This window comes from Sphaerodactylus townsendi, linkage group LG02, assembly GCF_021028975.2.
Source record: "Sphaerodactylus townsendi isolate TG3544 linkage group LG02, MPM_Stown_v2.3, whole genome shotgun sequence".
Taxonomy (NCBI): domain Eukaryota; kingdom Metazoa; phylum Chordata; class Lepidosauria; order Squamata; family Sphaerodactylidae; genus Sphaerodactylus; species Sphaerodactylus townsendi.
This window is the reverse complement of record NC_059426.1, coordinates 153,779,764-153,903,220: the sequence shown is the minus strand read 5'-3', so window position 1 is coordinate 153,903,220 and position 123,457 is coordinate 153,779,764. Positions and strand designations below refer to the sequence as shown.

Sequence of the window (123,457 nt, the reverse complement as noted above, 5' to 3'; positions counted from 1 at the left end):
TGGGTGGCACAATGGACCATGAACCTTTTGCCTAAAAGTTGAGAATCTTTTTGGAAATACTTTGAAGTCTATGGAATTATGGTGTAGTAGTTGCAGCCTCATTCAAAGGGGGGGGGCACAAAGGCTTGAGGGAAGGGTGTGGGGAGATACAGCCATCCAGTTCAAGACTGTTATTAACCATGTTGTTGGATGTGCTCAGCCTGGACATAGAGCCGATTAATACCTTACATAAAGTACAATAATAAGTACAATAATAATTTTCTGTCTCATTTGTTAATGGCATGGGACACAAAACAACCGAGAACATGGGAGAGCAGCGTTCATAAAATGCTTCACTGAAACAGATTATGTTCCGGGCAGCTGCAAGGGAAGATTGATTTGCACACTTCCCCAGAAAAGTCATGGCCAGCTGATTCCATATATGTCTGTTGAGACTGGGGTTTGGAGCTGAGGACACAGAACAGAAGCCCTCAAACTACTGGTGATTGGTACAGCTGTGCTCTAATGTCCAAGCCATTAATGATTGCAGTGGAGCCTGGTAGGATGAAAGTTGCCAACTTTGTTGTCAACACCTGCTCCTGTGCATATAACCGCAACTTGGTGGGCTCAGCCAGTTTTTCAAAATATGTATAATGCTTTGTTGAAAGCTTTCACAGCCAGAATAACAGGTGTTGTGGGGTTGTATGGCCGTGTTCCGATAGTATTCTGTGGCTGGTGATAGTAAAGCAGGTGGATCTTGCCTGCATCTGTGGCTGGTGGTAGTAAAGCAAGTGGAGTTTATATACCTGTGGAATGCCCAAGGTGGGAGAAAGAAACATTTGCATTGGTTTACAAATGTAAAGGGTTTAATTAGCAAGTGTGATTTGCATGTGTTGAGTGGGATCCACCCATTTCAGCATAGGTAAATAACAGTCAGTTAGTGAGGGCATCTGCATAGTAGTTGCCTGACATTTTAATCCATTTGATTGCTTCCTGCTTGGAGACATCCTGTGATTGGGTGGTGTTCATTTGTCTTGATTCTAGTGTTTTTAAGTACTGGTAGCCAAATTTTGTTCATTTTCATGGTTTCTTCCTTTCTGTTGAAATTGGCCATGTGCTTGTGGATTTCAGTGGCTTCTCTGTGTAGTCTGATGTAGTGGTTGTCAGAGTGGTCTAGAAAGTCTGTGTTTTCAAATAATATTCTGTGGTTTAGCACGTGTTCTGCTATTGCTGATTTTTCTGGCTGAATTTTGGCTGAAAGTCTGCAATGCCTTTCATGTTCTTTGATTTGTGTCTGGGCACTGCATAGGGACTACATAGGGACTAGGGGAACTAGGGTTGCCTGAGTTGAGATTTCCTGGAGATTTGTGGGTGAAGCCTAGTGAGGGCAGGTTTTGGGAAGAGGAGGAACCTCAGCCAGGTATACTGCCATAGAATCCACCTTCCAAAGCAGCCATTTCCCCCCAGGAGAATTAATTTCTGTAGCCTGGAGATTGTGATTCCAGGGGATCTCTAGCCACCACCTGGTGGTTGGCAGCTCTATGTAATGCTCAAAAGAACCCTACTCTATCAGGAACGCCTGAGTGAACTGCCGTGGGGCCAGCTCAGGGTGAGGAAGAGAGGTCTGAGTAAGAGCAGGTCAAGATTCCTTTGTCCTCCTGGGTGCTGTGCTGCACTTGAACAGTGATTCTTGGGCGCCAGGGGAGAGTTTAATGCCTCACCGCTGCGGCTGCATTGCCATACAATATTTATTGTAAAAAAGGAAATGGGTCCTTTTAACTAAACCCTTGGCCAAATAAAAACGTGTTGCTATGCTGTTAGGCAGACTGGCTGTCCTTGGGAGAGCAGGCTGCCATGAACTATGTAAAGTGAATCGATATTAGTAATAAAAGACAGCGATGCAAATGGAAAATGACAAGCCTTCCACTGTGAAAAACACACAGCTGCTTTTAAAAGCCCTTTCCTAGTTACAGAGCACTGCCAATTGCAAAAAAGAATAATTTGCGAAAAGAATAATTTGGGGAAGAGAGGGTAATAGTGTACAAATTTCTTCAGCATAGGGCATCTTTCTCTCTTGGAATGTTATTTGTATTGGAATTGTATTCAGTTTCAATTGAATGTGATATGCTTTTGCCCCGTAAATGGACTGTTGTAAACTGCCCTGAGCCTGCCTTGGTGGAGGACAGTGGTCTACACATTAAATAAACAAACAGGGAATGAAAGTTTTACATCCAACTTGACAGTTTTGCTGCAGCTGTACAGGCAGGTGGGCAGTGGTGGGATCCAAAAATTTTAGTAACAGGTTCCCATGGTGGTGGGATTCAAACTGTGGCGTAGTGCCAATGGGGCTGGGCGGGGCACGACGGGGGCGGGGCATTCCTGGGCGGGGCTGTGGCAAGGACGCAGCTGCTGCGCCAGTCCTTGGGCAGGAAACGAATGCACACAGGTGCAGGCTGCCACGCACGCCAGTGGACCTCCTGCTAGACTGCTTCAAGTTCTGCGCGCTACTGCTGAGAGGAGGGGCGTAACTAAGGCAAAAATCACGTGGCAAAATCACCAATTAGTAACCCCCTCTCGGCACACACAAATAATTAGCAACCTACTCTCAGGAACTTGTGAGAACCTGCTGGATCCCACCTCTGCAGGTGGGTCAGATGAGGCTTGAAGAGACCCAGGTTCAACTCTGGATTCTGTCATGGTAGCTTGTTGGGTGACCTGAGATCACACACACACTCCCTGACTACAGTACCTCATAGGGTTGCTGCAAGGAAAAAATGAAGGAAAGGAGAACAATGTTGTAAACTGGTTTGTAGACGAAATGGTAACACTATGTTCAGACTAGAGCACTTTAGAGTCTGTACATGGAACATCACATAGTTGAATGCACCTCTTGAAAACACCCTGCCCTTAGAAAATCAGCATATCAAGGAGAAGGTTAGGCTGAAACTTTTCTCCTTGGTATCTACTTTTCTATCAACAGGATGAGAATTTTTATTTGGAGGATGGCTAAGAATTTTTAGATGAAGGATATTTGGGAGAAACAAATCACCAGAAGTTGATGGGATTCCACGCCCCAGAAAGGAAGTTCATCAAAATCTTTTAAAAAAATTCTTATAATCTTAACTGAATTAAATATATATATATATATATGAGAAAAAAGGAAGACAAATACAAAGAAAGAAGGGGAAAAAACAAAAGAAAAAGTTTACAATTATTATAAAACAAAAACAAAATTACAATTTCTAATAGATCCCAAGGATTTTGTTTCCAATACAAGGCAAAAAAACATACAACATTTTTGACAACTTTAATAACCTCTATTCTTTTGTGTATGGCTTTTTGTTCTTAAAATCTTTCTTGTGTCTTTCTATATGTTTCTATAACTGATTATCTTATGTAAATTCTTTCAAAAAAGGGAAAAAGAGAAGTAAAAAATATATGACATCATCAGTGCATTAAGTCTGACTTCTAAAATGTTTGACTGTAGAAATTAGTAATAGCTTCTAGTCCTTTTCAGTTTTCAGAATTAATATAAGCTATTTCAATTAGCTCTCATCTATACAAATATTGTATCTAACAATTTATATAATATATGGTAAAGAAATTTTTCAGTGGTGCCCAAGCACCTTCTTTCTTCTTGTTCTTTGTTGCCTGTAAAGATACGGAGTCCATCAAAATCTTAAGAACCATGCCAACTAATATGGAAAACGAAACAATGACCCACAAACTGGAAAAGCTCAGTCTACATTTCAGTTCCAAAAAAAGAGACATCAAAGACTCCAGCAACTATCAAACCATTGCATTAGTATTTCAAACAAGTAAAGTGATGCTCAAAATCTTACAACAAAGACTGTTACTAAAGACTGTTCAAGCTAGATTCGAAAAGGAAGAGGCACTAGAAAACATAGTACAAATATATATTGGTTACTGGAGCATGCTACAGAATGTCACTGGAATGAACAATAATACCAGGAAAAGCTGAAAACAGCAGGAAAAGAGGAAGCCCAAATGTGAGATGGATTTACTCAGTCAAGGAAACCATGGTCACCAGTTTGCAAGACCTGAGCCCTGGGTTTAACTATCTGGGCAGGTGGCCCCACTTCCTCGCATGCTTCAGCTGGCTAAGGCCTGATTGGGGATTAATCCAGAGTGAGGTGCTATGTGCATTTAGGCAGTGTTTGGTTCAGTAGCTGAGTCACAGGCTGCCAGTCTGGCACTTCCTCATGCATGAATGGCTTCCTTGTGGATCTTCTGTTTCTATTGCCCGGTGTGTGTGTGTGTTTGTTTGTGTGGGTGTGTGTGTTGGCAGAAGCATTGCCTGAAGATAAGCCTATAGGGACAAGTTTTTTGAGCTGGGTCGAGCTGGGTCTGGAGAGGGGTCAATGGCGTTGTTTGTCTCCTGAACGTCTGAGGTCACCTTTTAAGTGTTGGGGGAAGGGGGGGCGGTGGCAGTAGATAGCATTTCAGGAATGACTTTGTCCTTAATTCTGTTTTAGTGTAGCCAGTTCCCTGAAGAGGGAATCTTCCCTTTCATTTCCCACTGGAGCATGAAACACAGCAGAATATTTTTGTTAAAGGCTGTTGCACCAATTCCATATCATCAGTTCTGGGGAAACACAGAAGTGAGGCCAGTCCTTTTTAGTGAGCACCACACTGCTATATCCATAATTTATTTATTTATAGCCAATCTTTCACACTGAGAGTAAAGGCAGATTGTGTGCGTGTTAAGAGCTGTCAAGTCACTTGCAACCCACAGTGACCTTATGAATAAATGTCCTCCAAAATGACCTATCATTAACAGCCTGGCGTAGATCTTGCAAACTGAGTCAATTCATCACATGTGGGGTCTGCCTCTTTTCCAGCTGCCTTCAACCTTTCCTAGCATTATTGTCTTTTCTAGTGTCTTTTCTTGTAGTCTCATAATGTAACCAAGAACGATAGCCTCAGTTTAGACATCTTAGCTTCTCAGAACAGTTCAGGCTTGATTTGATCTAGAACTCACTTACATGTCTTTTTGGTCAAGCCGGTATCCATAACACTCTCCTCCAACACCATATTTCAAAGGAAACTACGTTCTTCCTGTCAGTTTTCTTCATTGTCGAACTTTCACACCCTTACATATAATGCCAATTTCACAATGTAAATTAATACAATCCAATAGCATAAAGCATTCCATAAGCAATGCAATAGGACGAAGATTACAAAAATTAGAAATATTGCAAAAAAGTGTCAGACATGATACATCAAGCAGTGGAAAAAATAGAATTACCAATGTTCCAGTGCAGTTAGAGCAGGATAATACATACAATAAATTGATAATACATACCATAAATAGGGGCATAAACTACAATCATATTCCCCTTATTAAAGGCACCTTCCAGAACCATTCTATCACATATTTATTTATCAATTCACTTTATTTGATTGTCATTTTTACTTATACCCCTTTGTTTTTAATTGGATGTAATCAGAATTAACTGTAATGGGACTGGAGCCATGGTGTCTGTTGAGCATTGAACGTACCAAGACCCAGACCACAAAAATGGTCTGTTGTACTAATTCTGTTATTGTTTTAGGTGCCAAGAGGATTCCCAACTTCTGAACCAGCAGGACCGGCAATTGTCCCTTTAACAGTGGCATGATCTGCAAACAGGTGAGCATGTTCCTTCCCATATTGGAAAAAGCTTCACCTGCGGATCAAACTAGTGCTAAAAGCATAAAAGGCAGTCAAGTCCGTTTTTCTGATCAGTTGGCATCCCAACTCCACTTACCTTTGGTTTTTACATTTTGGATTTCCTGAAATGATGTCATTCCTTAAGTATCAGGTGGTTCTGCCATATTCTCCATCCATTACTGTACATTTGTTTTTACGGCAATTCATTTTGTCTAATCCATAGTATGTCAGTAAATGGCCAGTTCATAAATTATATCAGCTCTCTCCACTTCCTGTTAAAATTACTTTAGCAGTGAAGTAGAATTGGAACACAGCGTGAAGGTTGCGTGCCAAAACAGCCGCAAACTCAGACCTTTTGCTCCATGGGGCATGGTTGAAAGCCGTTCATTACTGTAAAGACCAGTCAGTATTTAAAACAAACAGTCCCCATTTCAGAACTTGGAAGCTTCACAAGGCATAAAATATGCCTATTATTTTTTCAGATGAGAGAGAGAGCTGGTTTGATGTAGTGGGTAGGATGTTGGACTATGATGTGGAAGTCCCAGTTTCAAATCCCTGCTCTGCCATGAAGGCTGGTTGGGTGACCTTTGGCCATTTGTACCCTATCAGTGTAACCTATCTCACACTATTGCTATTGTGTTAAAGATAAACTGGAGGATCAGAGTTGTAAATTATGTTGGATCCCCATGGGTGGGTGAAAGCAAGATCTGAAAATGTATAAATCTATCTCTTACTCAATGTAGTTTTCCAGAGGATGTAACACCACAGTTCCCATTTCAGTTCCTTATTTCTGAAAAGCTAAACAGGAGAAACCTTGGGACTCTGTGCCCTGTTTGCTGGTCTTCCAGGGCAGTTGATTGGCCAGGATGTGAAACAGGATGCTGGAAGAAGAAGAAGAAGAGTTGGATTTATATTCCCCCTTTCTTTCCTGTAAGGAGACTCAAGGGGGCTTACAAACTCCTTTCCCTTCATCCCTCTCAACAAACAGCCTGTGAAGTAGGTGGGGCTGAGAGAGCTCAGAAGAACTGTGACTAGCCCAAGGTCACCCAGCTGGCGTGTGTTGGAGAGCACAGGCTAATCTGAATTCCCCAGATCAGCCTCCACAGCTCAGGCGGCAGAGCGGGGAATCAAACCCGGTTCCTCCAGATTAGAGTACACCTGCTCTTAACCATTACACCACTGCTATTCCTAGATGCACCACTGATCCAATCCAGCAGGGGACCTCTTATGTTCAAAATACCTGGATTTCCTCCTCCCACCAGTTGGAACTGATATGAATAATTAACTCTGCAAATTTTGATGGAAAAAAATTAAATGTGACTTAAGTTTCCAAGCCTACTAGTTTCTTGCTTTTCTAGGTAGAATTAATATTCTAGTCTTTGTCATTAGTAGGATTAATCTTGTTAAGTTTGTGGGTGTTTGTACAATTCTGAGACAGGGTAGTGAGTGCCACCAGAAAAATGGTGCCCGTATGGGGTGAGGCCAAATACAAAATGTCTGTAGAACCCTCAAGATAATAGCTGTGATATGGAGAAAGGAATAGCTCTTTGTCAAAGGAGAAAACAATGTTTGTTTCAGTTTCCAAATTACAGTGAAGCCATAGGGAGAGATTATGAAGGCCAGAAACATACGAAACTCTTGGTCTATGGCCAGGCACACAGTTGTGAGACTCCTGCCCAGGATGAACTCAGCGCTATCAGTAGCTGTTAGGGAGCGATGTTGGTTTTAGGTGACTGGGGTTTAGGGCCAAACAAACACTGTGCTGCATTGCAGATTGATGATTAGAGCTACTAGAAGTGTTTTGATTGAGGCTGGGAAAGAAAGCCTGCCCCATTTTTCCTTATTGAAACAGCTGCTCCCATCAGCTGCAATGAGATCCAGTAAGGGAAGAAGACAGGAGTCTGTCTTTTTTCCCTGTGAGGTCTAATGGAAAATGAGAAGAGCAGCTACCATTATGAAAATAGTGCAGGGAGACAGAATTGAGACATCCAGCGCCATGTCTTTTATCCAACTATTCCAATTAGCGGAAGAATTTTAGGAAGCAACCCCCCCCCCCCCCAAAAAAAAACCCCAAACAAACAAACCAACTCTGAGGTACGGTTTTCAATACTGCCTCAGCAAACTCTGGATGTTTGTAGTGACAGCGCTGGGGAAAGGTAAAGTGTGGGGTGTCGATTCCCCACTCACTGTTTGATGCGGGCTACTCACGGCAAGTACCCTGGGGTCCAGCAGCACTCCCCACTACACCAGTGGCGACAACGCAGCCACCCCGATTCTGCCACTCTCCTGCCCCCTCAGCGCGCATCATTTCTGTTCCTGAATGGAAGAGCAGTGGGGAAGTTCAGGGGTGACTCCGGGTTTCAGGTTCCCGCAACTGGTAGTGATGTGGAGCCTTTTGCCCAATAAGAAAGCAGCTTTTTTCAATACCCTGGAGGCTGGGCAGAGGGGAGGGGGCGGAGAGGGGGAGGGGGCAGCAGCCGCGGCACGGGAAAGATTACAGGGGCCTCAGCTCGTTCCCGAATTCTCCCTTAAGATTGAAAAGTGGATTTGCAAACTGCCCCGTGGTTTGCAATGTCCTTTTGAGAACAGGCTGGCTTGAGGCATGGGCAGGGAAGCCTCCTCGAGCAGTCTCTGTCTCCCAGCACGGGGGATAAGCTCCCCCTCTCCCCCCAGGCCATTTCCCCACCGCCGCCACTCCCCTCCCCAGAGGTTGTGGCTACTAATAACCTATGAGCCCTTGACTGGCTTTCATGCCCCAAGTGTGAGTCTTTTCACTTGGGGGAGTTTGCAGCATGCAAGTGGCCTGGAGGGGGCCAGTACGTGCGTGCGTGTGGGGGGGGGATGGGGGATGTGGGTGATGTAGGTTGTCCCTCTTGGAGGAGCCCAGCCAGGAGCATCCCCAGCACCGGAGAGCCAAGGCGCACTTCGCAACCAGCCTGCCGGAGTCCTGGTGCGGCATTCTTGCAGCAGGTTGGCAGCCTCGTCGGTGACATTTTTTGGCACCACCAAATGCAACCTAGGAGATGAGATTTCCTGGTTGCCTCAGAGGAAGGAGAACAAGGAGCGGTGTCAGTGTTGCAATGGAAGAGGCTCGCCTAAGAAGTCAAAAGCGGGGGTGGGGAGTGGAGGGAAGCACCGTGAAGGTCTCGGTGCCTCCTTCGTCCCCTGTTTCTGATATTAATAAAATTGCCTCGGTTTTTCTCTTACTGCTGCTGGGCAGGTTTTCTTTTACTGGAGCTAAGATCGATGTCTATTTGTGGCTACGTTCTATGTCGGTCTGTGCATGCTCGCATAGACGTGGATACGATGGGGGAAAAGTAAAAAAAATCCTGCCCAGCAGCAGCAGCAGCAGCAGCCAATCAGGATGGCCCCTGAGCTGAACGCACGTTCGACAGCTTCAGAGTGGGGAATCCTGGTGGCTTCTGCCTGATGATAGTTTGTGGGGCAGAAGCTGTGGTGGGCACGGTGAAACCGGGCTCAAAAGGTCCCGGTTCTTCCCAAAACGGTTTGACTCTACTTATATATTTGAAGTGGGGAATCGACCTGTGATGTTAGGCTGCTTCCTGTAATCCTGATAGTCTTCACCATCGCGACTAGGTGAAATTTCTACAGCTTTGCTATATGTTCCTTGGGGTGGGAAATTGGAATTAATGGCAGGTAATTTCCCACCCCAGGTGAGTAAGTGGGAGGCCTGAGGTGGCATTTGGAGATCATGGATCTCCAAAGTAATACATAGTTTGGCTCTTAAAGTACTGAGCTGTAGGGTCTTGTTTGATGGGGGTTGTCACTGTTGTGGTTATCTCATCTGATTATTTTACTGTTATAATTCTCCCAATTTTGCTGCTGTTTAAGGGAGCTATACAGCACTGATTGTTCTCTCCTAGCTTTTTTTTTGTTCCCCAGAAATATTAAGCCACATCTTCGTCAGCAACACATCTGTTTTTAATATCCTGTTGTTGCATATTACACGAGGTATGATGACTGAACCAATGGGGCCGCCTAATTAAATCTCTGGTACCCCTTGTTTTATCAGCATGAATGAAATTGGCGGTGTGTAAAGTAACATAGGGACCATGGATTTTTAATAAGCTTGCAAAGTAACCTGAGCTGTTTGAACTGGGCTTTAATCAAGAAGTGTTTACTCAACGAGCATTTTCAATGAGATAGTGATCAAATTGGTTTGACCAAACCAATATGAAATGCTTTGCTTTTATTTATGACAAAGATTGGAGGGTGGTGGTGAGGGTGGGGGGACAATTACAATCCCCAGAGCCGGTATAGCTTTAAATTCAAAATGTAATCAGATCCACATGAGTCCAATTTCATAACTGCTGTATTTTCCCCTCTAGATTAGATAATTTTTGGCTTATGATAAAGTCCTACTTCTGAACTATGAGTGGCCACACTTTGGCTCAGGAGCCACAAGCAACTCTTTGATAGGTAAAAGGGCAGCTGATGGGCCATCATACTTTGTAGTTGCCATGACGCTAGGGGCCTAACCCCCCCACCCCCAATCACTAGTCATTTTTGTCTCCTCAGGGAGCATCCATTAGCTACTGACTGTGCTTGGCTATGGAGCTTTTAAAAAATTGCAAGAATCTCTTACTATTTGGCCCCTTTGTTATTTAATGTTAATGTCGTGACTGAGGAGAAGCACAGTGAATGGAATAACCAGAGTCTCCAAGGGGATAGGCTATTTTGGATCTGCTCCTAACCAACAATGATGATCTGGTTAATGGAATGAAAGTGGCAGGATCCTTAGGCGAGAGTGCCCGTGTTCTGCTGGAGTTTGTTATACAGTGGAAAGGGGATGCCAAGTGTAGTCAGACACACTTTCTAGACCAGGGGTCTGCAATTGGCCATGCTGGCAGCGGGTGATGGGATTTGTAGTCCATGAACATCTGGAGAGCCACAAGTTGCAGACCCCTGTTCTAGACTTTAAGAAAGCTAATTTTAGTACACTTAGGAAACTACTGGATGTGATCCTGTGGTTAAGAATACTAAAAGAGAAGGGAGTGCATGATGGATGGGAGATTCTTAAAAGTGAGATCTTGAAGGCACAATTCCAAACAGTTCCAATGAGGAGGACACACAGGAGGTGTCTAAGGAAACCAGTATGGATGTCTAAAGAACTTTCAACTGAGCTAAGATTTAAAAGGGACATGTTCAAGAAATGGAAAAGGGGGGAAATCACCAAAGAGGAATTCAAACAAATAGCAAGGATGCGTGGGGAGGAAGTCAGAAAAGCTAAAGCGCAGAATGAGCCCAGGCTTGCTAGAGGTTAAAACAATTAAAAAGGCTTTTTTGGTTATGTTCACAGCAAAAAGGTAGAAAAAGGATATGGTAGGGTCACTGTGTGGAGAAAATGGCAAAATGCTTATAGGGGATGGAGAAAAGCAGAATTACTCAATCCCTTCTTTGCCTCAGTCTTCTCCCAAAAGGAAAACAGTGCTCAACCAGGGGGGAATGGAACAGAAGATGCAGTAGGAGAAATTCAGCACAGCATGAATAAAGAGGTAGTACAGGAATACCTGGTTACTTTAAATGAATTCAGATCTCCAGGGCCTGATGAACTACATCCCAGGATATTCAAAGAGCTGGCAGAAGTAACCTCAGAACCACTTGCTATAACCTTTGAGAACTCCTGAAGAACAGAAGGCCCAGCAGACTGGAGGAGGGCTAATGTAGTGCCCATCTGCAAAAAGGGGAAAAGAGGACCCAAACAATTACCACCTAGTCAGCCGGACATAGGATAATAGAATCACAGACCTGGAAGAGACCACTGCTCTGCCTTGGAGGGTGGCAGAGTCTCCTTCTTTGGAGGTTTTTAAACAGAGGCTGTCATCCTGCATGGCAGGGGGGTTGGACTCGATGGCCTTTGTGGCCTCATAGAACCATAGAGTTAAAAACCTCCGAAGAAGGAGACTCCACCACAATCCGAGGCAGTGTATTCCACTGTCAAACAGCCCTCACTGTCAGGAGGTTCTTCCTAATGCTTAGGTGGAAGCTCTTTTCTTGCAACTGGAATCCATTACTCATTGTCCAAGTCTCTGGAATAGCAGAAAACAAGCTTGCTCCATCTTCAACATGAGATCCCTTCAGATATTTAAACATGGCTATCATGTCATCGGGGAAGAGGCTTTTTTGGTTATGTTCACAGCAAAAAGGTAGAAAAAGGATATGGTAGGGTCACTGTGTGGAGAAAATGGCAAAATGCTTATAGGGGATGGAGAAAAGCAGAATTACTCAATCCCTTCTTTGCCTCAGTCTTCTCCCAAAAGGAAAACAGTGGTGCTCCAACCAGGGGGGGAATGGAACAGAAGATGCAGTAGGAGAAATTCAGCACAGCATGAATAAAGAGGTAGTACAGGAATACCTGGTTACTTTAAATGAATTCAGATCTCCAGGGCCTGATGAACTACATCCCAGGATATTCAAAGAGCTGGCAGAAGTAACCTCAAGAACCACTTTTTGCTATAACCTTTTGCGAGAACTCCTGAAGAACAGAAGGCTCCAGCAGACTGGAGGGAGGGCTAATGTAGTGCCCATCTGCAAAAGGGGAAAAGAAGGGGACCCAAACAATTTTACCCACCCTAGTCAGCCAGGACATAGGATAATAGAATCACAGAACCTGGAAGAGACTCACTGCTCTGCCTTTGGAGGGTGGCAGAGTCTCCTTCTTTGGAGGTTTTTAAACAGAGGCTGTCATCCTGCATGGCAGGGGGGTTGGACTCGATGGCCTTTGTGGCCTCATAGAACCATAGAGTTAAAAACCTCCGAAGAAGGAGACTCCACCACAATCCGAGGCAGTGTATTCCACTGTCAAACAGCCCTCACTGTCAGGAGGTTCTTCCTAATGCTTAGGTGGAAGCTCTTTTCTTGCAACTGGAATCCATTACTCATTGTCCAAGTCTCTGGAATAGCAGAAAACAAGCTTGCTCCATCTTCAACATGAGATCCCTTCAGATATTTAAACATGGCTATCATGTCATCGGGGAAGAGGGAGGGGGAACGGCGCCCAGGGCACGCATGTGCCCCGTGCCCCCTCCACGCCTCCACCACGCTCTGGAATGCCCCAGACACACCCATGCCATGTCCAAGCACCAGCACACGCCTGGGATGTCCCACCCACCCCGCCCCATTGGCACTACACCACTGCATGTCATCCCTTAACCTTCTCTTCTCCAGGTCAAACATACCCAGTCCCCTAGGGCCCCTTCCGCACACACAAAATAATGCGTTTTCAAACCTCTTTCACAACTGTTTGCAAATGGATTTTGCTATTCCGCACAGCTTCAAAGAGCACTGAAAGCAGTTTGAAAGTGCATTATTCTGCATGTGCGGAATGAGCCTAAGTCTCTCCTTGTAGGGCATGGATTCCAGACCTTTTACCATTTTGGGTGCTCTCCTCTGGACCCATTTAGTCATTTTAGTTTTTAGAGATAGTTCAGCCTTGATTTGATCTAGAACCCTCTGACTTGTCCTTTTGGTAGTCCCTCATATCCATAAAACTCTGCTCTAACACAACATTTCAAAGGAATCTATTTTCTCCACCCGATTTAAATTAAAGCACAATTGGGACAGAAGTTTCATATAGCATGAAAACGTTCTGTCCTCACAGTAGGCTCTTGTCCAAACTAGTACAGGTTGCTCATCTAAACAATCAGTTATTGTGGCACACCTATTTCTTTCCAAACCAACCATAGCTTTTCATAATCCCCATAGTCAAAAGCTTTGCTGTAATTTATGAAACACAAGCTGATTTTCTTCTGAAATTATCTCATATGTTCCAGTAACCACTGTAAATTAGCAATATGATCTCTAACGCTTCTTCCGCTTCTGAATCCAACTTGAACATCTCGCGTTTCATATTCCATATGTGATAACAGTGTTTGTTGTAAGATTTTGAGCATCACTTTGCTTGTGTGAGAAATGAATGCAGTGGTCCAATAGCTTCTACAGTCTTTGGCATCTGGTTTTTGTTTGGATTTGGAATGTATATTGAGAATTTCCAATTTGTGGACCATTGTTTTGTCCTCCCTATAATATAAGAACATAAGAACAAGCCTGCTGGATCAGAGCAGAGTCCATGTAGTCCAGCTCTCTGCTACTCACAGTGGCCCACCAGGTGCCTTTGGGAGCTCACATGCAGGATGTGAAAGCAATAGGTAGAGATGGGCAGGTGAAACGGTTTAGTGGTTAAGAATGGTGGACTCTAATCTGGTGAATCGGGTTTGATTCCTTTCTCCTCCACATGAGCAGCAGACACTAATCTGGTGAACCAGCTTTGTTTCCCCATTCCTACACATGAACCTGCTGGGTAACCTTGGGCCAGTCACAGCTCTCTCAGAACTCTCTCAGCCCCACCTATCTCACAAGGTGTCTGCTGTAGGGAGAGGAAGGGAAGAAGTTTGCAAGCTGGGGTGTTGTGTGGTTTCCGGGCTGTATGGCCGTGTTCTAGTAGCATTTTCCCCCGACGTTTCACCTGCATCTGTGGTAAGTTAAAATTTACAAGGGTTGGGTTGTATTATGATTGCCAATCACCATACATACATGATACTTATATATATTTGCTTATTTTAGGAGGGGCCTTGGAAGGCTGTACCAGGTTAACTAAAAATCCAGAAGGCTAACCAGCCCCACCTCACATTTTCATTATTTTGAATTGCTTGTAACAGAAGATGCTTTGAATTACTTACAACTGAAAATAGTTTATGTAAAATCATGCACTTATCTCTGAAATGATGTAATATTGGATGATGAAATGTACATATGAAGTATATGAAAACACATGATTTATTGTAAATTTCCACTTATAAACTGGCTCATTAGTTAAAATATACCATGAGGTTGTGGTGATGGCCTTGTGGATACTTATTGCATTTTTGCATTGTCTATATAGTACTTGAGTATCCATTTCTCTTTACATTGCATGATGACTGCATCTGTGGCTGGCATCTTCAGAGGATCTGATGGTAGTAAAGCAAGTGGATTATATATATACCTATGGAATGTCCAGGGTGGGAGAAAGAACCATTTGCCTGTTAACAAGTGTAAAGGGTGCAGTTAGCAAGCTTGATTTGCATGTGTTGGGTGAGGTCCACCCATTTAGCACGTGAGTAACCATGAAGATAGCATAATCAATTAGTGAGGGCATCTGCTTTGTAGCAGCCTGGCCTTTTGATCCATTTGATTGTTTACTTCCTAGAGTGGTGGGTGGTGTTCTGGGTGGTGTTCACTAGCCTTTTGACTGCTTACTGCCTGGAGACATCCTGTGACTGGGTGGTGTTCATTTGTCTTGATTCTAGTGTTTTTAAGTACTGGTAGCCAAATTTTGTTCATTTTCATGGTTTCTTCCTTTCTGTTGAAATTGGCCATGTGCTTGTGGATTTCAATGGCTTCTCTGTGTAGTCTAAATATAGTGGTTGTCAGAGTGGTCCAGAATTTCTGTGTTTTGAAATAATATTCTGTGCCCATCTTGGTTTAGCACATGTTCTGCTTTTGCTGATTTTTCCGGTTGAATTAGTCTGCAATGCCTTTCATGTTCTTTGATTTGTGTCTGGGCTCTGCGCTTGGTGGTGCCTACGTAGACTTGTCCACAGCTGCACAGTACGTGGTAGACTCCTGCAGAAGTTAGAGGATCCCTCTTATCCTTTGCTGAGCGTAGCATTTGTTGAACAAAGCAGTTTGTAAGCTGCTTTGAGATTCCTTACGGTAGAGAAAAGTGAGGTTTAAATCCAAACTCTTCTCTTCTTGTTGTTATGAAATTACTGGTAAATGGCGTTTGATATAAGCCTCTACGACAGGGATGGACAGGGATTTCTCAGGTCTTTGGCAGCCGGAGCTACCTGCTACAGTTCTGAGTAGTACAATCAAACAAACCGGTGCAATTCAGCATAAGATTGTACTGTTAGAGTCCTGCATTCTACAGTAGTTAGAGAGAAGGCCAATGAAGAAAAAGGGGGGCTGGGGCTGGGGCCGGATTGTCCCGCCCACACTTCTAACTATTAAACAGAAACACAACACTAGTCTAGATTGCAACCTGGCAATACTCCCTGATGTATTAAAGGGGAACACTGAAAGTATGAAGAGAAGACATGAATGGATGTCCAATGGACAAATATTGGGAAAATGTACTTCACTTTCAGAATCATGTGCAAACTGAGGGTCAGTTTGCCTGCCACTAGGGTGGGGCAAACTTGCCACCCGTTGAATGCTGCCATATATTATCATGCCCCAGAAGCATCCGACGCCAGAAGTAGATTGTCTTCCACCTAAAGACTGATTCTAGAGCACCAGGTCCTCTGGCAACATAGCACAATTGCAATATGGATCCCGTTCCCTTTTTTGCTTTAAAGCAGATGCACTGTGTAACTATAATCCATCCACATCTTCTTATAAATTCACACTGTGCTTTTGGGTGACCCATCTAAAAAACATGCCCACACGTTATATATTTCAGGAAGCAAACCATATTTCTATTTTTGACTGTGCCTTTTCTTTGGCATGGGCACCTCATCACTTCCCCCTGCAAGAGGTTTCATTAAATCAGACGGCAGGCACCATATTTCTAATCACTAAGGCTGGCTTGTTGCCTGGATACTTCATTCCTGCCACATTGATATGACTGCCAAGACAGCCCTAAAAACAAATCATTCTGTATTTTTGAAGCTTATGCACTGTGCTGATTCTAGGAGCTGATTCTAAGAGGTGAGGGGGGAAAAAACACCCCAAACGGTCTGATGCCTCAGAAAGGTTGGGAGCTGCTGAAAATCAGTTGAAGAGAGACTAGCAAAGAGGGGAAATTAGCAGACGTGAGACCTTGAGGGTTTTTAATCTCCCGAAGGAAGAAATTTGGAGAAGGGGGCAGGATTTCCAAATTGTTTCTCCCTTCTGTGACTCTTCACAAACCCCCAAAGTAGCTTCTCTGTTCCCTAACCCACCCCGGTAGTGAAATGCTGCATAATGAGACATGCCGAAAGGATGTTTGTGCACATGAGGCGCACCCTTAATCAGGCAAGAAAAGTTTGTATTCCTAATATACTCACTTAAGAGGATGGAAAATTCCTCCCAAGATGTATGGATGGAAAATTGTGCAATCACAGCTCTCACTCTGCACAGTGTTAAGTGTGAGTAGAAACAGTGGGTTGCCATTAGTGTCTGTTCAGCATATATAATGCAGGGGTTCCAGATCTTGTTGAGCATGTTGGCATTTTGGGAATTTTGAGGATGGGGAGTGGGCATCACCACAAGATGAAGGACATGGTGGGAATCACAGTGGTTGCCTGTGGTAACTTAAGGGTTAATCACCTGGTCTTCAGGAGATACACCAGAGCAGGGGTAGGGAACCTGCGGCTCTCCAGATGTTCAGGAATTACAATTCCCATCAGCTTCTGTCAGCATGGCCAATTGGCCATGCTGGTAGGGGCTGATGGGAATTGTAGTTCCTGAACATCTGGAGAGCCGCAGGTTCCCTACCCCTGCACCAGAGTGTTTGGGGTGAGGTTAAAACATTATGAAACTTGGTTCCTACCAGAAGGTTGCATCTGGTCTTGGTTCTGAATGCTTGTAGTAAGCTAGGCCCAGCTTACTCCATTGCAAGCCAAGTATCTTCCTACTGGGCAGAGAAACTGTTTCTGAATGGGTTCTGAAAGTTCCCTGGATACACAAAAATGGCTTCTACATTCTTCTGAAACTCCTCTTGCTCTAGTGTTGTAGAAATAAGCTCTCTACCTTAGGGAAGAGATGTCTTGTCAAAGAAGCAGAGGAAACCTATCAGTGAGCACTGCAGGAGACCACCACTATTGGATTATAGAGAAGAGAGGAGAAATTTCCTATAGTGGGGTGTTTTTGAGGGGAGGGAGGAAGCTGTTCACCTTTCTCACTCCTTCCCATCTCAAGCTCTGTGTAGCCATTGCTATTTAATCTTGCAAAAGGTAGGACCAGAACTCTGGAGTCACCGCTACCCAATCCACCTTTTGCCAATCTGTGGAACACAACCTTGTTGTGAGCATCAAATGCAGGAGAGAGACTCAGATGAGTGCGGCTTGGGGTCTCCATTACAGAGAATGCAGGGAATAAATAGAGTAAAATAAATGAATAAATACATAAAGTTGGACAAATTGGAGGGGGTGCCAAAGATGGTCCTTACCTGGGCAGCATTTGATCAAGGGCCAGTCCTGTTCCTCAGAAAGAACATCTAGATTTCTTGGTTAATTCACTGATTGTATACACTGAATAATTATTATAAGCCACTGAATAGGACCAGGTGTGGATGACAGAGATGTACATGAGAACAGCGACAGACCAACTGTTGATAACTTTGTTTGAATTACTGTGCATTATACAAATGTAACCACAACAAATGCTTTATTCCTAATGTTATCTTAAATACATCACAGCATGGGCCTGTCAACCTCCACCCTACCCCCCACACTACAGTTACTAACAGGACAAATCTCCTCAGAGTTATACCCCTCTAATAGATTTAGAAGGGTGGAACTCTGTTTAGGCCTGCACTCAGAGGCGTAGCAAGGGGGGAAAGCACCCAGTGCACTGGTGCATCCTCCACTCCCGCCTCGGAACGTCCCACCCCAGAACGCCTCCCACTACGTCCCCAGAACACCCTCGCCACACCCCCACAGGGTGTGTCGCCCCCCCCCCGGAGCTATGCCTCTGCCTGCACTGTAAACCTCCCTACTTAAATGCACCCCATTGCATTTAGAATAAAGGTCAGAAGAAGTTATTTCCTGAAAGGTTTTACTTCATTTTACAAATTCACTGGTTCTTCACTTTCAAAAGCAAAAAAATTGACCCATGCTCTTTATCACCAGTACATCAAGTTGACTTTTAAAAAAAAATTCCGCTGAAACTCAGCTGCATATTGAATAAGTGCTGACCCTGGAGGACGATTTAGAGTGACACAGAAATGCGAATGTGTTTAATTAAAACTGACAGCTGTAATAGCATTGCTTATAATAGCGTCAGGAGATTGTCTGTTGCTGCATAGAACTGGAAGCTCTGCAGAATTTCTACCAAGGATGCTGGCTTCGCTTATGTCTGTGCAACTAGCGGAGTTTGCCTTTTAGAAGGGATCAAAAGTGACATCTGTACTGAACTCTAGCTAAATATTCTATATATGCAGTCTCTTTCTGATGCTCAAGTGGTAATTATCAGAGGCGTACCTGGGCAAAGTGGAGCCCTGGGCAAAACCTATGATTACTTTTCTTATTTCTATGTATTTTTATCTCTCCCTATACATGGAGGTCTAAGGGTGGGTAACAACATAAAAGTCATTAAAAATCATAAAATTCAGTACAATGTAAAAACAACTAAAACCTGTCATAATAAAACTTATTAAAACACATGAAACCTATCAAAATATATAAACCTTGTTAGAATACATAAAACCTATTATAATTCATATGATTCCCACATGAAGGGCAGAATCTAATATGCAGCAGACAAGAGTGGTAGGCTTCTGAAGTGGTTTAAAGGGCTGCACCATTTCAGACTGTAGGTGGAGATAGTCCAATTTGTAATGCTCCCTTACCTAAGAACACTCAAAGGGGGAAAATAGCATGTTAGGGAGAAAGATTCTAGTCTAGCTTTAACTCTTCACATAGAGTGCTAGTTATCTACTGATATAGAATTATTGAAGTAGATGAATGTCTAAAAACAATTTAATCTTGACCCTTATCTATTATTATTATTATTATTATTATTATTATTATTATTATTATTATTATTATTATTATTATTATTTCAATTTCTATACCGCCCGATCCCCAAAGGGCTCCGGGCGGTGAACAACATAATATATAAACAATAAGCAGGAGCAAATCCGGTAAAATACAAACATAGGCTCCGTCAATAAAACATCTTAAAATACATAAAAACAGCGGCTAACAATTAGCAAATTAAACAAGAGGCGTCCAGTCTCAATTTAAAAACCCACCCCAAGAAGGGGGGGACGGCAGGCCCCTCAATATGAGGAGCTCTGTTGTACCAGTGCCAAAGCAGGAGCAGTGGGGGGGGCACCATATCAGCGGCTGGACACTCCAAAGGCCTGGTGGAACAACACAGTCTTACAGGCCCTGCGGAACTCACCAAGGTCCCGCAGGGCCCGGACAGTTGGTGGGAGGCTGTTCCACCAGGCCGGGGCCAGCGCTGTGAAAGTCCTGGCCCGTGTGGAGGCCAGCCGCATCATTGAGGGGCCGGGGACCACCAGCAAATTGGCCTCTGCTGATCGCAGAGGCTGAGTAGGGACATATGGGGTGATGCGGTCCCGAAGGTACGAGGGTCCCAGACCGCGTAATGCCTTAAAGGTCAGAATCCACACCTTGAAGATTATTCGGAATTCAAACAGGAGCCAATGCAGCTGGCGCAACACAGGCTGGATATGCTCTCTAAAGGCGCCTCCTGTGAGCAGGCGCGCAGCTGCATTTTGGACCAGCTTTAGTTTCCGAATCAAACGCAAGGGAAGGCCCGCGTAGAGCGAGTTACAATAGTCTAGCCTGGAGGTGACCGTTGCATGGATCACGGTGGCTAGGTCCGTTTGGGAGAGGAAGGGGGCCAACCGCCGGGCCTGACGAAGATGGAAAAACGCAGTCCGGGTTGTCAGGGCCACCTGGGTCTCCATTGAAAGAGACGAATCCAGGTGGACCCCCAGACTGCGAGCGGAGGAGGCCGGCGCCAATGAGGCCCCCTCCCACACCGGCGGTTGGAAATCCCGAGCCTCTCCCTCACGGCCCAGCCATAGGATCTCCGTCTTCGATGGATTCAGTTTCAGCCTGCTCTGCTGCAACCAACCAGCTACCGCCTCCAAACAATGCTGTAGAGCCGCAGGGGCGGCAACTGCTCCCCCCTCCATCAACAGAATGAGCTGAGTGTCATCGGCATATTGATGACAGATCAGCCCAAAACTAGAGCCTGGAACACTACTGTCTAGTCTACCGTCTTTACAATCCCATTCTGAAATCTGGTCTAGATGATATTTTTATTATCTTCTTGGCTAGTGATGTGCTGTCTTGGAAGAGTACTTGCCGTGAGCATTGATCATTGCAGACAATAATGTGTATTGTGTGGCACAAAGATTTACTTTAAAAAACTATCCCCAGAATTCTGGAGCATTCTTCCCCCCCCCCCCCTTAGCTTCCTAAGGGATGTTTTAGAACTAAGTACTTGGGGGGGGGGGGAGAGCCATAAACACAGAAGGCTAGATAGACCCTGTACTTTCACACAGTTTGGAACCAGATCTTTATGTCCACTTGATTCTGAAAGCCTCCTCCCCCAGGAGCATAAGGCAAATGCTCATAATGTCAAGTGCTGTGAGAAACCACCACAGAACTGTTCACTATTCCTGAGGTGGCAAACTACCTAGTCAACATGCAGAACACACCTGATAAATCTACTAAGCAAACAAATGTGTCACTGCTTCCTGTGTTGGACACTTTTTTGGGGTCGCATAATCAATAAGGTTTGGGAATGATGTAGAACCCTACAAACCACCATAGTGGGTTCAGAGTGGCTTACAGCATTTAATAAAAACAATAAAAGGTGCACATACATGACACATCTAATATATACAATGAATATAAAATTGTAAAAACTTAACAACGGAGAGAGAGCAACAACACTTAACAACACTTAACAACGGAGAGAGAGCAACAACACTTAACAATGGAGAGAGAGCAACATAACACTCCCACAACCCCAATAAAAACATACAACCCTGAGCATCCTAGACAGGGGAGGGAAGAAAAGGAGGGGGGGGGAGGAGGAAGGGAGGCCAGTTCAGTTCAGTTTTCACTTAGGACCTATCCTGGCATAGGTCACTCACAGCTCCTATTCAGCACTTGAGAGGATGCACTGAACTGTTACCAAGCAGATCCAATAGTATGAGCAAAATAAGAATCAATTGAATTCATGTCCAGCCTCTGACAGAACAGCCTGTGGCAACCAGCTGACACAAACTGAATAATAAACAGAACAGACAGCCAAAATAGCACATTGATGTGTTTCTTCTCGAACAGAACCAAAACCAGGAGCCAGACAGACAGGAGCAGGATTAGCTTTGTGCTGGGACTGGGCTTTTGAGACTAAATTCTGAAAAGGAACCTAGAAGTCCTCACCAGTGTGTGCATAAATCTAACACAATTAGCAGTGATCCTAAAGCTGATTTGCCTGTGCAGAATATAACCCATCAAGGCAAGCTGGTATAGGAGCAAGGTGGAGTCAGGCAAGCAGTAAAATTGGTCAATACGTTAAGAAGAAGAGTTTGGATTTATATCCTCCCTTTCTCTCCTGTAAGGAGACTCAAAGGGGTTTACAATCTCCGTTCCCTCCCCCCCTACAACAAACACTCTGTGAGGCGGGTGGGGCTGAGAGAGCTCCGAAGAACTGTGACTAGTCCAAGGTCACCCCGCTGGAATGTGTTGGAGTGAACAAGCTAATCTGGTTCCCCAGATAAACCTCCACAGCTCAAATGGCAGAGCGGGGAATCAAACCCAATTCTCCAGATTAGAGTGCACCTGCTCTTAACCACTACATCATGCTAGTGGGTTATCATGCATGACTGGTGGCTGCATTTGGTTTGGGGGTACATCGAAAATTGTGCTGGTTTGTACTGACTACATATATCTTAAGAAGAAGTATACCCAAAAGTGTATCAGTGTTGGAGGACTGATTTTGACTGATTCAGATAGAGTGGCGTAGTGGTTAGAATGTTGGGCTAGGAGCAGCAGTGGCGTAGGAGGTTAAGAGCTCGTGTATCCAATCTGGAGGAACCGGGTTAGATTCCCAGCTCTGCCGCCTGAGCTGTGGAGGCTTATCTGGGGAATTCAGATTAGCCTGTACATTCCCACACATGCCAGCTGGGTGACCTTGGGCTAGTCACAGCTTCTCGGAGTTCTCTCAGCCCCACCTACTTCACAGGGTGTTTGTTGTGAGGGGGGAAGGGCAAAGAGATTGTAAACCTCTGTCTCCTGCAGGAGAGAAAGGGGGGATATAAATCCAAATTCTTCTTCTTCTTCTAGGATCTAGAAGACTCATGTTCGAATAACCCACTCTGCCATGAAGGCTTGCTGGGTGATCTTCAGCCACTCTCACACACACACTGCCTAACTTACCTCACAACATTCACCAATAAAGAATTTTGTAATGTTTATGCTCAATTCATTGTTACTATGTACAGTTTTGTTCACAGAAAGTTTATGCGTTAAAGGGGTGTATATTGTGCAGGCATCTCTTGTGAAGCAGAGATAGAGGCTGTAGCAGTGGTGGGATTCAAATAATTTAACAATCGGTTCTGGTGGTGGGATTCAATTAAATTAAAAACTGATTGTTTACAAGCACCATTTTAACAACTGGGTCTGCTGAAGTGGTGTGAACCTGCTGAATCCCACCACTGGGCTGCAGTCTTGGCTGACCCGCCTAGGGGTTCATCCAGTGGTGGGATCTAAAATTTTAGTAACAGGTTCTCATGGTGGTGGGATTCAAACTGTGGCGTAGCGCCAATGGGGCTGGGCGGGGCATGACGGGGGCGTGGCCGGGCATTCCGTGGCTGGGGCATTCCTGGGCGGGGCTGTGACAAGGACGCAGCTGCTGCGCCAGTCCATGGGCAGGAAATGAATGCACACAGGCGCAGGCTGCCACGCACGCCGGTGCATCTCCTGCTAGACTGCTTCAAGTTCTGCGCGCTACTGCTGAGAGGAGGGGCATAACTAAGGCAAAAATCACGTGGCAAAATCACCAATTAGTAACCCCCTCTCGGCACACACAAATAATTAGTAACCTACTCTCAGGAACCTGTGAGAACCTGCTGGATCCCACCTCTGGGTTCATCTCCTCCCACAATCATGCTTCTGGCTTGGTTGCTGCTGGTTTGCTTACTGACACTACACACAAAAACTGAAATTGACTCTCAGCCATACTGCTCAAGTATGCTCTCTGTTGCAGCAAGGCAACGATTGCCTGCTTCTTTGGGGCCTTCTGATTGGCCATGATAGTTTGTACAACACATGCACAGTCTATGACTGAGAGCTTTCTATAAGGCTCACATGCAGTTTTGTTTCTCTCTTTTTCTTTTTAAAGGAATCACTACCCATCCCACCCCAGCATGGTATCATGATTAGGAACAGGTGGGTTCTAATCTGGAGAACCGGGTTTGATTCCCCACTTCTCCACCTGAGTGGCAGAGGCTTATCTGGTGAACCAGATGTGTTTCCACACTCCTACATTCCTGCTGGGTGACCTTGGCCTAGTCACAGTTCTTCGGAATTCTCTCAGCCCCATCTACCTCACAAGGTGTCTGTTGTGGGGAGGTGTCTGTTGTGTCTGTTGTGGGGAGAGGAAGGGAAAGGAGCTTGTAAGCCATCTTGAGTCTCCTTACAGGAAAGAAAGGAGAAATTCCTCCTGCTCCTCTTCTTCTTGTTCTTGAACAAGATGCAAGATGGGTAGAGCACAGCGAAATGGCACAAGAATTGTGGATTAGTGGAAAGCTTAAACCAAGCTGTTTTATAAAAAAGACTGAGGAAAACAAGTTTCAGAAAGAGTATGTGACAGGAATGCAGGGCGAGGGTGGGGGAGGGTGGGACAAAGAAAGACCAGAATGGCAAGTGAGTGCTAACAAGTGTGTGTTAAGGGTGGGGGGAATGGTAACAAATGTAAATGAAACTAGAACTTTAGGACTGGAACACTGAAGATACCTAGGTGATCTTATGCAAGGGCATTTCCTGTTCTCTGACTGACTCCAATATACAACAACACAATTCAGTTGTTTCCTCCATTGGAAACCATCTTCTTTTGGTGTCCTGGGTCATGATGGAAAAAAGTAGATAAAAGCAAATGATGCAATTATTGCTGATTTTTTTAAAAATGTTGATATCCAACTGATCTGGGTGAAATTTTCCAAATGAAATTGAATTTCTTAGACCATGGAATTTAGTTTCCAAAAATGTAGTTTCAAAATTTGGAAGTGCACATAGAACCAATATTTTAGCCAAGCCATGCAGTTCTTTATACATTACACTAGCATTTCCCTGATACTGATGAGCAAAGCAGAAGGGATGTTAGACAATCCATGCTGGATTGAACCAAAAGTACATTTAGTCATGCATTCAATTTCCAGCAGTAAAGACTGAATTAGATGTTCGAAATCAGTTGCAATCACTGTTGTTGGTATACCCCAGCAGGTGCATTAACTGTGATGTGCTCACAAGGAAAGAAATGTATATGCAAAAAAAACCATGCACCTCATTATGACTATTGTACGATTTTAGACAACAATTCTTTGCCAAAGTGTATTACGAATGTAAAAGGAAGATGGAGTCCCTTTTTCTTTGTTCAATCTCCTTCAAAAATTGTTCCAGAGCACAAAGCTGTCAAGGTCAAAATGGAAAACCAATTAATGAACACTAATGACAAGTTAGTAACTCACAGTGCAATTCTAAGCAGAGCTGCACCCTTCTAATTCCTTTGATGTCAATGGGTTTAGAAAGATGTAACTCTGCTTAGAACTGCAGTGTCAAACACTTCTGTTTCCTGCTTGAGCCAATACAAAGGTGGGATCTGAGTCACATTTCCTGACTAGTAAAAGAAGCAGGGGAACAGTTGCGCATGAGGGAAAGGAACCTGGTTATATTTGCTCAAGGAACAAATTAAAAGCACACATAGCTCTTGCATTATATAGAATTTTCCAACCACCTTTCCTCCTGGCTTATTTAATGGCTTTTGTAAGGAACGTTTACACAGAGATCCAGACAATAACAGGCTGCCCCAGATCCTAGCTTGTTAGTCGTCCTAATGTAAATGAGTTTGCAAAATGTGAACATCCATTTCCTTGTAATTTTCCTCAGCCTGATTACTAACAAAAACTCCTCTTCAATAAAAGACTCACGTAGCTGCCACATAGCCTCTAGAATAGAATAGAATGTAAAGCAAACAGGATATGTGGTAATCAAATCTGATGTTTTTAAGAGATAAAGTGTGTATTCTGGAAAAACCTACATTCACCTAGTGGCCAGGGAAGTTGTTGATGAGATTATCAGCAGACATGCACTACTCAAGCCAAAACTATCCTTAAATTTCAAACGTGCTAGACCAGTTCATGGTCTATGTAGCCCATCTCCAACATTTGCGATGAACGTTATTCCTTGGTAAATGTTCCCTTTCAACAATTGCCCTGTGTTGTTTTAGTTAGACCATATTACCAAACCATATCAAGAATAAGCAAACAGATAGAAAAAGCTGTATGGTGTAGCACAAGGGTCTCCAACCATTTTGAATCACTTTTGGAATGTGGAGAGAGAGTGGTAGGCCCAACCCCAAAATGGCTGCCACAGGAGGTGAACTTAAGGACAAAATGGCTGCTGCAGGAGGTGGAACCAACCACAAAATGTCAGGAAATGAGGTTATGCATAACTCTAATAGTAAAATTTCTACTATTTCAGACAGAAGCTCTAAGTCTTGTAAAATTAACATTGTTTAAAAATTGTTTGACATGCCCAGTTTCAGTCATGCAGTGAAGATCCTTGTGCTGTAGTGGCAGGAGCTACTAAAAGCAATATTTTAAAAATCTGCTCAGTCAGCCAGAAGCCCTGCTAGACAAACACCTCAACCTGGCCTGCTTACATACTAAAAGTATTTGGCAGGCATCAGAAAAGGTGTTTGGCAGGTACCATGGTGCCCACAGACACCAGGTTGGGGGTCCTTGCTATAGTGATTACATAAAGCTACCTGCTGCTGAGTCAGATCACTGATCTACTCTGACAGATATCCTGTGCCCAAAGAACAGTAAAAAGACACAGTCACATCCCACCTAACATTTAAGGGAAGCCAGTTGTAAGACCAGGTTCAAACCCTTCTCAGGTAAATCTTAATTGTAACACGAGAATATTGTGACAGTAATGCAGTGACCAGCAGAAGGTCCACCAGGGCATCACTATCCAAATTCTGGTGGAGCATCTGTTGCCTGTGTGTTGCCAGGATTCTAGCAAAACAGTGGGCTATGTAGACCTTCATCTCATCTAGTACATCTGTGTTCTTAAGCACTGTTGCTTTATATTCTTGAAACCTAGTGATGGAACCCAGGGAGTTTATTAATTCAAAGGGAATGATGTCATAGATGCCAACGCTTCTAGAACACTGTGGCAGATAGCAGTTATAAGAAGATAGCAAAGACTGCTACATTCAACCAAGGCGATAGTTGTAGTAGAGGTGCCATCATTTGAACTGGCTCTCTGGAGAAAGAAGAAATGTTAAGGAACCAGCTACTCTTCTTGATAATTATACAACATAAATATAAGCAGTAGTTTAGATCAGAACAAAGGGGAATCTCAAGTGGAAGGAAATAGAAGAAAAGTCGCTCTCAGGTAGTCTTGGTTTATCATTTTCAAGGGGGAGAAAAAGGAACCAGCGAACTGTGGAGAGTTCTGCCAGCTTTAGATAGCTGACAAACAAAACAGTGTTCCCACTGTCCTGGAGAGAATTTGGAGGCAAAAGGAATAATGGAAAGTTCTCAGTCAGTACTTAATCCAGAAATTCCTGCAACTGACAACACAGTTGAAGCCATTCAAGAGGCTGAAGAACCAAATGAAGAGAGTAAGAATGAACAGCAGGAAAGTGGAACTACCCATCAAGTAATAGAGGATGATGACACAGTGAAAACACTTTGGGGTGGTGAAGAGATGGAACCACCTCTGGCCCCTGACACAAAGAGAAGTACTAGTGGTGTGAAAGGGAGTTCCAGGAAACATTCCCTCCGAAGCGTTCATCTTTCCCAAAGAAGTCAACAACCTTCTAGCTGCCAGTCCCTACTGAACCCAAAGGTTCTTCAGCAGCCACCTTCCATAGACCCTGGCGTCAAGGGAAGTGTAGCTTGGTTAAGCCAACGAACTGGCAAAGAAATGAAATGCAAGAGTAATCAGACAAGTTCTGTTTGGGAAAGAAAGCCTCTAGCAGAAATCCTACTCACTTCAAGTAAAACACCTCAGGGAAGTGAAGGTACAGAGAAAGACAAGATAGATGCTATGGAAGCTATAACTCCTGTTCAGGGTACAGAAACCAAACCAGATGCCACAAAAGGATCTGTCCACAGTGTGCAACTTTTAGAGGTAGCAGAAGGTCAGGGTGGTAACCCATCACCAGTGAAACAGGAGTCTGAGCATGGGCAACAGCCAGAAGAACTTTCCCAAGTGCAGCCTCCAAATAAAGCTATGATGGAAGGGGACATCAAGTTGATTAGCAAAAAAACAGGCAAAGAACTGAAATGCAGTCTTAATCAGACAAGTTTGCTCTGGGAAAAGAAACCACTTGCAGAGATTCTCCACCCTCCCAGTCCAAAGACTCAAAGTCCTGAAAAAGTTAATGTTGCTCCTGAGGTAGCAGAAATTAAGCAAGAAACAGTGCAAGAAGACTCCCCCAGTACTCCTCAGCTAGAAGAGCAGGAATCACAACATGGTAGCCAACAGCTAGAAGAATCCAAACATGATGATGGACAGGAGGCACCAGAAGAGGCACCAGAAGCTCCAGAGGAGGCTCCAGAAGCAGCTCCAGAAGCTCAGGAAGAGGCACCAGAAGCTCCAGAGGAGGCACCAGAAGCAGCTCCAGAAGCAGCTCCAGAAGAGGCACCAGAAGTGGCTCCAGAAGCAGCTCCAGAAGAGGCACCAGAAGCTCAGGAAGAGGCACCAGAAGCGGCTCCAGAAGCAGCTTCAGAAGAGGCACCAGAATCCTGATATGGTCATGGTCCTGATATGGTTCATGGCCAGAGGGAGGGGAGGTTTGATATAGTATTAACACAGAGAAGGAATGGATTCATCAAGGGTAAGGTGATAGTGAACTGCCTGCAAAATAGAAATTATTCTGTAGCAATCAATGCCAACAAACCTTCATGAAGGCAGCTGTCAAAGTGTTGTCTTCCTATCTCTGGAATACAAGAACGTAGAACCACTACCCGAGTCTGGAAGCAGTGTTAAAAAAGGAAGATAAAACTCCAGCCACATTTTTTTTCTTGAATCAATAACCTAATTCATCAGAAAAGAACCAGCATATTTTCATAGGCAGCCAAAGGAGAACCTGTGAGTGGGAAGCCGTTGGAAGAATGCCCCATTATAGGAGGAGCAGTGCGAAAACCACCTAGATCCAGAGTGACACAGCAGATATATACGTGGAATGACCAAGGAAACAGGAACACTCCAAAACTATGTTGTGAATGATACAGAAATAATCTGACCTGCTACCCTACTTGAAGCCTGAGGAAACAGAAACTGGAACACAATCACTTTTACAGATACAAACATCCTGCTAGAACAGTCTTATAAGAATCACACAGAGGCTGCCCTCTGTGGGGTTTAGACAGCACCGTATAATCTCAAGAACAGGAAGAATTATTGTGTTCCAGTGAAGATGGAGTGTTACTCAGCAGCTGCATGAATAGAGAAGTTTTGTGGAGGACATTATCTTCTGTAGTGCTTGTGTACTTGCACAATTTCTCTTCACACAGAGAGTTTCAATAGAGGAAGTACACTGAATCCAATTAGACGCCTGGCATCTTTGAAGATTCAGCACTAGTCACACACTGGAAGTAGATAGAACTGATATTTCTTGGCTGAGCTGAGGTGAAGGGTCAGCTATTAAATAATATACAGCATCCTGGAAGCCAGAAATATCTGTTCAGTGGATATGTGAGAGAATGAAGATGTACAGCAAGCGGCAAGCCATTTATAGGGCTGCAAACATTCAATGGAAAAAAAAACCACCTTACTCATTTGATGGAAAAACCACCTTATTTCTGCACTTATGAAATTAACCACACCACAAACTGGTCTAACTAATAATTGAAGAGCTGAGTGATAGAAACATTGTTTGACAATGCAAAAATATTGTACCAAGAACATGGTATGCTTCCGTTAATAGAAGGTTATAATTTTTTAAAATCTGGATAGAAAAGGCAGAACTAAAAACCATTTAGTTAAATCTGTCTGATGGCCTTTTATGTAAATTGATTCATTCAAATGCTGTCAAGTTGCAACTGACTTACGGGGATCTCAGTAAGGGGCTTTGAAGGCTAGTGAGAAGCAGAGGTGGATCACCATTGCCTTCCTCTGCAGTGTCTTCCTTAGAGGTCTCCCTTCCAAGTACCAATTCTGCTTAGCTTCCAAGATCTGATGAGATTGGTACCATGCTGCCTACCCTTCCAATCCTTTTTAAAGGAGAAACAAGGATCTTGCTTTCCCTGGGCCAAACATGGGATAATTCTAAAATGAAGATAAAAGAGGCATATTAGGATGATGGATTGCATGTGAGGACCTATGCAAGGCTATCTTCAGATGCAATCCTGTTCCTATGCAGATCCCATTTACAGTGATGAGGATCTGTGCTTCCTGGAAATGGGGGAATGTAGTTCAAGGGTGGAGAACTCCTGTTTCAAATGTGAAAATTACCGAGTTCAGTCCTTGTTAAATCCACTTCAGAAGCAGGACAGGGAAAGAGTCCCATTTGTGAAACCTTCAGACTCAATACAAAGAAGTCACTTGGCATTAATATGGAAAACAAAGTCTAATGTTTCCACAGATGGAGGAATTCTGCCCATGGAGTCCTATATTTTCTCACCTTGCTTTCCCTGTGGCAGCCCAAAGCTACAACTCACAATCCTATTCATGGGGGTCAGAAACTCAGCATGCTGACAAACCAAAGGCAACCAAATGAGACCACATCCCTTGTATCTGCAAAAACATATAGTCTGGATCCAAGGCTCTGAACTGAATGCAAAGAGTCTCTTCCATTAAGTCTTCCCCAGAGCAGAAGTGGAGCACTCACCAGGACATGTGGAGTCACATGTCCCTGGGCGCATGCCAGCTGGTCACGTGGGGGGCGGAGAATTGCCCCCCACACCTCTCCCCTCAGGCCCGCCCTGTCTGGCTGCTCCCAGCCAATGGAGGGTCCATCAGCTGAAAGAGCAGCCTGGTGGGGCTGGATTGAGGGGCGGCCCGTGGTAGGCTCCCACTGGCTAAGATAAGTGGGGCGGAGGGGCAGGGCAGATGGAGAGGCGGCTGGAGCAGGTGTTGCACCAGGCGCCATTCCCCTTCCTACACTTCTGCCTCAGAGAAAGACCTTTCTACAATAAGAAATGCTTTCACTGACAAAAGAGAAATGTTCATTGAAGGAAGCTTTTCTCTGTTGGAGGAAAACTTGGTGGGAGTCATAGGAGCCCAGGCATTGCATCATTTTGGGATTGTTAGAAGTCACAGTACTTGACAGGGGCTGGGGAGTAGTTGTCCTTCCTGTAGGAGGTATGAGAGGATCTGAGATCAATGGGACACAAACTAAAATTTGAGTCACTTTTAAATGTAGGACTTCTCAACCTTGCTTTAACTCTAGCAAGTAGTGTAGTGATCCTGTGCATGATTGGAGTAAAACGAGACATTGCTTTTTACATGCCCACCCCTGCAGCCCCTGGGTAATTTCAGCAGCCAAAAACAGTACACAAGATGGGGGTGGGGGGTGGACAGAAGCACTTCCTCTACCCACATCATTTCCCTTATCAGAGGCCCATCTGTACTTTTTACACACAAATTGCTACTGGCACTTGCAGCTGCAACATGGCTACAAGTCCTCAGGGTGAACATATGTAAAGCGTAGCATCTAGTTTGGCACTTTGGAATAAATTCCACATTGACGGTTCAGCTTGCATCCAACGAAGAAAATAATGATTTTGGATTTACACCTCTCCTTTCTGTCCTGTAAGGAGACTCAAAGGGGCCTACAAACTTCTTTTCTTTTGGTTGTGATGGGTTTTCCGGGCTGTGTGGCCGTGGTCTGGTGGATCTTGTTCCTAACGTTTCACCTGCATCTGTGGCTGGCATCTTCAGAGATGTATCACACAGGGAAGTCTGTTACACACTATGTCCAGTGAGAAGGGAATGGTTAGTAGGGTATGTATTGTTCATGTCCCAGGGTGGGGAACCAATCAGTAAGTGTTTTGGTGGAACTTGCTATGCAAAGATGTGGTTGATAGTATTATATTGCGGGTGGGGTTTTTCAGTCCAGGGAGTGTTTCACATTTTCATGCACGGCAGTAGTATTGGTGAATGCAAATCCTGTGTTTGAGTGGAGTCCATTGTTCATGAACTTAGCATGCCTTTTCTTTTCTTGCAACAGACACATTGGGAGGTGGGTGGGGCTGAGAGAGCTCCTCAGAACAGTGACTAACCCAAGATCACCCTGCAGGAATGTAGGAGTGCAGAAACAAATCTGGTTCACCAAATAAGACTCCACTGCTCATGTAGAGGAGCGGGGAATCAAACCCAGTTCTCCAGATTAGAGTCCACCTGCTCTTAACCGCTACACCAACTAACTGAACACAATAAGTATTCAAAAGTCACAATTTTAAAAACACTACAAAATTTCCAATTTGGAAATGGACACTTTTGAAAGAACATCCAAAATTCCAGGTCAAAAGCCCTCATAGATGAGATTTTACAGCATATCTCCCTGGGAGCAGTGCTACATGTTGGGTCTACTGTGGAAAGCCCCAAAGTGACATTAGTGTTTCCTGCAGTAGGTCGTAATGGGGTGGGCGCATATGTTTGCACAAGCATAATTAACCCTCTGTGCTTATGCTGCTGCAAATCCTGGCCTAATGTTTCTGAGGTCTGCATATAAGAGTGTCCAGAGTTATAGGTGTGAATTTTTATTTATGGGGAGTGAAATTGATTTACAACAACAATCTCTTCTCTATTTCATCCTCACTACAACTAGGCCCAAAGTCACCCAGCAAACTTCCACAGCACAATGGATTCAAGCCAAGGTCTACCAGGGCCTAGTTCAGCCTCGTAACCATGACATCACACCACACCGAATTTTTGTTGTTTAAAGCACCAGTGCAAACTGGTTCAATAGCTAGGGTTGGAGCCATTTCTAATCCTTCTTATATTTTGAAACCCAAATACAAATCTTATGTCCATGTTGAGTGGAGCGTACTGGCTGGATGCAGCATTTTTCCCCCTGGAATATTTTGCATCCACAGAAGCAGCAAATGTGAATGCTCCAGTCCCTGCTTCCTTATGTTTTGCCAAGTGAAGTGACAATGTTTCACACGAAATGACCTCTGCACAGCAGTATTCAACTACAATAAGCTCCTCTTGCCCTCCAACCAGCAGAGTATCAATTGCAGTCACTGTTTACCTAAGGAACATCAATTGATTTCTATTCAGCTCAGGGTCACAAAACAGCTGATGGAGAAAGGCAACAGAGTAGAGGAAAGATGCAAGAGTCATAGAAAATGTTTAAAGGTCATTAAACAAACTCCACAGAATGGGCACCCAAAGAAGAGAAGGCCTCTTCTATTGTGCCTTTACTGAAAAGATTACACAATGAACATATGAGGAACTTGCGTCATTCTGCTGCTCTCTTTTTCAATGAAATATCGAACATTAAAGATTACAAGTTAGATGTGACAGATTTGGAGCAAATACTACAGCACCTCTTTAGCACCAAATGACAGATCAAGGAAGACAACTTTGTTTCTGTGAGAAACCAAATACTATCTATGACCCAGCTGTGGGAAGAAAACCATTAGTGATACCATCAAGGAATCCAGACCAGCTTGTGGTTGGGTGGATAGCAGTCAGACAATGACAAAGCCAGGTTTCTGCAGCTGATGGGCAAGAAGGTTAGCAGTAGGCCACATGGGAAAGCCAGGTAGGGCAAGTTGGTATTCCAAGGATGTATAAAGGTCAGTCCTCAAGGGGAGAAAGTCTGACAGGCCTGAGCAACAATTTATCCATTAGAAAATCTGAGACACAGCCACACTACAGGTTTTAACTTTTTTCTCATTTCTTCCAAGATCTACAACTCTCAGGACTGAATAAACTCCTGCCATGGAAGCTCACTGGATAACATTAAGCTAGTTTTATTTGCTCATCTAAACAATCAGATGCTGTGAAGGGGGTTGGGTTTTTTTACCGTTTTTCTGTACCTTTAAGGAGACTCAAAGCCACTTACAATCACCTTCCATTCCCCTCCCCTCCTCCTCCTCCTCCTCCTCCTCCTTCCTTGTGAGGTAAGTGGAACTGAGAGAGTTCTGAGAGAACTGTGACTAGCCCAAGGTCACCGAGCAGGCTTCATGTGTTGGACTGAACAAGCAAACCTGGTTCAACCAATTAGAGACTGCCACTCATATGGAGAAGTGGGGAATCAAACCTGGTTCTCCAGATTAGAGTCCACTGTTCTTAACCACTCCACTATGCTGGCTCAGTCCAACCTACTTCACTGGGTTGGTGTTGTGGGAATAAAATGAAGGGGCAGAGAACAATGTGAACTGCTTCAATTCTCCCTCAGGAAGAAAAGTGGGAAATAAATATCTAAATAAATAAATACAGGAATGTTAAAACTTAACGAAATGTTCAGGCTGGATTCAGAAAAAGGAAGAGGCACAAGAAACCATATTGGAGCACACTAGAAAATTTCATAGAAAAGCAGCGTATGTTTCATAGATTGCAGCAAAGCTTTTGACTTTGTGGATCATGAAAAGCTGTGGTAGGCTTGAAAAGAAATGGGTGTGCCACCACATCTGATTTAGATGAGCAACCTGTACTCTGGACAAGAGACAGAATACAAACAGAATGGTTTCCAATTGGCAACAGGGTCAGACAAGGATGTATTTTATCTCCCCATTTCTTCAGTCATCATCATTATTATTATTATTATTATTATTATTATACACATTACAGCACAGCACAAGTGTCTGGAATTCATCTCTGAATATCGAGTCCTTCCCAAGGACCTAGGATATTAGAGGTATTTGCGTAGAATATGTGCAGTTCCTAGAAGTGCTGCTTTCTGCAGCATGTGGACTGATGTTCTGTCTAAGTTTAGGCTTTCCAGATGTTTTTCAGGATTTCTGGGGATTCCTCCTAGAGCAACTCGACTACTAGTGGGATTACTGTTGTTCTTTTTTGCCACAGTCGTTCGACTTCAATTTGTAGGTCCTTGTATTTTGTGATCTTTTCCAGCTCTTTGTCCTCTACCCTGCTGTCAACTGGCACAGCAACATCTATGATCCAAACATGTTTTTTCTCTACCACTGTTTATGTCTGGGGTGTTGTTATTTGCCAGGTGTCTCGGTCTGTCTCGTATTCTAAAAGTCCCAGAGTATTTTTGCTTCTTCATTTCTGGTGATCTTCTCTGGCTTGTTAGCATCGTACTCAGGTCTCTGCTACATGTGGCAGTAGCTGTACTTTTTTGCAAAGGGTTCCAGTGCACCATTGCTGCTAGCCTATTGTGACGTTCGAGATAGTCAGTTTGGGCTATTTTCTTACAACAGCAGATGATGTGCTCCACGGTTTCATCACCCTCTTTGCAGAGACGGCACTTTGGGTCATTGTAGGACTTTTCAATTCGGTGGTTTTATTGCATTTGTCCATAATGCTTGCTCCTGGGCAGCAAAAAATCAGGCCTTCAGTTTCCTTCTTTAGAGTTCCCCTTCTAAGCCACTCCCATGTTTCTCTTGCTGTCACCCTTCCCTTCAATGTTCTTAAAGTACTGCCCATGGAGTGGCTTGTTTTAGCCACTGCTCCTTTCGTGTTTTAAAACTGTTGGACTCTATAATCTTTTGATTCTTTGGCTTTCTGTGCATCTCAGCCTTGTGGACTTCTTTCAATGCTGGCCTTTGACTTTCTTGGATGTATTCTGTCAGGCCTCTTTTTTTCTCTTCCTCTACTGATTGCTTGATGTGGAGCAGCCCTCTTCCTCCTTCTGACCTTGCTAGGTAGAGTCTGTCTACATCACTTCTTGGATGCAGTGCCTGACTGATGGTCATAATTTTCCTTGTTTTTTCTCTGTCCAGGATGTCCAATTCCGCTTGTGTCCAGTTAATTATGCCAGCAGTGTAGCTGCACTACAGGCAATCACCAAGTATACACTTTGCCTTTATTGTATTTCCTCCATTTAACTTTGACTTCTAAAATTTTTCTTACCCCTTCTAAGATATTCCTTCCTAATTATGCCTTTGACTTTTTTGCATGTTTGATGTTCCCTCTCTGTTTGCAGTATCCCCAAGTATTTGTGTAGCTTCTATTCACTGGTAGGCTCTTTATTTCTATGGTATTTGGTATATTCACACCCTCGCATGTTGCAAGTTTACCTTTACTGAGTTCCAAAGTTGCACACTTGTCAAGTCCAAAATCCATTGTAATGTCAGTAAGCTAAAGACTCTCACTGTGTTCAGTAGTGAGTTAATCTCTGCTTTTGATTTTCCATAGAGCTTTAGGTCATGCATGTATAGAGGGCGTGAAATTTATGGTGAGTTTGTTGGTGTCTGATATCCTTGACCTGTTTTCTTCAGAATTATAGAAAGCGGAATCATAGCAATAATGAAGAGTAGTGGGGACAGAGAGTCTCCTTGGAATATTCCCCTTCGGATGTTGACTTTCCCTATTCCTGCTCCATTGATTATTAATTCTGTTTTCCAAGTGTGCATTGCATTCTTGACCAATTTCTTGATGTTTTCACTGACTCCAATTATTATTATTATTATTATTATTATTATTATTATTATTATTATTATTATTATTATTATTGTTGTTGTTGTTGTTGTTGTTGTTGTTGTTGTTGTTGTTGTTGTTGTTGTTGTTGTTGTTGTTATTATTATTATTATTATAGTCGATTTGATAAACCGCCCCACCCCAGAAGGACTCAGAACATATTCAGAACAGCTGGATTAGATTTAGATAAAGGTGGAATGAAAGTTGGTGGAAGGAACATTAACAGTTTGAGCTGTACATCACTGATAGAAAATCATGAAGACCTGAAATGACTCCTGATTAAGATTAAAGCAGAAAGTGCCCAAGCGGGATTAAAGCTGAACATCACTATGAAAAAAGTAATGACTATTAGGGAACTACACAACTTTAAGGTTGACGATGAAGAAGAGGAAATTGTCCCAGACTTTCTATTCCTTGGCTCCGTTGTCAACCAAAAGGGAGATTGCCACCAAGAAATCAGAAGGAGATTGAGACTAGCAAGGGCAGCCATGAAGGAGCTAGACAAGATTTTTGAGGATAAGAATGTGTCACCAGTGACCCCAAACAAGATAATATATGCCACACTATTTCGTGGCCATTAAAGAATGCTGACAGAAAGGAAGGGGATTCCTTGGAAATGTAGTGTAACGATAATGTGGCATAACAATAATGTTAGAAAAAGTCGGAGGCAGCAGGAAAGAGAAAGTTCCAACATGCAATTGATTGAAATCCAGCTTAAAAAAAGAGAGTCACATGGCTACTCCTCTAACAATTGTTTACAAATTTATTTTTTAAACATAATATCCCCCATTACTATGTATGGGTCTGAAAACTGGACAGTGAAGAAAGCTGGCAGGAAGAAAGGGGATTCCTTGGAAATGTGGTGTTGAGAGTTTTATGGACCACCAAAAAGACAAATCAGCGGGCTCTAGATCAAAGCAAGCATGAATTCTCCCTAAAACAGGGGTCGGCAACCTTTAGCACTCAAAGAGCCATTTGACCCCATAAGAACATAAGAACAAGCCAGCTGGATCAGACCAAAGTCCATCTAGTCCAGCTCTCTGCTACTCGCAGTGGCCCACCAGGTGCCTTTGGGAGCTCACATGTAGGATGTGAACGCAATGGCCTTCTGCGGCTGTAGCTCCCGATCACCTGGACTGTTAAGGCATTTGCAATCTCAGATCAAGGAGGATCAAGATTGGTAGCCATAAATCGACTTCTCCTCCATAAATCTGTCCAAGCCCCTTTTAAAGCTATCCAGGTTAGTGGCCATCACCACCTCCTGTGGCAGCATATTCCAAACACCAATCACACGCTATGAAGAAGTGTTTCCTTTTATTAGTCCCAATTCTTCCCCCCAGCATTTTCAATGAATGCCCCCTGGTTCTAGTATTGTGAGAAAGAGAGAAAAATTTCTCTCTGTCAACATTTTCTACCCCATGCATAATTTTGTAGACTTCAATCATAGCCCCCCTCAGTCAGCCTCCTCCAAACTAAAGAGTCCCAAACGCTGCAGCCTCTCCTCATAGGGAAGGTGCTCCAGTCCTCAATCATCCTTGTTGCCCTTTCTCTTAATCTCTTTTTCTATCTCCCTCAATATCCTTTTTTTGAGATGCTGCCACTGAACTGGACACAGTGCCCTAAGCAAGGTCGCACTGCTTTATATAAGGGCATGACAATCTTTTGCAGTTTTATTCTCAATTCCTTCCTAATTATCCCCAGCATAGATTTGCCTTTTTTCACAGCTGCCATGTATTGAGTTGGACATTCCCATGGAACTATCAACTAAGACGCTTCTAAATCCCTTTCCTGGTCTGTGACTGATAGCACTGGACCCCTGTAGCTGCAGTATGTGTAGTTTGATTTTTTGCCCCACCACTCTTACATTTTGCTATTGAACTGTGCATTTGCCATTTCTGAGCCCACTCACCCATTCTCCTATCAAGGTCCTGGGCTTTGGAGCTCTCACAGAATCCCTTTATGGTTCTCACCAATCTCTACATAATTTGTATCATCTGCAAATTTGGCCACCACGCTTACCCACCCCTACTTCCAGGTCATTTATGAATAGGTTAAAGAGCACTGGTTCCAAACGGATCCTTGGGGACACCTCAATTCCTACATCTCCATTGTGAGAACTTCCCATTTACACCCAATCTTTGTTTCCTGTTTCCTCAACCAGTTTTAATCCATAGGAGGACTTCCCTCTTATTCCCTTCACATTGGTTGACTTTTTTCTCAACAGTCTCTGGTGAGGAACTTTGTCAAAGCCTTTTGGAAATCCAAGTAGACAATGTCCACCGGTTCACCCTCCCTGTCCACATGCCTGTTTGCTAATCTCAAAGAACTCTAGTAAGTTTTGTAAGACAGGATTTGTTCTCTGCAAAGTTTCACGCTGGACTCTTCCTTGTGCAGGTCTTGCTTTTCTACATGTTTTATAATTCTTTATCTTTAATGATAGATCTCTACTAATTCTACCAGGGAACAGATGCTTCAAACCATCACTTGCCTTAGAATTTCCCCGTCCCCCCTAGGATCCTTTCTTAAAGATTGGTGTGACATTTGGCCACCTTCCAGTCTTCAGGGATGGAGGCTGATTTCAGGGATAAGCTGTACATTAAAGTGAGAGAAGATCAGCAATTTCATGCTTGAGCTCTTTTAAGAACTCTTGGGTGAATGCAATCTGGGCCAGGGGATTTGCAACATTTAGTTTATCAATGGCTGCCAGAACTCTTCCCTTGTCTACCACTATCTTTCCTAGTTCCTCGGATTCACTCCCTAAGAAGCTTGGTTCAGGTGTGCAGGAATGTTCCTCACCTCCTTCTTGGGTGAAGATACAGATGCAAAGAATTCATTTCAGCTTCTCTGCAATCTCCTGCCATCTTTTAGCACACCCTTTGTTCCTTTGTCATTTAACTGCCTTACCGCCTCTTTGCTGGCTTTCCTGCTTTTGATGTACTTGAAGAACTGTTTGTTGTTGGTCTTGATGTTCACAGCCAGTGCTCCTCATATAATCCTTTTTTTGCCTCCCTTTACAGATAAATGCTTCTCTTTGCCACCATTTGTGTTCCCTCTCATATTCTTTCATCAGTCAAACTGGACTTCCATTTTCTAAAAGACATTTCTTTTTTCTTGATACTTTCCTCAACCTCTCTTGTTAACCATGGTGGCTTTTCGGACTGGTGCTGCCCTTTTTTCTAACCTGTGGAACACATTCCAGCTGAGCTTTTTTATTACTGTGGTGCTTTAAATAACCTCCAAGCATCCTGACAGTTTTGACTCTCTTTGGACCCTGCTCAGCTCCAAGCCCCCCCCCCAGCTCTACCCAAGCTCCTGCCTTCAGCCAAGCTGGCAGGATAGACAGGGCGTGCAACGCCAACGATGGCAAAGTTGCACCTCCTGGGATGGATACAGTGCACCTCCTCTTTCCTCGCCTCCTTCCTTCCGCTTCCTGGGTCTATGTTTTTTCCTCTCCTTCCCAGGCGCCAGACGAGGGAAGGAGGGGAAAGGACACCGGAGGGAGGGAGGGAGGGAGGGAGGGAGGGAGGGAGGGAGGGAGCGGGGAAGGAGGGGCTCTCGCCATGTCCCAAGTGCAACTTGCCATCGTTGGTGTTGCTACTGTGGAACCGCAGTATGAGGACTAAAGAGCTGCATGCGGCTACAGAGACTCAGGTTGCCGACCCCTGCCCTAGAAGCTAAAATGACTGAACTGAGGCTATTGTACTTCATTCACATGATGAGAAGACAAGAGAAAAGAGTCACTGGAAAAGACAATAATGCTAAGGAAAGTTGAAGGCAGCGGGAAAAGAGAAAGACCTGACATGAGATGGATGGATTCTATAAAAGAAGCTACAGCCCTCAGTTTGAAGGATGTGAGCAAGGCTGTTAACAAGAGGATGCTTGGGAGGACATGAATTCATAGGGCCACCACAGTCAAAAGTAATTTGATGGCACACAAAGATTATAGATTACATACTCATTTTTTTCCATATTTCACACTTTGATCCAACAATTTTTAATTCGAGGTGCTCACGATGGATGCGACATCATCTGCAAAACCGTCTTCTTTTGAGAGGAACATATGGGATGTTATTAAACTGCAATTCATTTTGCTGAAAAGGCAGAACAGGAGACGGCTGAACTTCCCCTCCCATTAACCATCACACAACTCAGTTCTGGGAGCGACAAAAAGCTTTTCTCTCCCACCCAGCCTGGCATCTCCCTGCTTTCGAACGAGGTATGAAAGAGCTTATCAAACCTAATGGGCCATGGATGAGGTAGGGCACACGAGGCAAACTGCTCCAATGGGCATCAATCAAAAGGGCGGGGGGGAGGCAGAAAAAGCTTTGGAAATGCCTGGCAGTGCTCTGTAATTATGTTGCTGCTGATTTTTCATCAGAGAACATTAAAGCAAACAGCCCTGCCATGGCACAACAGCAGCTGCTTTAGTTCCCCTGATAAGCCACAACATATTTAGTCCTTATTTAAACATTGGTCTTTGTCCATTCACCAGGCTGTTTGTGCAGCAGGACAACAGGGATGGCTTTTTTCTCTTGGGGGGGTGGGAGGAGTCCGCAACAACGCTTCAGTAGTCCAGTAACTGTTTAGGATAGTCTAGATTATAGGAAGCCACTGTTGTTCTCCAGATAGTTGGGACCCAGTTCCCATAATCATGCTGGCAGGGGATTATGGGAACTGTAGTCCATAACATCTGGAGGACCGCGAATTTGACACCTGTGGTCTAGATAATGGACACAAGAAAGTCAAAGTTGTTTTCGGAACAGAGGTTGGATTCCAGCATTGGAAGGAAAATTTTACTTAAGGTAGTCCATGTGCAAGAGACATTGGGCAAGAGGAGTTTGGATATACACCCCACCTTTCTCTCCTGTAAAGAGACTCAAAGGGGCTTACAAGCTTCTTTTCCCTTCCTCTCCCCACAACAGACATCTTCTGAGATAGGCGGAGCTGAGAGTTCTGAGAGAATTGTGACTAGCCCAAGGTCAACCAGCAGGAATGGAGGAGTGGGGAATCAAACCACCTGCTCTAAACCACTACACCACTCTGGCTGCCACAAGACGTACTGTAAGAGTGGGGTGTTGTATTTAAAAAAATCAAAAGGTTATTTGAGGCAATCGTTACTGTCCAATTTGATTTGGGATCATTTTCAGGGGAATGGGTTTTGCTGAAATATAGACCCTGTGCTACGTCTCTTGCAAACTGAAATGTAGGATGGGATGCAGCCATGTTGACTTATGGCAAGGGCTCTTTGCACTGCCACTTAAAAACATTCCAGGGCATTCCACAGAGGGGGCAGTGAAAAGGACACTAACCCCTTGATCTTTGTAATCCTGCCTTGGGCTCAGATCCCCGGCTCCCCCCCGCCAGAGTCTCGGATTATTATTTCCCTCTGAGAGATCACATCCACATATTACAAAGATTACATCTGCAGCAGTGTTAGAGCTTCATGTTGACTGCTAGAAGGAAAAGGCAGAGACTAAACATACATTCAACTCCTTTCCTGAAAAATGAAAACTGAGGTTTTCCAGATGCAGATTTTTATGTCCAATATCAATACTGGATGTTTAATATCTATACTCATACTGTGCAATCCTACCTCGAGGCATGCCTGGCTGTTTTCCAAAAGCTCCAGTTCTCCTGCCTAACTCATTGCTGCATTCTTCAGATATGTGGGGTGGTGGTGGAGAGAGAAAGCAGTCTTCTCTTTATGATAGAATCTGTCAAATGGCCATAGGAACTTCAATCAGACAGTCAATAGTTCAGGGACGTAAGAGGCTGTACGATTGCACAAAATCAACAGGGTTTAAAAATATGTCTGAATTAGCTTGTTGTTTTCATTGTCATCTGGCTGCCTCTTCCAATCCGGAACGTACAACACGTTATGAAAGCAAGCCTAGTTATGAACTTCCATATATTTTCTTAGATTAAAATGTCTATGATACCATGAATCTTTAAAGACTTTAAAGGTTCTTAATAAGGCAGCTAATGGGTTCTCTCCGCGCTGCAAAGAATGAAGGCATTCCTAAGGCATGAAGGCATTCTCACAGTTCTGCATATACACAGCTATACAGCACTACTAAAATATACAAAAATACCAACTTTCCTGCATTACTCTGGAAGAAACACTGCTAGCATGTCAAAGGACCAAAACTGAAGCAATATATTTTTTTTATTTCTCTTTTTAAAGCTATTTACATAAAAGATAAATGCCACCAAGCAGCCGTCAGATCTGCCAGAAATGTATGTGGTAAAGAAAAACTGGATTTATATATGTACAGGGTTAAAAGGTGTAGAAATAGTTGTAATACAGGAAAAAAAATAAGGATTTGTTTCGGCTTCGAAGCATAATTAGTTTCCCTGATTACAGCCAGTTTCCTATAGGATCAAGAATACAGTGTGCACACCTACACTCTGCAGGTGTACATGTTGTGATGTGTGTATACCCATGGGAGAATAATGAAAAATGCAACAGAGGACACAGTTCATTCAAGCAGCCTTTTTATCAAGGAAACTGCTTTTACTTTGTGGAAGTGAGAGGAAATCAGAATGTCTACCAAATAATTTAAGTTTGCCCGAGCTGCAGTGGAACAGACGCGGCAGTTCTCCTGTTCTTCGAAGCTTTCCCCTTCCAGAGAATTAGTTGCTCTAAATGCATGAACAGTAAAAACTTTATTAATCATCAGGGTAAGTGCTGTTCCAGGGTTGTGTTTTAGTTGCCGCTTGGATTGTCATGATGCATCTCCGGAGTATAGGTAAGCAGAACCACCATGACCCACATACAGTGAAGCAACACCTAGCAAAAGAGAAACAGGAATCAGGAAACCAAAAGCAGCAAATACCACTAATTCAGAGTCCCAGAAGGGCTCCAAGGTTCAAAAGGAGCACCACACAAGCAGGAGCTAGTCTGTCCACTGAACACAGCTCTGTACTATGCTCTTGAGGTGAAACCTCATACACACAACAGGGTTCTCCCAATGATGGCAATAACGGGTGGGGGGAGGGGGGAGGGAGAATCCAACTATCATGTTTGTGTTCCATCAGCTCTCTAAAGAACTTGTGCAATCACGGAGGGGATTTTATCCTTACAACTATCTTGTGAGGTAGGTTAGGCTGACCAGAATCCAGACTAAGTTTCTGCTCACACAAGGCACTTCTGACGTTTAAACAGAACTTTTCTCTCCCCCGTGCATTTCCTTGCAGGCCACTTCGATCTCCCTGGAAATGCTTCCCCATTGGAAATGGGATCCCCTATGAACATTGCCACTAGGGGAAAACCAGGTGGTCTACAGAAGGAAGGGAAAATTGAGGTGGAAGTTACCCCGCCCCTTCCATTAGAAAGAAGATTTTGCCTGGATCCAACCTATAGTGACTCGTTCTAGGACTACTAAGCTCCATTTTACACTTGGAGGTGAAGATTAAAACTGTAACCTCTCCCCTGATCAGCCTAACAATGACTCCCACTGGACAAGCGCGATCTTACCAGGTCTCTCCTTGCTGCAGCGGCCAATGGGAGGCTGTATGTATACAGAATCTTTACCAAAGTCTATGACAAATGCTTTCTGTGGAACCCCACCCCCAGTTCTGACTTTTTATTTCCATCTAAACCAAGAGTGTGCATGCTTAAATTTGTCACAACAAAGGCTTTGCATGTTTGCCAAGAAAAAGCGCCCTCTCTGACGTGCTCCGAAAAGCCTTTGAAAATGCACAGTGTCCCTGGTGCCAGGCTCCTGGAGAAAGCGACGGCAGCTGAAGAGACCGCAGATTAGACTGAAGAAAGGCCGATGCCCTGCTGATTCACTCTGCAGATGCTGAGCTTGGTCACTAGCCTAAGAACTGTGATTCTTCAGAGCTGCTGACTGGGGGGACAGAGGGGCTGTGGAAAATTTCAATAGTGAGGGAAACTGACAAGGTCCATTGGATTTAATATCCCAGTGGTAGCTTGGGGAAAAGATGGAGGATAAAGGGTCAGCTTAAAATGTTGGCTTTGCACCCCCCCCCCTTATAGCTCCTCACTATCCTGGAGCCCAGAAAAAAATGGCACCCCCCTAGATCATCAAAATGTTTTCTCAAGAAGATATTTCTACAGCTTGCAGGGTGCATGATTTTAGCACTGGGAATATTTCCGTTGGGAAGCATAGCGAAAGAGGCTTATGTAACTATAAACTTTACCTCAGCTAACCACAGCCTTCTCTTCCCTCTAGTGGAAAATGGTGGGAATCTGACATATATTCTGGTTCTCCCCCCCCGCCCCCCCGCTTTCACTCAAAAAATAAAAAATAAAAACAGATGCAAACTTGGATCCTGCTGAAAATATGTGCTGAGGGAAGAGTTTCTGTTAGTGAAGCACAATTTTCTCATGTTCCCCCTCCCACTGCAGCCTAAAATGCCCCAGAAATGCTGCTCCCAGGGGATCAGGGTAATAGTCCCAGGAACAGGCTGAGGAGAGAGTGAGAGGGCTGATTCAGGAGAGGGGAACTGGCAAAAATCCGCCTATTTCCATCTGCAGAATTTTTCCACGGGATCTGACCCACATTCTTTTCAAGCTCCACCAGCAGACAGCAATCACTGCTCTGAGAACGCCAGATTTATTAAAATGCTACACTTCACAGAAAGACACCTGCAATACTATAACAAATGATGCCCAGGCATTGCTGAGGCTTGCCAAATCTGCCCCATCTTAGGACTGTACTGAACACCCAAAACATGAACCGAACTAGTGTGTTGGCCCAGATAGTCTGGGACAACAGTGTACATGAGGCAGGATGGGGTAAGGTGTGTTCCTCTTGGGCAGCTTTTTGACCCTGGCGGAGCAATGTTGACAGCACAAGACTAACATTGAACAGTAATCCCTAAGGCCTGGGAGAAAAGGGCATTTTAGAGCACCTTCCCCAATACACACGGCCACAATATTTTTTTTTTTTGTTCACTGCACCAAGGGAAGAGCCAGGAGTAGAGGGCTAGCCAGTCTTTGGGAAGGGGAGATCACTTCCTCATTCGCGGCACTCCCCTCCTCTATGTTTCCACTTACTTCCTTTAGTGGAGCAGTGCAGGGCTTGAGAAGCTGCTCGGTTCCTTTTCAGGTTGGGGACCCAGCCTGAGAACGCTCACACTTCCCAGGAGACCTTGTGACCCCAAGGTCTCATGGGAAGTGTAGTTCCCACCAGGCCATTTTCAGCCTGAAGGGAACAGGCCGCCTCCAGGGCTTCGAGACCAAGAGGGGGCGGCGGCAGGGCGCCTCAGAGGGGGGTAGGCGGACGGAATACACAGAGTGCACACCGGGCGCAGTATGGCCCAGCTATGCCTCTGCCCAGAAGCTTCAGATTCTCAATCTACCCTAAGTGAGATGAAGGATGAAAATACATGGTGTTCCCTAGTCCTGCTTCCTAGATGGCACCCTTTGGGGATCTATTCTTCTTAAGGGACTATTCTTCTTATAGCTAATGTTTGAAAGAAAGGCAGCGGCTTTTCAGAACTATGAAATACAATCACACGCAAAATGTTTTTTAAAATGCTAAGATAAAGTCATGATAACATCTTCCAACTTCTTAACTTCCAGATCGGGGATGTGTACTCTTCTTGTAAAGTGTGCTTCAATGCTAAACTTAACTATATCTCATTTCTTATGTATGCCATTTCCTGCTTGATGGATCAAGGTTACAGATGATGCAGGAAGGCTAAAAGTGCACCACTAGTAAAATCAACAAACTCACCATATAAATGATTACAAACACCCGTGCAATGGGATACCGCCGTAGAAAGATTCCTAATCGGATGCTGAAACCAAAAGAAATATAGCCATTAGAAAAAGAAATATTTGTTCTTTTGTGTTTCCCTTTATGGCAACAATTAATCTCTTAGGTTTTTTTTCCTGGATCCTATTTCTACTCATCCATAAAAGCCAAATATCTATTCTTCCCTTGGTGTCTCATCACTGGATTTTTGTTCAAACTACATACAGCAATTTAAATCTTTCTAGCCATTATTATGATTATCTTCATTTATCATCTGCCCTACTCAGACTCAAGGCAGATTACAAAAGCAATAAAAAATGATTATGTCAATTCCCAAGTGAATTATGAAGTATATTGTTTTCTGCTGCTCCAGAGACTAAGACCAGGAGTAATGGATTCAAGGTGAAAGAAAAGAGATTCCACCCAAACATCTGGAAAAACTTCCTGACAGTAAGGTCTGTTTGACAGTGGAATGCACTACCTCAGAGTGTGGTGGAGTCTCCTTCTTCGGAGGTTTTTAAACAGAGGTTGGATAGCCATCTGTCAGGAGTGCTTTGATTGTGTGTTCCTGCATTGCAGGGGGTTGACTTGATGGCCCTTGTGGGTTTCTTCCAACTCTATGATTCTATGGCAAAAACATCTAAATCTAACAGCAAAGATTTCTAGCAAAACAGAGTAAGGCAGTGGTGATGGGCCGATTAGGAGTATGAGAAAGGCAATTACAGGGGTAAGAAGGAATATTCAGTCTATCAGTGATCAAAGCCCAAAGTATAATAAAATAACAGTCTCAAAGCAAAGAGTAAAACAAAATAATGCAGTTGAACGGGAACTGAAGAAGTGGAAAACCAATACAAGCAAACAAAAACATGGTTAAGACAATGAAACAATAAATGTGTGTAACATTTATCCCTTATATAAAACTATTCAATCTAACCAACAAGATTCTTAATTATAACAAATTAATGTCATGAGGCTGAGAACTGAAGAATTGTTAAAGCTACAAAACAATCTATTTTGGACAAGATTATTCTAGTTTCCCCCTGAACTGATTTATTAGAGTTCTGCCCCTCTTATAAGAATGCCTTCCTGAGTCATTCTGTTCTGACAATTCTGAGAAACCAGAACTGGGGGGCGGGGCTTCCTCAAATAAGCCACATGCTGCAAACTGAATTGGTCAGTTTCAAACTAGAAGTCCAATCAAGAGGATTCCACATCATTATTAACAAAGTAGGAAAGCTTTAATATGCAACAATGTGGAAGAAGATGCAGCGGGAGAGGGCAAGAACTTCAGAGAGGTGCTTCAGTTTTGTGTTGTATTAAGTATGATATAAAACCAATATATGCATTATACTGGCAACAACTGAAGTCTGGTCCAGGGAAAAGAATCACTTACAAAATTTGTATTTCTTAAACGATTAGTACTATGCGTAAACTTGCGTTGCAGCGTCATGTTGCTTCGCATGGAGTAAAGACTATAGCAAGGTCATTAAAGGTTCGGATTGGAGGCAGAGGCGTAGCTGGGACAAAGTGTGCCTCCGTGTTTTCCACCCCCCTCTCCACGGTGCCCTGCCTTAGTACAGGCTGGAGAAGCGGCCTGTTCCCTTCAGGCTGAAAATGGGCTGGGGCTCTGGGGCTTGCAAGTGTAGTTGTGTAGTTCCCACCAGGCCAAGTGTAGTTCCCACCAGGCCATTTTCAGCCTGAAGGGAACAGGCCGCTTCTCCAGCCTGCACTGTTTTACAAAGCTAAGTGTGTGTGTGTGGGGGGGGGGAGCACGTGCCCGGTGCAACGCGCACTCCCCAAAGACCTGGTAGCTCCACCTCTGGTTGGAGGTAATGACAGAGATTGTGGATAGTGCTGACTCTGTGGATTTTCCTCACCTTCCTCCAGATTTACCCTGCCAACTCCTGTGAACTTTTGCTGTCATGTCATCAAAGTACCTAAAGAAAAGGCCAACAAAGTTGACCCCTCCACTACTGAACATTAATTGCTATGGTTTGAGAGAACAAGCAAATGCAGGCAGTTGAAGCTGGGAGCTCCCACATGCAGACGCGCCACCACTCAGTCAGAGCCCCTCCCCATTTGCTCATGGGAGTAAACAAAGCCCACAGCGGCACCTTTTCCTCACCTGAATTGGTCTATACTGCTGGCAGCTTTGCGGACTCTGCCATACATTCCTGCCGCATTAATGTCGACATCACTAAAAAGAACAGGAACATTTCGCATGCGAGCGCCTAGAGAAAGGGTTTAAAATATATATATATATAATTAGTATCAGGTCTTCGGAGAGGTGGCATACAGATTTGCTAAACAAACAAATAAGTGGCAACAGAAAATCAATTTATCAGCAATCATGAATATTAACCACCCTTACATAGGCTATTAAGAGTTTGATGATTTTTTTGTAAACTAGCCTGAGGGTTATATAGCGCCAGGATAGAAATCCATACACAAATAGCAACAACACTGCAACAAAGGAAGTATTTGCTGAGTTCATGCATCCTTGGTATCTTTTCAACTTCACAATCCACCCTGGCTGAAGGAGGCCATTCAAGAAGATTCTGGTATAGTTAGGTGAGTAGCATGATGCCTCGCCATTTCACAGAAGAACTCAAGTCAGCCAAGAATTTAAAATGGGCGGATTCCACTCAACACATGCAAATGACACCTGCTAATTGCACCCTTTACACTTGTCAACCAATGCAAATGTTTCTTTCTCCCACCCTGGACATTCCACAGGTATATATATACTCCACTTGCTTGACTACCATCAGATCCTCTAAAGATGGCAGCCACAGATGCAGGCGAAATGTCAGGAGAAAATGCTCTCGGAACACGGCCATACAGCCTGGAAACCCCACGACACCCCATTCCTGATTTACTTGATTCCCCACTTCTCCACATGACCTGCTGGGTGATCATGGGCCAGCCACAGTTCTCTCAGAACTCTCAGCCCACATGGAGGCAGGCAATGGGAACCCACCTGTGATTGTCTCTTGCCTTGAAAACCCTACTGAATTGCCATATGTCAGCTATGATTTGATGGCTCACATGCACACACACACACAAGTAGTCTCTCCTAAGAGGAATGCTTCCTCTTTCACTAAACTTTCCATCTGCTCAAGGACCCAATGAAGACCAATTATCTTGCACAAACCGAAGATTGGCAGGAGAAGAAACATTCCCTCTGGCAAAGACTATCTAGCACACACAGAAATCCTTCACAGAATCCAAGACTAGGAGTTACATGAATACACTAAAAAACCAACACATGGAGCAGGGATAGACTACAACCCTCTTCTTTCTTCCATAGCATTTCCATGTGCATAAAGGGAGGGAGAGGAGGAGATTTTCCCCAGTTCATTCTTCCTCTAAATCCTTACTCCAGCGGGAGGTCCGCTGAATCCCAAAAGCAGCATTTGGGGGGAAATTTGGTGCTGCAGGGTAAGAGACAGGGGCCCGTTCCACACAGGCCAAAAACAGAAGTGTGAGGACAGTAAAAACACCGTTTTGGGGGAGAACTTCGCACAGCCACCGCTGCTGAAACGAAGCTGCAACATCCTATTTTCCCCAAACCAGCATGTTTGAGAATCGCTAAACTAGTGATTCTTTTCAAAAACGCCATTCTGCAGCTGCCGCCAAGTTTTTTAAATTCCCGGCTCACTTCTGCGTACCCACGCAGGCGCACAGGGTCATCTCAGGGTATCGCGGGATGTCAGCATGGCTGTGGGGGTTCATGTGAGCATTCCTGCGTAGCTATGCAGAAATGGGCGTCCAACAAAAAAATCCACGGCATGCCTGTGTGAAGGCCCGTGGCCCAGCTGATTCACATGCTGTGCTCAGGACGCCCGCCCATGCGAATGCCCCGAGGCAGCAACGATTTCGTTTACACTGACTGCACTCCACTTAAATTGGCCTGCACAGAACGGGCCCTGGATGTTCTTGTCAGACATCTTACCATCCATGAAATTCTTAGGCAAGATCCCGGACTACCTATGGCTTTAACCAGTTTAGTAAAAGTACATAAATTACATTTAAGTCATTTAAAGCCATCTTTACTCTGATAAAATGGCAGCAAGGGCACTGGCTGTTGTCATTTTTCCAATGTTACCTTCACTGCTGTCAATTCCGGCCATATTAATGGAGGGACCGTTCACTGAATTGCCTTGAACAGCCTTCAGCTGCTGCTCTGTTCGCTCCAGCTGGTAAACCAAGGAGTTCTTTTCCGTGCTCAGATTCTCCAGCATGGTCTGTTTCTGGATTAGTGTTTCTGTCAGCTGATGTAGCCTGTTTTCCAGCTCAGATTGACTACTGCTGCTCAATGATTTGTTTGTTAACTGGAAGGGGGGGGGGGAGAGATGGGATGGATCTGATTAAAAATCAAATCGATTTAAATAAGAACATAAGAAAGAGCCTGCTGGATCAGACCAGAGTCCATCTAGTCCAGCACTCTACTACTTGCAGTGGCCCACCTTTGGGAGCTCACATGCAGGATGTGAAAGCAATGACCTTCTGCTGCTGCTGTTCCCAAGCACCTGGTCTGCTAAGGCATTTGCAATCTGAGATCAAAGACGATCAAGATTGGTAGCCATAGATCGACTTCTCCTCCATAAATCTGTCCAAGCCCCTTTTAAAGCTATCCAGGTTAGTGGCCATCACCCCTCCTATGGCAGTATATTCCAAACACCAATCACGTGTTGCGTGAAGAAATGTTTCCTTTTATTTGTCCTAATTCTTCCCCCCAACATTTTCATTGTATGCCCCTTGGTTTTAGTATTGTGAGAAAGAGAGAAAAATGTATCTCTGTCAACATTTTCTATTCCATGCATAATTTTACAGACTTAAATCATATTTCCCCTCAGACGTCTCCTTGATTTAAATCACTAGTCAGTAAGACCAGATTTAAATCATGGTTTTCTACATAAATACTCGTTTTTGCTGGTATAATCTTAATGTTTACAACTAGACAAATAATAACTTCCAGAATAATAACTTTTTAAATAGTAACTTTTCAGATTAGTTTTTCTTACATAAAAATATTGATTTCGTTATACTATTAGAAGTACATAGATAGGTAGTTATGAAATTGTTGTGAGGTGAACAATCTCCAGTCTCATTCAAGCAACCGGGCCTTGAATTTCTTTGTTGCATTTGCAGTTTGTATGCATTCCAGCCTTACCCATAGGTGGAGGAACTTCATTAAAATATTCCCAGACTTGGGTCTCCTACAGGTCTGCTTCCATTATAGATTATCTCCTCCATGGAGAAAATAATATAATAGACCTCAGGCTAAACTCACAAAGATCCCAAAACAATGGCGTATTCTGGTCAAAAGGTTTCACCTTCATTTGTACATTTTATACCACCCTCCTCACACAGGAGCAGCAGTAGCATAGTGGTTAAGAGCAGGTGCATTCTAATCTGGAGGAACCGGGTTTGATTCCCCGCTCTGCCGCCTGAGCTGTGGAGGCTTATCTGGGGAATTCAGATTAGCCTGTGCACTCCAACACCCGCCAGCTGGGTGACCTTGGGCTAGTCACAGTTCTTCTGAGCTCCCTCAGCCCCACCCACCTCACAGGGTGTTTGTTGTGAGGGTGGGGAAGGGAAAGGAGATTGTAAACCCCTTTGAGGAGGAACATAAATCCAAACTCTTCTTCTTCTACTTAACTTCTTGTTCATATCTATTTCACTCCAAACAATTTTCTATTCATTGAACCGCTGGCATAGGGTTTGTTCCTCTTGCCCCTCCCCTTTAAAATCCATATTAGGGAGCAGTAAGCTGTGCTTGGGTTTAACAAAGGTCACAAATAGACTTGCCCCCTTATTTGACATGCTTGGCCTTCCCGAAAGAGACTGATTTTACACCTTGGGAAGGGGACAGGGGATGAGGCCGGAGGGCCTGCTCATGCATGCTCTTGACTTCTGAATCAATGACCTCCAAAACATCCTCTCGTTAACAGCCTTGCTCAGATCATGCGAACTGAGGGCCATGGCTTCCTTCATTGAGTCAGTGCATCTCACGGTGGGTCTTCCTCTTTTCCGCCTGTCTTCAACATTTCCCAGCACCTGTGTCTTTTCCAGTGACTAAAGTACAGTAGCTTTAGTTTAGTGATTTTAGCTTCTAGCAGCATAATTACCGGATAAACCTTTTCTTGGGCTGCACTTTACCAGGCTGCAAAGGAGTGTGAGGTGTGTTTGGTGCACATATATAATCAATGCATATAAAGAAAAATTTGTATGTAATATATGCAGGGCACCGTTTTGTACTTTTGGCCCCCTTAAAAAAAAATGTAGATCCAGACCTGGCAGGAAGGGAGAGAGTGAAGTGAAGTGAAGTCGTTATTTACGGTCAATGACCAAATATAAAGGGAGAGAGTGGAAGACGGGCAGCAGGTGGGGACATCTGTTCAGCAAGCAAGATCCCTGCTGGCTATAAATTATTACCTGGTTCCTCAGCTTCTGAATTTCTTCTTCTCTGTCTGATATTCGACTTTGCAATGTATTCTTTGTCCGGTACAGTTCTTCTTCAGTGTAGCGGAGCTCCTGTAAAAATATATATATCCAGCAATGATATTACAGAAGAGTTATGATTAAATATGCCATGTGGAAGTTCCTACTACTGGGTTTTAACACTAGTTAATCATTTCTTTGTCAGAAGTCACAAAAGGGGTATCTGAACTTTCATCGCTCAAGAAGTCATAGTAATTAAGGTGCAGCAATAGATGTACAGATCCACTAGAGACCTCAGGAACTGGGACTAAGTGGAGCCACGACTGTTTGTTCCTTTAAAGGGGGACACTCATGTTTTCACACTGAGTGTCAGCTATTTTGCTGCCTCCCTTCTTGTGGGTCTGTGTGTAGGGACCCGCACATCTATGTAAACATCTATAGAGCCTGGGACTGTTGCTGCCTTCATCATGGTATGAACATGGCCAGGTACAAACCACCACCTTGATCAGAAACCTTTTAGGAATATCCCCTTCATCCTGGCACCCTGACCTGGATGGTCCAGGTTAGCCTGAGATCATCAGATCTCAGAAGCTACGAATTTAGGGGATTAGTATTTAGGGGATGGGAGGCCACCAAGGAAGTCCAGGGTCGCTACACAGAGGCAGGCAATGGCAAAAGACCTCTGAATGTCTCTTGCCTTGAAAACCCCAAGGGGTTGCCTTAAATTGGCTGTGACTTGACAGCACTCTGAATGCATAAATCTTTCTCTCCTTGGAACTTGCTACTTTATATGAAAATAAAACCTTCAAAATAACCCAGGGATATGCATCAAATAGATGCAGCTTTAAAAGTAGGAGGTAGTGGAGAAGTGTTTCAGCGCTTCTGATCCCCAAGACTGAGGGGCATTTCTCTCTGTGTTGGCCCTTGTTCGTTCACCATAATGAACAGGAGTAGCATGGTCAGGAGTGCTTTGATTACGTATTCCTGCATTGCAAGGGGTTGAACTTGATGGCCCTTGGGGTCTCTTTCAACTCATAGTCTATGCAGTGTGTCTCCCTGGCTTTCCGATATTAGGGGAAAGAGTGAGACCTTCTGCAGGTAATGTCTATAACTCTGACTACACATCATACCATCTCATCAGACAGCTACCTGGAAAAGGGTTTTACTGAACAATAAAAAGTAACACTGGAGGCTTAAACTTGTCACTATTATTAGGGTCTGGTACTTTTTGTGACCAGTTTTCCTGCTGCCCAGTTTTAGACATTATCAATTCTGCCTTAGGAAGAAGAGAATGATGCATAAGCCAAATGTCCAAGTTAAGACCAGCCTGCCAGATCATGATTGAGCAACTTGTCCAGCATGGAGGGCAGCTCACAAAGCCATATCATGAATGTGAACACCAGAGCTAACTACAAATTCCCTAGCATGGATTGAACAAGACTGATGCACTGCCTTTGCGGCTAGGACAGAGGCATAGCTCCAAGGGGTCGGGGAGGAGGGGCGCACTGGGTGTGTGTCCCTGTGGGAGCATGGTGGGGACATTCTGGGGTGGGGTGGAGGACACACCAGTGCACCAGGTGCTTCCCCCCCTTGCTACGCCTCTGAGCTAGGAATAGGATCATGGTTTCATGTTACAATGGTCTCACTCTGACATTACTGCTTTCAAATGTAACAAACATGAATACATCTTTTTTCGGGGGGGAGTATCTAGAAATCCTGACAAAGGAGATCATTAATCCGGACTTTTAGTCACTCACTGGATTTTCACCCTTTCGGGGAAGTATGTATTGGATGTACAATCCACCTTGACATTCACCAGAATCTCAAATGTATATGTAAAAGAAATGAGATGAAGACTGTCATAATAGGTGCCATGGAGACTGGGGTCTGAGTGTAAATGGATCATTTAATTTTTAGATTTATATTCCGCCATATCCCCGAAGGGCTCATGGACACTCTCACTGCCTACTGCAAGAGTACGCAGTTGCCAGAGCTGGTGTCGTTTTCAAACCCAAACAGTCAACAGCCAAGCAGCAAAGTAGGAAATTCAACGGAACTGGCTGGCCACTCTCTTATGTGCCATTACAAGTCAAAATGGATGAAGGTTAGTGGGAATTCAACTAAACTAGAATTAAATTAAACTAAACAAATCCTGGCTCACAGTCAGGCATCAAACGATCTGCCTGTCAACAGGACAGCAGTAACAGAACACCACTGCACGGTTCAATATACATATTAAACATTATGCAACCAGTTCTAGAGAATAAATATGGAACTGTTGCCTTTTCATGAGGGCAGTCTGGCGGCCATCTAATTAATATGGAATCCTTGAAAGGAACAGGTAATCCTGCAAGATAAATGGTTCCCGTCAGGGAAAGAAAATTAAGCAGCTCCCCTCATATGACACCACCTTCATCTCACAGCAGATACCCCCAGAACTATATACACATCCTTAAATCCCTGATAAGATACTAGAAAACCAGTCAGTTTGGTGAACCTCCAAAGTGCCTGAGAGACCACTGTGAAGAGAGTAGCTTGTCTAGCAGTCTCTTGTCTATTCAGAAACGTTCATTCAGGCTGAGGCCTGCAAAAATCATGGAAGCATCTCCCTTAGAGAATCCGAAGTCAAGCTGACTGTAGTTTCAAAGAATGAGATGAGGAAGATGGGAGGCTGACACAGGTGCGGGTCAGACCGTTACACTGAGTGGTTTCAAAGCCAAAGAATCCAGGCGGAAGTTTGGCCTATGCATTCCATCCCATTAGTGCAATGACCCATAGGAGGCAGAAAGTGCTTGCTTAATTAGGCCCTATGCAACTGCAGAGTATAAGGTCTCATTACAGCAATACACCTGATTGGTTGGATCACCTCTTTAGCAACACACCTGTTAGTTCAAGTTATATCATTCGCTATACATTTGGTCAACTAGAGTCATGCCAACATGCATTGCTTGGCTTAAAGGGAGATCTTTCATTCTAGTCTTTGTCTAGATGACATCTGGTTTTGGCACACCTGATTCTGGTGGGCCATGTTGGCTAGAACACCTCTTTTGGACTTTAGACTTAAAAATTCTGATTGGACTCAGTCTTGCCGGATAACATCTGGATTAGGAGAACCAATGTTTATAAATGTGTTTGGGTTAGATATTTAGCTTTATTATTTTATCCTTGCTGTTCACTGCTATTATATTGTATATCCTTGCACATTCCTTTTAATAAACCTTATTAATAATATTTTCTAGAGTTTTTGGGTTTTGGTGCTTCAATCTGAATCTAGTACTTTAGCCTTTATTGGCTACAGCTAACAGAATAACTGTTTTGGAAACTCAACTTGCAAGTGTCCTACCTTGCAGGGCTGACATCTTGCGGGACTGGAGACTCTGTCCCTTGGTCTCTGGCAGGTGGATTAGTTAAGGTGTCTGGTGGTCACATGTTACAAGCAGCTACAGTAGCTACTGCACCATATGTCAGTTACAGAGCCCTTACAGTACCATTTAATGATATTTAAAGGACACAATCCATTTCCCTTACCACTAATCTATATCAAAATGCGATACTGTAGCTTCTTCACTGGCTGCACGTGCAGTGCCTGAACAACTCTTTTGGGGGAGCCATGTAATACTTTTCAATCCCTGAAGGGGTCTGCCATCAACTACTTTGGACTTGGAAGGCAGGAAAGTTAGTCTATCACAGAAGCACAAGAATGAACCTCTGCTGGATTCCAGTTCAACCCAAGGCTCCCTTTACAACCCATCCTCTCTCGGCATCTTAGGCTTGATTCCAGCATTTAGGTGTGGCAGCTACAGTCTTTGTTAGCTCAGAGAATTCACCAACCACTTACTCTTTTGTAGCTCGAATACTTACATTTCAAGAGACGGTTTACTTAAAAGTTATAATCTCAACCCATTCCACAGTTCCTCTTTTACAGGACCCATGATCACTTTTAAATTTTCCCTCGCATCTATGGCAAGTTCTGCAGTTCACATCTAAATTACTATTACAAGTATGGGGGCGGGGCGAATGGCGTACAATTGGATTTCACTTGCACAAACATAAGGACAGTAAGAACAATCAACATACCTGTTTCTGCCTCTCTAGTTCAGCCTCCACTTCTTGCTTGGCTGTTCTGTGCATGGCGATTTGGTCCTGCAAATCCTGCATCTGATCTCTGGTGGACTCCGCTTCGGTTATCTGCTGCGCTTCCAAATCCTACAAATAATGACTCGTTTGCACAATTTCATAAAATAAAATGGGGCCCACCTCCTAGTTACAAACTTGGTCCTATTGCCTAGCATCCAACCTCTGCACTGTTGTGTATGATCATTATGCTGTGTGGGGCCTTATTCAACACCTTATGCTTGTGTTCCCCAACAGACAGGCTGTGTGCCAAGTCAGTTCCACTAACAGCATGTAAATAAGAAATTCTCCAGAGTTGGGGAGAGTGAAACACCAGTTTTCTTGCTTTGAGAAGAAGCAGTTAACTTTGCAGGGCTTTGGTTGTCAAACCCTGGTGTTATTCATCCAACTACTGCGCTCTTTCCTTAAAGGAAGGCTGTGCACAGCACTGACTGGCTGGGCCTCCTGACAATCATGAAGAGTCTTCCCCTCCCCCGCCCTGACTGGAACAGATTTCAAAGTGCAAAAAACCAGAAAGGAAGCTTTTAAAAATGTAATGAGGTTCCAAAACAGCCTATTTAGTTACATAGTCAGGGAAGAGGTCTGAAAATGAAAGGGAAAACCAAGCAGACATCCTGTCTGAAGCGCTGGGAAGGGGACAACAAGCAAGTTTCACTCCAGACTTTGAGCTGGAGTCCTTACAGTGCCTATGGCAGGAGAAGGCCTACTGTAAAAACACCACTCCTGTTCCTGCTTTTACATCCGTTGCGCCTGAATCAACAGAAAGACAAGCTGGTATGGGGCACCACAGACTACTCTCCTTCTTTGGAGGTTTTTAAACAGAAGCCGGATGGCCATCTGTCAGGAGTGCTTTGATTGTGTGTTCCTGCATTGCAGGAGGTTGGACTTGATGTCCCTTGGGGTCTCTTCCAACTCTATGATTCTATAAGCGACATGTGTACCCCAATTTCCTCCAAGGACCTCCAGACCAAGTACATTATCTTCTTTAAGCTGAGAACAGGCAACTGGTCTACAGACAGCACTGAACCCAAGTCTACTCAGTCCAAGCACAGAATTCTCTCTGTTGCGTTAGACAGGCTTGACTTCTCTTCTCCAGACCAAGGCATGAACACCTGTGCTGATGTTACTACCATATCCAGAGAACTATTTGCACATCTACCCGTACCTGGAGCTCCGTCCTCAGCTGCTGCAGCTGTGCCCGGAGCTTCTGTGTCTCCTCCTTCTGTGTCTCTCGCTCATGCCTCAGCTCCTCCAGCTCCATGATGCTGGCTGTTTGGCTGTCCAAGCCTTCGATGCCGGAGCCTTCTTTCAGGCTGTTGATCAACTTTTCTTTAGACTGTGATTTAAGACATCGTGACAAATTAGGATACCTGCATAAGTCCCAAGAGTCTATGCTTAATTACATGCACTACCTAGGCAGAAAGGCTTCTTCAGGATTCGGGGACTACATCTCGAACCCAGGAATGGGCTTCAAGGGGATGGTGCCCTCTGGTTCTTTCCACTCAGCATCTCAGACTAAGGTATATTACTTTCATACATGGAGGTTCCGCCATGCTACTAATAATAGAGGGGTGCTCTGGCATACATCCCTTTCCTGGCAAGGCCTACATTATTCTGTGCAAAGTTAGAGTAGATGGCTTCACCTGGAGAATGCGTGTAGCTTTTTGCTTGTAGTCCACCAGTTCTTGTTTAGCAGTCTCCAGGTTGGCTTTGGCTATTTTGACTTGTTGCTGAAATTCCTCAGATCTCCGCTTCTCCTCCGTGCACTTCCTCTCGGCTGCGGTCACAGCTTCTGCCAAGCCCTGACGTTCGACTTCCATTTTGTTGAGGCGAGATAAAAGCTCATGCTGCGAGGAGCAAGTTATAAAGCTGCTTTTACCATGTAATAACTGGCGAGGGGCAAGGTGGGGGGGGGGGAGAGAGAGCTGAAAATACTGTCAATGATAATGGCAGAACCCTGTCGTGAAGGAGAGTGAAACATTCCACCGCAGTCGAAGGAGAGAGGGGTGTACTTTCTCTACTGGCAAATGGTACATCCTTTCCAAGAGTCAAAGTGCTGGTCTGAAGGATATACAGTTAGATTCCACTACAGCAGCACCTTTGAGACCAACACGGTTTTAGGGGTACAAGCTTTTGAGAGTCAACACTTCCTTCATCAGTTACAAGTCCTAGCATCTTGTATCTGACAAAGGGAGTTTTGACTCTCGAAAGCTTCTACCCTCAATCTCTTGTTGGTTTTTAAGGTGCTTCTGTGTTTCCCCCAACCTCCAAATGACCCCCAACCTCCAAATGAGGCCTGAGTTAAACATGGGGCTGGCAGCACAAAAGAACCTACCCATGTGACGTTGCACACATCCAGTTTAAATTGGGCCCTTAACACATGCAATGTTCACATGTCAGTGTCACACCTGTGTGCTAACTGTGCACAAACAGTGGCCCAGTTTATCCAAGATGCTTGGAAGCGGGCAAAGGTGAACAGGTCAGTTTTCCTTTCCTTCCAGTGTTAGGCTTCAAATCAACCTGAGAAAGCCTGACTGAGGGCCCAATGTCTTTAGCAAAATCAAGGCGAGAGCTTTAGGGTGTGTGCAGGAGTGCAAAGGGGTTTCAGCCATACCCAAACCCAACAGTCTAGTGCCAGCCTGCACAACCCAGGACTCACCAAACTCACCAAAGGCTAGAACAGCCTCCCAAGACTATCAAGACATCCAGCAGGCGAGCACTCATGGCTGGACAGCTGTATTTAGCTTCTGCAGGCCTGCCTAGCACTGCTCTAATTTTAGCATGCAGCAAACAGGTCAGACAAGACTGGTCAAGTCATTGGGCAATTGTCATGTAGAGCCCCTGCAGGGCTACAAAACAGACAGCTCCTGTTTCAATGCCCTGTTTGCAAACAGGTATAATCAATAAAACACACCATAGTAAGAAGAACATAAGAACAAGCCAGCTGGATCAGACCAGAGTCCATCTAGTCCAGCTCTCTGCTACTCGCAGTGGCCCACCAGGTGCCTTTGGGAGCTCACATGCTGGAGGTGAAAGCAATGGCCTTCTGCGGCTGCTGCTCCCGAGCACCTGGTCTGTTAAGGCATTTGCAATCTCAGATCAAAGAGGATCAAGATTGGTAGCCATAAATCGACTTCTTCTCCATAAATCTGTCCAAGCCCTTTTTAAAGCTATCCAGGTTAGTGGTAGTGGTGGTGGTAGTAGTAGTAGTAGTAGTAGTAGTAGTAGTAGTAGTAGTAGAGGAGGAGGAGGAGGAGGAGGAGTTGCATTTATACCCCCCCTTTCTCTCCTGTAAGGAGACTCAAAAGGGCTTACAATCGCCTTTCCCTTCCCCCACCCCCCCCCACAACAAACACCCTGTGAGGTGGGTGGAGTTGAGAGAACTGTGACTAGCCCAAGGCCACCCAGCTGGCGTGCGTTGGGAGTGCACAAGCTAATCTAGTTCACCAGAGAACCCTCCACAGCTCAAGTGGCCCAGTGGGGAATCCAACCCAGTTCTCCAGATTAGAGTGCACCTGCTCTTAACTGCTACACCACGCTGGCTCTCCACACACTCTTGCACAAGTTATTTTGCTAAGCATTTCCAGTTCTTCTTTAAATCCCTTATTCATTTAGCAACAAAAGTCAATCCAACCACCAAAAATGCTACTCTACTTATTATGCTGAATCTCAGAGCCACTGAAACTGAATAGAAGATTCCCCTGCACACATTCATGCATTAGAGTGCAAAAGCAATAACAGTATCTGAAGGTGCCCTTCTGTGCTCTATGGGGGGAGGGAGCCCTGAATCAGCAAACTGCATCAGCAATTCTGCTTTTCTAACCTGCATCTGTTTGTAGCCATCTTGTTCCCGATTGAGCGTGGATTCTGCATCGTGTAGCCTCTCCTGAAGAGTCTGAAGAGCTTGGTTGTGTAAGCTGTTTCCTTCACAGTTATCCTGTATTATTCTAGACAGACAGACAAACCTGGAATCAGTAAACCTGACACAGAAGGGGAGGATATGACTTGTTTTCACAACAAATCAATAATTTAGGGACAGTGCCAGTGGCCGAAAACAGACTTTGCCTGCAGAAAGACCCAGGCTCAACCCCTACTATGTCCAGTCAAAGGTGACTTGACCTTTGAGTGGACTTTTCTGTGCTTGAGGCTTCACAGAAGTGCTATCAGGTAGAACAGACGGCTCTAGGAGTAGCATATATGTTTGAGATTCTTCCTCTTTAACGAGTATGTGAGAATTACTGCTATGTAGCTATTGTGTGCGTGCAAAGAGCCGTCAAGTCACAGCCCACTTTTGGCAACCCCATAGGGGTTTCAAGACAAGAGACTAACAGAGATAGTTTGCCATTGTCGTCTTCTGCACAGCATCCCTGAAGTTCTTTTCATCCAAATCTCATCCAAATACTAACCAGGGCTGATCCTGCTTTAGCATCCAAGATCTGAGGCACTGGGATAGCCTGGGCCATCCAAGTCAGATGAGGTAAAAATGTTCCTTAAACACTAGAGTTTGGGTCTAAGGGCACCTTTCCACTCACGGAGCAGTTTTCCTACAATGTAAGCAGCCTTCCATTGGTGCGAGGAGTCTTCTACTGAAGAACCCTGCAGGCAAGCATGGAAGGCCTTTTGCCTTGAGAGAAGGCTCCATCTTAAATGGAGGTTTCGAATCCAACTTTTGATGCTACCCTAAAACTAAACTGATGCTGAGACAAATGATGGAGTGAATTCACACAGTCACTCAAAGATAGAACCATAGAGCTGGAAGAGACATCAAGGGCCATCAAGTCCAACCCCCTATCAAGGCTGAAAATAACTCTGCTTCAGGTTGCACTGCTGATCCACTAACTTGCCCCTTCAATTTTCAAAATTTGTGAAGGGAAAGGAAATTATATGCGTGTGTGTGTGTGTGTGTGTGTGTGTGTGGCAGTCTGAAAATTCAAAACATAAATGGAAATATTTTATTAAAAACCAGAAGTTCAATTAGTTCCTTGACAAGGATGGCTTTTGTATTTAGGACCTTTTCTCCCTTCCCTCTATCAAGAAGGATAAAGGAAAAGAAAAGAACCATTACAGCAGGCTGACTTAAAATGAAAGACTTCTGCAACATTTTTCAGAGATGTAAAAAAAAAATCCGTCCATGACTCTGATCTTGGACTTCTTCACTACAGTAGGCTTCCTGGAGCTTATATATAATTAATTAATTATTTTATTGGGGAGATTTTATTCCTTTTCTGCTGAGTCCTGTTCAGGGCCACTGACTTTCCTGTCCAGCTCTGCTGGTCTGCTTCCCATGAGGCAGGCCTTAACTCCACCAAGGCCTTCCTGTCCTTTCATGGCCACTGAACACTTCCTGGCCTTTCATGGCCATTCAACACTTCCTGGTCTTTCATTCATGGCCACTCAACACTTCCTGGCCTTTCATGGCCACTCAATACTTCCTGGCCTTTCATGGCCACTCAATACTTCCTGGCCTTTCATGGCCACTCAATACTTCAACACTTCCTGGCCTTTCATGGCCACAATACTTCCTGGCCTTTCATGGCCACTCAACACTCTGATGTGATGCCTCTTCCCATCACATGCTTACAACTGGTTGGGTCCCATACTCAGTGGGACTTGAGTCAGGAAAGGTTGAAGACCACTGCTTTAGAGAAAGCAAAAATAGCCTGAAACCTTTATTTAAAAAGTGATGATGGGTTTTTTATATACCGAGTTTTTTCCGTTTTCAGGGTTTCCAGAGCTTCAGTTCGCGAATTCAGAAGCTGATCAGCTTCCTGTAGCCTCACTTTCAGGACAGCTAACTGGGAATCCTTGGCAGAGGCGGCTTCCGTCAGATCATCCACCCGAGCCTGAAGTTCACGAACAAGCCGGTCGTTTTTTGAATTGTCGCCGTTCCACTTTTCAATTCTTGCTCGGGCATTGTTCAGTTCTGCAGAATTCAAGGCAGCAAATATTAGCATAATTCAGGAAACCAAAGTGATTCAAAGAAATATGTGATCTTCGTAATATATCAAGAATGCCAAGATTATCATTTAAGTAACACAAGAGGAGGGGGACCAAGAACATAGCAGCTTGTGAAGGATCACGAGAGAGTTTGTGGCTGAAGTGAGACACGAACTGGGAACTTCATGCCCCAGAGTGTACACTCCTCCTCCACAGCAGCTCAATTTTCTCAGTTACTGGAAATCTCGCCAGGCTGACTATGAGGGTCTCCAATGCCCCCCAAGCAGAATTTCAAGGAAGGGAAGAGAAGGCTGTGACTGACAGGGTGTTAGTTCTCGGACCTTTAGCCTGAGCCCTTCAAGGGAGGGTGGGATATAAATTGAATAAACAAAACTAAACTAAATGGACTCTAGATTCTTTTTTTATATATATATTAAATGCTTTTATTGATTATATAGTTGAGAATTACAAAGCTTAACAAAGTTTAACAGAGATTCATATTTCCTTTAAAAAAGAACAAGATTCTTGATCAGTAGCGTTTATTGAAAGGCAACGGAGTACCCAGCTGGTTCTGCCAGACCTGGCTTTTGCTGAACACTTTATCCCCAGAGAGTCCCCACTCCCGTTTTCCCAAAGAATGTGTGAAAAGAGTTATTTTGGAGCTTAGGCACCCCAAAGTCAGTGATAGGGAAAGATACAGCCACTTGGCTTGGCTACCCCCCGCAGGGTAACAACACCATCAGGGTCAGCCTACTTATCTACAGACGTGTGAAGCCATAAAGATCAAGAGAAAGGAAAGTCCCATTACATATAGCAGGCTGGTCACATATATCGTGCAGTAATTACATTGAAGTGAAAGGGCCCCTCCATCACCCAGATCCCATCCCTGTTAATATAAATTGATGCAAAAGCATTTAGCTAGGAATGCCCCTCAAGCACCAGGTGCAGTTCCAGACACAGGGGATGTAAGGAAAGTCCACACTATAGGGTTTGCTCCACTCATGGCTCGTTGTAAGCAGCCTGTTAACTTCACAGTTAGCAACGTGGCATCTCAGCGCTTTTAGACATTTCTCTACCTTTCTGGGTTTCAGTTGCTCGCTGTATTAACGTGGCCATTTCTTGGTTTAAAGACTGCACTTCGTTCCGCAGGAGCTGATTCTCCAGTCGGAGATTGGAAAGCTCATGTGACGTGCTGTCGTTAGCCGCCGGACTTGGGTTTGTTTCCGAAGTTAGTGGTAACTCTTTTTTAACATCCATGTCTTTCTCGAGGCCAGAAGTGATGCTGTCGGGAGTATCTGTAGAACAAGATGCATGTTAAACTCTGTGCATTCACGTCGTGGCCTTCTTGCTACGTAGAACATACAAACAAGTACATTAAATATATTTTTATGTCCATACTCTAGCAGTCCACAATACCCCACAAAAAATACTTCACAGTCCATCTGAATCCTTATGAAAAACAGATCTAATAGTTGAGTTTATCCAAACCTATGAAGAGTTTCTCTGGTCTAAGACCACTGAAATGAAACACGGGAGTAAGCTTCTATTGGATCGCATTGTTAGTAGCCTGTGCAAATTGTTATGCTCCCCCGCCCCAGGTTCCGCTAAACTAAAACCAAATGAAGCCAGAGGCCTGATAAATCCATCTTTTTTACTGTGTTGCCTGGGCCTGCAAGGAAAGGTGGGAGTGCGGGCACAAGTAAATACAGATTTTGGAGGTTACAATAAATAACAGGTGTGTTTATTTCTTTACTGCCTTTATACCTCACCATTTTCCCCAACAGGGAACCAAGAATGGCGTATGTAATTCTCTTCTCAATTTTATCCTCCCAATCACCCTCTGAGGTACGTTAGTTTGAGAGCATGTGGGGGACTCAAGGTCAGTCAGTAAGCTTTCGTAGCAGAGAGCCTAGTCTGACACACTGACCATTGCACCATGCTAGCATGATGGAGAGACAGTGGGGTGCAGTGGTTAGAGTGCCAAACTGTGGCCAGGTCTGGGTTCCAAAGCCCACTTGCCAGGAAACTCCATGGTTGACCTCAGCCATGACACTCCCTGCTAGCCTAAGCAACCACACAGGGTTGTTGTGAAGCTAAAATGTGGAAGAGAAGAACTGCAAATGGATCAGTAGGTCAGAAGTGTGCAGGAATGAAGTAGGAAGAGTGACTCCAGACAGGCCAAAACAGAAACATTTTTCTGCAGCTAAAATAGCAGTCCAGGCAACTTCCTTCCGCTTTTTGCACTGCGGGATAGAACCCAACAGACCCAAAGACACTTGTGCCAAATGGGCACCAATTGTGACTGCTAAGACACACTAGCAAAAAGAAGTCCCAACGTTAGTTTTTTTACTGGCTGCGTAAACAGATAGATGCTAGTAAAAGGAAGCTATTCTTGCTAGAATGGGGGAAAGCCTCATGCAGTGAGAAAACAAACCCCAATTTGAATATGCAAAATTACACCTGACTAATATGTCTTTATTATTATTATTTTTAAATTTAAATTACTTTTACATTTTAATTAATATTATTATTTAATTCGATTTGTATGCCACCTCCCCACAAGGGCTCAGAGCGGCTTCCTTTAGTAATAACATATAAAATTTGGTTAAATAAACAATTAAAACCATTATAATAGTTAAAATCCAATCTAAAATAGCTAAAACATATTTAAATTAAAATCAACCAGAAGCTTAATTTCAGAGCTTAAAACGAAACCACCAACAGAAGCCTTTTAAAGCAAACAGGGATTAAAGATTTGGACTGGCAACAAGTGCAATTAAGAATGAAATCATTACAATTTCTATTTCAGTTTTCAATGTTCGGGCCTCAACCGGAAGCATCCATCAGGCAACCCCAACCACAAGACAAAAAATGGTGGAAACCTCTGGAAGTTTGTTTTGGTGGTCATCACAGGCAGGAAAATAGGAGCAACACAACAGTGGCCCATAGGAATGTTGGGAGGGCATTTTGATAAAGAGAAGAGGGGTGTGGCAAAATGGAGGGTGCATTTTATAAAAGGAGCAGAGCAGAGCATTTTATAAAAGGAGCAGAGCTGCACTTTTGCCCATTCAAAGAAATTAGGCAGTTTTCCCCTTCCCCCTCCGTACTGCATGGTTCATTGGACATATTACATTATTTCATTGCTCTCCAATGGTGTCATGCAGTTTTATGGCTTTGTCTATTATACATTTTATATTTGCTATTAGTGTTCCTTTATTTGTTTTAGAGTTTGGAACTTGCCTTGAGTTTCAGTGAGAAAGGCAGATGATCAACAAAGTTAAAATAAATCAATAAATAGGGTGGTGAAAATTCCCTGCACAAGCTTCAATGACAACAAAAAGAGTGAACAAAAGCTCCTGTTTGTAACAATGGGCAGAACATCCCAGCAGATTGTGGCCTAGCGTGTACTTTTCAATGGGCGGGTTCTTAATCCATAATGCTGTGGAATTTTGTAACAGACAAATAAGATTAATTATTTTACACAGTGTGACCCACTGAAAGTGAACTGTTAAAGACTTTTATACAATGTAGATTAAGGAGGGAGAGCAGTCTAAATCATTGCTTTAAAGCAAGAAAAATTTATTTACTATTTAGGTGTTCACGAAATAAAACTGCATACTATAACCATAAAACATGTTGATTTCAATCTGAATTGAAACTTTCTAAAACCTCAGAGAGCACCTAATACGTTGCACAAATATTTTTAAGTGAATGTTTCTGCTACCTTAAAAAGTGGTGTAAAATAGCTAGGCTGGATCCAGTGATCTGCTTGTACAAGAATGGCTGATCTTTCCTGCTTCCTTCTCCCTGACAGCCATCACTTCTGATCCTGGGGAAAGTTGATGACCAGGATTACAGGACCCACATGAAATAACAGCTGTACAGGCCTGCGAATGGCAGTAAGGAGAGAAAAGGGGGCAAAATCACTCCCTCCTCCCCCCTGTTGGCATAGGGCATCCCTGTGCAACATCACTGGATCCAACTGCTCACTGTTCCAATAATAGCGCTCTTGACCTTAAACTGAGTCTCCTAGACTACCTGAAGCCGTGACAGTGTTTTACAGAATGGTGTGATTGGAATGAACACTATAAGGTGTTTTTAAAGCCCCAGCACCATGTTTTGTACCTTCTCTTTTCTATCTGCCCTGGCCAACCTCACAAAAGACTAAAACTCAATCAGAAGCAAAGGCTGATGGTTGTGACTGGAAAGTCCATGTCTTTGACTGCTAGTTGGAGCAATATTTAAAATAAGAGCACTGAGCCAATTTGCAGAGAGCAGGTAACTCCTAGGCATAACATAGGATATAACAGATGGACCATATTGGATGACATCTAGAGTTTCTTGTCGGTTCTGGCCTCCTGTAGCAAGCCTAAAGTGTGCATGATGTATTATGCTACAAGATGGTTGACTTAGCTGTTTTCTGGACTGATGAAGTTGCCTTGTATTGAATCAGACCACTGACTCTCAAGATCATTCTTGTGAAAGACAAAACTGTGGGTAGAGATCAACTACTATTTAATTCTTTTCTTTTTTTTAAAGGAGATGCCAGGGATGGAACCTGGGATGTTGTGCACACCAAACAGAAACTCTACCTCTGAACAATGGCCCCCGCCCCTTTTCTTCACAAAGAAAAGCCACATTCTATGAGAGGTTCGGAAGTTAATGTTAAAAGAGAAAATGATAGCTTAATTTGTTTTTTTAAAACCAATACAATTCCTTTAAAAATCAATGTACAACCCCCCTGCTTTTTGTGCATAGCAAGATTCTTCTATCTTAAAAGAGAATTTGCACTCCTTTATAATGCAGTCATGTGCTGCGGCAACTTCTGTTGCAGGAGGAATGACTGCACTGTCATCTTTTCATGAGAAAAGGTATAGGTGGCATGTACCTGGCTTTATTATCCCCAATCACACTTTCTCACACTCAGTTATGCAGCACAGTGGAAGTGGTCAACTGGTACAAAATATAAGTGAATGCAGACAGAGCATTAAGATCAGGATTCAAATCCCCCATTCCGTCAGGACCCTCACAAGGTTCCCCTTGAGCTGGACTCTCTCTCTCTCAACCCAATTACACCACAGTATTGTTGAGAGGATAAAATGGGAGGGGAAAACTAAGTACACTGCCAGGAGGCAGAAAGGCTATAAAGCAAGCTGTATGAAACAGCAGCACTTTCACTAGTGAGGAAACCAGGTCAGACGACAGGCAGCAATCCATTCAAAATCTGGTAGAACTCAAGACATCCTGTTTCATATGCAACGCTACTTTAACACTACCATTTTGACTCTGCAGGGAAGCATCTTCTCCAGTTCTGACACTCTGGGAACTTGTTGACACAGAGCCAATGCTCGAAGTCCGTGAATGATTCTGAGCAGGGGCTGCTTTGCTCTTCTCCAGTTTGAGGTCTATTCTTCCGTTCGGTTCTTTTTCAGAGCTATTCAGAAAGTCAAAGAGAAGTTCGTCATTTGGTTCAGATTTTTTCCTTCTCACAAACTGGGAAGATGGTCTGGGTGTGGAAACTGTTTCAGTGGGAGGCAAAGGTTCCACAGATGTCCTGGATGTCGTTTTCACATTTGCAGTCCCTGCTAGAATGGTTGCTTTCTGGTGCTTAATGTTATCAGCTGCTGATGAGATAAAGCTCGATTTGGATAGCGTCTGATGCTGATGGTGGTGCCGCTTGGGGTACTCACTGACAGCATCCAAGTGACTATTGCTATAGGACCCCCCATCAGCAGAGTCTTTCTTGCTTAAAGCAGAGGCGGCTCCTTGATCTACTCTGTTGAGAAGGTCCTCTGCCTTTCCGGCAAGCTCAGCAAACCAAGACATTGTGGGAGTCAAAGACGAAAACGATACGGAATTAGAACATCAAATGTTCACCCTAGGGAAAGAAAGACACAACAGTGGAAATTTTAGATCATGCTGACACAGAACAAAAGTGTCAAGAAACTAAAGAACATGGTCAATCAATTACCCATAGACACATATACCCACTTACAATGTAATCCTAAAAAGAGGTACTTCATTCTAAGCCCACTCATTTCAATGGGCTTATACTGGAGTAAATCTGCATAGGATTGTGCTGTTAAATTGGAGATCTCCCCCACTTTCTATGCAAGTGTTGCAGGTCAAAGCTACTACTCTGCTTTGGCATTCAAGAGGTGATCTGTGGCACAAGAAGATTTGCCCACGAAAACCAGTATAACTTAGGCAAGGTATTTAAAAGCTGGTTCAAAAAAGGTAGCACATATGTTGTCATCATTTAGGGCCTGATCATTTGATGATGATGTTAACCATTCAGTCGTTCTCGACCCTTGGCGACCCAATATGCAAGCTCTTTCCACATTTTTCGATTAAGTACAGCTTCCTTCAGCTGGTTGATGCTCATGCCTGTATCAGCTTTCATGGTATCTAGCCATCGTATTCTTTGGCGTCCAGGTCTTCTCCCGCCATTGACAAGTCTGAGCATCATAGATTTTTCTAGCGAATTTGATCGCATCACATGACCGAAGTATGTAAGTCTGAGCCTGGTTATTTTCCCTTCTAGTGATGAGTCTGGTTTTATGCGGCTCAAACTTCTGCATTTGTCACCCTAACTGTCCATGGTACGCGCAGTAGTTTTCGCCAACACCACAACTCGAAAGCATCTATTCTTCTTCTGTCAGCTTTCTTTATAGTCCAGCTTTCACACCCATACATGTTATGGGGAAGATGATGGCTTGGACTAGCGTAGCCTGTCCTTGGTCCTGATCATTCAGCTTCCCCCCCAAACAAGATGTTCTTTCTCAGGCACACCATCCCATAGAGGAAAGCAATTGTGGATGAAGGCAACAACCAGTCCTTAGAACACAAAAGCCAGTTTTTCTCTACCATCAGTTATACCAGTGACTGCCCCCTTCAAATCTGCACACACAAATGCATACTTGGAAACAGTTGTAATTGTTCATAAAAAAAGAGAAAAGCCCACTTTGGAAATTAGCTTTTAGGCAGCTGTTTTAATCAACATAGCCAAGTCATACCTAAGCAATGAGCAATCCCTCCATTTTAGAGTGCCACATCATTGGCATACCCTGGCACACTGAATGTGGGAGGAATTTTTCTGGCACAAGGGAAGAACACGCCAACAGAATAAGAGCTCAAAACAAACATGTGGGTGTGCCAGGGGGCTGAAACAAGAGCTATAAATGCCGGTGCGCACTCTGACATTCACACAAAAAGCTGTCCCCAGCCAGGCGACTCTTCTTTCCTTCCTTGACATTTATTATTCATCTAAAAAAACCCTCAACCCCTCCCTCTGCCAATGACTAGACTTCCATCCCAGAAGCATCCGGTACACCTAATTTCTGCCTCTTGCCCGCTCTAAGACAACTCCGCCCCATCAGCTTTCAACTTTCTCATTCCTTGAGGTGCCCCACGTCCACTTTCCCTTACATAAAATCGCCCCAGTCTATGACTGCCAGTAATTATTTGCCATTCCCATCACAACAACAGAGCGGGGAGGCTGGTGATTTTCATTTGCCCCTTTCGCACATGCAGAATAATCCACTTTGCAGCACTGTGGAATAGCAAAATCCACTTTCAAACAATTGTGAAACTGGATGGAAAGTGCATTATTCTGCATGTGCAGAAGGGGCCTGAAAGGTACGGGGCAGGGAAGACCCTCAGCTATGGTTGCTGCAATGTTCAGAAAGTTCATTTCATGGTTGATGACAGCTCCAGGGTGCCAAAACGTCGAGCAGCTCCAAACCAGGTTTCATTATGCACTGTACGGGGTAGGGGAATGACACAGACCCTTTCAATTATAGTAGCAACTTACCCCCGATCCCATTTTCATTGATGCATTTGGGACAATTATAATATTCTATTTATATCCCGCCCTCCCGTGCATTTTTTTTACATGCCCCGCTCCTGAGAACTGTTGTTTACCTTCTCTCCTTTCTCAGCCAGCCCACCATCAACGCTTTAATGCTGTTCTCCTCCCCTATCCTTCCTCAGCTTACCCTCAGTCACGGCCCAGCAGCAACATAGGAGGGGAAACCGAGGCTCAACAGCTGCAGCAGCTCCGACCAGGCCGCAGCCTACTTAGGGCTGCCCGTGCTCAGGCTTCCGGGAGACGTGGCTATGGATCAGCGGCCGCTAGGACCCAGTGGAACCGACCGCTCACCCTGCTGAAAAGCGCCTGCGCAGACCGGGACAGGTGCGGAACGGCGCCTTCGCAGACGCCGACAGGTGCGGAAGTGACGAGTGAACGCCGATTCGAGTCCCGCCTCTAGAGGCGGAGCCTAGTCCGTTAAATTAGCATTCTAGCCTAGCGTCACGCTCAGTGTTTACCTTCTGTATTTCCGGGTTTAAAGTGACCTGTGCAAAATATTTACAGCCATAGAGATGGTGGAGTAGAGCGACGCCATATAGAATCGTAGCACATGGGAACCTTTTGGTTTACATGAATCACAGTGATCCGGATTGACTCCAAACTTGCTGGTCTCTAGGGTGCTCTGGTACTGGAATATTGTTCTACGTTGTGTCGAGTTGCTTTTTTTTGTTTTATGGGGATGATTTAGGGTGGTGGTTAATTTTTACTAAAATCGAAGTTCTATTTTAAGAACTTTTCGTTCCGTATTGTCTGTTTTCAATGTTATTTTTGATGACTTCAGGTGAGTTAGGCTGGACTCTTCCCCTAGTTTATTTGTGAGTAAATCCCATTCAACACTGGGTGCTTTCTAAATAAATGTACTTTGGATTGAACTGCTGAGTTTGATTTCTATATGCAAAAGATTACTTCAGTAGAAGAATAGCCTGGGTCAGCACAGATAGGCCATTCTGGTGTTGATTATTCTTTTGCTTTAAAAGTGGGAAACCCTCTGTTCAACTAGAATTAGCACCACAGGGAGAAAGCTCCTACTCCTCTTTGTCTCACTCGTCCTGTTAGACAAATAAGTCTATTCAAACAAACAGTTGGTCTCGTTTAGCAGCTCTTATTGCAATAATAGCAGACACACCCAAATAAATAGCAGACACACCGAAATAAACATTGTGTGTCCCAAGACAGAAAGAACAAAGACATTCCTTTATACATTTTTCTCTACCATCCAGAAAGCTCAGGCTAAAATGGATTGGTTGCTTCACATAAGGAAAATTAGTTTCTAACTAGACAGATGATTGGTTTAAATAGACCTTGTTCAAAGGTATAACTTATCTATTCCTGCTTGATAAACACCAGCATTTTCAGCTGCCAACCCTGGCCTTTGACTCCTGGCTTTTCTGCCTTACAATCCAAAACAGACATTGTTATTTCTTTTATCCAAAACAGGCAGTATGGTTTGTCCCACAGTTTGATTTTCTAGTTGCAGGAGCATCAGGAATACTACAACATGTGATTCTTCTCATAGCCTGAAGTGGTCCAGTCCTTTTTATCACCTCAGCATTTTATCATTTGTTCTCTTGCATGTGTGAATTGACACGTATTTAGACTCGAGTACAGAAACTGAGTTCATTTCAATGATCTGACAGTGGCTTGTCAAAATTCTCTCTCAATGAATTTATTATCCATTAATGGCCACAGTATTTTAACAGAGCAACTGCAGAATTTGTGTCATACATGCTGCTGTGGAAGAGTCTATTTGGCAATATTGTAGAAGTGTCTATTAGGAAAAATAAGAGTTGTTTTTATACCCTACTTTTCTCTTCTGAATGCCTTCCCTCTCACCTCACAACAGACACCTTGTGAGGTAGGTAGGGCTGAGAGAGTTCTGAGAGAATTGTGACTACCCCATGATCACCCAGCAGACTTCACGTGGAGGAGTGGGGAAAAACCTGGTTCTCCAGATTAGAGTCCACTGCTCTTAACCATTATACCATGCTGTAGAGTACAAAAAATAAAGATTCTACATGCTAGGGAGTGATGTTGCCAATGAATATTAAGTAGAAAGAGCAGAAATTTGTAGGATGTCAGAGGTTCACAATGTTGTTCAACATTGCAACAACATTCAATGTTACAATATCTGATTTCAGTTCAGCAAGCTTCTCATTATTCAGAAGACATCTGAAAAGGAGGGTAAGGAGGGTTAAGTTCCTTTAAGATGCTTGGAATGTTTTAAAATCCACAGTAGAAGATCATATAGAATGTATACAGCAGATCAGGAAAGATGCCACCAAATCTAAGAGGATGTCCACAGTTAATAAGGAATGTAGTTAACAAGGTATGTCGAGGAAGCCATAAAAGGCAAAAATGATTCTTTTCAAATATGGGTGCTTTGTCAAAATGAAGTAAAAAAGAAAGTGAGAAAGCCACACAATAAGTAACGTAAATAAAAGCATATTGCTCAAAATATTAACATAATACAAGAGGCATTTCTTTAAATACATTCAAGCCAGTGGGCTCTTGGATGACAAAGAGGTAAAACCATTGATTACAGAAAACAGGGAAATTGTAAAAAAAATGAATTACTTTATTTTCACTATATCAGAAAGGGGGATATCCATGCTGAAGCTGCTATTTGTAGGAAGAGGATAACTGTAAGTTTGAGTCCGGTAACACCTTAGACACCTACAAGATGGTGGTGGGGGGGGGGTATATGCTTTCAAGAGTCAGCACTCCTTTTGTCAGATAAGACCGGTACAGACCTGACAAAGAGACCTTTGACTCTAGAATGCTTATCCTCCAGAAATCTTGTAGGTCTCTAAGGTGCTACTGGACTCCAATCTAGCTGTTTATAGGAAGAGTGTCAAAAGACAGAGGCAGTGAGGAGATGAGGTTCTAAAAGGATTAATTTGCTCTTGCTTTAGGAGTTTAGAGCTAAAAGCTTTAAAAGAATCTGTGTGGCATTCAAAGAGTAATGTTGGATCAAGAGATTGCTTTTTAAGAATGTGGTAGATGGTAGAATGTGGTAGATGGGGTGTTTGAATGTAGACTGGGCATGGTGGGAATGTAACAGGAAGGAGCCAAAGAAGAGGGATAGGTTGTTTATGCGGCTAAAGTGTGTGCGGAGGGGGGGAGTGGCAAAGAGGCAGAGAGGGGGGCAACCAGGAGGAGATAAGTTCAAGGTAGGATGACCAACCCCCAAATGGGAGTAGGAATTCTCCTAGATTCACAACTGATCTCCAGACTTTAGAGGTTATTTCCCCTGGAGGAAATGGTTGTTTCAGAGGCCAGACTCTGGCACCGTATCCCTGCTGACCTCCCTTCCTTCCCCAGCTCTACCCTCCCCAGGTACTACTCCCAAATCTCCAGGAATTTCTCAAGCAGGAGCTAATTACCCTATCTCATCAAGGGCATGTGTGGGTGGTGAACCAAGTGAATGGTGATAGTCATCTTGTTAAGTGAGATCAGGGAAAAGAAGTAAGGACTGAGGAAGGTGTAGGAAGAGCAAGAGCAGGTGATGGAAAGTAGTAGTATTGTCAAAACTGATAGTTTCAGTCTCATTATTTGAAGTCTTAAATGAGGGGAAGGGAGTTGGTAGGGCAGCCTTTAGAAGGGCATCAGGTGCAGCAGAGCTCCTGAGGATTCCTAGAGTTGCTGTGGTTCAAGGAAGTGCAAGTGTCATATTTAGCCTCTTAGTTGGCAGACAGTGGAAAGAAGTAAGCCCCTGTTTAAACAAGGGGGATGTTAGCAGGGAATTAACTAGTTAGCAGGGAATTAACTAGTTCCAAGGACAAGTTACAAATCATAGCACTTGATTTGTATATATTCATTTGTAAACAGCTGGGATAACAGAGTCCCCGTTAGTCTCTGGCCGTTTCTGCACGGAGGCGGAAGCGGCCGGGTCGGCATACTCGACGCCAACCCGACGACGCTGGGACCGTTCGCATGAACGGTCCCAGAAAGAGCCGGGACGACGGCGCCGCAAAGTGCCGTCGCCCGACCGACCCGGCATGTCCCCGGGCCTCCGGCGCGTTGCCGAGACCTGAGGACACACCCCCCCCGGCCCTGCACGCCTGCTCCAGCGTCGCAGGGCAGGGGGGCGTGTCCCCAGGCCTCGGCAACGTGCCGGCGGCCTGGGGACAAGGTAAGTGCAGGGAGGGGGGGGAGGAACCTTGAAGCCGCTGCCGTTCGCACGGCAACGGCTTCAAGCCAGCATTTCTGGAAAAGTGCGCTTCCCAGCGCACTCTGGAAACGCCGGCTTCGCGGCGCAGCTGCGAAGCAGCTGCGCCCCCTGTGCAAATGGCGGCCTGGGGATGGTGTTTTTGCCGTCCCCAGGCCGCCATATTCCGCCCATGCGGAAACGGCCTCTGACTACCAGCCTTGATTGTTTTGAGCCAAGATTTGCCATAGCTTAATTCAGGGATATGTTCTCAGTTTCAAGAGTCAGTGATAAGAACATAGTACCACTGACCTTGTGTAAAGTTCTAGTTTTCCCACTCTTGAGTAAATTCAACCAGCCCTCTTTGTGGAAGGATGCTAAATCACTTTGAGATAGAAACGATTTAGATAAATATATTACCGTAATGAATGTATGACTAGGTCCCACTGCTCTAATAACGAATAACGTATCAAGCCTTTTGGTGGAATTTCAGCTTTTAGCCAGCAGGGGCCGCTAAAACCTTTCAGCATAATTCTTCAGTCTAGTGGCGCTTAAAAGACTAATTCCAGTATAAAGTTTTATGGACAGAAGAACCCATGTTGTCGAGATGCAGTGACAAAGTCCACAAAATCATGTGCTGGAATGAAATCTTATTTAGTCTATAAACCACTAGACTCCTGTTCATTTTTGTCGCAGGAGACCAACATGGGTATTCCACTGAAACTTTTTAAAATTTCTGTTTTAAACTTGAGTCAATTCATCATCTGTAGAACTTCCTCTTTCCTCCTTCCTCCAACTTTTTCTAGAATTAGCGTTATATCACATTATTGTTACACTACATTTCTAAGGAATCAATTTTTTTCCTGTCAGCTTTCTTCAGTGGACAGCTTTCACAGCCATACATAATAATAATAGGGAATACTATGGCATAAATGACCTTGTTCTTGGACACCGGTGACACATCCTTATACTTAAGAATATTTTCTAGCTGCTTCAATCTCCCTTTGACTTCTTGGTTGCAGTCTCCCTTTTGGTTGATGATAGATCGATTTCAATTTCTTCATCGTCAGCCTAAAAGTTGTATAATTTCTTAGTAGTCGTTACTTCTGCCTTTTTGATATTCAGCTGTAATCCTATTTTGGCATTTTCTCCATCTTAACCTTATCAGTAGTTATTTCAAGTCTTCACTGTTGCCTGCCAATAGTGGTGCAGGGCTGATTCCAGGTTTTTGTAAGCCCTGAGCTAGAAAGTATAACCAAGTCCCCTCTTTCACTTTGAGTCCCTGTTGGGAAGAAAGATGTGGTATAAATAAACAAACAAACAAATAACTGCAAAGCACCCTGAGAGGTAGGTTAGAAAAAGCTGTAGTGACTTGGTCAAGATTACATAATGAGTTCAGAGTAAATCTGACTGATTATTTTTCAAAACCTACCCTCAAAGGTCTACTCTATGCGGTCTGTTATTGTAGTCCCAGAGCGGTCTCTGATTCAGCATGGTGTAGTGGCTAAGAGTAGTGGATTCTAATTTGATGAACCAGTTTTGTTTCTCCTCTCCTCCACAGGAAGCCTGGTGACCCTGGGACAGTCACAACTCTCTCAGCACTTTCTCAGCCCCACCTACCTCAAGGTATCTGTTGTGGGGAGGGGAAGGTGATTATAAGTTGCTTTGAGATGTCTTAACAGTAGAGAAAAGTGGGGTACAAAAACTAACCTTCTATCCCTTACCCCTATTCCTTATTCCCCACTTCCTCCCTTGCTTGGATACTTCCCTTCTGTTCCTTTCTCTCTTTCCCTTTTCTACTCCCACCCAATTAGTTTCCTTATGGTTGTTATAATGTTTAAGGGTGCCTTTTAGAAATTTAGAAGTATTGAAGGCTTTTAATATAATGTATATATCATGCAGTTTTGGTTTTTTTTTCTTGGATTTTTGTTGTTAGTCACTGTGAGCCAGACTTTGGTCAGGAAAGGGAGAGACAGAAATAAAGAAGGAATGACAGACCCCAGAGTGGAATGGCAGCCCCCGAAAATACGAGAGTGTTTTGGACTTGGAATGGTAGATTCCCCTGCAACTATGACCCCTAGGAGTAGAAGTGTTATGGACATGGAATGATGTCTTAACAAACTTACAGTGCAATCTTAAGCAGAGTTAACTTAAGCACCCTTCTCAGTCCTTTGGCTTCAGGCTGTTGTGGGTTTTTGAGCTGTGTGGCTATGGTCTAATAGTTTTTGCTCCTAAAGTTTCCCCTGGGAAACTCCCCTATCTGCCCTCAGGTTAATAGCGTTGTAGATTACACCACAGTGTAGGATCAATTGTCCATTTTTTTCAACAAGACAATATGGACATCAGTCTGCTTGCTCCTACACACATTTGAATATTGCACTATTACAATATTTTCAAACTGGGTTTTCCTGCGTGAGCAAGTCAGCCCGGTTGAAAATGATTTCAGCCGAGCAAGTTCCAATCCTGTGTGGATAAAAGAGCTACAGGAAAAATACAGGTGGGAGTCCTATCAAGGGGAGGGGGTCTACTTCCCAATAAGCGGGCATTGAATTGCAATTTGGGCAACATAATCCTAAATTTGTCTACTGATGCATTCTGTGTTCAAAGATGGGATTTACCAAGTGCCAGTCACACAATCCAGTATGAAGGGGTTAATTGTTGCATGCTAATTAGTTAGTGAGGTCAGAAGTCAGTGACCAGGTAATTGATACCTATTGGTTGGGTGGGCTGCATGCAGTTGTAGGCTTTAGACATATGTTCTTTGTGTTGCACTCTGCACATGGTCAGTTCAGTCAGTCTGTTGCTCAGTAATAGCCATGTAATAGTCTAAGCAGCAAGCTGGCTGTTGGTGCTAGCTAGTTAGAAAGATGTTTCTTGTTTTCTTCCAAGTTACCCTTTTTCCTTGTTAGTGAGTAAACCGTGTCCTTTGGGGTAACCTATATTCAGTTCGGCAGCGCTGACTGCAGAGTAGCCACGGCTGCCGTCCATGCTGCGAAACTCCCCTCGAGCGTAAAGCGCTTCCCCGGATGCGTTTCCAGAGGGCGACCTTTCCTGCCTGCTCCGTGGAGATTGGCATCGCGCGCAAAGGGGCTGGCTGGAGGAGGCGCCTCGCCGCCCTAGCAGTGGCTGCGAGCTGCGCCAATGAGGCTGCTGCCCCGCCTCTGACCTCGGCTGGCATATCGGCCCCGGCAGCCGCACCGACCTCAAACGCCGCCGCCGCTGCTTCCACTCGGGGTTTGGAAAAAGACGGGCTCCGGTGGTCGCGGCGCGCGGTTGGCTGCGCGCATCGAGGAGCTCCGCACGGGGAGAGAGGAGCGCCAGGGTGTACAATTGCTGTGCGCCGTCCTGTGCGTCTTTACTCACACTAGTAAGTCTCGCTGTGGTTAATTGCAGGGTTTCCTCCAAGGTGAGCGGATTTGGGGGTGCGGGCGGTGGGGAGGAATTGGGAATAATCCCACCAAATTGCGAAAGAGGCACAGGCTGCTGCTTCAGCAGGAGGCTAGCTTTGCTGGATGAGACCCGAGGGCCGATGAGCCCAGTACTCCATTGCCGGAGGTGTGTTGATGGCTCCCCACCCAGGAGGATGTGGGATATGCTGCCCCCAAGGTGAAAAATTGAAGGGGGTTTAAGGTATATGGAGATGTGGGATGGGAGAAGTCTAAGGTCTATTGTAGTCCAGCCTGGAATTAATGAAGGTGTTGCCAGTATAGCGTAGTCAGTGGTTGGAATCTAGGACTAGGATCAGGAAGAGGCAGGTTCAAATTCCTGGTCTGCCCTAGAAGTTTGCTGCATGACTCATTGTTAGCATAATAACCCACCTCACAGGGCTGTTGTGAGGATGAGATGGAGGAGAGGGCAGTGATGTCATGCTGCTTTGGGTCCTGAGTGGGAGGACGATATAAATGTACTAAGCTTAGAAATAATGTTATGAATGTTATGAATAATGTTAGCCTCTAGAGGACTTTGCTGACTTGACTGCCCTTCTGGAATAGGGGCCTGAAGGTTCAGTGATATCTGCTGCTCAACTGTGGGAATGTTGTGGGAATTCAGGTTCAAATTGCTTCTCTGCCCCATTGTTTTATTATCCTTGTTGTGTGCTTGGTTTTGTTTTAGTGCTGTAGTGGCCTTGAGCACATAGGGAGAGGCAGCATACAGATTTTCAAAATACATGCTTTGGAAGTTAGCTTCGTGGGTGGTCACCAGCTTACATCTTGTAAAGTAGTTGTAAAGATGGAGTGAAGGAGGGGAGATAATGATGATGCGCCCCCATCAGGGAGAAAAGCGGGATATAAATATCTAAATATGCCCCCAAATCTGTATCCCAAAGCATGTAGTGGTTCCTATGATAATGTTGTTGTTCTTTGCAGTTGGTTGTATACTGAGGGGGTGGGGTGGGGAGGGCAGTGGTAGCAACCGATTGCATATATATTTTCAAATCTACCATGATGTGATATTACATGCAGGCATCTAATACGGCTGAAGCGTTTGCTTGGTCCTCAGTATAAAGTTCAACTAGTACTGTATTCAAGATCCTGTTTGATGCTGGATGAAGAGAACTGATTTTTTGGGAGGGATTACTGAAGAAGTTCTTTCCATATCTTGCCTTTCTTCACTGGAAGAAGACAATATTATTGATGTAAATTTAATTGCATTTTTTCAGGAGCATTTTTTAACATTCTTACAGAACTATTCTAAAGCCCAGTTACATCTTTTCAGTGGACTTTAGAAGGGCGTGACGGTGCTTAGGATGATACTGTGTTGACTCTGAGGAGTTTTATAATGTTGGTTAACTACCTGAAAAGGATGGGTAGAACTGGACTGGCTTCTTGTTTTGGGTATTTCCACAGTCTTGAGATGTTTGCATTGCTGTTTCAAAGAGAACTCTAGAGGGGTTTTGAGGGAAAGTTTCCAGGGAATCATCAGTGAGACAATCCACAACATCCAACAGCCTTTCCTTGAAACAACTTCCCCTTTCTATGAATCTTTTTCAGTAGTGCACAACTGCAAGGGCTCTTAGTTCACATGACCAGACATAATGAGATCCAGCTGGCTTGGTCATTTCACTGTACTAAAATGTACTTTGCCCTAAAATGTGCTCCCATTTGTGGTACATTGTCATCCTGCATCCATGGCTGATAATTGTGGGGTTCATTGATTGGCTAGACAGTGTGGGAGGGGGTTCTCTGAAGGCAGAACGGCTGAATAGCCACAGCTTTTAAATACACATGTGGAATGCTTTCACTTAAAAAGCAAGGAAAGCTGCTTCAGCTCTTCAGTTTCCACAGCTAGGAAGCTTTGCAGCCCTCCACCCCACTTAGCTGGTGGGAAGCAGACTGGAGTACATAAGATATAGCGCTTTGTGTCTGGTGTCCTTTGAGAGAGGATCTGTGGCTTTCCTTTAGTGGCTTTTAGATGCTGGACCCGGTTCCAGCAGCACCCAACTGTGAGAATAGAAAGCTGCCGCCAGGCAAGTTGGAGAAAGATGTATGTGTAAGCACCTGTCTCTTAACATGGATGGGCAGATTACATGGGAAATACGTGTAGATCTCTTCCTGCCCCCCATAGAAAGTCCATTGTCTTGAGAGCATTAACTTATGCATTATGCAGAGGTTTTAACCTTCCTGTTGTATTTGGGGACATCTTACAACAACTTGGGAAATGACCTATAAGCAGGAGATCACAAAAAAAGATCTTCTTCTAGAGGGAGAAGAAGATAGCTGACACAACTGAAACAGCTGAGGTTTTGTGTGTCTATTGAAACCAAAGTAGGTCTAGGGTGGACCAAACTGTATAATGATTTGCTTTGTGTGGAAATGACTTCATCGAATTTTTTTTTCCAGAAATGTTGCTGTCCCTGGCTCAGATAGTCAGTGGAAGGCCTGTTTTTAGTCATTTTGTCTTATCCTGTCTTGATGCTGTAAATCAAGATGTCAAAATACAACCTTTTGTTCTCAGAGTCAGTATGTTTCCCCAGGATTAGAGAGCTATTGCCTATTGCTGAGGGCCTACAATAGAAATAGCTATGTAGGTTTATCCTGGGTGTTTCCCTATGGCTGATGAGGCTTGGGTAAATTGGGGATGATTCAGTGAGGCAATCAATATCTAGATTTGTTTTACCTCAGCTTAAAAGTAGGAAGGGTAGATGTGTTATGGAGCTAAAATGTTTTTCTTCTACTCTTACTAACGTCTCTTAAAAACCTTCTGGATCTCTGGTATTAGCCAATTCCGTTGTAAGCCGCCTACAGGACATCCCCTTTTGGCTGTTTGCGCCGGCTGTCTATTGTTTTGATCTGAGATGAGGCCCATCCTATGTGCGTTGGTAGCTGAATGGAACCTCCCTGTTCAAAGAAAGTAGACCTCTGAAAAGCAGCTTTTGAGGGACAACCACAAAAGAGACTTATTAGCATCGTGCCTTGTTTCTCAGCTTTCCGGAAGCATTTGGCTAGCCACTGTCAGGAGTAAAGTGTTGAATTATATGAAGATGGGTAACCTTCACAGGGTGTACAAGGTATTTTGAGTCCTAAGCACTCTTTAAATTTGTTAACACTTGTTTTCCCTCTGTCTACCAAAGAGAGAAAAACCCATTTTCCTCTTCCCTGGGCTTACTTTGCAGTTTCTCCAACTATATGTCTTGTTCTGTAACCTGATCCTGTGGTCCGGCTCCCAGACATCAAATGCCAGGGCTTGAAGAACAAAGTGAACAGGTAGGTATTTTCCTGTCATTAATTACCTGAAGTAATAGTGTGGTTTCATAACACTGGCCTGTCTCCCGTCATAACACTGAGGAAAGTCTGAGGCCTTTCTCCAGTCTAAAGAGTTTTTTCTGACTTAAGTGGTTGCACTCCCAATTGAAGAGCCACTTATGTTGGGGAAAGACTCCTCCATTGTAGGAAGCTCCATACAAGCTGCAGGGTAGCTCCTCAGTTCTTCTCTGGTAAGTTGGATACTTGAGGTAGGATGAAGAGGATAGGTTCTGCCATCTTTTTTGTGTTCCTCCACCCCAACTTTAACCCTCATTTGTCAATTTAAGCTTTACCAAAACAAGAAAGGTGATGTCTATCAAATTTTCTTTTTCACTGTTCAGATAGAAGTTTGGCATGTGCGTAAGGACTTGTCATTAGTATGATTTCTTGAGCCATTTTTAAAAATAAATTTATACTCCGCATAAAACTCCACAGGGTTTAAGTGGTTTAGGCTGTGTGCATTATATTCTCTGCTTCTTTTTAAAAGTCCCTTAAGAGTAGATTGTGCTGAGTATGTATGGCAAGAGTGTGGTCACCCAGCAAGTGTCCATGGCGGGGTGGGGATTCAAACTTGGTGTTCACAGATCCTAGGTAACTGGCGGGAATCACGTCAAAGCAGATAGGCAACAAACTAGCTGTTCTTTGGGTTACAGTGAAGCGTAGTGTGCTTAGTGGCTTTTTAGCCGGTGGGCTCGTGCCACCTTCCTCCTCAGAATTATTCTTAAAATGGAACAAAATGCCCTCTTCCAACTACAATCATTTAGCCAGCCACCATTTCATAGACCATGCCGATTTGGTCAAGGCCTGGTACATTTAAGAGCTGCTGGTTAATGCTGGCACAATACAATCAAATAAACAGAGTTCAGTTTGCTGGGTAACTCCTGGAAAAGACTCTGTATAATTTCTTTGTGAAGTCTTTATGGTAAGGTGTGGAAATGAAGGAAGTGAAAAGTTTTTGTAGGCTTAGCTGGTCAGTAGAGCTGTGTGCAGCAAGTTAAACTTTCATTGCTGTGACAATAACTTGATTCTTGACGTGATCCAATGAGAAAACTTAACAATTTTCAAGTCCTGTTGATCATGCAGTATGCTTGTCAGCATTCTTGGTTGTGTCTAGTGTTGTCAAGTTACTTCTGACTCATGGCGACTCTGTGAATTAATGACCTCCAGAAAGTCCTGTTGTTAACAGCCTTGCTCAGATTTTGCAAACTGAGGCCTGTGGCTTCCTTTTATAGAGTCAATCCATCTTGTGGTGGGTCTTCTTCTTTTCCTTCTACTTTCAACTTTTCTAAGCATTATTGTCTTTTCCACTGTTTCTTGTCTTCTCATAATATGGCCAAAGTACAGTAGCCTCAATTTAGTCATTGTAGCTTCTAGGCAGAGGTCTGGATTGATTTGATCTAGGATACACTTATTTATCTTTTTTGCAGTGCACAGGTCGGTAAAACTCTTCTCCAGCACCACAGGGGAATTCTATGATGTGGATTATCTTGATCTTGGTCTCCACCTTACGCTTAAGAATCTTTTCTAGCTCCTTCATGGCTGCTCTTCCAGTCTCATTCATTCTCCTTCTGATTTTTCGGTTGCAGTTTCTCTTTTGGTTGATGATGCAGGCAAGGAATAGAACAACTTGAACAATGTCAGTCTCTTCATCGTGAGCCTTTAAATTGAGGAATTCCCCAGTAGTCATTACTTTTGTCTTGCTGATCAGCAGTAATTCTGCTTTAGTACTTTATGCTTTGATCTTCATCAGGAATTGTTCCAAGTCTTCACTAGCAATGTGGCGCCACCTGAATGTCTCAGAAGTAAATCCCACTGAGTTCAGGGGTACTTTACTTGGGGAAAGAGCTTTCTAAAAGTGGTCAATTTTGACTACATCATCAATATTAATCTCAACCAAGATGCTGCAGCCACTATACCACTTTGGGTGGTGCTGCACAGCCTTCTGTATCCAGGCGTTTTTGATGCACTTGGTCTTCCCCTCAGATAATCTTCCAGATGCTCTGTTGATCTCAGTGGGTTTTGGATAGATGTTTTATGGTTTAACAACATGAGAAGAATCTATATATTAGCTAATTTTCACTTTAAGATAAATTATAGTGACTTTGTTTTTTATATGGACTAGCAGAACAAAACTTTTTTAAATGTAATCATTTACATCTAAAGATTAATAGTTGTACTGATGAGCTTCCTGTTGGCTGATTCCATCTTCATAGGCTTGATGGCAGATCCCCCTTCCCCTTTTCAAAATGGATGTGAGTGAGTTTGGAATTTATGCTAACATGGTATGAGCTTTTGGCACTAGTTTAAAGTTCTGTTTGCCTCCAGGTACTCAGGTGGCAAATACAGCTACTTATACCTGTCCTGTACTTATGTTTGTGCTCAGTTTGAGATACTATTATTTTATATTGATTTTTAAATTGACCCACCTGGAAGTCCTCATGTGGAAGAAAAGAGGGAAAATATTTTTCCATTCATTCTTTTAAAAGAAGGAATCTTATACCAGCATCTCTTATCAGTCCTGCCTTTTGCCAAACCAACAGGATCAAAGTAGTCATTTCTGCTGAGACATAAATAGCCAGAGAGGTGCAGTGGTATTTTGGACTAAGTCTAGGAATCTGGATTCACTACATGTGGCAGGTGGCTTTCGCCGTTCTCCTGGGGTGTTTAACACTCTTGCTCATAAAAACTCAGTGGGGTTATTGAAGGTAAAATTCAGCAAAGAGAGAAACTATGTTCAGCTCTTTGGAAGAAGGATGGGATAAAAACGGAACAGAAGTTTTAAAAGTAGCCTCTGGGCATGTCTTACAGAACACAATACTGTAGCACAATTTTAATTTGTCTGTAATAAACAGAGACGACAGTGATATGCTGTGTCAGGCAGGTGAAAGAGACAATTAGTTGCTTCAGTCACTTGACAACAAGACTTAGTAATAATTCCACTGGGGAATTAATATTTAATTCACAGTCCTGTCCTGTCCAAAGGGCCGGACTAATCTGGCATAGTGTTGCTTTGTTAGTATATCACACGGGGCTGAAGCTGGTTTGAGAAGTAGCAGAATCTAGAGATCAAACACTTCCTTTTTCATTTTCAAAGTTGATATATAAAAAAGTTAATAGATTATAAAGTGCATTGTTAAACCTACTAGAAAATTTCTTAATAAATGTTGAAGTGATTAGTTAGTTTAATAGAAAAAGTAAGCAGTACATTTGCAGTTTGAAACACTTGAAAGGAAAACATATAGGGGTTTTTTTGGTACTTGTGAGCTGTAAGTTATGAGATCAGTGGGTTTACTTAGCGAAATTGGCTGGCCTTGTAATCTCTAAGGGTGCCGAGAAAATTTAGCCTTCTCGTTCTGGAATTCAATTTATCTGGTGTCTGCTTGGAGGCAGTTCTTGGAGTCTAAGTTTTGGAGAGCTATGAGTTAATTTAATGGTGGGTTGATTTTAGCGTTTTTAAAATGTGTGTGTCTGTGATACAGTCTCTATATTGTTAGCTGCCTTGATGGCCCTTGTAAAAATCGAATGGCATAATCAAATTTTGTAAGTGAATAAATTGTGTCTTACCTATTAACCAGGATTGAACTTTGTTTTTAATCCTGGTTCATAGGCAGAGAAGCAAGCCGTAGGTTATGCATCACAAGATGCAGGGAGACCTTGGTTCTTGAGCAGTGCATTTTGGATGATGAAAGATCACACACTGAAAGGCTTCCAGGACATAAAATAATGAAGCTTGTATGCATCTGAACTGAGCTGATGTATGATAGCTTTGGCACTTTCCCCTGAAAGCCAGGTTGTCCTCAGTCACAGATCTTTGTCTCACAATCGAAGAGGAACGTGGGGTGTGTGACAGGATGTGTTCTCAATTCTGTGTGAGGAAACCAGGTGACCAAACTGGCCTAGCCAGTGAGTTGAGTATGTACTCAAGACATTCCACTAATCTTGTAGCACACGGGGGTTCTGTGGTGGAAAGTCAGTTTCTTCTCAGCAGACAAGCCAATGAGAAGGAGTTGGGCAAATCTGGTTGCGATGTTTTAAAATTTAGCAAATTAATTTCAGTTTACATTTAAAAAACTGTCCCAACCACCTGACCAGAAAGTCAGGTGGTTGCGCATCCAAGTCTCAAATGTGTGCATTATGTTTACCAGTATACCAGTATATATGTGTGCATTATGTTTACCAGTTTACCAGTATATCAAAAAGTTGGAATATTTGCCCAAAGTGGTTTATGACAATATAGGTAAAAATCAATGATTTTTTTAAAAAAGATAGTATTTTAAAAATATAAATCAGATTTTTTAATTTAAATCAGATTTTTTAAAGAAATGCTTTTTTGGAGGAAAAATCTATCTAAAGACATTTTTCTTTTTAAGATACACTATTGTCCAAAAATAATTCATCATGAAATAAGAATTAGTTTTTCATTATGTAGCACGAGGCAATGTTTAAATTGTTTGGTAAATGAATTCCACTAATCTATTCACAATGTCATGCTCTTCCAGAAGTTTTTGTAAGATTGCTTTGGGCAATATTTATTTCTAGAAGATATTATCACAGATGTTTGGTTTTGCATTTCTCAAAGCTGTGAATTAGTGACTGCAGAGATAACATGGAAAAATGTTATAAAATAAACATATGTCTTCATTATTTATCTATGTATTTCTAATAGTAAAACCAATTCAGTAATTTTTGATTTAACTGTAAAACTAATCTGAAAAGTTACTTTTCAAAAAATGAAGCCATCTGGTTGTAAATGTTAAGGTTATACCAACAAGAATGAGTCTTATATAAAAACCCATGATTTTAATCAGACCTTACTAATGTGATTAAAATCAATCACCCTGATGTGTGATAAAGTTAAAACTCTGTGCTTGCTTAAGGTGGGTGCTGAAATTCAATCTCAGGGCAACTGCCTTGCTGTGATTTGTCAAGGACTTTATAACACTGCTTTTCTTTGATTAAATATGGATGCTGATAACGCTGCTGCTATCACCAATGTGTTCAAAATAAGCTTCCTTTTCTTGTTGCCTTTTTTTCTCACCTTTTTTCCTTTTCTCTCTTTTCTTTTCCTTTTTCCTTTTTTTCCTTTTTCTTTTTGAGGCTGTACTATACACTGTTTCACATAAAGGTGTTAGTTCAGTCAGTTGAGGTGCAACGTTTGAGAAAATAGTATGCTTCTGCATTAGAATATAGTCTCCAGTGAATATGAGAATTATCGTTCATTTTTACACACTGCCTTTGTCAAAACCATTATTTTGTGCGTTATTGAACTTGGTACTTTGATACAAGACACTTATGCCAAAATGTATTTTTACTTTCAAACAGATGGGAGGGAGCAGGGCTAGGTAGGCACTAGGACCCAGGAGGAGCATTCAGCAACAAAGAAGGTCCAGAATGCTTTGTTCTGTGGTGGAGGAATATACAATCTACGAATATCTTTATGTGAAACAGAGCATCGTTTATTTTTCATTGCCCTTTGAACTGAGCCATTGTTGCAGAATCATGTAAATGTTATTCAGAGGTCACCTTCATCCCCATCAGTTAGATATTAGGCTGGCCTTGACTAGAACTAGGGCTTTTCAGCCCTGGCTCCAGCTGGTGGAGCTCTGTCAGCTGACATCAGGGCCCTGTGGGACCTTACCCAGTTTTGCAGGGTCTTTGAGATAGAGATGTTTCACTGGACTTTTGGTTGAGGCCACCTATTAGTCCGCACTATCATCTTGGCCTCCCCAAATTTCTATGTTCAACTGCACTTATTGTGCTACCCTCTATCTCCTCCTTCTGCCTGAAAATATGTTCCATAGTACAACAAATTAAATTGGGATGTGAGGTGGTGTAAATTATTAGGCTTAGGATCTGGGTCTCCTTTGAAATAGCCATCTTAGGATGTGTATATGTTTTTAGAACTAAGGTAAAACCAATAGTAAAGTGTATAAGCCGACCCGTGTATAAGCCGAGGCACCTAATTTTACTGCCCAAACCTGGGAAAACTTATTGACTTGGGTATAAGCAGAGGGTGGGAAGCCGGGAGGCAGAGGGAGCTCCTTATTTGGGCAGGGACATCGTGGGGAGTCACTGCCCAAATAAGGAACTCCCTCTGCCTGCCGGCTGGCTGGGTTTGATGAAGCCCAGCTAGCTGGCAGGCAGAGGGAGCTCCTTATTTGGGCAGTGACTCCCCCTGATGTCACTGCCCAAATAAGGAGCTCCCTCTGCCTCACTGGGTTTGAGGAAGCCCAGCCTGGCACCTTCACCCTCCCAGGAGGGCAGCAACAAGCGGCTTCCAAGGGTAGGGAGGTTGTCCTGGCCCCGCCCCCAGCCTCTTTGTGATTAATAGAAAATGGTGACTCGCGTATAAGCCGATGGGGCTTTTCTCAGCCTTTAAACAGGGCTGAAAAACTCAGCTTATACTTGAGTATATACAGTATTTATTATTAGAATGTTAATGCTTATGTTTTAACCCTTATAAGCCACCCTGAGCCTGGCTTCTGCTGGGATTGGCAGGGTAGAAATATAATAAAATAAAGATAAATGCATGGTGTTGGTGGAGTGTTTAGAGCATTAAAACTGGGATCTGGGAGATTCAGCTTCAAATCCTGATTCTACCATGACACCTAATAGGTGATCCTGGCTCAGGCCCCTTCCGCACACGCAAAATAGTGCGTTTTCAAACCACTTTCACAACTGTTTGCAAGTGGATTTTCCCATTCCGCACAGCTTCAAAGAGCACTGAAAGCAGTTTGAAAGTGCATTATTCTGCATGTGCGGAATGAGCCTCAGTCTGTCACAGACCTAACTACATCACAGTGATGTTGTGAGGAGAAATGGATGAGGATATAACTGTGGTAAATCTCTAAGCTTCTTGCTAGGAGGGTAAGCTTGAAGAATGAAATAAAATGTTTATCTTAGTCATCATGACTGGAATCAGCGCAATGTTACTTGTAAGTATACAGATCTTAGAAAGACTGATGTTGTCTACATTAACACGCATCTGAGTGCAAGAGGTTGAACTGTTGATCAAGCCAAGATGTTCTTGTTACGTTGGGTGAGGAGTAACTCCAGATCTACACAGCAGGTAACATCAGGGCATCTCATAATATTCTGACAACCCCAGCATTTGTGGAACCAGATTTCTGGAAACGCAGCTTCCAGAAATCACTGCCAAACAATCCAGGAATGGAATGGTTGCATAATTTTTAGAAGGAAAGACTGAATCATTTTTGAGGTTTTTTTAATTTTGCCAAAGTTTAGAGAGAGGAATTTTGCAATCTATCTCATAGCATTAGAGTTCAGGCTATTCAGTAAAGCTGATAGGCAGCAGATTCAGGACAGACAGAAAAAAAAGTACTCCTGCACTTAACACACAATTATCTTTTGGAACTCTCTGCCTCAAGATTTAGTGAGGGCAGTTAGCTTAGATGGTGTTTAAAAAGTGAATAGAGAAAATCATGGAGGATTGGCCCACCAATGGCTGTGAGACATGGTTAAATAGAACTTTCATGTTCAGGGGTAGTGTACTTCTGAATAACAGTTGTGGGGTGGGGGGAGCTACAGATGGAGACTTTGGCCTCCATGCAATACTTGTGGGCATCCTGTTGGCTACTGAGAAAACGAGGTGCTGGAGTGGATGGACTGGAAGTCTGATCCTATGTTCTTGTCTTTGCAGAAGTCTGTGTTTCCATTATCTGTTAAAAAACAGCAACCCAGCAGTGTAAGTGGGCTACCCCTTCCTTTGTCACTCACTGGTGACAGGGCTTACTTCACCATGAAGCTTTCCTTCCCAGATAACTCTTGAAAATGCCATGGTTCCCATTCACTGAAATAGATAGTGCTGAGAGGAATTTTCTAGTAGCTTTCACTCTGCGATCGTGCGGATGTCCAACTAGATAAATAATTAACCATGTTAATTTCTGGCTTCTAACGCCATAGGTAGCTTACTGCAAACATAGGCCGAAAGTCCAAAGGGCAGCTCTTCTAGTTTAAGTTGCTTTGAGCTTGGGGTTCTTGAACATCAGCTCTCTTCTTGGCACCCCTGCTCTGAAACCAAGGAGACTGGAGCACTGTATTCTGCTATTCGGAAAGAGATTTAAAAAAATAATCCTACAAGCTCTTGTTCATTGTGCCCCAATTATGGGGTCCTTGCAGCAACATGCACACTTTCTGTCTACAAAGCACATTATGCCATGTTTATGTTGGCACTCATGGAAGTAGATTTTTCTGTTGGCACTCGTGGAAGTAGATTTTAAGCTGCAGTTTACAAACTTCTGGACATATTTGCAACATTGCATAATGTGACTTAATCTGTCTCCCTCGGTGCATCAACAATTTATAAATTCGTTGACTCGGTGTCTTTAACAGAAACTATTTCAGTTCAGTTTTAACTGGCTGGGGGGATGGGGTGGGGGTGTTCCTCCTCAGCCACTCATCAAGACTGTAGAATCAATATTGAGCATATCTAGCTGTGTTGTTTTTTCTTTTAAGGGAGCTCAGGCTATACCGGCACATCCTCCCTCACTCTCATTGTGACAACCTCTGCCAGTTATCCCTGAATCGTCAGAAGAGACTGACGGGCCTTTGTATCCAGGCTAACTTTGCAACAGATGGGACATCTTAACAAATGTACAGTGCAATTCTAGACATACTTAAACCTTTCTAAATCCATTGACTTTAGTTGACTTAGAACAGTGTTACTCTGCTTAGAATTGCTCTGCTAGCTGTTGACTTGCTCTGCTTGCAGTGGGCACCCTGCTGCACTCATCACTTTGTGCAAGCGGGTTGGAATCTGTCCTCTTTCATTGGTGGTGGTGGAGGCAAGAGCGGTCAAGTTGCGGCCGACTTACGGCGCCCCTGTAGGATTTTCATGGCAAGAGACATTCAGAGGTGGCTTGACAAGGCCTGCTTCCGTGCTGTGACTGTGTACTTCCTTGGTGCGCTGTCATCCAAGTACTAACTATGGGCTGACCCTGCTTAGCTTCCAAGAGGTGATGAGATCAGGCTAGCGTGGCTATCTAGGTCAGGGTGCTCTTGCATTAGGATTAATTGAAACAGATATTTATCAGTGGCTGCAGTTGAGAGTCGTGTTTAAAGACACCCTTTTGCTAGGAGTAATTTTACATAGCCCTGAATGAGTGAGAGAATAAAATCCAATTAGGGTTCATGAAAGAGGGATCCATCAGTGGCTACTGACTATAAAAGGAACTATATTCAGAGACAGTCAGCCACACTGGCTATCCATGAAATGACTGGTAGTGGCAAGATAGGTTCCCTGAAAGAGAACTTGCTGATTTCTACCAACCTTCCTTCCGTAGTTCAGGTGCATGGAGGTTTTGGGGGGAGCATTCCTTGGCTGTGGGAAGAAGGCTGGGTCCTGAAAAGCCTGGCCCGCACCCTGCCTGGTTTCAGAAGGTGTGACCTGGAATCCTTTGCCATAATCCCTTGACAGACAAGTCAATTATGGAACAGGAGGTAAATCTAAACAACACCAAACTAAGGCAGATGGACGCGTGCCTCAGATTTAGTGATTCAGTACTTTATGACTCAAAGGAGAGAAGAATGCAGGCTTCTCACTTATTTAGGAGCTTGGCAACAGTAGCCGGATGTTCATTATTTTGTTTTTGTTTTATCTAATGCCAAGAGAGTCCCAGAACGTGAACCTTAACCACCTTATCTCCTGGAGATCGCAGGGCCTTGTGAAAAGTGGCTCTCATTACACTACCTTTCCAGTTCAGCAGCATTGTGTACACCTACTTTCACGAGTGGCTGAACAAAATACAAGAACAAGTTCTTGGTGGTTTCCCTCCCATGCTGTCCGAGTCGCATATCCTCATTTTCTCTTCTTTCAGTGAGAACACTGCAAGTTTAGCTTCCTTGGCTCTGTTCTCTGCAGGATGAGTTGGCAAATGTAGCAGCAGTACATTCTCTCCCCGCCCCCCGCCCCTTTCAAGATCTGCAGTGCTGTCCCAGCTTGCCATTAATCTCTGCTGTGGTTACTGAATGCAGATGGGGCCACCCACACCCTAACAGAGAAGGAGCCTGAAACGAAGAATTGTGAAGAATAACAAATGCAAGAGTGTTTTCAAATATGCTGGCTGCAGGCCTATAGGGATGGATATTTGAGAGGAAGCCCCACCAGACTCTGAATAAATATGCATAAGATTTGGCTGCCAAGATGATGTGTAATAGTGAGTTCATGGACTTGGGGAGCTCCAAATTCAAAGCCTAAACTACCTCTTAGGATTGTTGTGCAAAAATAGGGAGTGGAAGGCATATATGTTCCACTAAGCGCCATGGGATAAAACTGATCTCAACAGATAGGATGTTTTAGTGACTACGCATGACCCAACATAAGTCACCTCTGTTTTTACCAAGTTAAGAACAAGGGAAATATTAGAAATGCCTAAAGCTCTGATGTGGCTTCTCCATTTTGCTGTTTTGAAACATACGGGAAACTATTGGGGGTTTTAATGGCTGCTTTTTTCCCTGTCTGACAGAACTTTGTGTTCCTGGAATTCTCGATACAGTCCTCGATTGAAGAAAGGGGAGAATGGCTTTGAAGGTCGCCCTGCTTCTGGTCTGTATCCTGGGAATCAGCGCCTTTCCCCTGGAGGACTCTGAGGATGGCGGCAAGCATTGGGTTCTCATTGTAGCAGGATCAAACGGCTGGTATAACTACAGGCACCAGGTGAGGGTGTTTTGTGTTCAGGGAATGGAAGGAGGCCGTTGTGTCGGATCTTGTCGAGCTCTTGCCTCGTGCGTCCATAACCCTCTCCCTCCTCTGTTTGTGTTATGTAGCAGTGCTGTGTTACGATGCCACATGGCATACAGAATGTGAGATTTCAAAATTGATGGACTCCTCCAAAAACAAATGATGAATCCTCAAGATTAGCCCATCATCTTTTGCAGTTCAGCACTTGTTCAGTGTTTTGGCATAGCTGAATGCAGACCATCCACTGAAAAGCATAATTTGCTGCAAGCGTGGTATAGTGGTTCAGAGCAGGTGGATTCTAATCTGGGGGACCAGGTTTGATTCCCCACTCCTCCTCTGGAGTGGCAGAGGCTTATCTGGTGAACCAGATGTGTTTCCGCACTCCTGCATTCCTGCTGGGTGACCTTGGGCTAGTCACAGTTCTTCGGAACTCTCTCAGCCCCACCTGCTTCACAAGGTGTCTGTTGTGGGGAGAGGAGGGGGTAAGCTTGTAAGCCACCTTGAATCTCATTACATGGAAGAAAAGTGGGGTATAAATCCAAAGTCCTCTTCTTCAAATTCTTTGTAGCAGCTTGCTTGCACTGATGCAGTTAGTTTCTAGGGCCCTCACCTGATTAAAGACAAGTTAGAGCATTGTATGCATCTTAATGGATTTTGATGCATCAAATCTGTATGCGTTTGTGTATGAATAAACACAGTGGCTGCAAAGAAAATGACATGTTTAGGTGGTGATACACAATAGGTACCATCTGTAGTTTAGGCTTTCCCTGCTCTCATAAGAACAACGCCTCCTAAGACATCCCATGGGTTTTTTGTAAGTACTTGGGATTAGATATGTAAAAAAATGCTTCCTAATTATTTGGAGGTCCTGTTAACATTTCTGAATCATTTGATCTGAATCGTTTGATTTACCCATTTAAATTTACTGACAGCGGAATCCAAGCATGTTGGCTCAGAGGTCCGTTGTTTTCTGGATCGTACTTCTTAGAAAGTGCAAATAAGACCACAGCTGTATTGTTGCAACCATTTTGCTCTAGATGCAGGTGGAGACTTTTCTGATCATGCACTGAGGGTGCTGCATTGTGGCAGAAGGCGTCTGCAGTCGTGTACCGTAGTCGTACTTCAAAACCACCACCTTGTTTGACAGCCCTTTGTTGCGTGATTCATGAGATATGTAGGTCTTGTACTCCTACCCTCTGTGTATCAGGAGGGTGGCTAAAACCAGACTGCGCTGCAATTCTTGTGCAACCTGTAAAAAAGATGGGACCTTTACAGCAAGCAGGAGAGACAAATGTGCCTAGAAACAGATGCTAGAAGATGAAAAAGCATCGAGTGAAAGGAGGAGGAAGCGTAAACTGCATTAGGTAAGATCTGCTTAGTTGAAGTCAGTCTTGTGAAGAGAACTTGCCACATCAGAGATCAAATAGCATCCTGCCTCTTTGTATTCTGAGGTATTTCACAATAACTGCACTTGAGTTCTTCACAGGAACCCTCAGAGTTGCAGGCTCACAACAAAACAATTCTCATTGCAGTTAGGCTGAGTTCACACAAAAAAGGCGTAATGGAACGCTTTTTGTGAAAAAGTCCTGTTTGCCCTGTTCTTAAATAAAGGAAGGTAACTTCTCAACGCAGACCACAATCACGAACTGACGTGTGCAGGGAGCTGTGCCAATGCAAACAGTTGGGGCAAGCTGTTCTTCTAAAGGAAGGGTCTGCTCTTTCAGAACTGCGACAAAGAAGATTGAGGAGACCTTTAGCTCATCTGTGATGTTTATGTGAGGTAGCAGGACACTACTTGGGGTTTGCTGGAGTTACCAACCAAGCTTTGTAGCTTCTCCGTGGAGGAGCTTTTATCTCTTAGGCCAGTGGTGTTCAATCCACAAGCAAGTTCCGGAGCCCCAGTTGCTGGCTTGTGAGCTCCTACTGAGCAGCCATTTCTGCGTTGCTTTTGGGAAGTACCCACTGCTAATACACAAGGGAGCAAGGGTATCTCCCCTCTTGCTTTTCTTTAGAAGAAGAGGAGGAGGAGGAGTTTGGATTTATATCCCACCTTTCTCTCCTGCAAGGAGACTCAAGGTAGCTTACAAGCTCCTTTCCCTCCCCCTCCCCACAACAGACACCTTGTGAGGCAGGTGGGGCTGAGAGAGTTCCGAAGAACTGTGACTAGCTCAAGGTCACCCAGCAGGAATATAGGAGTGCAGAAACACATCTGGTTCACCAGATAAGCCTCAGCCACTCAGTTGGAGGAGTGGGGAATCAAACCCGGTTCTCCAGATTAGAATCCACCTGCTCTTAACCACTATACCACACTGGCTGTCTTTACATTCAAGATGAGAGGAGCTTGAGGTTGGTGGATGGAATTCATTTAGGGAACTGGCAGGTTCAGATAACCTCTCTGGTACTCTTCCCGTCATATGACTCTGTTGTCCCTTCTGATGTCATGTGCGTGCAGTTCAGGGGGTCCCTGCTGCTTCCTGGTGACTCCAAGGTGTGAAAGACAAGGACATGGTATTCAGACTACAAGGAATGGATTCAAACCACAAGAAAAGAGATTCCACCTAAATATTAGGAAAAACTTTTGTTCGATGGTGGAATATGCTGTCTTGGGGTGTGATGGAGTCTCCTTCTTTGGAGGTTTTTAAACTGAGGCTGGATGGCCATCTGTCAGGAGTGCTTTGATTGTATGTTCAGCAATGGCAGAGGGTTGGCTGAAGGGCCCTTGTGATCTGTTCCAACTCTATGATTGTCCCTCAAAAGTATAGGAATGTCTTTCACATTACAGTTTCCCTTATTCATCCCTCCCCTCCCCCCCTTTTGAAGCACGTGCATTTGAAGGCAGCACTTTGTAGTTCTTTGTTTTAGGACTGCCACACTTCAGTCAGTGATGGAATGTTCTGGAAGATTAAAAATGCTGTGATTTGTGTAGGGGCTGACCTGTTTATCCAGTGTGGAAAGAGAAAGGGCAAATGTCAGTAGCTTCTCTACAGATGCTGATTTTCTGTCTCTACGCATTTATACCCTGCTGTCATCGTACCTCTGAATTCTGACTTATTTATTTGCAACACCCCTCCCGCCTTCATACTAGAAGAAGAAGAAGAAGAGTTTGGATTTATATCCCCCCTTTGTCTCCTGCAGGAGACTCAAAGGGGCTTACAATCTCCTTGCCCTTCCCCCCTCACAACAAACACCCTGTGAGGTAGGTAAGGCTGGGTAAAATGGGTAAAATGACTTGGGGCTCTCCATCCCTACTTGTATCTGATGAAGGCAGCTTTGATCTTTGAAAGCTTATATCCTGAAAATCGCATTGGTCTCTGAGGTGCTACTGGACTCAAATGTATCTCTTCTACTGCAAACCAACATGGCTACCCTCTGGAACAATCTTTGTGCAGTTACTGGAAGATGATGGTATGACACACCCTCCTTAGGGTGGCTTAGCTGCTTTGAGTGTGTATCTGAGTTCTGTATGTGCAGCAGTTAGAGCAGGGGTGTCATTGGCCATGCCAGCAGGAGCTGATGGGAATTGTAGTCCATGAACATCTGAAGCGCTAGAGTTGGACACCCCTGAGTTAGAGGGTTTGCTAATTAACGTGTAAATATTTAATGATAAATAAAATCCCAGGGGGTTGTCCTGTGCTATGTACAGCAAGTTTAAAGGCAACCCAGTGAAGAAAATCCTTGTGTCTTTCAGGCTGACGTGTGTCATGCATATCAGATCGTGCACCGGAATGGGATTCCTGATGAACAGATCGTGGTTATGATGTATGATGACATTGCTAACGATTCAGAGTAAGTAGCAGATTCAACAGGGAAACAGAACCTTCCATTTTCCCTTATTAGTTTTGCTGTTCTCCTTTGATGTCATGTCATAAACTGTCTGAGAGTTCTGGAGACTATATGTCCAGACAATGTGACTCGCTGTTGCAGTAGGCTCATTGGAAGATTTCAGGGTGTACTTCGCCATTTAAAAGTGTATTCTTGACTACTTGCCATTGTGTTATAGAGAGTGAGAGATTCCCTACAGTCAGGTACATGAGCTGAGAACTGGAAGAAGTCAGGCATCTGTAACTTAGCAGCAGACGCGCAATATGAAAACAGTGTTCCAAATTTGATTCCTGCCAACTCCAGTGATACGATCTGAGATATACCAATAGAGCACTGGTTTCCGGTGGAATTCCGAATCATTTTCAAGGTTTGGGTTTTGACCTTTAAGGCCTTACGCGACCTGGGACCCTTGTACCTTCGGGACCGCATTACCCCATATGTCCCCACTCGTCCTTCGCTCAGCAGAGGCAAACTTACTGGTAGTCCCCGGCCCCTCCATGACGCGGCTGGCCTCCACGCGGGCCAGGGCCTTTATAGCCCTGGCCCCGGCCTGGTGGAACACTCTCCCTCCAGCTGTCTGGGCCCTGCGGGATCTCGGTGAGTTCCGCAGGGCCTGTAAGACCGAGTTGTTCCGCCGGGCCTTTGGAGCAACCAGCCGCGGAGTATGGCGCCCCTGTTCGATTCCATCAAGATTATCCTCCTATGGAGGAGTCCAACTGCTCCCCAGGGGAGGGTTTTGAAGGAAAGGATTTTCCGGGTGCCTTTATGCCTTTATTATGAAATCACTGCTGTTTTAATGGAATTTAGTATATTTTAATGTTAGAGTTTTATGGGCTGCTGCTGTTCTATTTGCATGGTTCGCCCCTAACTTGTTTGTATTAATTCTGTTGTACACCGCCCGGAGCCCCTCGGGGATAGGGCGGTATAAAAATTGAAATACATACATACGTACATACGTACATATGTACATACGTACGTACATAAATGGTCTGTCAAGATCAGCTGGCGGTTCTCCAGGATCCCTGGCAGAGATCTTGGACATCACCCCCTGCCCACTCTTTTTAACTGGAACTGCCTGAAGATTAAACTTGGAATCTTTGTCATGCAACATGAATGTTCTGCTGAGTGTTGACTCAGATCAATGAGCGGTCTTAAGTTTATCTGATGTTCCTGGATAAGTAAACCAACTAAAAATTGATCCTTTTTTGTTCCTGGCTGTTGCTTATTCTTGGCCTTGCATTGTAGAATTGAACTTTACACTGTAAGTAACCAGAGGTCATCTGATTGGCTTACTAGTATTTGTGCACTCAAAGCCTGCAGCATGTACACTGAATGGGTGACACATAGCTTTTAGAAAGGTGTGCAATTAATTCATATGTTCCAGCCCTCCTGGGTTCACTGTCCAACTCTCAAGACACATCTGACCTTTGTTTGCATGCCCACGGAAGTCTGTTTTGCACATTCTGTGTAGTCCTGGTTGAACACCAGCAAAGATTGAGGCTGTAGGAAGTAACCACTGACATAAACTGCTTCTGCGTGGATTCCATCATACCATTCCACAGCATGTGATTTGATTGGGGCTGGGTGTGGAGGCAAGATAATGGGGTTAGGAGTTCAAACACTGCAAAAATAATCTTATTGGTATCCTGTAGTTGTGGGTTATAGAGCAGAGGTGTCCTGTTTTGATTGAAAGCCAGTCAAGCAGCCGTCTCTCCTGAAAAGGACAGAGCTTATTGCAGGATGCTTAACAGAACCTGAGAATCCTTCTTTCCATCAAAGAGTTAATCATATATACTGTGAATGCTTCACTGGAAGTAAGTTCAAATTTTAAAATATGGGGGTAAGTTTCCTAGAGTCCTGCACAGACGCTGGGATAGAAATCCAAATGTGTAAATCTAATGGTGTTTTAAGTGCATGAAGCCCTGTGGGTAGTACTTCACCTTTAGTTCTGGCTCTGTGCTGTTAATTATTTTTGTATGCTGAGTCCAGATGTTCAATGACTACACTTTTAATGTCATGATCTGCTTGTGTTAGGGCAGTAAAGTGGTTTAGAAATTTAAAAAGGAATAAAGGTGGTGGTGGTTGTTTTACATTGTTTTGCATACTTTTCTTTCCCAGGAATCCAACCCCAGGAATAATCATCAACAGACCCAATGGTACAGATGTATATGAAGGAGTACTAAAGGACTACACAGGGAAGGTAGGAGTCGGTTTTCTTACCTCGGGGGCCCAGGAATGAGGGTCACTTCCCATATTCCAATTCAGTGGTCAGTCATAATAACTTTTAACCTGTAACAATTAATTGTAAGGCATGAGCAGTTCAAATGGGGGGAGTAGATGAGTAGCAACGGGGCACAGCGCAACCTCCAAAGAGGTTTGTGGCACTGCACCCAGCAAGAAAGCAAGGAATATTCCCCGAGGGCAGTGAAAAGCCCCTATGTAGCCCAATGAATAGGCCGTATCACCCTTTTTGGTGGTGTAAATCCACACTAGCAAAAGTGGGCATTCCTGGGCTGAAAGGGCTCAGGAAGTCAATTGAAATTTTCTTTGTCCCTAAGAACGTCTCCATTGGTACCAGTGTAGGCTCCTTCACTGGTGCTTGGCCATCATGTAGCTGCTGGTGTTAGTGCCCTTCAGCTAGTGTAGAGGCTGCTTACTCCACTGTGAGTGGCTTTTATACCAGTGGCTGAGTCACACCCCATCCGGAGCCCTTTTGCTCCTAGCTCCAGGACTGCACGGTAAAATGTAATGCAGTGCAAAACTAAAAACCTTGTAATGATCACCAGCTTGTCAGTAAATCGTGTAACTCTCCATACATTGCTGCCTGCAAATATCTGGCTACTCTAAACACGTCACAATCAGGAAGTAAAGGCTTTCTCTTTCATAATAAGCCTCTATTCTACCACCGTGCCATGAATCCCTTTGAAGTGTTAGTTATTGAGCACAGAAGTATGTTGTCAACTGAACTGTAAACTTTCCATGTTAGATTAATACAGAATTGCAGAGTGCAGGATTAATTATGTGTGTTTTTTCTGCCCTGCTGATCAGCAAGTTACAACACGGAATCATTTGAGAGCAGTGTCATGGTCAATATAGTGCTCCTACTCTTGCATGATTAAGCACTGAAGTCCATCAATATTGCTAGATGGAATATCTGCGTAGGCTTTCCCAAAAGACTTTCTGGACCTTGAACGGAATGTTTGGCATTTTGCAGGAACAACTAATTGTTATACCATATTGCAGACCTGCTTTTCAACTCCCTTCATTTAAAAAAGTAGTTCACTGGGGTGGAGGCAGAAGAGCTTCTGACCAGATTAAGACAAGCCCTGGGCTCATCCAACTGGATCTTGGGATGTGGAGTTACTGTCCCTTCCTGAAGCTCTTTGTTGATGCTCGGTTGGGGATGTTCCTCCAAACTTATTAAGTTTTAGAGAGAGGTTTTGGGATCACATATAAAACTGTAGGAGCAGCAGTGGCGTAGAGGTTAAAAGCAGGTGTACTCTGATCTGGAGGAACTGGGTTTGATTCCACACTCTACCGCTTGAACTGTAGAGGCTTATCTGGGGAATTCAGATTACCTGTACACTCCAACACACACCAGCTGGGTGACCTTGGGCTAGTCACAGTTCTTCTGAGCTCTCTCAGCTTCACCTACCTCACAGGGTGTTTGTTGTGAGGGGGGAAGGGAAAGGAGTTTGTAAGCCCCTTTGAGTCTCCTTACAGGAGAGAAAGGGGGGATATAAATCCAATTCTTCTTCTTCTATCTCGCATTGGATTGGTCTATGAAGGTCAGTATTGTCTACTTTGACTGGCAGTGGTCCTCTAGGGTGTCATTCTGTATCACCTGCTACCTTTTTTTTTAAATTTGAGGTACTAGCAATTGATCTTGGGACCCTCTGAATGCAAAGTAGATGCTGTACCACTGAAGTATGACCCCCAGTGATCAAATTATAACAGTCCTTGAAATGGGTCTGTGGGTTTGAGAGATTGGATCCTGGAAAGTGCAGTTCAACTATGAATGTATAAAGCAGTGATTCTTAACTTTCTATCTACTACCATCCATGAACATCCAGTGCTCCCCACCCAAGAGATTAGGACCTCGAAATAGCACTCAAGTCAAGTCATCTTGGCATGTTTGTGCTAGTAGTTTATGTACTCCAGATTTCAGGCATGAATACAGTGGAATTCTGCGGCTTAAAAGTTTTCACCCAGTTCCTTAATGTTAAGTTGAATTCTTTTTTTTTCTTTTGTGGTTATCAAAGTCCAGAAGGAGTCATCTAGGATCTGGGTTGTTACCCTGAGAGCTCAGTGAGCAATATGAAGTGGCTCTCTTCCACTGGCAAATAGCAGCCATTGCAAATGGAGGGAAGGGAATACCTGCAATCCAGAAGTCTCTCATTTGCCCCAAAAGTTCTGAATGCCTCCTTCCCAGTTTTTGTGTGTGTGTTAGAAAAGGGGATGGATACACTCCATCCATATCCTTCCCAGATTTGACAGCCCCTTCCAAAGGTGCATATGATCCCCAACAGGAATCCCTGATGTAAGAATAACAGCCCCAGAGAATACCCGTATCCTGTCGTTTGACTAGCTTATAAGCTGCAAGTAACCTTAAAGAGCAGGGTGCTTGGCCTGCTTGATGTTCCTCAGTGCTTGTGTACATATGGCTAGATTGACACATCTGCAGCAGTGGCTCCCATGTGACTTGGGAGAAGCTGTTCTTCAGAGCTGCCTCTTCTGTGGTATCAGAGCATGAGTAGCCTTGAAATAAGTGTGATGCAAGTGTAATAAATTCACCGAGCTTTCAGGGAGTCACTGGACTGATCCCTTAATGACTGCCTGGGGTTCTTATGGCAACAAAACTGATCTACATCATGAAGTGTTAGAACAGACTGTGCCACATCAGACTGCAAGTGGAGATCTTGCTTTGTTCCCATGTATTTTGAGCTCTTTGCACAGCAGGCGAAAGGCTGGCTAGAAGTCCCCTCCTTGATGTTTGTTGGGACTCTTTAGTTTGGAGAGGAGACGTCTGAGGGAGGATACAATTGAAGTCTATAAAATTATGCATGGGGTAGAAAATGTCAACAGAGATAAATTTTTCTCTCTTTCTCACAATACTAGAACCAGGGGGCATACATTGAAAATGCTGTGGGGGGAGAATTAGGACTAATAAAAGGAAACACTTCTTCACGTAACACACGATTGGTGTTTGGAATATGCTGCCACAGGAGGTGGTGATGGCCTCTAACCAGGATAGCTTTAAAAGAGGCTTGGACAGATTTATGAAGGAGAAGTTGATCTGTGGCTACCAATCTTGATCCTCCTTGATCGGAGATTGCAAATGCCTTAGCAGACCAGGTGCTTGGGAGCAGCAGCAGCAGAAGGTCATTGCTTTTATATCCTGCATGTGAGCTCCCAGAGGCATCTGGTGAGCCACTGCGAGTAGCAGAGTGCTGGACTAGATGGACTTTGGTCTGAGCAGCAGGCTGTTTCTTATGTTCTTATGTCTGTTTTCTGAGAGTGTTTTACATAGGATAAAGGTGTTTCAAAAGGGGTACTTGCCATCTGTTACCTAAAATATTTGTGATCCCTTCCTTTTGCATGTGTACACCTAGTTTATAATAATACAAAAAGCAATATGTGCATTATAAATCTTCAAAAATATGTTAAATATGAACATACTGTTCCCTAGAATCCAACCAGAGACTGCCATTCTAGAATCCTGGGACTGTTTACTTTCTTAAATGGAACTCAGATCAAAGGACTCTGAATGAAAGGTTGAGCTAATTCATCAACATTTAACAGTTTTGGATTTGTACCAGGCAGCCTTAATGTAGCAATAGGCTATGTAACAAACATGAGGTTTATTCCTGTTAAGAACCTAGAGTTATTCTGCAAGTAATAATGCTCTTATTTAATTAGTTATCTCGTTGAGCTATTAGTATTATTTAATCACATATCTATCCAGGAGATTCTTTTCTTCTGTTTATTTATTTCAAATACATACTGTGTTCTCCTTAAAATATTATTAAATATTATTACATATATATTATATATTACATGTAAATATTACATATATTAAAATAAAATATTACAAAGACATATTACAAAAACAGTAAACAGAATGGCATAGATTCCTTGAAGCACACAGACCCACTCTCTGGGCAGAAGGACACATTATGTCTAAAGTTAAGATCACAGCAGCCTTTGGCTATTATCAATAAATAAACCTTGATACCCTTTGAATATTAGCAGATCCAGTTACTCCAGTTCTGCCTTTACTAGCAAGGTGCATAGCAGGCAGGAATTAACCCTTGATATTGATGGGAAGCTATGGCTGAACAATTATGACTTCTCTGAAGATATCCTGTGAGTTCAGCCCATGGCTTTCCGAACCAGAGACGTTCAACTCATAGCTTATGTTCCTTACAACTACATCAAATCATTAGTATGTGCTCAGTATGCCTCTGGCTGAGTGGTACTAGAGTCCAAAGGCAGTAATGTTATTTTTTGTGGTGGGTTCTAATATGGAATCCTTTCCACATTCAGATGGATCCAGTAGCTCCCTTCTGCTAAGGTTGTCTCTGGCAGAATCCCCTGATCCAACCCATTGGCTCCTCTGCCAAGAAATCTCATTGTTGCTTCTGCAGAAACTTGGCAAATTACAAAGGTTTTGGAAGCACACCTGCAGGGCCATATTTCAGTTTAAGGGACTTCTGGCCAGACCTCTTTGGGCCACTGTCTCAGCATTGCTAGAGATGCCCCTTGCTCTTCTGTGTCTTTATATTACCAGGGGTTGTTTGCAGTGATGATCAAGTTGTTGCTTCCACCATGACTGATTCTCTCATTGAGGAGCCCATAATAAGCTTCCAGGGTTCCCCAGGTCAGATGTTGCAAACTATGGTTCTTTGTCGAGACAGTGCCCAGAACTCTTCAAATGAGAGAAGAGTAACGTTTCTGCCATGTTTCGATTTCCCAACCTGTAGGATGTTACTCCAGAAAATTTCCTTGCTGTTCTGAGAGGTGATGCTGAAGCAGTGAAGAAAGTAGGATCAGGAAAAGTGCTAAAAAGGTAAATGGACATGATGCACAGACAGAAGGGATGCAAAGGAGACTTCTCTTTAGCATTAGAGTTGACGTGAAACCAGAGCTCAGGTGACAGGAGTCAGCAGATTTAACTTGTCTCTTTTTGCAGTGGCCCTAAGGATCACATCTTTGTCTTTTTCACGGATCATGGAGCTCCTGGACTTTTGGCTTTTCCATCAGATGATGTAAGCAACTCCCCTCTCCTGTTTCTGTAAGATTTTAATGCCTGATCCATTTATGAACTTAGAAACTGGTATTCTTATATTATGTAATTTGCTATCTGTGTTGTGTGTTTCTTTAAGTGTTATTGTTCCCCTAGCACTTTTGATGTTAATTAAGCCTGGTTTTTTTATTATGAGCCAGTTGTTGCTTTCTTCTAGTTCTTGTTCTCTGTTCAGCTTCTCTCTTTATAAAACTCTACTGCTGTCCTATGAGCATGTCTGAGAATTGCTTTGTTTCCTATCCTTTCATAAGTACAAGCACATCTAGTCCAATATTTTCTACCACTCCAGTATTATTATGACCTGTGAAAGAGCCTACATGTGTACAAACGGAGCACGTATAGCTCTGTTTGCACCACTGAGATCCCTGCATTTTTCAGGATAGAGAGACCATATGCACATTTGTATGTGTGTAGGCTTTCCCTGGTTGTGAAGACACATGAAACTGCTGTGTACTGGATCAGACAGTTGGTCCATCAAGATCAGTATCGTCTATTCAAGAAAAAGAAGAGTTTGGATTTATACCTCACCTTTCTCTCCTGTAAGGAGACTCAAGGTGGTTTTCAAGCTCCTTTCCTTTCCTCTCCCCACAACAGACACCTTGTGAGGTAGGTGGGGCTTAGAGAGTTCTGAGAGAAGTGTGACTAGCCCAAGGTCACCTAGCAGGAACATAGGAGTGCATAAACACATCTGATTCACCAGATAAGCCTCTGTCACTCAGGTGGAGGAGTGGGGAATCAAACCCGGTTCTCCAGATTAGAATCTCCCAGCTCTTAACCACTACACCATGCTGGCTCTACTTCCTGATCTTTACTGGAGATGCCAGGGATTGAACCTTGAGCCTTCTGCATGCCAAGCAGCTCCTGTACCCTGAGTTACAGCACACCCCAGCAATGAGAAATGTACATGGTCAAATGAGCCTGGGCCCATAACCTATGGATGTACGTATGTAGACAGTAACCACTTGCAATGTGTGTGCAGTCCAAGTATGTATAAAACACAGCGTAAGGCAGACTGAATGATTCTTCACCTGCTTCCCCAATTTCTGAATGCAGGATTCTTAGAGTCTAGTCCAGTCCCTGTCTGCAATGCAGGGGTGATGATGATAGTAGCACTTGCCTATAATATATGAGAGTTGCTTTGGGTGCTTGTGGTGTGCTCTGTCAATACTTAGTATAGGCTTCTCTTTGCAGTACTGGGATCAAATAGGTTAAGAATGAAGTTGTTTTTTGTTTTGCAGCTGCACGCGAAAGACTTGAATAAAACCATTCAGTACATGTACCGTCACAGAAAGTACCAGAAGGTAAAACTGTGGTTATTTTTCTGGAGTTCAAAAAAACTAATTACCATTTATGTAGGAAGCAGCATTATAACCTCTTCAAGCGTACTTGCCACAGTGCTTAAGGGAAGGGAGAGTGTGTCAGAGCTATAAGATGTTGCCTGATTGTTACTTTAAGTAAATCATGGGAAGGATGTTGTGTTACAGCAGCTACGTTAATGAGATCATCAACTGCAGTTAGAAACTTTGTTTGAATATGCCCAGAGTACTGCACTGGGAAATCTGAAAGGTGTCAGTGGACTATCTGTCCTGTAAGGTAGGAAGTGTGCATGTACAGCCTGATTCTGTGCACATTTTCTCAAAAGGAAAACTTGCTAAATTCAATGGTACTTTCTCTTTAATAAGTGCTTACCCCTCTTGAACTAAAGCAGGTATCTGAGTAAACCCTCCAGGCATCAGGCTGTTTCATGGTCTTGAAAACATAAATTGGAGTACTGACAATCCATGTTTTAGATTAAAAATAGCACCGTTAGGAGTTGGGTGTGATACTTGAAGCTTCCCTGTCTGTGGAGGCTCAAGCGAGGCCTGGTGACTGGCCTCCTCCCTGTCACAAATGGGCCTAGCTACAGTGATCCATGCAACGGTCACCTCCAGGCTAAACTACTGTAACTTGCAGTATTCTGGGCTGCCCTTGAGATCGACCCAGAAACTCTTAACTGGTACAAAATGTAGCTCCTTGGATCCTAACAGGGACTCCGTGGTGGGAGCATATATGCCCAGCGTTCCACCAGCTGCATTGGCTACCAGTGGAGTATCGAGTCAGGTTCAAGGTTTTGGTCTTGAATTTAAAGCCCTAAGTGGTTTGGGGCCTTTGTATTGATGGAATCTCCTCTCCAAATACACCTCCATGAGAGCACTTCACCCTATGGATAACAGCTTGTTGGTGGTCCCTGTAGCCCAAAAAATGTCTATCTGTCCTCAACCAGGGCCAGAATATTCTCATTTCTGGCCCTGGCCTGGTGGAGTGCTCTGCCAAATGAGACCAGCGCCCCGTGGGACTTCTCCCAGTCCCACAAGGCCTGTGAAACAGAGCTATTCTCCCAGGCCTATGGCTGAGGGTAGCAGCGGTATTTCCATCAGAACTGGCATCCCTGTTCCTTGTTTTCCCTTATTTCTTCGTTCCTTCTCCCCTTAGCTAGATGGATTTCACTCTCATGGGTTGTCACGCCAGAAACTGAAACTGTATTTTAATGTTATTTACTACTATTTAGCCACCCTAAGCCCGTAAGTGGAAGGGTGACCTATAAATTCAAAAAGAAATGAAAAAGAAAGAGAAGAGAAGCATTTCCCAGAGAAATCCAGTACTGAAATTACAGTGCAGAGAATGGTGGTTTCAGCAAGTGGGTGTTGCGGTTTCCAGAGAGAATTTGCATGACAAAATGGAGAAGTTAGTCTGGAAGATGACAGATTTTGATACTGTGGTACACAGAGGGAAATATAGCTGGAGTGTGCAACTGTGGGAGCTGTGGCGCTTGACGAGCAGGAACTGTATCAACAAACACCAAACTGTACCCGTCCCCTTGCTGGGCGTGGGGGGCTGGAGGAAAGAAAGGAGTGGGAGGAATTTCGCAAGTCTTGTTCCTAAAGAGAGTGTTTACACAGGTGGTGTTTGTCCTCCTTCTTGACTTTTATTCTTAAATGGGTTAGTCCTGCTTGACTTTTAATCTCACTGTGAAATATGAACTAAACCAAAGCTGGGACTCCCCGTGGTAAAAATGTGCTTCATGATTGTAAATTGCAGATGGTGTTTTACATTGAAGCCTGTGAATCTGGGTCAATGATGGTTCATCTCCCTGATAACATAGATGGTAAGTAATTGGTTAGCATTTGGGTATGCTCATGGTAGGCCATCCTTGGTTGTATTCAAGATAGTCAAATGCTGGGAGCGATCAGAAGCCCTGGTCAGAATTTATTTGTTCAGGGATTTTTACCAAGCAGCTTATATAATGCAGTTTAAATAAACATACAGGAAAGAAACAAACGCGTTGCAATAAGAGTAGTAGTTAAGATTGTGATAAAGATAATGAGGACAACTCCTAGGCTGATCCTGGATCCCACTCAGGGCTACAAACCATAAATTGAGGCTTAAATACCTGCAGACAGGAAGGAAAAAAAAGCTCAGCCAAGTATTTGGAGGCTTCTTTATTTCTGATGAAAGCTAAGTTTTGTTAGCTTGCCAGCTGCCAGCTGGATGCTTTTCTTTTTGCCACAGATAGAACGTTTCCCATAGTTCTGAAAACTCAATGCACCATTGGAAGGGGGCTCATGTACACCATGTCATGTACACCAGCCACCCAATGTGTCATGTACATAAGCCACCCAATATTCAAACAAAAGCAAGCAATTTACATTGTCATCTATTCAGAGGTTGTTCTGCACTTGTGTGACCTCAGACAGTAGCAATCTTCAGAGTCTCCCAGCACTCTGGGGTTGTGTTTGAAGCCTCGCTGTTGATATTTTGTGAAAATAGCAGTGAACTTTATCCTTCGGAATGGGCTTTTCCCATCCATTGTACTACTGAACCTAGGGTGCAGATGACCAACTGAGAAGGGCTTATTTGGCAACACAGTGACCAAGAGAGTGAATATTTGAATCTGGAGCCCGAGTTAAGGTTCAGAATGCAAACTGAGAGTCAAGTGGCCCTTTCTTGATTGGAGCAACACACTCCAGTCCACAAACTTCCAAGGGGGTCCTCTGCCTCCTTACTTTCTTCTCCAGAGAGACTTTTTGAATACACAAAGAATAGACACATATGTTGACTTTAAACCGAAATATTTCAGCTGAACTGAGTTGTAGATCCAGTTGTTTAAGTAAGCATAGGACCATAACGTAAGAAGAGCATGCCAGGTTAGACCAGTGGTTCATCAAGTCCAGCATCTTTTTTCGTACAGTGCCCAACCATTTGTCAACAACAGGCATAGAGGTCTAGGCCTTCCCCAATGTTGCCCTTCAGCATTGGTATTTAGACGTTTATTGCTTCTGATGGTGGAAGTTCCTTTAGTGATCTTGGCTGGTAGCCACTGTGGGACCACCTACCCTCTGCGAATGTGACTGGTTGCCTTTTAGAGCCATCTATGCTAAGGACCTCCACTGTGTCTACTGACAGTGAATCCTTCAATTTAATTACTTGTTGACAGCATACCCCACCACACTGAACCAGCCAGGGGGAATGACTCCCTTTCCTGCTTCTCTGTTTTTTGTCTTGCAGTTTATGCCACTACTGCCGCCAATGCCAAGGAGTCATCTTACGCATGTTACTTTGATGAAAAGAGGCAAACCTACCTTGGGGATTGGTACAGCGTCAACTGGATGGAGGATTCTGATGTCGTGAGTCACTAGGATCTAGCTTTATTTTAACAAAACTCTCAAACTTCTTTTTCCCATTTTTGTTTGCATTCGTGCAGATATGGGCAATTTTGTCCATTTCTGAAAGCAGTTTGACCTCTGGGACTTGAAAGGTGGTGATCTCTTTGGAATGTTTGCTCCCCAAAGCGTGTCTTGAGCTTAAGTCTTCCAGTTCTAGCTTGGCTCTGTGTAACCACAACGCTGCACCAGCTCTGTGCAGACTTACATAGACCATGCAAACTGAGCCTGCCTTCCTTCCTTCAATTTGGCAATGACCATTTCCTCTGCCTGTATACATGCATGTTATCCATCCTAGGCATTTGCAGCTCGGTGGCAGTGTCGCATGCTGACTTCTGCACATGTCTGTGATGTGGGAGTGTGCCAGGCAAAGAGAGGAACTCTCAAGGAAGAAATGGTCAGAGTGTCCAACATAAGGAACAATGCAGTTCTTGGAATTGTAATGATTCAGACAGCTGAATGCCAAAACATTTTTTTGGGAAAAATTATCCTTGTTAAAATAAGGCATGAAATGACAAACTAAAAACAGACCATCAAAATTGATTAAAGACTTTGGTAAAGAGAAACGTTTTGTCATGTCACCTGAAGTACAATAAAGTAGGTGCATGGGAGCCTGCAGGAAAAGGGAATTCCTGAGGCAAGGGGCCAGCACAGGAAAAGCCCTGTCCTGGTTTGCCCCCTGCTTTCCCTGGGCAGGGCAGGGCTTTGGCAAAGGATTTTAATTCCCAGGCTAGACAGTACAAAGCACAAGATCTCTCTCAAAGTTCCACTTTCTGTACAATGTGCTATACAGGAGTTGTGCATCATGCCTTGCTTGTGAAACTGCAGGAATGGTCATTGGTAGCTTCAGGTGTACTTTCTGTTTGATTTCTTTTCATCATCTGGATTTGAATAAAAGCCTTTGGGCTCCTTCCTTTCCCATGAAGGACAGTGGGAAAAGAAATGCAGTATGCATCAAGGACAGGGCTTTTCCCCCAGTAATTTGTATTTGGAGGTATACTGCTTCTGAATGTAGAAGCTCTACATAGCCATTAAGGGCTGTCCATGAACTGGTCCAGTCCTCTTTTAAAGCCTCCCACTCTTGTTGTTCTTGACACACTCCATTCCTGTAAATTAATTATGTGTTATGTGAACCAGGACTTTCTTGTCTGTTCTGAGTCTACCACCAAGCAACATCATTGTGAACCCCACAATTACTGGCGCGCGTGTGTGTGGTGGTTAAGAGCAGGTGGACTGTAATCTAGAGAACTGGGTTTAATTCTCTACTCCTCTATACAAGCAACAGACTCTTACCTGGTGAACTCGATTTGTTTCTCCACTCCTACATTCCTTCTGGGTGACCTTGGTCTAGTCACAGTTCTGTCAGAACTCTCTCAGTCCCACCTACCTCACAAGGTGTCTGTTGTGGGGAGAGAAAAGGAAAGGAGCTTGTAAGCTCCCTTGAGTCTCCTTACAGGAAAGGCGGGGTATAAATCCAAACTCTTCTTCTGTATGTGGTTCATAAACCTCTAACCTTCCCCCACCCCCCCTCACAACCTTGTCTTGGTCATTGTTTTGTTCTAAACTCAATCCTTCCCTAATTCTTTAATCTTTTCTCACAAAAAAAGTCCCATGACCATTTTAATAGCTGCCTTCTGCACATTTACATCTCTAGATGTACTTTTTACAGTATGAGGCTGAGCCTATATCCAGTTTTCCAAAATGTGGTTGTGCCATAGACCTGCACTAGAGAATTGTGATAACTGTTTTATTTTAAGACCCTTTCCTAAGAGATGTTAAGAACATAAGAACGAGCCTGCTGGATCAGACCAGAGTCCATCTAGTCCAGCACTCTGCTACTCATAGTGGCCCACCAGATGCCTTTGGGAGCTCACATGCAGGATGTGAAAGCAATGGCCTGCTGCTGCTCCCGAGCACCTGGTTATGTTGATGTTGTGTTGTAGGGTATTGGAGATCAGCTGAAGGCCACAGATGCCAGCATCAAGGACATCCTTGAGATAGCTGTGTAACTTGGGCATGCCCTCAATGCTAATCATTACTATCTTCTTAAGTAATCTTTTGGTTCCGAACTCCTGATTCATTATAATCCTTACTGAAGTTCCGCACCGTATCTAAATGGTTCGCTCCATTCATGGGGTTTTGTGTTCACGGTTACTTTTCACTGGTAACTGAAAGGTTGGGCGTGTGGGCTGTTTTGTTTTCCATTGGTTCGGGTTTCCTTGAGCATTTGTAAGCTGATGCCAAACAACCTGCTTCTCTCTCTTTTGGTTGCAGGAGGATTTGAAGCGGGAAACTCTCCACAAGCAGTTTGAGTTGGTGAAGAAACGCACCAACACCAGTCACGTGATGCAGTATGGAAATAAAGTGAGTGCTTAGAGTCAAATAAGGTTTTTGAAACCATGTAAATGTATCTTGTCCTTTCCTCTGGTCCATAGAAGGGAGGAAGGCAGACTTGAAAAAGCGAACGAATTTCACAACACCTGGAGGGGGCTTTCTTTGTCTGTGACTGCAACCAAGATCTGGAATTCTCCCTTCTAAAGAGTAATTTGTATTTGTAACTGCACTTCCCCTGCCCCCCCCCTCCCCCCATCAGCATCCTAACCTTTGATACTGGAGGAGGGAAAGGGAAGGGAAGCCCCTGTGTGTGTGCGTATTTATGTCTGTGTTCAAGGATATCTCAAAACAGGATTATTCCTCTTTCTGCAATGAGTTCATAGTCTTTCTCTTTCTTTAAAAAAAAATCCTTTAAATGGCTTAGTAAGGCAGGCGAGCCTGAGAAATAATAACCGCTGAAATCCCCCCATGTGAGATTCTTGGCTGAGCCAGGACTTCAACCCGGAAAGCTAATGTGGTGTAATGGTTACAGTGTTGGCTTGTGCCTGGGGAGCTCTGGGTTCAAGTTCCTGTTTATCATGAAACTCATTCTGTTGACCAGTCATTATCTCTTAGCCTAATCTTTCTCACAGGGTTATTGTGACCATAAAGCGGGGAAGAGAAAATAATGCGTGCCAACCTAAGTTCCTTGGATGACTAAAATTGTAATAAATAAATAAAATTAATCTTCCCCAGTCTAAGTCTAGTTCTCAAAACACAGCACCTGATACTATTTCATCTATTGTCGACCTGGAGTGCAGTCCTTGGCAGAGTTACTTCAGTCATATTATGAAGGCCTTAGACTAGAGCACAGGTGTCAGACTTACAGCCCTCCAGATGTGCATGAACTACAATTCCCATCAGCCCTTGCCAGTATAGCCAATGCTCATGTTGGGAGGGACTGATGGGAATTGTAGTTCATGAACATCTGGAGGGCCGTGAGTGACAACCCTGGACGAGAGTGACTGTGCATAGAATTGCACCATGCAAGCTGTCAGTATTCTCAGCCTAGACTCTTGTTGGGGCTACTATGACTTTTAGACCCTGTTGTTTTTCAGAGAGCTCACAGTGTATCCCTTGTTTCCCATGCAGCCTCCCATCTAGGCAGTTTAGGGGGCCAAACCTGCTGATCTGCGGCAGTAGAGCATGATGTTGTGTGTCTGGATGATTCTCTGGGCCATGGTTGCTACCTGTCCCCCTCAGCTCTGCAACCTTCTCTACTTGCCAAGCTTCTCCTGCCCCAGTCTCCTTGAACCAGTCATGTGCTCCACCTACCTTGTGATGTGGTGGCAAAGCTGTTTCTTGAGGATCCCCACCATCTTATGAAATTCAGTTTGGGTCCTCTGTTTATATTCATAAGATATCACTCAGTATAGTGGGCCAGTAGAAGAAGAGTTTGGATTTATACCCCGCCTTTCTCTCCTGTAAGGAGACTCAAGGTGACCTACAAACTCCTTTCCCTTCCTCTCCCCACAACAGACACCTTGTGAGGTAGGTGGGGCTGAGAGAGTTCCGAAGAACTGTGACTAGCCCAAGGTCGCCCAGCAGGAATGTAGGAGTGCGGAAACACATCTGGTTCAGCAGATAACACATCTGGTTCACTTTGAAGGACTGTGACTAGCCCAAGGTCACCCAGCAGGAATGTAGGAGTGCGGAACCACATCTGGTTCACAGGGGAATCAAACCCAGTTCTCCAGATTAGAATCCAACTGCTCTTAACCACCACACCATCCTGGCTGGGCTGGGGTATTTCCATCAGACTGGGCTTTTTCTATCAGAATAACTTTGGGCAGCATTCTTCCTGCCAACCTAAACCTAGAGACCCTTTGCTAGTCAGAGGAAGTAATGGTGAGCCAACAGGTTCTCTCGGTATAAGTCTGCATTATAAATTCATCTGTGTTGTAGTGTGATTGCCTTATTCAGATGAAAATGAAGACTGTAATCCACTGTGAACCATTGCTAGAGCACTGAAAATTCTCAAGTCAGCATGATGAAGCTTTGGGAAATGTGGATGCTAAATGGATCCAATTCTGTTCCACTTACATAGGGTATCATGGATCTCTCTCTCTTCCCCCCCCCCCTTTTCCTTGCAGACCATCTCTCACATGAAAGTGGTACAGTTCCAGGGCACAGCAAAAGCAGCCAGCGTCCCAATTTCCCTGCCACCCATAAGCAACTATGACCTCACTCCAAGTCCTGACGTGCGCCTTGCAATCTTGAAGCGCAAGCTGATGGCCACCAACGACAAGTATAAAGCTATGGCCTTCCTACAAGAGATCAAGACACTTCTAGATGTGAGAATGAAACCATGCAAATTGTGCAATATCAATATAGGGAGGAGCAAACTGCACTGATATCTTGGATGCTCCTTTGCATCACTTCATTGATGTTTGGTTGTGGTGGGTTTTCCGGCTGTGTGGCCGTGGTCTGGTGGATCTTGTTCCTAATGTTTCACCTGCATCTGTGGCTGGCATCTTCAGAGGTGTATCACAGAGGGAAGTCTGTTACACACTGTGTCCAGTGAGAAGGGAATGTTTTAGTGGGGTATATATTGTCATGTCCCTGGGTGGGGAACCAGTCAGTAAGTGTTTGCGTGGAACCTGCTATGCAAAGGTGTGGTTGATAGTATAATATTGCAGCTGGGGTTTTTCAGTCCAGGGAGTGATTCAGTCCAGGGAGCATTCCCAGCAGCAGCAGCATTGGTGAATGCAATCCTGTGTTTGGGTGGAGTCCATGAATTTAGCATGCCCTTGGCCTTTGATTCTGGTGTTTTTAATTCTCAGAGTCTCTTCTTTCTTGTGGAAGTTGTTTTGGTGTTTGTGAATTTCAATGGCCGCCCTGTGCAGTCTGACAAAGTAACCATCTGAATTGTCCAGAATTTCAGTGTTTTCAAATAAAATGTTATGTCCAGTTTTGTTTATGACATGTTCTGCTACTGCAGATTTTTCAGGATGGTTAAGCTGACAGTGTCTTTTGGGCTCCTTAATACGAGTCTAAATGCTGGGTTTTGTGGCTCCTGTGTACACCTTTCCATGGCTGCAGTTTACATAAGAAATTGATTGTTTATCATCTGTGATGATTTTCTCTTGAATAGTTGAAGTGGGGAGAGGCAGTTATTTCTTGCAATAACCGTGTGATCATCCCCATCATTGTGGCAGTGTTTGCAGAGAACATCCCTGCAGCCTGAGCTAACTCCATTCTGAAGTGGCTCCCATGTTGCCTGTCAGGTGTGTGAAGAGCACCTTGTTAGACTGTGATGATTGGCAAGAGCTTGATCCTACAGATGCCAAGCTAGAGATAGTAGTATAGTGTGGGGAGGAACTACTGTGGGCATTCCACTCATGGGTGTCGATGTGAATGATGTGCCACAGGCCCTGGCTTCATCCTGCTGTTCATACTGACCCAGCCATCCTGTAAAACTAATTGCTATAAAGGATCTGAAAGAACACTAAATTGCCTTTTTAATAACATTTGACTGGTTTTAAGAACCACCTGTCTCTCGGAGCCCACTGGCAAATCATGATCTCATTAATTAAGTTTTCCTGCATTTTGTCTTTTTTCACAGTCCAAGCAGCTAATACAGGACTCTACGTACAAGATTGTATACTTGATAACCAGCTCCGTAGAGCGCACAGAGCAAATTTTATCCGGCAGGATGAGCCTGAACAATTACGACTGCTACCAGGCTGCTGCGAATCACTTCAAAACCCATTGCTTCAATTGGCACAATCCTCAGGTGGGTCACCTTGAAAGCAAGTGTCGTTTCAGGCCCGGGGGAGCATGTTTTGTAACGGAGATCCCCAGCATCGTGCCTGGGGGGATTGTCCATCATCTTGCATGGATCCTACTCAGCTGAAGATCATCTCCCCAAGCAAGGGACATTGTGTAGGAGACTCCCCTTGTTGCCCCTTTCAAGGGACCTTTGTGGACTGGTTGGAGTCACCATGGATCTTTCCACTGGTGTCTGCCTGTCAAAAGGGACATTGTTGACAGGAGCTCCTGTCTGCAGAGCTCCCCAGAGCATGTTACGTCCAAAGCCATCATCTTCCTTGCAGTGAGGGTCAGGGAGCCGTTCGGTTTTGATGCTGGCTGTGGAAAGGGATAAAAATGAAATTAAATCTGCAGATGACCAAAATGCAGAGCGAGAAGCCATCACCCTGGTCTGCCTGCTTGTATCTGGGATCAGAAAGAGTTGCATCCAGAGACTGCTTTCCTGATTAAAAAGAAACAAGCGGTTACTGCCATTTGAGGGTGGAGAGGGTTTTCTCACCCCCAGCTACCATGTTCCATTGTTTAAGCCACGTGAAGACTGGTTAAACTTTATTCTGTGCAACAACAACCCCCTCCCACCCACCCCAACAGAATACATTTCGGTCTTGTTTACATAAAGTATACTATATAGTCTCGGCGGTAAGGGGCCGGATCTGCAGTTGGATTCATCCCCAGTATGACATTTGGGGTCCAGAGTATATCCAACTTTAAAAACAGGAAGTTGCTCTAATTTCCTTGCAGGAAGAAATGAGATTAACAGCATCTCTGGAGATTCTCCTAACGCTACAGAGATGAGATTAACACCATTTCTGTGATTTTCTTATGAAACAATTTGGGCAAAGACAGTCTTGGTGGAAGGGTGGATGGTGCAGCCATCTGGATGAAACAGAGCAGGCCTGGGTCTAGTCGATGCCTGGACGGGGAGATCTCCTGGGGAAATCTTGTGCCTCTCAGCTGGCTTTCCAAGGAGCAGAACAGTGGAGCTGTTAATTGGGGGAAAGCCTATTTTAAATCGAAAAAGGCTAACATTTCTCCTGTTTGTTTCCTTTCAGTTTGAATATGCTCTGAGACGGCTGTACGCTTTCGTCAATGTCTGTGAATTGGGATATCCCATAGACAGGTAATTATCGTACGCATAATGGAGGCTGGGTGAGCAACCTGAAGATGTCAAAACTCAGCAGCATCTGTTCGTACTGGCTAGCCGGGATTCCAGTAGCTCCTCAAGCCCCCCAAAAGATTTTCGGAAGCTTTTGAGAGTCGAAGCTCCCTTGGCCTTTAAGGTGCTCCTGGACTTGAATCATGTTCTTTTGCTGCAGACCAAAATGGCGACCCACTTGATACTGAGCCCAACTTAGGACAGGAAGGGCGGAATATAAATGTAATAAATAAATACTGGCCAGCTGAATCTGCTGTTGTATAAGCAAAATATTCTGCAGCTTTCTGGAAGTCTGCCAGAACAGAACTATCTTAAGAATCATTTCAGTGACTGGGTGCTCAAGGTAAGGGCTGTGATTCAGTGGCAGACCATCTGCTTTGCTTGCAGAAGGTCCCAGGTTCAGGCCCGGGCTTCTGCAGCTAAAAGGTTCTGGTGATGTGACCTCTGCCTGAGCCCCTGGGCACTGCTGCCAGTTAGAATAGGCAGTACTGATCTTGATAGACCAGTGGTACTGCTCAGCACGAGGCAGCTTCAAGTGTTCCGTTTGTCGCAGCTCTTTGCTTTCTTTTGCAGAGTTCTGGCGGCCATGGATCAAGTGTGTGTTGAAAATGCAGCCTAGCGAAAAGAGACAGCTGATAAGAATCCCAGCAGGAATTCCTACAAAGCGAAGAGAGGTTGGCATCCACAGAGGGAACAAATTACAGTGGAAGCTCTCGCGCACGCCTCTGAACTGATTCTGCACTTTAAAGCATTAAATGAATGGATGGAAAATGTTAATGTTCTCTTCAGGGATTTACCTTGTTCCAGAAGTCCTTTCTGAAGGCCTCTGGAGTTAGCCAGTTTATCAGTATCTTTGCAATTGCAATGCGTATTCATTGCTTCATTCCCCCCCCCCCTTTTTTTTTTATATGAATACTTGCACTACAGAATAGTGGTTTAGTTTTAACTTGATTTCAATCTCATGCTCACATTTTTATTTTTGTGGCTGCCTTCTGAGAATTAGCCAGAGAAGTTCACGAATGGCCTGTAATGAACACTATTTTCTGATTTTCCCCCCCTCATAATTGAAAACTAATGATTTAATGTCTAGGAAAGGATGCACGGAGTCATTTCACTAATCGGCTCAAGAATAAAATGTCTATTTGGACCTCAGCCTTGACAAGATGAAATTTTATATGTTTTTATGCCTTGAAACATTTGGAATAATAACCTCTCTGAGCCTGCCATGGCAAGGGAGAGTGGTCTAAAAATCAAATGAATACATTAATAAATAAAGAAAATAAAAGAACGAAGCTCACTTGGTCATAGAGGTTATTCCTCCTCTCTTTTTTCCCCTCCCTTTCCCTTCACCTGCCCAAGATTATCTATTGCTGTTTGGGTTTTTTTGATTTTGATGTAATTGTCTGTTTACACAATTTGTTGAGTGAGTTGTGCAGTACTTAGAGGAACCTGTGAATAAAAGAAGATAATGAGATACATATGGGGTCATTTAAACTTGTCTTCAGTGAGTGGAATTTGAACTTGACAAGTTCATGGTATTGTTACGCTTGTTTTTTCAAGCTGTTTTGGGAGGCAGGGAAGGGCTTTCTCAGAGATTCCTTGAGATCAGAGATGGCAAAGAAGCTTTCAAGAGAGGCGGTAATATGAATATATGGAGCCGCTATAGGGATTCCCAAAATGGGCACTACTGCCCTCCTGGGGGCTTTGGAAGCAACAAGGGGGATGGTGATGAATTTTGGGGTAGTAGGGGGTTGGCCGAGGGATTGCTGGACCACCTGGCAGGTAAAAGATTCTTGGGGCAGAACACCAATGCTGCGGCCCCAACCTAGCCTTGTCAGCCGTTGCGAAGCAGCCAGCCCTGCCTTAAGAAGCATTGCTCTGCACCACCACCAGACACTGCTGCTGGCCAGTGTGTGCAGAGCCGGGCCAGACTGGGGGGGAGAGAGGTCCCCTGGTCGGGGGTGGAGAGGAGGTGACATCCCCCAGCCATGGGTGCCAGTCCTTGAGGTGAGCGGACTGACTCTCCTTGCAGGAAGTTGCCCAGCCCATGAATTGGTGGCTGCTGCAGGATAGATACGGGGCACAGGCTGGCCTCTGGAAGAGGTGAGATGGTCAAGCTGGGTTCTTGTGGTGGGCTGGGGCTATGGCAACTGGCAGGCTGGGCAGGAGCGGAGGGAGGCAGGCCTGACACGCACTCTGTGTGGCTGCCCTCCCCCACAAAAGAGCACGTTTTAAAGAGGTTCAATTGAATATTATTTACCAGGGCTTCTTCCAAAGGGGTTTTTTACCCACTTGAAACATAGAATTTTATTTTATTTTTTGCTGTCAAGTCACAGCTGACTTATAGCAAACCAGTAGTGTTTTCAAGGCAAGAGACGTTCCGAGGTGGTTTGGCATTGCCTTCCTCCATGTCACATCCCGGTATTCCTTGGATGGGGTTCCTTGGAGGTACCCACATCCAAATGCTTGCCACTGTGCCAAGGTTGAGGCAGTAAGTATGTAACAGACCCAAGTTTCCATGGCGCAAGGGGAGATTCAAACCTGAGTTTCCCAGTTCCTGGTGTGACACTTTAACCACTACACCAGTGGTTCTCAACCTTCCTAATGCTGTGACCCTTTAATACAGTTCCTCATGTTGTGGTGACCCCCAACCCTAATATTTATCCATTTTACAGATAGAGAACACTGATGCAGAGAGTCTTAGGCGACCCCTGTGAAAGGGTCGTTCGACCCCCAAAGGGGTCCCGATCCCCAGGTTGAGAACCACTGCACTACACCATGCTGATTCTTGCACCCCAGAATGCCCTGCTTTATTGATTGGGTTGTCATCTTCCAGGTGTGGCCTGAAGTTTTCCCAGGATTACAGAGATCAGTTTCCCTGGAGAAAGTGACAGCTTGGGAGGGTGGACTGCGTATCATCACAACCCTGTTGAGCTCTCACACTTCATTGTCTCCAAAATTTCCAGGAATTCAACAGCCCAGAGTTGATAACTATGTTAAAACACAGATGCACCCCAAAGCACCAATTCCCCAGTTTTTTTTTCTTGGTTTGTTTTTATATCATCCAGCCTGATGAAGAGTTCTGGAGAACCTGAAGGCTTGCACACTTTTGTGTAATTTGGTCTTTTTCCCATGAAAAGGTATTATGTGGATTGTGTTCTTGTTTTTGGATTTTACTTTTGGATTAAAACAGCTACAAACAGCTGAGATTCACAATGCAGCATATCCAGGAGCAACCACTGAAGCTGTTTGCCCTTTTGTTGCCCACAGCAGGAACCAGAAAAGTAGGAAAATGTGAAGAAAACGTCAACATTATGGAAATTAGGTTGATAATTTACACTACATGGCATTTTACACTGAATCAAACCTGTAGATGGGGAAAGAACAATTTGTCTTATTCTGGGGAAAAAAACCAGAAATGGATTCTGCAAAATCGCCTTATAGCTGGCAAGAATAATGTATGCTCAAATCCTCCCACTGTAACCACTACCCTTATCTACCAAAATCTACTTTGATGAATCTTCAAAATTAGCAGGGTTTGCTACTTTTTTTCTGGTAGATTTTATTGCACTGACATTGAGAGAGGCTATCTGGTGAAGCAACATTCTGTTTAGTTCACAATGCTGCCGAACTCCTTCCAGTAAAGCTCCCTTTAAGGATCTGGCTGTTCTGTCAAGAAACAAAATGGCCACCATCTGGCTAAGTGTCACTCCTTGTTTATTACGCTTTGCTACGTTGCCTCAACATTCTACCTATTTATCCATCAAATTTTTACCTCCAAGGAGTCCAAAACAGCAAGTGGTTCATCCCTGTTCATCTTCACAACAGTCCTGTGTAGAAGCTTAGGCTGTGAGAAAGATCAGCCCCACGGTCACTCTGGGGGAATTTGAACTCTAGTCTTCCAACTCATATCCTAACACTTTAAACTCACTGGCACTATTAGGTAAAACAAGGTCAGCGAAGGAAAAGTTGATCTTCGGTCTTGGCCTCATGATCTCTTGCTTCACAATTTTCACCAGAGTGTAGTTGTTCCTCAGTTTGCTGATACTGCATGTCTCTTACAAAAAATGAAGGCTAGATTCCTATTTTTGAAATAATAAACATTTTTTCCTCAAAGAGGATGACTTCAACAGTGTCTTTTGCTACAAGGACACTAGGAAATGAGCTCTTATGTTCAAAGTGTCAGTAAGTTCTTGTTTGCCGCAAGTGGGGACAACGATGTTCCTCCATTGCCTGGAAGTGAATCTTGCTGAGTTTTTCAGTGGCTTTGCCCACACCTTCCTCCTGCTGTCATGTGTTCACCTCACATGATAGGATTGTCAAATACCGTGAGAAGTAAATGAAAATGAAATGAAATCTGTGCTGGAGGAAAAATTTACTAATGAGAATTGGACCCAAGCAAACTCATTTGCAAATATCAGACACACTCTCAGTTGGGGGGAGGGGGAGAATTATTTCCAAAATGCAGGCCTTGCTACAGGAAATCAGCTGAGATGAGAGAAAAATTTTGGGGTGGGGCAGTGGTGGGATTCAAAAATTTTAGTAACAGGTTCCCATGGTGGTGGGATTCAAACAGTGGCGTAACGCCAATGGGGCTAGGCGGGGCATGACGGGGCGTGGCCAGGCATTCCAGGAGCGGGGCATTCCGGGGCGGGGCTGTGGCAAGGACGCAGCTGCTGCGCTGGTCCTTGGGCGGGAAACGAATGCATGCAGGCACAGGCTGCCACGCACGCCGGTGCACCTCCTGCTAGACTGCTTCAAGTTCTGTGCGCTACTGCTGAGGAGCAGAGGGGCGTAACTCAGGCAAAAATCACGTGGCAAAATCACCAATTAGTAACCCCCTCTTGGCACACACAAATAATTAGTAACCTACTCTCGGGAACCTGTGAGAACCTGCTGGATCCCACCTCTGGGGTGGGGGGAGTTTGGTCCCTGTCCTCTTTTGTTTTTAAAAAAGAAACCCACACACCACCACTCCAGAATGCCAAGAAAGGAGGGAAATGTTCACTCGCGTACCAGTTCTTAGCTGTATGTGTCTGGTCTGGGAATGAGACATTTAATCTCCCATAAAATGGGGACACTTTCTCCTATCTGCCTGAAATTTAGGAGGGGATGTTTCTTGGAAGGGGGGGGGGGCTATTCCCAACCATTTTATCCCAATCAGGGATGAAGAAGAAACACCCAGAAATGTGCCTCCTGTTGCATCTTGGATCCATCTTGAATTTTTAAAAATACTATGTGGCCCCTGATTTTTGCTTTTTGCTGACCTCTGAAGTGAAAGGAATCTGTTTTCTCCCAGTGCTACATATGCTGGTGATAACCATGGTTGTGACTCAGTGGTCCAGCACCTGCTTTACCGGCAGAAGGTCCCAGATTCAATTCTTGACATCTGCACTTGAAAGGACCAGGTATAGCGTGGTATGAATAACTTCAACTCGAGAGCTGCTGTCAGTTAGTCTAGACAATAATGAGTTTGATAGACACAAAGGTCTGTTCTGCACAACACAAGAAAGACACATGTGGGATGTCTTAAAAAGAGGCAACAGCTTCTTTTCGCTCCACACGCCCAAAATAAGGTGTTTAGGGGACATCTTAAAAAGAGGCAGCTTCTGGTGTGTTGTCCAGCCAAGCCTCCTTTCCCCACCAGACCATTTATCTGTTGGTCAATTTCACCCTCAGTTTGCACTCAACATTTTGTGTGCAGCTGAAGGGATTCTCCCTGCCACCATTTGCTGAAGGTTGCCCCAGGATGTTGGCTCTGATCCTGAGCACCTTTTCAGCCAAAAAAGCACAGAGTTGTACTCAGCTGGTCCTGCCAATTCCAGCAATATTTAGATTTCCTTTTGTTTGTTTTTTTGGAGGAGCTATATTTGAAGATACGCAGAAACACACAAGAGAATCTTAGCTGCTTGAAGGACTCCCATTAAAAATCATTGGGACGGCAGAGGACTCCACAATCCCAATGTTTTTCAATGGGAGTCCTCCAAGCAGCTAAGATTCTCTTGTGTGTGTCTTCGTATCTTTGAACATAGCTCCTCCATAATAAAAAAGGAAACCTATATATTGCCAGAATTGGCAGGATTAGCTGAGTACAGCTATGTACTTTCTGGGCAGAAAAGGCACCCAGGATCGAATCCTGCAGAACAAACCTTGTCACAGTCATAATTCAATAATGTTCAATAATGAGCCCTAAATAGGGTAACAGCCTTGTCTTGACCAGACAGCAAATATATGCTGATGCAGACAGCAAATATATAGATGATAGTCATGTGAACATACAGAAAAGTGTGAGATCAATGGAATAATAAAATAATTTTTTAGAATATAACTCACAGCTAAATAAAGAGCGGATAAGAGTTTTCAACTTTGCCTTTCTGTTCAATTGCATCACATGAGAATCTGCTGAATGATTCATGGAGGGAGAAGACTTTGTGTCTGGCCAAGAAGAAAAATCTTTGCAAAGTTACAATAGTTAAGAATTTTAAGTAAACTGGAAGCACTGGAAAAGATGGGATACTCTGTCTCCAAAAAGAGTGTGCACATTTAAACAGGTATTCAGTCAATACTGAAAAACCTCCAACAAGGTTTTGGGAATTTCTACAAGTGGAGGACATACAAGGAATCATCGGGAAGAGAAATCCAATTTTTCCTATCTAACCCCTACCAGCTGTTGACACATCTGGTTCCCCCCCCCAGGTCTGGTCACTTTGGTTTTGCTACTCTTACTGCCACAGGCTCTAGCAGCCTCCTCCCCCTCCCCGCCCCCCACCCCCCCAGCCTCTTGCTTGCCATCAGCTCTGCCACCTGTCTCTATCATTTTTGTGCAGTTTGGGCAACTATTTCCAGAGGCTGTATTGCCTGCAAGTGCTAGCAGGCAGCAGGCAGACAGAAAATTGTGGGCTGGGGGGCACTACCGCAACAGCGGTGAATAAAGCACAGCTGAGAGAGTGAGAAAAATCCTGGAGTAGCACTTGGAAGAAGGGCAGATGCAGCAGGAGGAGGCAGCAGACTGAAGCCTAACAAGCTGAATCCTGTGGACTGGACTGTGCAGATCTCTCTTACTCCAAGGCAACGTCAGGGAAGCCCAGCAAGTCCCTGCAGCCTTCCCCATCAGCCAACTTTGCCATTCCCATGTTTCAAACTGCTGGCAGGCTCTTCCTCCCCCAAAACCAGCAGTATCTGATTCTGCTAAGGCAGAACACAGGCCTACATCCCCCCACCCCCCACCCCCCAACACACACAAACACGCAGAAAAAAGAGGCCTAGAACTTAATTTTTAAAACTACATATCTACAATCTAGTTAATTAATTTTATTCCTGATGTACACTTAGTGAGAGCCAGTGTGGTGCAGTGGTTAAGGTACTGGACTAGTGCCTGATAAGCCTAGGTTCAAATCCCGACCTGCACCATGGAAACTCGTTGAGAGACCTTGGCCATTTACACACTCTGAACCTCGACCCTCCTAAATGTCTGTATGGGATACTTACAAGGAATACCAGGGTTGTGATGCAGAGGGAGGCAATGGCAAACCACCTTTGAACATCTTGAAAACCCTATGGGGTCACCATAAATTTTGACTTGAAGGTACACACACACACACACATAGAGTAGGAATGCCCCATTTTTACTGGTCTTTTCCTACAAATTCAGCAACAGTCTGCCACATGCACACCAAGCAGGTTCCTGGCAGAAACAGGGGACACAGCTTCCTTGCTAAATGTTATAGGCCCCAGAAGAGGATCAGTTAAAAATAATAATAAGTTGCTAACCTTGCAGAGAAGGGACATTGCCCAACATGGATTTTTGCTGCTGTTCAAGGTCTGACTCATTCTCATGTTGGAATTGAGGCAGGATTTTCCTCTAGGTCAGCTGAAGAGAGAACAGATGATTCCTACCCCCCAGCCCTACCCTGAATCTTTGTACAAAGTTTTGAATTCAGCCAGGGAGGGGTTTTTTTCTGTGTATGGTAAAGAAAACAAGGAAACAGATGCTTGACTGGATTGCGCAAGGTGGCTAGTTCAGAGGCAAAGTTACTGGAAGGCATTTGCTGACCACTGTGTGACTGCACTGAGTCAACAAGCTAGCAAGGCCTGCATGTGATTGCAGTTGGTCATCACCAGAAAAGCATGTGCTTGAGTTTTAAAAAGTGCAGACAGATATTGGGGAGAAGGAAAGAGAGTCTGCAGAGCCTCCAACATTTCATGGGTGCTCATAGGAATACTCTTCCATGCTTGTAATTCAAACCCCAGTTTTCCACTATGGAATGACCTGGCTGCTCTACAAGGCATTCATTTTTCCTTTGATAACCAGCCCTGCACTGATTTAAAAGCAAAGAGGCCAGATATGCTCCAAAAGTTTCTAATACCTTATCAGGAGCTTTGGTTGTACAGTTGTACAATGCAGCAAGGATTGGGGAGATCTGGGTTCA

At 44.0% G+C, this 123,457-nt stretch overlaps 2 protein-coding genes across 5 annotated transcripts; one reads left to right on the top strand and one right to left on the bottom strand.

Moving 5' to 3' along the window:
• Window positions 1-42,343: 42,343 nt before the first annotated feature.
• Window positions 42,344-70,661, bottom strand: GOLGA5 (golgin A5). Of its 2 annotated transcripts, none has more exons than XM_048485232.1 (13): window positions 70,365-70,661; window positions 67,718-68,319; window positions 63,518-63,736; window positions 62,208-62,427; window positions 60,328-60,451; window positions 58,148-58,351; window positions 57,670-57,840; window positions 56,448-56,576; window positions 52,365-52,463; window positions 50,032-50,257; window positions 48,049-48,154; window positions 45,903-45,966; window positions 42,344-42,985 (listed from the first exon to the last, which is right to left on the bottom strand). In XM_048485232.1, exons 2-13 carry the CDS (start codon window positions 68,265-68,267, stop codon window positions 42,902-42,904), a joined length of 2,196 nt encoding a protein of 731 aa, XP_048341189.1. In that variant the 5' UTR covers window positions 68,268-68,319; window positions 70,365-70,661; the 3' UTR covers window positions 42,344-42,901. The 2 variants fall into 2 exon arrangements, with proteins under 2 accessions (XP_048341189.1, XP_048341188.1); XM_048485231.1 differs by having other exon boundaries at window positions 70,439-70,661.
• Window positions 70,662-70,799: 138 nt separating this feature from the next.
• Window positions 70,800-116,504, top strand: LGMN (legumain). Of its 3 annotated transcripts, none has more exons than XM_048485235.1 (14): window positions 70,800-70,936; window positions 91,686-91,876; window positions 95,589-95,686; window positions 97,841-97,922; window positions 102,706-102,791; window positions 102,915-102,990; window positions 104,267-104,329; window positions 106,107-106,173; window positions 107,574-107,692; window positions 110,003-110,092; window positions 112,195-112,395; window positions 113,667-113,837; window positions 114,925-114,992; window positions 115,602-116,504. In XM_048485235.1, the coding sequence occupies exons 2-14, from the start codon at window positions 91,739-91,741 to the stop codon at window positions 115,645-115,647; spliced, it is 1,305 nt and encodes a 434-aa protein (XP_048341192.1). In that variant the 5' UTR covers window positions 70,800-70,936; window positions 91,686-91,738; the 3' UTR covers window positions 115,648-116,504. The 3 variants fall into 3 exon arrangements, with proteins under 3 accessions (XP_048341192.1, XP_048341190.1, XP_048341193.1); XM_048485233.1 differs by lacking the exon at window positions 70,800-70,936 and adding an exon at window positions 77,583-77,825; XM_048485236.1 differs by lacking the exon at window positions 70,800-70,936 and adding an exon at window positions 89,796-89,814.
• Window positions 116,505-123,457: the final 6,953 nt, after the last annotated feature.

Excerpts from the sequence above, each read along its gene's own strand:
- GOLGA5 (XM_048485232.1), bottom strand. The coding sequence starts at position 68,267 with ATGTCTTGGTTTGCTGAGCTTGCCGGAAAGGCAGAGGACCTTCTCAAC. Across the intron at positions 63,737-67,717 it reads TTCCCTGCAGAGTCAAAATG|ATACTCCCGACAGCATCACT; the intron begins GTAGTGTTAAAG and ends CTTGTTCTACAG. Across the intron at positions 45,967-48,048 it reads AGCAGTATAGACCAATTCAG|CATCCGATTAGGAATCTTTC; the intron begins GTGAGGAAAAGG and ends TTTTGGTTTCAG.
- LGMN (XM_048485235.1), top strand. The coding sequence starts at position 91,739 with ATGGCTTTGAAGGTCGCCCTGCTTCTGGTCTGTATCCTGGGAATCAGC. Across the intron at positions 106,174-107,573 it reads TCTCCCTGATAACATAGATG|TTTATGCCACTACTGCCGCC; the intron begins GTAAGTAATTGG and ends TTTGTCTTGCAG. Across the intron at positions 112,396-113,666 it reads AGATCAAGACACTTCTAGAT|TCCAAGCAGCTAATACAGGA; the intron begins GTGAGAATGAAA and ends CTTTTTTCACAG.